Source organism: Chlorocebus sabaeus, chromosome 5 (genome assembly GCF_047675955.1).
Source record: "Chlorocebus sabaeus isolate Y175 chromosome 5, mChlSab1.0.hap1, whole genome shotgun sequence".
In the NCBI taxonomy this organism is placed as follows: domain Eukaryota; kingdom Metazoa; phylum Chordata; class Mammalia; order Primates; family Cercopithecidae; genus Chlorocebus; species Chlorocebus sabaeus.
Window position 1 is genome coordinate 33,346,548 of NC_132908.1, and position 141,163 is coordinate 33,487,710.

Consider the following 141,163-nt stretch of genomic DNA (forward strand, 5'->3'; position numbering starts at 1 on the left):
GTTACATCTTTCCCTTCAAGAAGCCTTTCGCTAAGGCTGTTCTTGTGGAATTGGCAAAGGGATATTTGGAAGCCCATAGAGGGCTATGGTGAAAAAGGAAATATCTTCCGTTCAAAAATGGAAAGAAGCTTTCTGAGAAACTGCTCTGTGTTCTGTTAATTCATCTCACAGAGTTACATCTTTCTCTTCAAGAAGCCTTTCGCTGAGGCTGTTCTTGTGGAATTGGCAAAGTGATATTTGGAAGCCCATAGAGGGCTATGGTGAAAAAGGAAATATCTTCCGTTCAAAACTGGAAAGAAGCTTTCTGAGAAACTGCTCTGTGTTCTGTTAATTCATCTCACAGAGTTACTTCTTTCCCTTCAAGAAGCCTTTCGCTAAGGCTGTTCTTGTGGAATTGCAAAGGGATATTTGGAAGCCCATAGAGGGCTACTTTGAAAAAGGAAATAACTTCCATTCAAAACTGGAAAGAAGCTTTCTGAGAAACTGCTCTGTGTTCTGGTAATTCAACTCACAGAGTTACATCTTTCCCTTCAAGATGCCTTTCGCTAAGGCTGTTCTTGTGGAATTGGCAAAGGGATATTTGGAAGCCCTTTGAGGGCTATGGTGAAAAAGGAAATATCTTCCGTTCAAAATTGTAAAGAAGCTTTCTGAGAAACTGCTCTTTGTTCTGTTAATTCATCTCACAGAGTTACATCTTTTCCTTCAAGAAGCCTTTCGCTAAGGCTGTTTTTGTGGAATTGGCAAAGGGATATTTGGCAACCCATAGAGGCCTATGGTGAAAAAGGTAATATCTTCCGTTCAAAACTGGAAAGAAGCTTTCTGAGAAACTGCTCTGTGTTCTGTTAATTCATCTCACCGAGTTACATCTTTCCCTTCAAGAATCCTTTCGCTTAGGCTGTTCTTGTGGAATTGGCAAAGTGATATTTGGAAGCCCACAGAGGGCTACGGTGAAAAAGGAAATATCTTCCGTTCAAAAGTGGAAAGAATCTTTCTGAGAAACTGCTCTGTGTTCTGTTAATTCATCTCACAGAGTTGCATTTTTCCCTTCAAGAAGCCTTTCGCTAAGGCTGTTCTTGTGGAATTGGCAAAGGGATATTTGGAACCCTATAGAGGCCTATGGTGAAAAAGGAAATATCTTCCGTTCAAAACTGTAAAGAAGGTTTCTGAGAAACTGCTCTGTGTTCTGTTAATTTATCTCACAGAGTTACATCTTTCCCTTCAAGAAGCCTTTCGCTAAGGCTGTTCTTGTGGAATTGGCATAGTGATATTAGGAAGCCCATAGAGGGCTATGGTGAAAAAGGAAATATCTTCCGTTCAAAAGTGGAAAGAAGCTTTCTGAGAAACGGCTCTGTGTTCTGTTAATTCATCTCACCGAGTTACATCTTTCCCTTCAAGAAGCCTTTCACTAAGGCTGTTCTTGTGGAATTGGCAAAGGGATATTTGGAAGCCCATAGAGGGCTACGGTGAAATAGGAAATATCTTCCGTTCAAAACTGGAAAGAAACATTCTAAGAAACTGCTCTGTGTTGTGTTAATTCATCTCACAGAGTTACATCTTTCCCTTCAAGAAGCCTTTCGCTAAGGCTGTTCTTGTGGAATTGGCAAAGGGATATTTGGAATCCCATAGAGGGCTATGGTGAAAAAGGAAATATCTTCCGTTCAAAACTGGAAAGTAGCTTTCTGAGAAACTGCTCTGTGTTCTGTTAATTCATCTCACAGAGTTACATCTTTCCCTTCAAGAAGCCTTTCGCTAAGGCTGTTCTTGTGGAATTGGCAAAGGGATATTTGGAAGCCCATAGAGGGCTATGGTGAAAAAGGATATATCTTCCGTTCAAAACTGGAAAGACTCTTTCTGAGAATCTGCTCTGTGTTCTGTTAATTCATCTCACCGAGTTACATCTTTCCCTTCAAGAAGCCTTTCGCTAAGGCTGTTCTTGTGGAATTGGCAAAGGGATATTTGGAATCCCATAGAGGGCTAGGGTGAAAAAGGAAATATCTTCCGTTCAAAACTGGAAAGAAGCTTTTTGAGAAACTGCTCTGTGTTCTCTTAATTCATCTCACAGAGTTACATCTTTCCCTTCAAGAAGCCTTTCGCTAAGGCTGTTCTTGTGGAATTGGCAAAGGGATATTTGGAAGCCCATAGAGGGCTATGGTGAAAAAGGAAATATCTTCCGTTCAAAACTGGAAAGAAGCTTTCTGAGAAACTGCTCTGTGTTCTGTTAATTCATCTCACCGAGTTACATCTTTCCGTTCAACAAGCCTTTCGCTAAGGCTGTTCTTGTGGAATTGGCAAAGGGATATTTGGAAACCCATAGAGGGCTATGGTGAAAAAGGAAATATCTTCCGTTCAAAACTGGAAAGAAGCTTTCTGAGAAACTGCTCTGTGTTCTGTTAATTCATCTCAAAGAGTTACATCTTTCATTTCAAGAAGCCTTTCGCTAAGGCTGTTCTTGTGGAATTGGCAAAGGGATATTTGGAAGCCCATACAGGGCTACGGTGAAAAAGGAAATATCTTCCGTTCAAAACTGGAAAGAAGCTTTCTGAGAAACTGCTCTGTGTTGTGTTAATTCATCTCACAGAGTTACATCTTTCCCTTCAAGAAGCATTTCGTGTTCTCTTAATTCATCTCACAGAGTTACATCTTTCCCTTCAAGAAGCCTTTCGCTAAGGCTGTTCTTGTGGAATTGGCAAAGGGATATTTGGAAGCAAATAGAGGGCTATGGTGAAAAAGGAAATATCTTCCGTTCAAAAGTGGAAAGAAGCTTTCTGAGAAACTGCTCTGTGTTCTGTTAATTCATCTCACAGAGTTACATCTTTTCCTTCAAGAAGCCTTTCGCTAAGGCTGTTTTTGTGGAATTGGCAAAGGGATATTTGGAACCCCATAGAGGTCTATGGTGAAAAAGGAAACATCTGCCGTTCAAAAGTGGAAAGAAGCTTTCTGAGAAACTGCTCTGTGTTCTGTTAATTCATCTCTCAGAGTTACATCTTTCCCTTCAACAAGCCTTTCGCTAAGGCTGTTCTTGTGGAATTGGCAAAGGGATATTTGGAATCCCATAGAGGGCTATGGTGAAAAAGGAAATATCTTCCGTTCAAAACTGGAAAGAATCTTTCTGAGAAACTGCTCTGTGTTCTGTTAATTCATCTCACAGAGTCACATCTTTCCCTTCAAAAAGCCTTTCGCTAAGGCTATTCTTGTGGAATTGGCAAAGGGATATTTGGAAGCCCATAGAGGGCTATGGTGAAAAAGGAAATATCTTCCGTTCAAAACTGGAAAGAAGCTTTCTGATAAACTGCTGTGTGTTCTCTTAATTCATCTCACCGAGTTACATCTCTCCCTTCAACAAGCCTTTCGCTAAGGCTGTTCTTGTGGAAATGTCAAAGGGATATTTGGAAGCCCATAGAGGGCTATGGTGAAAAAGGAAATATCTTCCGTTCAAAACTGGAAAGAAGCTTTCTGAGAAAGTGCTCTGTGTTCTGTTCATTCATCTCACAGAGTTACATCTTTCCCTTCAAGAAGCCTTTCGCTAAGGCTGTTCTTGTGGAATTGGCAAAGGGATATTTGGAAGCCCATAGAGGGCTACGGTGAAAAAGGAAATATCTTCCGTTCAAAACTGGAAAGAAGCTTTCTGAGAAACTGCTCTGTGTTCTGTTAATTCATCTCACAGAGTTACATCTTTCCCTTCAAGAAGCCTTTCGCTAAGGCTGTTCTTGTGGAATTGGCAAAGGGATATTTGGAAGCCCATAGAGGGCTATGGTGAAAAAGGAAATATCTTCCGTTCAAAACTGGAAAGAAGCATTCTGAGAAACTGCTCTGTGTTCTGTTAATTCATCTAACCGAATTACATCTTTCCCTTCAAGAAGCCTTTCGCTAAGGCTGTTCTTGTGGAATTGGCAAAGGGATATTTGGAAGCCCATAGAGGCCTATGGTGAAAAAGGAAATATCTTCCGTTCAAAACTGGAAAGAAGCTTTCTGAGAAACTGCTCTGTGTTCTCTTAATTCATCTCACAGAGTTACATCTTTCCCTTCAAGAAGCCTTTCGCGAAGGCTGTTCTTGTGGAATTGGCAAAGGGATATTTGGAAGCCCATAGAGGGCTATGGTGAAAAAGGAAATATCTTCCGTTCAAAAGTGGAAGGAAGCTTTCGGAGAAACTGCTCTGTGTTCTGTTAATTCATCTCACAGAGTTACATCTTTCCCTTCAAGAAGCCTTTCGCTAAGGCTGTTCTTGTGGAATTGGCAAAGGGATATTTGGAAGCCCATAGAGGGCTATGGTGAAAAAGGAAATATCTTCCGTTCAAAAATGGAAAGAAGCTTTCTGAGAAACTGCTCTGTGTTCTGTTAATTCATCTCACAGAGTTACATCTTTCTCTTCAAGAAGCCTTTCGCTGAGGCTGTTCTTGTGGAATTGGCAAAGTGATATTTGGAAGCCCATAGAGGGCTATGGTGAAAAAGGAAATATCTTCCGTTCAAAACTGGAAAGAAGCTTTCTGAGAAACTGCTCTGTGTTCTGTTAATTCATCTCACAGAGTTACTTCTTTCCCTTCAAGAAGCCTTTCGCTAAGGCTGTTCTTGTGGAATTGCAAAGGGATATTTGGAAGCCCATAGAGGGCTACTTTGAAAAAGGAAATAACTTCCATTCAAAACTGGAAAGAAGCTTTCTGAGAAACTGCTCTGTGTTCTGGTAATTCAACTCACAGAGTTACATCTTTCCCTTCAAGATGCCTTTCGCTAAGGCTGTTCTTGTGGAATTGGCAAAGGGATATTTGGAAGCCCTTTGAGGGCTATGGTGAAAAAGGAAATATCTTCCGTTCAAAATTGTAAAGAAGCTTTCTGAGAAACTGCTCTTTGTTCTGTTAATTCATCTCACAGAGTTACATCTTTTCCTTCAAGAAGCCTTTCGCTAAGGCTGTTTTTGTGGAATTGGCAAAGGGATATTTGGCAACCCATAGAGGCCTATGGTGAAAAAGGTAATATCTTCCGTTCAAAACTGGAAAGAAGCTTTCTGAGAAACTGCTCTGTGTTCTGTTAATTCATCTCACCGAGTTACATCTTTCCCTTCAAGAATCCTTTCGCTTAGGCTGTTCTTGTGGAATTGGCAAAGTGATATTTGGAAGCCCACAGAGGGCTACGGTGAAAAAGGAAATATCTTCCGTTCAAAAGTGGAAAGAATCTTTCTGAGAAACTGCTCTGTGTTCTGTTAATTCATCTCACAGAGTTGCATTTTTCCCTTCAAGAAGCCTTTCGCTAAGGCTGTTCTTGTGGAATTGGCAAAGGGATATTTGGAACCCTATAGAGGCCTATGGTGAAAAAGGAAATATCTTCCGTTCAAAACTGTAAAGAAGGTTTCTGAGAAACTGCTCTGTGTTCTGTTAATTTATCTCACAGAGTTACATCTTTCCCTTCAAGAAGCCTTTCGCTAAGGCTGTTCTTGTGGAATTGGCATAGTGATATTAGGAAGCCCATAGAGGGCTATGGTGAAAAAGGAAATATCTTCCGTTCAAAAGTGGAAAGAAGCTTTCTGAGAAACGGCTCTGTGTTCTGTTAATTCATCTCACCGAGTTACATCTTTCCCTTCAAGAAGCCTTTCACTAAGGCTGTTCTTGTGGAATTGGCAAAGGGATATTTGGAAGCCCATAGAGGGCTACGGTGAAATAGGAAATATCTTCCGTTCAAAACTGGAAAGAAACATTCTAAGAAACTGCTCTGTGTTGTGTTAATTCATCTCACAGAGTTACATCTTTCCCTTCAAGAAGCCTTTCGCTAAGGCTGTTCTTGTGGAATTGGCAAAGGGATATTTGGAATCCCATAGAGGGCTATGGTGAAAAAGGAAATATCTTCCGTTCAAAACTGGAAAGTAGCTTTCTGAGAAACTGCTCTGTGTTCTGTTAATTCATCTCACAGAGTTACATCTTTCCCTTCAAGAAGCCTTTCGCTAAGGCTGTTCTTGTGGAATTGGCAAAGGGATATTTGGAAGCCCATAGAGGGCTATGGTGAAAAAGGATATATCTTCCGTTCAAAACTGGAAAGACTCTTTCTGAGAATCTGCTCTGTGTTCTGTTAATTCATCTCACCGAGTTACATCTTTCCCTTCAAGAAGCCTTTCGCTAAGGCTGTTCTTGTGGAATTGGCAAAGGGATATTTGGAATCCCATAGAGGGCTAGGGTGAAAAAGGAAATATCTTCCGTTCAAAACTGGAAAGAAGCTTTTTGAGAAACTGCTCTGTGTTCTCTTAATTCATCTCACAGAGTTACATCTTTCCCTTCAAGAAGCCTTTCGCTAAGGCTGTTCTTGTGGAATTGGCAAAGGGATATTTGGAAGCCCATAGAGGGCTATGGTGAAAAAGGAAATATCTTCCGTTCAAAACTGGAAAGAAGCTTTCTGAGAAACTGCTCTGTGTTCTGTTAATTCATCTCACCGAGTTACATCTTTCCGTTCAACAAGCCTTTCGCTAAGGCTGTTCTTGTGGAATTGGCAAAGGGATATTTGGAAACCCATAGAGGGCTATGGTGAAAAAGGAAATATCTTCCGTTCAAAACTGGAAAGAAGCTTTCTGAGAAACTGCTCTGTGTTCTGTTAATTCATCTCAAAGAGTTACATCTTTCATTTCAAGAAGCCTTTCGCTAAGGCTGTTCTTGTGGAATTGGCAAAGGGATATTTGGAAGCCCATACAGGGCTACGGTGAAAAAGGAAATATCTTCCGTTCAAAACTGGAAAGAAGCTTTCTGAGAAACTGCTCTGTGTTGTGTTAATTCATCTCACAGAGTTACATCTTTCCCTTCAAGAAGCATTTCGTGTTCTCTTAATTCATCTCACAGAGTTACATCTTTCCCTTCAAGAAGCCTTTCGCTAAGGCTGTTCTTGTGGAATTGGCAAAGGGATATTTGGAAGCAAATAGAGGGCTATGGTGAAAAAGGAAATATCTTCCGTTCAAAAGTGGAAAGAAGCTTTCTGAGAAACTGCTCTGTGTTCTGTTAATTCATCTCACAGAGTTACATCTTTTCCTTCAAGAAGCCTTTCGCTAAGGCTGTTCTTGTGGAATTGGCAAAGGGATATTTGGAAGCCCATAGAGGGCTACGGTGAAAAAGGAAATAACTTCCGTTCAAAACTGGAAAGAAGCTTTCTGAGAAACTGATCGGTGTTCTCTTAATTCATCTCACACAGTTACATCTTTCCCTTCAAGAAGCCTTTCGCTAAGGCTGTTCTTTTGGAATTGGCAAAGGGATATTTGGAAGCCCATAGAGGGCTAAGGTGAAAACGGAAATATCTTCCCTTCAAAACTGGAAAGAAGCTTTCTGAGAAACTGCTCTGTGTTGTGTTAATTCATCCCACAGAGTTACATCTTTCCCTTCAAGAAACCTTTCGCTAAGGCTATTCTTCTGGAAATGGCAAAGGGATATTTGGAAGCCCATAGAGGGCTATGGTGAAAAAGGAAATATCTTCCGTTCAAAACTGGAAAGAAGCTTTCTGAGAAACTGCTCTGTGTTCTGTTAATTCATCTCACAGAGTTACATCTTTCCCTTCAAGAAGCCTTTCGCTAAGGCTGTTCTTGTGGTATTGGCAAAGGGATATTTGGAAGCCCATAGAGGGCTATGGTGAAAAAGGAAATATCTTCCGTTCAAAACTGGAAAGAAGCTTTCTGAGAAACTGCTCTGTGTTCTCTTAATTCATCTCACAGAGTTACATCTTTCCCTTCAAGTAGTCTTTCGATAAGGCTGTTCTTGTGGAATTGGCAAAGGGATATTTGGAAGCCCATAGAGGGCTATGGTGAAAAAGGAAATATCTTCCGTTCAAAAGTGGAAGGAAGTTTTCGGAGAAACTGCTCTGTGTTCTGTTAATTCATCTCACAGAGTTACATCTTTCCCTTCAAGAAGCCTTTCGCTAAGGCTGTTCTTGTGGAATTGGCAAAGGGATATTTGGAAGCCCATAGAGGGCTATGGTGAAAAAGGAAATATCTTCCGTTCAAAAATGGAAAGAAGCTTTCTGAGAAACTGTTCTGTGTTCTGTTAATTCATCTCACAGAGTTACATCTTTCTCTTCAAGAAGCCTTTCGCTAAGGCTGTTCTTGTGGAATTGGCAAAGTGATATTTGGAAGCCCATAGAGGGCTATGGTGAAAAAGGAAATATCTTCCGTTCAAAACTGGAAAGAAGCTTTCTGAGAAAGTGCTCTGTGTTCTCTTAATTCATCTCACAGAGTTACATCTTTCCCTTCAAGAAGCCTTTCGCTAAGGCTGTTCTTGTGGAATTGGCAAAGGGATATTTGGAAGCCCATAGAGGGCTACTTTGAAAAAGGAAATAACTTCCATTCAAAACTGGAAAGAAGCTTTCTGAGAAACTGCTCTGTGTTCTGTTAATTCAACTCACAGAGTTACATCTTTCCCTTCAAGAAGCCTTTCGCTAAGGCTGTTCTTGTGGAATTGGCAAAGGGATATTTGGAAGCCCTTTGAGGGCTATGGTGAAAAAGGAAATATCCTCCGTTCAAAACTGGAAAGAAGCTTTCTGAGAAACTGCTCTGTGTTCTGTGAATTCATCTCACCGCCTTACATCTTTCCCTTCAACAAGCCTTTCACTAAGGCTGTTCTTGTGGAATTGGCAAAGGGATATTTGGAAGCCCATAGAGGGCTACGGTGAAAAAGGAAATATCCTCCGTTCAAAACTGGAAAGAAGCTTTCTGAGAAACTGCTCTGTGTTCTGTTAATTCATCTCAAAGAGTTACATCTTTCCCTTCAAGAATCCTTTCGCTAAGCCTGTTCTTGTGGAATTGGCAAAGGGATATTTGGAAGTCCTTTGAGGGATATGGTGAAAAAGGAAATATCTTCCGTTCAAAACTGGAAAGAAGCTTTCTGAGAAACTGCTCTGTGTTCTCTTAATTCATCTCACAGAGTTACATCTTTGCCTTCAAGAAGCCTTTCGCTTAGGCTGTTCTTGTGGAATTCGCAAAGGGATATTTGGAAGCCCATAGAGGGCTATGGTGAAAAAGGAAATATCTTCCGTTCAAAAGTGGAAAGAAGCTTTCGGAGAAACTGCTCTGTGTTCTGTTAAATCATCTCACAGAGTTATATCTTTCCCTTCAACAAGCCTTTCGCTAAGGCTGTTCTTAAGGAATTGGCAAAGTGATATTTGGAAGCCCATAGAGGGCTATGGTGAAAAAGGAAATATCTTCCGTTCAAACCTGGAAAGAAGCTTTCTGAGAAACTGCTCTGTGTTCTGTTAATTCATCTCACAGAGTTACATCTTTCCCTTCAAGAAGCCTTTCGCTAAGGCTGTTCTTGTGGAATTGGCAAAGTGATATTTGGAAGCCCACAGATGGCTACGGTGAAAAAGGAAATATCTTCCGTTCAAAAGTGGAAAGAATCTTTCTGAGAAACTGCTCTGTGTTATGTTAATTCATCTCACAGAGTTGCATTTTTCCCTTCAAGAAGCCTTTCGCTAAGGCTGTTCTTGTGGAATTGGCAAAGGGATATGTGGAACCCTATAGAGGCCTATGGTGAAAAAGGAAATATCTTCCGTTCTAAACTGGAAAGAAGCTTTCTGAGAAACCGCTCTGTGTTCTGTTAATTCATCTCACAAAGTTACATCTTTCCCTTCAAGAAGCCTTTCGCTAAGGCTGTTCTTGTGGAATTGGCAAAGGGATATTTGGAACCCCTAGAGGGCTTTGGTGAAAAAGGAAATATCTTCCGTTCAAAACTGGAAAGAAGCTTTCTGAGAAACTGCTCTGTGTTCTGTTAATTCATCTCACAGAGTTACATCTTTCCCTTCAAGAAGCCTTTCGCTAAGGCTGTTCTTGTGGAATTGGCATAGTGATATTAGGAAGCCCATAGAGGGCTACGGTGAAAAAGGAAATATCTTCCGTTCAAAAGTGGAAAGAAGCTTTCTGAGAAACGGCTCTGTGTTCTGTTAATTCATCTCACCGAGTTACATCTTTCCCTTCAAGAAGCCTTTCGCTAAGGCTGTTCTTGTGAAATTGGCAAAGGGATATTTGGAAGCCCATAGAGGGCTACGGTGAAATAGGAAATATCTTCCGTTCAAAACTGGAAAGAAACATTCTGAGAAACTGCTCTGTGTTGTGTTAATTCATCTCACAGAGTTACATCTTTCCCTTCAAGAAGCCTTTCGCTAAGGCTGTTCTTGTGGAATTGGCAAAGGGATATTTGGAAGCCCATAGAGGGCTATTGTGAAAAAGGAAATATCTTCCGTTCAAAACTGGAAAGAAGCTTTTTGAGAAACTGCTCTGTGTTCTCTTAATTCATCTCACAGAGTTACATCTTTCCCTTCAAGAAGCCTTTCGCTAAGGCTGTTCTTGTGGAATTGGCAAAGGGATATTTGGAACCCCATAGAGGGCTATGGTGAAAAAGGAAATATCTTCCGTTCAAAACTGGAAAGAAGCTTTCTGAGAAACTACTCTGTGTTCTGTTAATTCATCTCACCGAGTTACATCTTTCCGTTCAACAAGCCTTTCGCTAAGGCTGTTCTTGTGGAATTGGCAAAGGGATATTTGGAAGCCCATACAGGGCTACGGTGAAAAAGGAAATATCTTCCGTTCAAAACTGGAAAGAAGCTTTCTGAGAAACTGCTCTGTGTTGTGTTAATTCATCTCACAGAGTTACATCTTTCCCTTCAAGAAGCCTTTCGTGTTCTCTTAATTCATCTCACAGAGTTACATCTTTCCCTTCAAGAAGCCTTTCGCTAAGGCTGTTCTTGTGGAATTGGCAAAGGGATATTTGGAAGCAAATAGAGGGCTATGGTGAAAAAGGAAATATCTTCCGTTCAAAAGTGGAAAGAAGCTTTCTGAGAAACTGCTCTGTGTTCTGTTAATTCATCTCACAGAGTTACATCTTTTCCTTCAAGAAGCCTTTCGCTAAGGCTGTTTTTGTGGAATTGGCAAAGGGATATTTGGAACCCCATAGAGGTCTATGGTGAAAAAGGAAACATCTTCCGTTCAAAAGTGGAAAGAAGCTTTCTGAGAAACTGCTCTGTGTTCTGTTAATTCATCTCACAGAGTTACATCTTTCCCTTCAACAAGCCTTTCGCTAAGGCTGTTCTTGTGGAATTGGCAAAGGGATATTTGGAATCCCATAGAGGGCTATGGTGAAAAAGGAAATATCTTCCGTTCAAAACTGGAAAGAAGCTTTCTGAGAAACTGCTCTGTGTTCTGTTAATTCATCTCACAGAGTCACATCTTTCCCTTCAAAAAGCCTTTCGCTAAGGCTATTCTTGTGGAATTGGCAAAGGGATATTTGGAAGCCCATAGAGGGCTATGGTGAAAAAGGAAATGTCTTCCGTTCAAAACTGGAAAGAAGCTTTCTGATAAACTGCTCTGTGTTTTCTTAATTAATCTCACCGAGTTACATCTCTCCCTTCAACAAGCCTTTCGCTAAGGCTGTTCTTGTGGAAATGTCAAAGGGATATTTGGAAGCCCATAGAGGGCTATGGTGAAAAAGGAAATATCTTCCGTTCAAAACTGGAAAGAAGCTTTCTGAGAAACTGCTCTGTGTTCTGTTCATTCATCTCACAGAGTTACATCTTTCCCTTCAAGAAGCCTTTCGCTAAGGCTGTTCTTGTGGAATTGGCAAAGGGATATTTGGAAGCCCATAGAGGGCTACAGTGAAAAAGGAAAAACCTTCCGTTCAAAACTGGAAAGAAGCTTTCTGAGAAACTGCTCTGTGTTCTGTTAATTCATCTCACAGAGTTACATCTTTCCCTTCAAGAAGCCTTTCTCTAAGGCTATTCTTGTGGAATTGGCAAAGGGATATTTGGAAGCCCATCGAGGGCTATGGTGAAAAAGCAAAATCTTCCGTTCAAAACTGGAAAGAAGCTTTCTGAGAAACTGCTCTGTGTTCTGTCAATTCATATCACAGAGTTACATCTTTCCCTTCAAGAAGCCTTTTGCTAAGGCTGTTCTTGTGGAATTGGCAAAGGGATATTTGGAAGCCCATAGAGGGCTATGGTGAAAAGGAAATATCTTCCGTTCAAAAATGGAAAGAAGCTTTCTGAGAAACTGCTCTGTGTTCTGTTAATTCATCTCACAGAGTTACATCTTTATCTTCAAGAAGCCTTTCGCTAAGGCTGTTCTTGTGGAATTGGCAAAGGGATATTTGGAAGCCCATAGAGGGCTATGGTGAAAAAGGAAATATTTTCCGTTCAAAACTGGAAAGAAGCTTTCTGAGAAACTGCTCTGTGTTCTGTTAATTCATCTCACAGAGTTACATCTTTCCCTTCAAGAAGCCTTTCGCTAAGGCTGTTCTTGTGGAATTGGCAGAGGGATATTTGGAAGCCCATAGAGGGCTACGGTGAAAAAGGAAATAACTTCCATTCAAAACTGGAAAGAAGCTTTCTGAGAAACTGCTCTGTGTTCTGTTAATTCATCTCACAGTGTTACATCTTTCCCTTCAAGAAGCCTTTCGCTAAGGCTGTTCTTGTGGAATTGGCAAAGGGATATTTGGAAACCCATAAAGGGCTATGGTGAAAAAGGAAATATCTTCCGTTCAAAACTGGAAAGAAGCTTTCTGAGAAACTGCTCTGTGTTCTGTTAATTCATCTCAAAGAGTTACATCTTTCATTTCAAGAAGCCTTTCGCTAAGGCTGTTCTTGTGGAATTGGCAAAGGGATATTTGGAAGCCCATACAGGGCTACGGTGAAAAAGGAAATATCTTCCGTTCAAAACTGGAAAGAAGCTTTCTGAGAAACTGCTCTGTGTTGTGTTAATTCATCTCACAGAGTTACATCTTTCCCTTCAAGAAGCCTTTCGTGTTGTCTTAATTCATCTCACAGAGTTACATCTTTCCCTTCAAGAAGCCTTTCGCTAAGGCTGTTCTTGTGGAATTGGCAAAGGGATATTTGGAAGCAAATAGAGGGCTATGGTGAAAAAGGAAATATCTTCCGTTCAAAAGTGGAAAGAAGCTTTCTGAGAAACTGCTCTGTATTCTGTTAATTCATCTCACAGAGTTACATCTTTTCCTTCAAGAAGCCTTTCGCTAAGGCTGTTTTTGTGGAATTGGCAAAGGGATATTTGGAAACCCATAGAGGTCTATGGTGAAAAAGGAAACATCTTCCGTTCAAAAGTGGAAAGAACCTTTCTGAGAAACTGCTCTGTGTTCTGTTAATTCATCTCACAGAGTTACATCTTTCCCTTCAACAAGCCTTTCGCTAAGGCTGTTCTTGTGGAATTGGCAAAGGGATATTTGGAATCCCATAGAGGGCTATGGTGAAAAAGGAAATATCTTCCGTTCAAAACTGGAAAGAAGCTTTCTGAGAAACTGCTCTGTGTTCTGTTAATTCATCTCACAGAGTCATATCTTTCCCTTCAAAAAGCCTTTCGCTAAGGCTATTCTTGTGGAATTGGAAAAGGGATATTTGGAAGCCCATAGAGGGCTATGGTGAAAAAGGAAATATCTTCCGTTCAAAACTGGAAAGAAGCTTTCTGATAAACTGCTCTGTGTTCTCTTAATTCATCTCACCGAGTTACATCTCTCCCTTCAACAAGCCTTTCGCTAAGGCTGTTCTTGTGGAAATGTCAAAGGGATATTTGGAAGCCCATAGAGGGCTATGGTGAAAAAGGAAATATCTTCCGTTCAAAACTGGAAAGAAGCTTTCTGAGAAAGTGCTCTGTGTTCTGTTCATTCATCTCACAGAGTTACATCTTTCCCTTCAAGAAGCCTTTCGCTAAGGCTGTTCTTGTGGAATTGGCAAAGGGATATTTGGAAGCCCATAGAGGGCTACGGTGAAAAAGGAAGTATCTTCCGTTCAAAACCGGAAAGAAGCTTTCTGAGAAACTGCTCTGTGTTCTGTTAATTCATCTCACAGAGTTACATCTATCCCTTCAAGAAGCCTTTCGCTAAGGCTATTCTTGTGGAATTGGCAAAGGGATATTTGGAAGCCCATCGAGGGCTATGGTGAAAAAGCAAAATCTTCCGTTCAAAACTGGAAAGAAGCTTTCTGAGAAACTGCTCTGTGTTCTGTCAATTCATATCACAGAGTTACATCTTTCCCTTCAAGAAGCCTTTTGCTAAGGCTGTTATTGTGGAATTGGCAAAGGGATATTTGGAAGCCCATAGAGGGCTATGGTGAAAAGGAAATATCTTCTGTACAAAAATGGAAAGAAGCTTTCTGAGAAACTGCTCTGTGTTCTGTTAATTCATCTCACAGAGTTACATCTTTCTCTTCAAGAAGCCTTTCGCTAAGGCTGTTCTTGTGGAATTGGCAAAGTGATATTTGGAAGCCCATAGAGGGCTATGGTGAAAAAGGAAATATTTTCCGTTCAAAACTGGAAAGAAGCTTTCTGAGAAACTGCTCTGTGTTCTGTTAATTCATCTCACAGTGTTACATCTTTCCCTTCAAGAAGCCTTTCGCTAAGGCTGTTCTTGTGGAATTGGTAGAGGGATATTTGGAAGCCCATAGAGGGCTACGGTGAAAAAGGAAATAACTTCCATTCAAAACTGGAAAGAAGCTTTCTGAGAAACTGCTCTGTGTTCTGTTAATTCATCTCACAGAGTTACATCTTTCCCTTCAAGAAGCCTTTCGCTAAGGCTGTTCTTGTGGAATTGGCAAAGGGATATTTGGAAGTCCTTAGAGGGCTATGGTGAAAAAGGAAATATCTTCCGTTCAAAACTGGAAAGAAGCTTTCTGAGAAACTGCTCGGTGTTCTCTTAATTCATCTCACAGAGTTACATCTTTCCCTTCAAGAAGCCTTTCGCTAAGGCTGTTCTTGTGGAATTGGCAAAGGGATATTTGGAAGCAAATAGAGGGCTATGGTGAAAAAGGAAATATCTTCCGTTCAAAAGTGGAAAGAAGCTTTCTGACAAACTGCTCTTTGTTCTGTTAATTCATCTCACAGAGTTACATCTTTTCCTTCAAGAATCCTTTCGCTTAGGCTGTTCTTGTGGAATTGGCAAAGGGATATTTGGAAGTCCATAGAGGGCTATGGTGAAAAAGGAAATATCTTCCGTTCAAAACTGGAAAGAAGCTTTCTGAGAAACTGCTCTGTGTTCTCCTAATTCATCTCACAGAGTTACATCTTTCCCTTCAAGAAGCCTTTCGCTAAGGCTGTTCTTGTGGAATTGGCAAAGTGGTATTTGGAATCCCATAGAGGGCTATGGTGAAAAAGGAAATAACTTCCGTTCAAAACTGGAAAGAAGCTTTCTGAGAAACTGCTCTGTGTTCTGTTAATTCATCTCACCGAGTTACATCTTTCCCTTCAAGAAGCCTTTCGCTAAGGCTGTTCTTTTGGAACTGGCAAAGGGATATTTGGAAGCCCATAGAGGACTATGGTGAAAAAGTAAATATCTTCCGTTCAAAACTGGAAAGAAGCTTTCTGAGAAACTGCTCTGTGTTCTGTTCATTCATCTCACCGAGTTACCTCTTTCCCTTGAAGAAGCCTTTCGCTAAGGGTGTTCTTGTAGAATTGGCAAAGGGATATTTGGAAGCCCATAGAGTGCTATGGTGAAAAAGGAAATATCTTCCGTTCAAAACTGGAAAGAAGCTTTCTGAGAAACTGCTCTGTGTTCTGTTCATTCATCTCACAGAGTTACATGTCTCCCTTCAAGAAGCCTTTCGCTAAGGCTGTTCTTGTGGAATTGGCAAAGTGATATTTGGAAGCCCATAGAGGGCTATGGTGAAAAAGGAAATATCTTCCGTTCAAAAGTGGAAAGAAGCTTTCGGAGAAACTGCTCTGTGTTCTGTAAATTCATCTCACAGAGTTACATCTTTCCCTTCAACAAGCCTTTCGCTAAGGCTGTTCTTAAGGAATTGGCAAAGTGATATTTGGAAGCCCATAGAGGGCTATGGTGAAAAAGGAAATATCTTCCTATCAAAACTGGAAAGAATCTTTCTGAGAAAGTGCTCTGTGTTCTGTTCATTCATCTCACAGAGTTACAACTTTCGTTACAAGAAGCCTTTCGGTAAGGCTGTTCTTGTGGAATTGGCAAAGTGATATTTTGAAGCCCATAGAGGGCTATGGTGAAAAAGGAAATATCTTCCGTTCAAAAGTGGAAAGAAGCTTTCTGAGAAACTGCTCTGTGTTCTGTTAATTCATCTCACAGAGTTACATCTTTCATTTCAAGAAGCCTTTCTCTAAGGCTGTTCTTGTGGAATTGGCAAAGGGATATTTGGAACCCCATTCAGGCCTATGGTGAAAAAGGAAATATCTTCCGTTCAAAACTGGAAAGAAACTTTCTGAGAATCTGCTCTGTGTTCTTTTAATTCATCTCACCGAGTTACATCTTTCCCTTCAAGAAGCCTTTCGCTAAGGCTGTTCTTGTTGAATTGGCAAAGGGATATTTGGAACCCCATAGAGGCCTATGGAGGAAAAGGAAATATCTTCCGTTCAAAACTGGAAAGAAGCTTTCTGAGAAACTGCTCTGTGTTCTGCTAATTCATCTCACAGAGTTACATCTTTCCCTTCAAGAAGCCTTTCGCTAAGGCTCTTCTTGTGGAAATGGCAAAGGGATATTTGGAAGCCCATAGAGGGCTATGGTGAAAAAGGAAATATCTTCCGTTGAAAACTGGAAAGAAGCTTTCTGAGAAACTGCTCTGTGTTCTGTTAATGCATCTCACAGAGTTACATCTTTCCCTACAAGAAGCCTTTCGCTAAGGCGGTTCTTGTGGAATTGGCAAAGGGATATTTGGAAGCCCATAGAGGGCTACGGTGAAAAAGGAAATATCTTCCGTTCAAAACTGGAAAGAAGCTTTCTGAGAAACTGCTCTGTGTTCTGTTAATTCATCTCACCGAGTTACATCTTTCCCTTCAAGAAGCGTTTCGCTAAGGCTGTTCTTGTGGAATTGGCAAAGGGATATTTGGAAGCCCTTTGAGGGCTATGGTGAAAAAGGAAATATCTTCCGTTCAAAACTGGAAAGAAGCTTTCTGGGAAAATGCTCTGTGTTCTCTTAATTCATCTCACAGAGTTACATCTTTCCCTTCAAGAAGCCTTTCGCTAAGGCTGTTCTTGTGGAATTCGCAAAGGGATATTTGGAAGACCATAGAGGGCTATGGTGAAAAAGGAAATATCTTCCGTTCAAAAGTGGAAAGAAACTTTCGGGGAAACTGCTCTGTGTTCTGTTAATTCATCTCACAGAGTTACATCTTTCCCTTCAACAAGCCTTTCGCTAAGGCTGTTCTTAAGGAATTGGCAAAGTGATATTTGGAAGCCCATAGAGGGCTATGGTGAAAAAGGAAATATCTTCTGTTCAAAACTGGAAAGAAACTTTCTGAGAAACTGCTCTGTGTTCTGTTAATTCATCTCACAGAGTTACATCTTTCCCTTCAACAAGCCTTTCGCTAAGGCTGTTCTTGTGGAATTGGCAAAGGGATATTTGGAAGCCCATAGAGGGCTATGGTGAAAAAGGAAACATCTTCCGTTCAAAACTGGAAAGAAGCTTTCTGAGAACCTGCTCTGTGTTCTGTAAATTCATCTCTCAGAGTTACATGTTTCCCTTCAAGAAGCCTTTCGCTAAGGCTGTTCTTGTGGAATTGGCAAAGTGATATTTGGAAGCCCTTAGAGGGCTATGGTGAAAAAGGAAATATCTTCGGTTCAAAACAGGAAAGAAGCTTTCTGAGAAACTGCTCTGTGTTCTGTTAATTCATCTCACAGAGTTACATCTTTCCCTTCAAGAAGCCTTTCGCTAAGGCTGTTCTTGTGGAATTGGCAAAGGGATATTTGGAAGCCCATAGAGGGCTACGGTGAAAAAGGAAATATCTTCCGTTCAAAACTGGAAAGAAGCTTTCTGAGAAACTGCTCTGTGTTGTGTTAATTCATCTCACAGAGTTACATCTTTCCCTTCAAGAAGCCTTTCGCTAAGGCTGTTCTTGTGGAATTGGCAAAGGGATATTTGGAAGCCCTTAGAGGGCTATGGTGAAAAAGGAAATATCTTCCGTTCAAAACTGGAAAGAAGCTTTCTGAGAAACTGCTCTGTGTTCTCTTAATTCATCTCAAAGAGTTACATCTTTCCCTTCAAGAAGCCTTTCGCTAAGGCTGTTCTTGTGGAATTGGCAAAGGGATATTTGGAAGCCCATAGAGGGCAATGGTGAAAAAGGAAATATCTTCCGTTCAAAACTGGAAAGAAGCTTTCGGAGAAACTGCTCTGTGTTCTGTAAATTCATCTCACAGAGTTACATCTTTCCCTTCAACAAGCCTTTCGCTAAGGCTGTTCTTAAGGAATTGGCAAAGTGATATTTGGAAGCCCATAGAGGGCTATGGTGAAAAAGGAAATATCTTCCGTTCAAAACTGGAAAGAAACTTTCTGAGAAAGTGCTCTGTGTTCTGTTAATTCATCTCACAGAGTTACATCTTTCCCTACAAGAAGCCTTTCGCTAAGGCTGTTCTTGAGGAATTGGCAAAGTGATATTTGGAAGCCCATAGAGGGCTATGGTGAAAAAGGAAATATCTTCCGTTCAAAAGTGGAAAGAAGCTTTCTGAGAACCTGCTCTGTGTTCTGTTAATTCATCTCACAGAGTTACATCTTTCATTTCAAGAAGCCTTTCGCTAAGGCTGTTCTTGTGGAATTGGCAAAGGGATATTTGGAACCCCATAGAGGCCTATGGTGAAAAAGGAAATATCTTCCGTTCAAAACTGGAAAGAAACTTTCTGAGAATCTGCTCTGTGTTCTTTTAATTCATCTCACCGAGTTACATCTTTCCCTTCAAAAGCCTTTCGCTAAGGCTGTTCTTGTGGAATTGGCAAAGGGATATTTGGAAGTCCATAGAGGGCTATGGTGAAAAAGGAAATATCTTCCGTTCAAAACTGGAAAGAAGCTTTCTGAGAAACTGCTCTGTGTTCTGTTAATTCATCTCACAGAGTTACATCTTTCCCTTCAAGAAGCCTTTCGCAAAGGCTGTTCTTGTGGAATTGGCAAAGTGATATTTGGAATCCCATAGAGGGCTATGTTGAAAAAGGAAATATCTTCGTTCAAAACTGGAAAGAAGCTTTCTGAGAAACTGCTCTGTGTTCTGTTAATTCATCACACAGAGTTACATCTTTCACTTCAAGAAGCCTTTCGCTAAGGCTGTTCTTGTGGAATTGGCAAAGCGATATTTGAAAGCCCATAGAGGGCTATGGTGAAAAAGGAAATATCTTCCGTTCAAAACTGGAAAGAAGCTTTCTGAGAAACTGCTCTGTGTTCTGTTAATTCATCTCACAGAGTTACATCTTTCCCTTCAAGAAGATTTTCGCTAAGGCTGTTCTTGTGGAATTGGCAAAGGGATATTTGGAATCCCATAGAGGGCTAGGGTGAAAAAGGAAATATCTTCCGTTCAAAACTGGAAAGAAGCTTTTTGAGAAACTGCTCTGTGTTCTCTTAATTCATCTCACAGAGTTACATCTTTCCCTTCAAGAAGCCTTTCGCTAAGGCTGTTCTTGTGGAATTGGCAAAGGGATATTTGGAAGCCCATAGAGGGCTATGGTGAAAAAGGAAATATCTTCCGTTCAAAACTGGAAAGAAGCTTTCTGAGAAACTGCTCTGTGTTCTGTTAATTCATCTCACCGAGTTACATCTTTCCGTTCAACAAGCCTTTCGCTAAGGCTGTTCTTGTGGAATTGGCAAAGGGATATTTGGAAACCCATAGAGGGCTATGGTGAAAAAGGAAATATCTTCCGTTCAAAACTGGAAAGAAGCTTTCTGAGAAACTGCTCTGTGTTCTGTTAATTCATCTCAAAGAGTTACATCTTTCATTTCAAGAAGCCTTTCGCTAAGGCTGTTCTTGTGGAATTGGCAAAGGGATATTTGGAAGCCCATACAGGGCTACGGTGAAAAAGGAAATATCTTCCGTTCAAAACTGGAAAGAAGCTTTCTGAGAAACTGCTCTGTGTTGTGTTAATTCATCTCACAGAGTTACATCTTTCCCTTCAAGAAGCCTTTCGTGTTCTCTTAATTCATCTCACAGAGTTACATCTTTCCCTTCAAGAAGCCTTTCGCTAAGGCTGTTCTTGTGGAATTGGCAAAGGGATATTTGGAAGCAAATAGAGGGCTATGGTGAAAAAGGAAATATCTTCCGTTCAAAAGTGGAAAGAAGCTTTCTGAGAAACTGCTCTGTGTTCTGTTAATTCATCTCACAGAGTTACATCTTTTCCTTCAAGAAGCCTTTCGCTAAGGCTGTTTTTGTGGAATTGGCAAAGGGATATTTGGAACCCCATAGAGGTCTATGGTGAAAAAGGAATCATCTTCCGTTCAAAAGTGGAAAGAAGCTTTCTGAGAAACGGCTCTGTGTTCTGTTAATTCATCTCACAGAGTTACATCTTTCCCTTCAACAAGCCTTTCGCTAAGGCTGTTCTTGTGGAATTGGCAAAGGGATATTTGGAATCCCATAGAGGGCTATGGTGAAAAAGGAAATATCTTCCGTTCAAAACTGGAAAGAAGCTTTCTGAGAAACTGCTCTGTGTTCTGTTAATTCATCTCACAGAGTCACATCTTTCCCTTCAAAAAGCCTTTCGCTAAGGCTATTCTTGTGGAATTTGCAAAGGGATATTTGGAAGCCCATAGAGGGCTATGGTGAAAAAGGAAATATCTTCCGTTCAAAACTGGAAAGAAGCTTTCTGATAAACTGCTCTGTGTTCTCTTAATTCATCTCACCGAGTTACATCTCTCCCTTCAACAAGCCTTTCGCTAAGGCTGTTCTTGTGGAAATGTCAAAGGGATATTTGGAAGCCCATAGAGGGCTATGGTGAAAAAGGAAATATCTTCCGTTCAAAACTGGAAAGAAGCTTTCTGAGAAACTGCTCTGTGTTCTGTTCATTCATCTCACAGAGTTACATCTTTCCCTTCAAGAAGTCTTTCGCTAAGGCTGTTCTTGTGGAATTGGCAAAGGGATATTTGGAAGCCCATAGAGGGCTACGGTGAAAAAGGAAATATCTTCCGTTCAAAACTGGAAAGAAGCTTTCTGAGAAACTGCTCTGTGTTCTGTTAATTCATCTCACAGAGTTACATCTTTCCCTTCAAGAAGCTTTTCGCTAAGGCTATTCTTGTGGAATTGGCAAAGGGATATTTGGAAGCCCATCGAGGGCTATGGTGAAAAAGCAAAATCTTCCGTTCAAAACTGGAAAGAAGCTTTCTGAGAAACTGCTCTGTGTTCTGTCAATTCATATCACAGAGTTACATCTTTCCCTTCAAGAAGCCTTTTGCTAAGGCTGTTCTTGTGGAATTGGCAAAGGGATATTTGGAAGCCCATAGAGGGCTATGGTGAAAAGGAAATATCTTCCGTTCAAAAATGGAAAGAAGCTTTCTGAGAAACTGCTCTGTGTTCTGTTAATTCATCTCACAGAGTTACATCTTTCTCTTCAAGAAGCCTTTCGCTAAGGCTGTTCTTGTGGAATTGGCAAAGTGATATTTGGAAGCCCATAGAGGGCTATGGTGAAAAAGGAAATATTTTCCGTTCAAAACTGGAAAGAAGCTTTCTGAGAAACTGCTCTGTGTTCTGTTAATTCATCTCACAGAGTTACATCTTTCCCTTCAAGAAGCCTTTCGCTAAGGCTGTTCTTGTGGAATTGGCAGAGGGATATTTGGAAGCCCATAGAGGGCTACGGTGAAAAAGGAAATAACTTCCATTCAAAACTGGAAAGAAGCTTTCTGAGAAACTGCTCTGTGTTCTGTTAATTCATCTCACAGTGTTACATCTTTCCCTTCAAGAAGCCTTTCGCTAAGGCTGTTCTTGTGGAATTGGCAAAGGGATATTTGGAAGTCCTTAGAGGGCTATGGTGAAAAAGGAAATATCTTCCGTTCAAAACTGGAAAGAAGCTTTCTGAGAAACTGCTCGGTGTTCTCTTAATTCATCTCACAGAGTTACATCTTTCCCTTCAAGAAGCCTTTCGCTAAGGCTGTTCTTGTGGAATTGGCAAAGGGATATTTGGAATCCCTTAGAGGGCTAGGGTGAAAAAGGAAATATCTTCCGTTCAAAACTGGAAAGAAGCTTTTTGAGAAACTGCTCTGTGTTCTCTTAATTCATCTCACAGAGTTACATCTTTCCCTTCAAGAAGCCTTTCGCTAAGGCTGTTCTTGTGGAATTGGCAAAGGGATATTTGGAAGCCCATAGAGGGCTATGGTGAAAAGGGAAATATCTTCCGTTCAAAACTGGAAAGAAGCTTTCTGAGAAACTGCTCTGTGTTCTGTTAATTCATCTTACCGAGTTACATCTTTCCGTTCAACAAGCCTTTCGCTAAGGCTGTTCTTGTGGAATTGGCAAAGGGATATTTGGAAACCCATAAAGGGCTATGGTGAAAAAGGAAATATCTTCCGTTCAAAACTGGAAAGAAGCTTTCTGAGAAACTGCTCTGTGTTCTGTTAATTCATCTCAAAGAGTTACATCTTTCATTTCAAGAAGCCTTTCGCTAAGGCTGTTCTTGTGGAATTGGCAAAGGGATATTTGGAAGCCCATACAGGGCTACGGTGAAAAAGGAAATATCTTCCGTTCAAAACTGGAAAGAAGCTTTCTGAGAAACTGCTCTGTGTTGTGTTAATTCATCTCACAGAGTTACATCTTTCCCTTCAAGAAGCCTTTCGTGTTGTCTTAATTCATCTCACAGAGTTACATCTTTCCCTTCAAGAAGCCTTTCGCTAAGGCTGTTCTTGTGGAATTGGCAAAGGGATATTTGGAAGCAAATAGAGGGCTATGGTGAAAAAGGAAATATCTTCCGTTCAAAAGTGGAAAGAAGCTTTCTGAGAAACTGCTCTGTATTCTGTTAATTCATCTCACAGAGTTACATCTTTTCCTTCAAGAAGCCTTTCGCTAAGGCTGTTTTTGTGGAATTGGCAAAGGCATATTTGGAACCCCATAGAGGTCTATGGTGAAAAAGGAAACATCTTCCGTTCAAAAGTGGAAAGAACCTTTCTGAGAAACTGCTCTGTGTTCTGTTAATTCATCTCACAGAGTTACATCTATCCCTTCAAGAAGCCTTTCGCTAAGGCTATTCTTGTGGAATTGGCAAAGGGATATTTGGAAGCCCATCGAGGGCTATGGTGAAAAAGCAAAATCTTCCGTTCAAAACTGGAAAGAAGCTTTCTGAGAAACTGCTCTGTGTTCTGTCAATTCATATCACAGAGTTACATCTTTCCCTTCAAGAAGCCTTTTGCTAAGGCTGTTATTGTGGAATTGGCAAAGGGATATTTGGAAGCCCATAGAGGGCTATGGTGAAAAGGAAATATCTTCTGTACAAAAATGGAAAGAAGCTTTCTGAGAAACTGCTCTGTGTTCTGTTAATTCATCTCACAGAGTTACATCTTTCTCTTCAAGAAGCCTTTCGCTAAGGCTGTTCTTGTGGAATTGGCAAAGTGATATTTGGAAGCCCATAGAGGGCTACGGTGAAAAAGGAAATATTTTCCGTTCAAAACTGGAAAGAAGCTTTCTGAGAAACTGCTCTGTGTTCTGTTAATTCATCTCACAGAGTTACATCTTTCCCTTCAAGAAGCCTTTCGCTAAGGCTGTTCTTGTGGAATTGGTAGAGGGATATTTGGAAGCCCATAGAGGGCTACGGTGAAAAAGGAAATAACTTCCATTCAAAACTGGAAAGAAGCTTTCTGAGAAACTGCTCTGTGTTCTGTTAATTCATCACACAGTGTTACATCTTTCCCTTCAAGAAGCCTTTCGCTAAGGCTGTTCTTGTGGAATTGGCAAAGGGATATTTGGAAGTCCTTAGAGGGCTATGGTGAAAAAGGAAATATCTTCCGTTCAAAACTGGAAAGAAGCTTTCTGAGAAACTGCTCGGTGTTCTCTTAATTCATCTCACAGAGTTACATCTTTCCCTTCAAGAAGCCTTTCGCTAAGGCTGTTCTTGTGGAATTGGCAAAGGGATATTTGGAAGTCCTTAGAGGGCTATGGTGAAAAAGGAAATATCTTCCGTTCAAAACTGGAAAGAAGCTTTCTGAGAAACTGCTCTGTGTTCTGTTAATTCATCTCACCGCGTTACATGTTTTCCTTCAAGAAGCCTTTCGCTAAGGCTGTTCTTGTGGAATTGGCAAAGGGATATTTGGAAGCCCATAGAGGGCAATGGTGAAAAAGGAAATATCTTCCGTTCAAAACTGGAAAGAAGCTTTCTGAGAAAGTGCTCTGTGTTCTGTTAATTCATCTCACAAAGTTACATCTTTCCCTTCAAGAAGCCTTTCGCTAAGGCTGTTCTTGTGGAATTGGCAAAGTGATATTTGGAAGCCCATAGAGGGCTATGGTGAAAAAGGAAATATCTTTCGTTCAAAACTGGAAAGAAGCTTTCTGAGAAACTGCTCTGTGTTCTGTTAATTCATCTCACAGAGTTACATCTTTCCCTTCAAGAAGCCTTTCGCTAAGGCTGTTCTTGTGGAATTGGCAAAGGGATATTTGGAAGCCCTTTGAGGGCTATGGTGAAAAAGGAAATATCTTCCGTTCAAAACTGGAAAGAAGCTTCCTGAGAAACTGCTCTGTGATCTGTTAATTCATCTCACAGAGTTACATCCTTCATTTCAAGAAGCCTTTCGCTAAGGCTGTTCTTGTGGAATTGGCAAAGTGATACTTGGAAGCCCATAGAGGGCTATGGTGAAAAAGGAAATATCTTCCGTTCAAAAGTGGAAAGAAGCTTTCTGAGAAACTGCTCTGTGTTCTGTCAATTCATCTCACAGAGTTACATCCTTCATTTCAAGAAGCCTTTCGCTAAGGCTGTTCTTGTGGAATTGGCAAAGTGATATTTGGAACCCCATAGAGGCCGATGGTGAAAAAGGAAATATCTTCCGTTCAAAACTGGAAAGAAGCTTTCTGAGAAACTGCTCTGTGTTCTGTTAATTCATCTCACCGAGTTACATCTTTCCCTTCAAGTAGCCTTTCGCTAAGGCTGTTCTTGTGGAATTGGCAAAGGGATATTTGGAAGTCCATAGAGGGCTATGGTGAAAAAGGAAATATCTTCCGTTCAAAACTGGAAAGAAGCTTTCTGAGAAACTGCTCTGTGTTCTCTTAATTCATCTCACAGAGTTACATCTTTCCCTTCAAGAAGCCTTTCGCTAAGGCTGTTCTTGTGGAATTGGCAAAGTGGTATTTGGAATCCCATAGAGGGCTATGGTGAAAAAGGAAATAACTTCTGTTCAAAACTGGAAAGAAGCTTTCTGAGAAACTGCTCTGTGTTCTGTTAATTCATCTCACCGAGTTACATCTTTCCCTTCAAGAAGCCTTTCGCTAAGGCTGTTCTTTTGGAACTGGCAAAGGGATATTTGGAAGCCCATAGAGGACTATGGTGAAAAAGTAAATATCTTCCGTTCAAAACTGGAAAGAAGCTTTCTGAGAAACTGCTCTGTGTTCTGTTCATTCATCTCACCGAGTTACCTCTTTCCCTTGAAGAAGCCTTTCGCTAAGGGTGTTCTTGTAGAATTGGCAAAGGGATATTTGGAAGCCCATAGAGTGCTATGGTGAAAAAGGAAATATCTTCCGTTCAAAACTGGAAAGAAGCTTTCTGAGAAACTGCTCTGTGTTCTGTTCATTCATCTCACAGAGTTACATGTTTCCCTTCAAGAAGCCTTTCGCTAAGGCTGTTCTTGTGGAATTGGCAAAGTGATATTTGGAAGCCCATAGAGGGCTATGGTGAAAAAGGAAATATCTTCCGTTCAAAAGTGGAAAGAAGCTTTCGGAGAAACTGCTCTGTGTTCTGTAAATTCATCTCACAGAGTTACATCTTTCCCTTCAACAAGCCTTTCGCTAAGGCTGTTCTTAAGGAATTGGCAAAGTGATATTTGGAAGCCCATAGAGGGCTATGGTGAAAAAGGAAATATCTTCCTATCAAAACTGGAAAGAATCTTTCTGAGAAAGTGCTCTGTGTTCTGTTCATTCATCTCACAGAGTTACAACTTTCGTTACAAGAAGCCTTTCGGTAAGGCTGTTCTTGTGGAATTGGCAAAGTGATATTTGGAAGCCCATAGAGGGCTATGGTGAAAAAGGAAATATCTTCCGTTCAAAAGTGGAAAGAAGCTTTCTGAGAAACTGCTCTGTGTTCTGTTAATTCATCTCACAGAGTTACATCTTTCATTTCAAGAAGCCTTTCGCTAAGGCTGTTCTTGTGGAATTGGCAAAGGGATATTTGGAACCCCATAGAGGCCTATGGTGAAAAAGGAAATATCTTCCGTTCAAAACTGGAAAGAAACTTTCTGAGAATCTGCTCTGTGTTCTTTTAATTCATCTCACAGAGTTACATCTTTCCCTTAAAGAAGCCTTTCGCTAAGGCTGTTCTTGTGGAATTGGCAAAGGGATATTTGGAACCCCATAGAGGCCTATGGAGGAAAAGGAAATATCTTCCGTTCAAAACTGGAAAGAAGCTTTCTGAGAAACTGCTCTGTGTTCTGCTAATTCATCTCACAGAGTTACATCTTTCCCTTCAAGAAGCCTTTCGCTAAGGCTCTTCTTGTGGAAATGGCAAAGGGATATTTGGAAGCCCATAGAGGGCTATGGTGAAAAAGGAAATATCTTCCGTTGAAAACTGGAAAGAAGCTTTCTGAGAAACTGCTCTGTGTTCTGTTAATGCATCTCACAGAGTTACATCTTTCCCTACAAGAAGCCTTTCGCTAAGGCGGTTCTTGTGGAATTGGCAAAGGGATATTTGGAAGCCCATAGAGGGCTACGGTGAAAAAGGAAATATCTTCCGTTCAAAACTGGAAAGAAGCTTTCTGAGAAACTGCTCTGTGTTCTGTTAATTCATCTCACCGAGTTACATCTTTCCCTTCAAGAAGCGTTTCGCTAAGGCTGTTCTTGTGGAATTGGCAAAGGGATATTTGGAAGCCCTTTGAGGGCTATGGTGAAAAAGGAAATATCTTCCGTTCAAAACTGGAAAGAAGCTTTCTGAGAAAATGCTCTGTGTTCTCTTAATTCATCTCACAGAGTTACATCTTTCCCTTCAAGAAGCCTTTCGCTAAGGCTGTTCTTGTGGAATTCGTAAAGGGATATTTGGAAGACCATAGAGGGCTATGGTGAAAAAGGAAATATCTTCCGTTCAAAAGTGGAAAGAAACTTTCGGGGAAACTGCTCTGTGTTCTGTTAATTCATCTCACAGAGTTACATCTTTCCCTTCAACAAGCCTTTCGCTAAGGCTGTTCTTAAGGAATTGGCAAAGTGATATTTGGAAGCCCATAGAGGGCTATGGTGAAAAAGGAAATATCTTCCGTTCAAAACTGGAAAGAAACTTTCTGAGAAACTGCTCTGTGTTCTGTTAATTCATCTCACAGAGTTACATCTTTCCCTTCAACAAGCCTTTCGCTAAGGCTGTTCTTGTGGAATTGGCAAAGGGATATTTGGAAGCCCATAGAGGGCTATGGTGAAAAAGGAAACATCTTCCGTTCAAAACTGGAAAGAAGCTTTCTGAGAAACTGCTCTGTGTTCTGTAAATTCATCTCTCAGAGTTACATGTTTCCCTTCAAGAAGCCTTTCGCTAAGGCTGTTCTTGTGGAATTGGCAAAGTGATATTTGGAAGCCCTTAGAGGGCTATGGTGAAAAAGGAAATATCTTCGGTTCAAAACAGGAAAGAAGCTTTCTGAGAAACTGCTCTGTGTTCTGTTAATTCATCTCACAGAGTTACATCTTTCCCTTCAAGAAGCCTTTCGCTAAGGCTGTTCTTGTGGAATTGGCAAAGGGTTATTTGGAAGCCCATAGAGGGCTATGGTGAAAAAGGAAATATCTTCCGTTCAAAACTGGAAAGAAGCTTTCTGAGAAACTGCTCTGTGTTGTGTTAATTCATCTCACAGAGTTACATCTTTCCCTTCAAGAAACCTTTCGCTAAGGCTGTTCTTGTGGAATTGGCAAAGGGATATTTGGAAGCCCTTTGAGGGCTATGGTGAAAAAGGAAATATCTTCCGTTCAAAACTGGAAAGAAGCTTTCTGAGAAACTGCTCTGTGTTCTGTTAATTCATCTCACCGCGTTACATGTTTTCCTTCAAGAAGCCTTTCGCTAAGGCTGTTCTTGTGGAATTGGCAAAGGGATATTGGGAAGCCCACAGAGGGCAATGGTGAAAAAGGAAATATCTTCCGTTCAAAACTGGAAAGAAGCTTTCTGAGAAAGTGCTCTGTGTTCTGTTAATTCATCTCACAAAGTTACATCTTTCCCTTCAAGAAGCCTTTCGCTAAGGCTGTTCTTGTGGAATTGGCAAAGGGATATTTGGAAGCCCATAGAGGGCTATGGTGAAAAAGGAAATATCTTCCGTTCAAAACTGGAAAGAAGCTTTCTGAGAAACTGCTCTGTGTTCTGTTAATTAATCTCACAGAGTTACATCTTTCCCTTCAAGAAGCCTTTCGCTAAGGCTGTTCTTGTGGAATTGGCAAAGGGATATTTGGAAGCCCTTTGAGGGCTATGGTGAAAAAGGAAATATCTTCCGTTCAAAACTGGAAAGAAGCTTTCTGAGAAACTGCTCTGTGATCTGTTAATTCATCTCACAGAGTTACATCCTTCATTTCAAGAAGCCTTTCGCTAAGGCTGTTCTTGTGGAATTGGCAAAGTGATACTTGGAAGCCCATAGAGGGCTATGGTGAAAAAGGAAATATCTTCCGTTCAAAAGTGGAAAGAAGCTTTCTGAGAAACTGCTCTGTGTTCTGTCAATTCATCTCACAGAGTTACATCCTTCATTTCAAGAAGCCTTTCGCTAAGGCTGTTCTTGTGGAATTGGCAAAGTGATATTTGGAACCCCATAGAGGCCGATGGTGAAAAAGGAAATATCTTCCGTTCAAAACTGGAAAGAAGCTTTCTGAGAAACTGCTCTGTGTTCTGTTAATTCATCTCACCGAGTTACATCTTTCCCTTCAAGTAGCCTTTCGCTAAGGCTGTTCTTGTGGAATTGGCAAAGGGATATTTGGAAGTCCATAGAGGGCTATGGTGAAAAAGGAAATACCTTCCGTTCAAAACTGGAAAGAAGCTTTCTGAGAAACTGCTATGTGTTCTCTTAATTCATCTCACAGAGTTACATCTTTCCCTTCAAGAAGCCTTTCGCTAAGGCTGTTCTTGTGGAATTGGCAAAGTGGTATTTGGAATCCCATAGAGGGCTATGGTGAAAAAGGAAATAACTTCCGTTCAAAACTGGAAAGAAGCTTTCTGAGAAACTGCTCTGTGTTCTATTAATTCATCTCACCGAGTTACATCTTTCCCTTCAAGAAGCCTTTCGCTAAGGCTGTTCTTTTGGAACTGGCAAAGGGATATTTGGAAGCCCATAGAGGACTATGGTGAAAAAGTAAATATCTTCCGTTCAAAACTGGAAAGAAGCTTTCTGAGAAACTGCTCTGTGTTCTGTTCATTCATCTCACCGAGTTACCTCTTTCCCTTGAAGAAGCCTTTCGCTAAGGGTGTTCTTGTAGAATTGGCAAAGGGATATTTGGAAGCCCATAGAGTGCTATGGTGAAAAAGGAAATATCTTCCGTTCAAAACTGGAAAGAAGCTTTCTGAGAAACTGCTCTGTGTTCTGTTCATTCATCTCACAGAGTTACATGTTTCCCTTCAAGAAGCCTTTCGCTAAGGCTGTTCTTGTGGAATTGGCAAAGTGATATTTGGAAGCCCATAGAGGGCTATGGTGAAAAAGGAAATATCTTCCGTTCAAAAGTGGAAAGAAGCTTTCGGAGAAACTGCTCTGTGTTCTGTAAATTCATCTCACAGAGTTACATCTTTCCCTTCAACAAGCCTTTCGCTAAGGCTGTTCTTAAGGAATTGGCAAAGTGATATTTGGAAGCCCATAGAGGGCTATGGTGAAAAAGGAAATATCTTCCTATCAAAACTGGAAAGAATCTTTCTGAGAAAGTGCTCTGTGTTCTGTTCATTCATCTCACAGAGTTACAACTTTCGTTACAAGAAGCCTTTCGGTAAGGCTGTTCTTGTGGAATTGGCAAAGTGATATTTTGAAGCCCATAGAGGGCTATGGTGAAAAAGGAAATATCTTCCGTTCAAAAGTGGAAAGAAGCTTTCTGAGAAACTGCTCTGTGTTCTGTTAATTCATCTCACAGAGTTACATCTTTCATTTCAAGAAGCCTTTCGCTAAGGCTGTTCTTGTGGAATTGGCAAAGGGATATTTGGAACCCCATAGAGGCCTATGGTGAAAAAGGAAATATCTTCCGTTCAAAACTGGAAAGAAACTTTCTGAGAATCTGCTCTGTGTTCTTTTAATTCATCTCACCGAGTTACATCTTTCCCTTAAAGAAGCCTTTCGCTAAGGCTGTTCTTGTTGAATTGGCAAAGGGATATTTGGAACCCCATAGAGGCCTATGGAGGAAAAGGAAATATCTTCCGTTCAAAACTGGAAAGAAGCTTTCTGAGAAACTGCTCTGTGTTCTGCTAATTCATCTCACAGAGTTACATCTTTCCCTTCAAGAAGCCTTTCGCTAAGGCTCTTCTTGTGGAAATGGCAAAGGGATATTTGGAAGCCCATAGAGGGCTATGGTGAAAAAGGAAATATCTTCCGTTGAAAACTGGAAAGAAGCTTTCTGAGAAACTGCTCTGTGTTCTGTTAATGCATCTCACAGAGTTACATCTTTCCCTACAAGAAGCCTTTCGCTAAGGCGGTTCTTGTGGAATTGGCAAAGGGATATTTGGAAGCCCATAGAGGGCTACGGTGAAAAAGGAAATATCTTCCGTTCAAAACTGGAAAGAAGCTTTCTGAGAAACTGCTCTGTGTTCTGTTAATTCATCTCACCGAGTTACATCTTTCCCTTCAAGAAGCGTTTCGCTAAGGCTGTTCTTGTGGAATTGGCAAAGGGATATTTGGAAGCCCTTTGAGGGCTATGGTGAAAAAGGAAATATCTTCCGTTCAAAACTGGAAAGAAGCTTTCTGAGAAAATGCTCTGTGTTCTCTTAATTCATCTCACAGAGTTACATCTTTCCCTTCAAGAAGCCTTTCGCTAAGGCTGTTCTTGTGGAATTCGCAAAGGGATATTTGGAAGACCATAGAGGGCTATGGTGAAAAAGGAAATATCTTCCGTTCAAAAGTGGAAAGAAACTTTCGGGGAAACTGCTCTGTGTTCTGTTAATTCATCTCACAGAGTTACATCTTTCCCTTCAACAAGCCTTTCGCTAAGGCTGTTCTTAAGGAATTGGCAAAGTGATATTTGGAAGCCCATAGAGGGCTATGGTGAAAAAGGAAATATCTTCTGTTCAAAACTGGAAAGAAACTTTCTGAGAAACTGCTCTGTGTTCTGTTAATTCATCTCACAGAGTTACATCTTTCCCTTCAACAAGCCTTTCGCTAAGGCTGTTCTTGTGGAATTGGCAAAGGGATATTTGGAAGCCCATAGAGGGCTATGGTGAAAAAGGAAACATCTTCCGTTCAAAACTGGAAAGAAGCTTTCTGAGAACCTGCTCTGTGTTCTGTAAATTCATCTCTCAGAGTTACATGTTTCCCTTCAAGAAGCCTTTCGCTATGGCTGTTCTTGTGGAATTGGCAAAGTGATATTTGGAAGCCCTTAGAGGGCTATGGTGAAAAAGGAAATATCTTCGGTTCAAAACAGGAAAGAAGCTTTCTGAGAAACTGCTCTGTGTTCTGTTAATTCATCTCACAGAGTTACATCTTTCCCTTCAAGAAGCCTTTCGCTAAGGCTGTTCTTGTGTAATTGGCAAAGGGATATTTGGAAGCCCATAGAGGGCTACGGTGAAAAAGGAAATATCTTCCGTTCAAAACTGGAAAGAAGCTTTCTGAGAAACTGCTCTGTGTTGTGTTAATTCATCTCACAGAGTTACATCTTTCCCTTCAAGAAGCCTTTCGCTAAGGCTGTTCTTGTGGAATTGGCAAAGGGATATTTGGAAACCCTTAGAGGGCTATGGTGAAAAAGGAAATATCTTCCGTTCAAAACTGGAAAGAAGCTTTCTGAGAAACTGCTCTGTGTTCTCTTAATTCATCTCACAGAGTTACATCTTTCCCTTCAAGAAGCCTTTCGCTAAGGCTGTTCTTGTGGAATTGGCAAAGGGATATTTGGAAGCCCATAGAGGGCTATGGTGAAAAAGGAAATATCTTCCGTTCAAAACTGGAAAGAAGCTTTCGGAGAAACTGCTCTGTGTTCTGTAAATTCATCTCACAGAGTTACATCTTTCCCTTCAACAAGCCTTTCGCTAAGGCTGTTCTTAAGGAATTGGCAAAGTGATATTTGGAAGCCCATAGAGGGCTATGGTGAAAAAGGAAATATCTTCCGTTCAAAACTGGAAAGAAGCTTTCTGAGAAAGTGATCTGTGTTCTGTTAATTCATCTCACAGAGTTACATCTTTCCCTACAAGAAGCCTTTCGCTAAGGCTGTTCTTGAGGAATTGGCAAAGTGATATTTCGAAGCCCATAGAGGGCTATGGTGAAAAAGGAAATATCTTCCGTTCAAAAGTGGAAAGAAGCTTTCTGAGAAACTGCTCTGTGTTCTGTTAATTCATCTCACAGAGTTACATCTTTCATTTCAAGAAGCCTTTCGCTAAGGCTGTTCTTGTGGAATTGGCAAAGGGATATTTGGAACCCCATAGAGGCCTATGGTGAAAAAGGAAATATCTTCCGTTCAAAACTGGAAAGAAACTTTCTGAGAATCTGCTCTGTGTTCTTTTAATTCATCTCACCGAGTTACATCTTTCCCTTCAAGAAGCCTTTCGCTAAGGCTGTTCTTGTGGAATTGGCAAAGGGATATTTGGAAGTCCATAGAGGGCTATGGTGAAAAAGGAAATATCTTCCGTTCAAAACTGGAAAGAAGCTTTCTGAGAAACTGCTCTGTGTTCTGTTAATTCATCTCACAGAGTTACATCTTTCCCTTCAAGAAGCCTTTCGCAAAGGCTGTTCTTGTGGAATTGGCAAAGTGATATTTGGAATCCCATAGAGGGCTATGTTGAAAAAGGAAATATCTTCGTTCAAAACTGGAAAGAAGCTTTCTGAGAAACTGCTCTGTGTTCTGTTAATTCATCACACAGAGTTACATCTTTCACTTCAAGAAGCCTTTCGCTAAGGCTGTTCTTGTGGAATTGGCAAAGCGATATTTGAAAGCCCATAGAGGGCTATGGTGAAAAAGGAAATATCTTCCGTTCAAAACTGGAAAGAAGCTTTCTGAGAAACTGCTCTGTGTTCTCTTAATTCATCTCACAGAGTTACATCTTTCCCTTCAACAAGATTTTCGCTAAGGCTGTTCTTGTGGAATTGGCAAAGGGATATTTGGAATCCCATAGAGGGCTAGGGTGAAAAAGGAAATATCTTCCGTTCAAAACTGGAAAGAAGCTTTTTGAGAAACTGCTCTGTGTTCTCTTAATTCATCTCACAGAGTTACATCTTTCCCTTCAAGAAGCCTTTCGCTAAGGCTGTTCTTGTGGAATTGGCAAAGGGATATTTGGAAGCCCATAGAGGGCTATGGTGAAAAAGGAATTATCTTCCGTTCAAAACTGGAAAGAAGCTTTCTGAGAAACTGCTCTGTGTTCTGTTAATTCATCTCACCGAGTTACATCTTTCCGTTCAACAAGCCTTTCGCTAAGGCTGTTCTTGTGGAATTGGCAAAGGGATATTTGGAAACCCATAGAGGGCTATGGTGAAAAAGGAAATATCTTCCGTTCAAAACTGGAAAGAAGCTTTCTGAGAAACTGCTCTGTGTTCTGTTAATTCATCTCAAAGAGTTACATCTTTCATTTCAAGAAGCCTTTCGCTAAGGCTGTTCTTGTGGAATTGGCAAAGGGATATTTGGAAGCCCATACAGGGCTACGGTGAAAAAGGAAATATCTTCCGTTCAAAACTGGAAAGAAGCTTTCTGAGAAACTGCTCTGTGTTGTGTTAATTCATCTCACAGAGTTACATCTTTCCCTTCAAGAAGCCTTTCGTGTTCTCTTAATTCATCTCACAGAGTTACATCTTTCCCTTCAAGAAGCCTTTCGCTAAGGCTGTTCTTGTGGAATTGGCAAAGGGATATTTGGAAGCAAATAGAGGGCTATGGTGAAAAAGGAAATATCTTCCGTTCAAAAGTGGAAAGAAGCTTTCTGAGAAACTGCTCTGTGTTCTGTTAATTCATCTCACAGAGTTACATCTTTTCCTTCAAGAAGCCTTTCGCTAAGGCTGTTTTTGTGGAATTGGCAAAGGGATATTTGGAACCCCATAGAGGTCTATGGTGAAAAAGGAATCATCTTCCGTTCAAAAGTGGAAAGAAGCTTTCTGAGAAACGGCTCTGTGTTCTGTTAATTCATCTCACAGAGTTACATCTTTCCCTTCAACAAGCCTTTCGCTAAGGCTGTTCTTGTGGAATTGGCAAAGGGATATTTGGAATCCCATAGAGGGCTATGGTGAAAAAGGAAATATCTTCCGTTCAAAACTGGAAAGAAGCTTTCTGAGAAACTGCTCTGTGTTCTGTTAATTCATCTCACAGAGTTACATCTTTCCCTACAAGAAGCCTTTCGCTAAGGCTGTTCTTGAGGAATTGGCAAAGTGATATTTGGAAGCCCATAGAGGGCTATGGTGAAAAAGGAAATATCTTCCGTTCAAAAGTGGAAAGAAGCTTTCTGAGAAACTGCTCTGTGTTCTGTTAATTCATCTCACAGAGTTACATCTTTCATTTCAAGAAGCCTTTCGCTAAGGCTGTTCTTGTGGAATTGGCAAAGGGATATTTGGAACCCCATAGAGGCCTATGGTGAAAAAGGAAATATCTTCCGTTCAAAACTGGAAAGAAACTTTCTGAGAATCTGCTCTGTGTTCTTTTAATTCATCTCACCGAGTTACATCTTTCCCTTCAAGAAGCCTTTCGCTAAGGCTGTTCTTGTGGAATTGGCAAAGGGATATTTGGAAGTCCATAGAGGGCTATGGTGAAAAAGGAAATATCTTCCGTTCAAAACTGGAAAGAAGCTTTCTGAGAAACTGCTCTGTGTTCTGTTAATTCATCTCACAGAGTTACATCTTTCCCTTCAAGAAGCCTTTCGCAAAGGCTGTTCTTGTGGAATTGGCAAAGTGATATTTGGAATCCCATAGAGGGCTATGTTGAAAAAGGAAATATCTTCGTTCAAAACTGGAAAGAAGCTTTCTGAGAAACTGCTCTGTGTTCTGTTAATTCATCACACAGAGTTACCTCTTTCACTTCAAGAAGCCTTTCGCTAAGGCTGTTCTTGTGGAATTGGCAAAGCGATAATTGAAAGCCCATAGAGGGCTATGGTGAAAAAGGAAATATCTTCCGTTCAAAACTGGAAAGAAGCTTTCTGAAAAACTGCTCTGTGTTCTGTTAATTCATCTCAAAGAGTTACATCTTTCATTTCAAGAAGCCTTTCGCTAAGGCTGTTCTTGTGGAATTGGCAAAGGGATATTTGGAAGCCCATACAGGGCTACGGTGAAAAAGGAAATATCTTCCGTTCAAAACTGGAAAGAAGCTTTCTGAGAAACTGCTCTGTGTTGTGTTAATTCATCTCACAGAGTTACATCTTTCCCTTCAAGAAGCCTTTCGTGTTCTCTTAATTCATCTCACAGAGTTACATCTTTCCCTTCAAGAAGCCTTTCGCTAAGGCTGTTCTTGTGGAATTGGCAAAGGGATATTTGGAAGCAAATAGAGGGCTATGGTGAAAAAGGAAATATCTTCCGTTCAAAAGTGGAAAGAAGCTTTCTGAGAAACTGCTCTGTGTTCTGTTAATTCATCTCACAGAGTTACATCTTTTCCTTCAAGAAGCCTTTCGCTAAGGCTGTTTTTGTGGAATTGGCAAAGGGATATTTGGAACCCCATAGAGGTCTATGGTGAAAAAGGAATCATCTTCCGTTCAAAAGTGGAAAGAAGCTTTCTGAGAAACTGCTCTGTGTTCTGTTAATTCATCTCACAGAGTTACATCTTTCCCTTCAACAAGCCTTTCGCTAAGGCTGTTCTTGTGGAATTGGCAAAGTGATATTTGGAAGCCCATAGAGGGCTATGGTGAAAAAGGAAATATCTTCCGTTCAAAACTGGAAAGAAGCTTTCTGAGAAAGTGCTCTGTGTTCTGTTAATTCATCTCACAGAGTTACATCTTTCCCTACAAGAAGCCTTTCGCTAAGGCTGTTCTTGAGGAATTGGCAAAGTGATATTTGGAAGCCCATAGAGGGCTATGGTGAAAAAGGAAATATCTTCCGTTCAAAAGTGGAAAGAAGCTTTCTGAGAAACTGCTCTGTGTTCTGTTAATTCATCTCACAGAGTTACATCTTTCATTTCAAGAAGCCTTTCGCTAAGGCTGTTCTTGTGGAATTGGCAAAGGGATATTTGGAACCCCATAGAGGCCTATGGTGAAAAAGGAAATATCTTCCGTTCAAAACTGGAAAGAAACTTTCTGAGAATCTGCTCTGTGTTCTTTTAATTCATCTCACCGAGTTACATCTTTCCCTTCAAGAAGCCTTTCGCTAAGGCTGTTCTTGTGGAATTGGCAAAGGGATATTTGGAAGCCCATAGAGGGCTATGGTGAAAAAGGAAATATCTTCCATTCAAAACTGGAAAGAAGCTTTCTGAGAAACTGCTCTGTGTTATGTTAATTCATCTCACCGAGTTACATCTTTCCGTTCAACAAGCCTTTCGCTAAGGCTGTTCTTGTGGAATTGGCAAAGGGATATTTGGAAACCCATAGAGGGCTATGGTGAAAAAGGAAATATCTTCCGTTCAAAACTGGAAAGAAGCTTTCTGAGAAACTGCTCTGTGTTCTGTTAATTCATCTCACAGAGTTACATCTTTTCCTTCAAGAAGCCTTTCGCTAAGGCTGTTTTTGTGGAATTGGCAAAGGGATATTTGGAACCCCATAGAGGTCTATGGTGAAAAAGGAATCATCTTCCGTTCAAAAGTGGAAAGAAGCTTTCTGAGAAACGGCTCTGTGTTCTGTTAATTCATCTCACAGAGTTACATCTTTCCCTTCAACAAGCCTTTCGCTAAGGCTGTTCTTGTGGAATTGGCAAAGGGATATTTGGAATCCCATAGAGGGCTATGGTGAAAAAGGAAATATCTTCCGTTCAAAACTGGAAAGAAGCTTTCTGAGAAACTGCTCTGTGTTCTGTTAATTCATCTCACAGAGTCACATCTTTCCCTTCAAAAAGCCTTTCGCTAAGGCTATTCTTGTGGAATTTGCAAAGGGATATTTGGAAGCCCATAGAGGGCTATGGTGAAAAAGGAAATATCTTCCGTTCAAAACTGGAAAGAAGCTTTCTGATAAACTGCTCTGTGTTCTCTTAATTCATCTCACCGAGTTACATCTCTCCCTTCAACAAGCCTTTCGCTAAGGCTGTTCTTGTGGAAATGTCAAAGGGATATTGGGAAGCCCATAGAGGGCTATGGTGAAAAAGGAAATATCTTCCGTTCAAAACTGGAAAGAAGCTTTCTGAGAAACTGCTCTGTGTTCTGTTCATTCATCTCACAGAGTTACATCTTTCCCTTCAAGAAGTCTTTCGCTAAGGCTGTTCTTGTGGAATTGGCAAAGGGATATTTGGAAGCCCATAAAGGGCTATGGTGAAAAAGGAAATATCTTCCGTTCAAAACTGGAAAGAAGCTTTCTGAGAAACTGCTCTGTGTTCTGTTAATTCATCTCAAAGAGTTACATGTTTCATTTCAAGAAGCCTTTCGCTAAGGCTGTTCTTGTGGTATTGGCAAAGGGATATTTGGAAGCCCATACAGGGCTACGGTGAAAAAGGAAATATCTTCCGTTCAAAACTGGAAAGAAGCTTTCTGAGAAACTGCTCTGTGTTGTGTTAATTCATCTCACAGAGTTACATCTTTCCCTTCAAGAAGCCTTTCGTGTTGTCTTAATTCATCTCACAGAGTTACATCTTTCCCTTCAAGAAGCCTTTCGCTAAGGCTGTTCTTGTGGAATTGGCAAAGGGATATTTGGAAGCAAATAGAGGGCTATGGTGAAAAAGGAAATATCTTCCGTTCAAAAGTGGAAAGAAGCTTTCTGAGAAACTGCTCTGTATTCTGTTAATTCATCTCACAGAGTTACATCTTTTCCTTCAAGAAGCCTTTCGCTAAGGCTGTTTTTGTGGAATTGGCAAAGGGATATTTGGAACCCCATAGAGGTCTATGGTGAAAAAGGAAACATCTTCCGTTCAAAAGTGGAAAGAACCTTTCTGAGAAACTGCTCTGTGTTCTGTTAATTCATCTCACAGAGTTACATCTTTCCCTTCAACAAGCCTTTCGCTAAGGCTGTTCTTGTGGAATTGGCAAAGGGATATTTGGAATCCCATAGAGGGCTATGGTGAAAAAGGAAATATCTTCCGTTCAAAACTGGAAAGAAGCTTTCTGAGAAACTGCTCTGTGTTCTGTTAATTCATCTCACAGAGTCATATCTTTCCCTTCAAAAAGCCTTTCGCTAAGGCTATTCTTGTGGAATTGGCAAAGGGATATTTGGAAGCCCATAGAGGGCTATGGTGAAAAAGGAAATATCTTCCGTTCAAAACTGGAAAGAAGCTTTCTGATAAACTGCTCTGTGTTCTCTTAATTCATCTCACCGAGTTACACCTCTCCCTTCAACAAGCCTTTCGCTAAGGCTGTTCTTGTGGAAATGTCAAAGGGATATTGGGAAGCCCATAGAGGGCTATGGTGAAAAAGGAAATATCTTCCGTTCAAAACTGGAAAGAAGCTTTCTGAGAAAGTGCTCTGTGTTCTGTTCATTCATCTCACAGAGTTACATCTTTCCCTTCAAGAAGCCTTTCGCTAAGGCTGTTCTTGTGGAATTGGCAAAGGGATATTTGGAAGCCCATAGAGGGCTACGGTGAAAAAGGAAGTATCTTCCGTTCAAAACTGGAAAGAAGCTTTCTGAGAAACTGCTCTGTGTTCTGTTAATTCATCTCACAGAGTTACATCTATCCCTTCAAGAAGCCTTTCGCTAAGGCTATTCTTGTGGAATTGGCAAAGGGATATTTGGAAGCCCATCGAGGGCTATGGTGAAAAAGAAAAATCTTCCGTTCAAAACTGGAAAGAAGCTTTCTGAGAAACTGCTCTGTGTTCTGTCAATTCATATCACAGAGTTACATCTTTCCCTTCAAGAAGCCTTTTGCTAAGGCTGTTATTGTGGAATTGGCAAAGGGATATTTGGAAGCCCATAGAGTGCTATGGTGAAAAGGAAATATCTTCTGTACAAAAATGGAAAGAAGCTTTCTGAGAAACTGCTCTGTGTTCTGTTAATTCATCTCACAGAGTTACATCTTTCTCTTCAAGAAGCCTTTCCCTAAGGCTGTTCTTGTGGAATTGGCAAAGTGATATTTGGAAGCCCATAGAGGGCTATGGTGAAAAAGGAAATATTTTCCGTTCAAAACTGGAAAGAAGCTTTCTGAGAAACTGCTCTGTGTTCTGTTAATTCATCTCACAGAGTTACATCTTTCCCTTCAAGAAGCCTTTCGCTAAGGCTGTTCTTGTGGAATTGGTAGAGGGATATTTGGAAGCCCATAGAGGGCTACGGTGAAAAAGGAAATAACTTCCATTCAAAACTGGAAAGAAGCTTTCTGAGAAACTGCTCTGTGTTCTGTTAATTCATCTCACAGTGTTACATCTTTCCCTTCAAGAAGCCTTTCGCTAAGGCTGTTCTTGTGGAATTGGCAAAGGGATATTTGGAAGTCCTTAGAGGGCTATGGTGAAAAAGGAAATATCTTCCGTTCAAAACTGGAAAGAAGCTTTCTGAGAAACTGCTCGGTGTTCTCTTAATTCATCTCACAGAGTTACATCTTTCCCTTCAAGACGCCTTTCGCTAAGGCTGTTCTTGTGGAATTGGCAAAGGGATATTTGGAAGCAAATAGAGGGCTATGGTGAAAAAGGAAATATCTTCCGTTCAAAAGTGGAAAGAAGCTTTCTGAGAAACTGCTCTTTGTTCTGTTAATTCATCTCACAGAGTTACATCTTTTCCTTCAAGAAGCCTTTCGCTTAGGCTGTTCTTGTGGAATTGGCAAAGGGATATTTGGAACCCCATAGAGGCCTATGGTGAAAAAGGAAATATCTTCCGTTCAAAACTGGAAAGAAGCTTTCTGAGAAACTGCTCTGTGTTCTGTTAATTCATCTCACAGAGTTACATCTTTCCCTTCAAGAAGCCTTTCGCTAAGGCTGTTCTTGTGGAATTGGCAAAGGGATATTTGGAAGCCCTTAGAGAGCTACGGTGAAAAAGGAAATATCTTCCGTTCAAAACTGGAAAGAAGCTTTCTGAGAAACTGCTCTGTGTTCTGTTCATTCATCTCACAGAGTTACATCTTTCCCTTCAAGAAGCCTTTCGCTAAGGCTGTTCTTGTGGAATTGGCAAAGGGTTATTTGGAAGCCCATAGAGGGCTATGGTGAAAAAGGAAATATCTTCCGTTCAAAACTGGAAAGAAGCTTTCTGAGAAACTGCTCTGTGTTGTGTTAATTCATCTCACAGAGTTACATCTTTCCCTTCAAGAAGCCTTTCGCTAAGGCTGTTCTTGTGGAATTGGCAAAGGGATATTTGGAAGCCCTTTGAGGGCTATGGTGAAAAAGGAAATATCTTCCGTTCAAAACTGGAAAGAAGCTTTCTGAGAAACTGCTCTGTGTTCTGTTAATTCATCTCACCGCGTTACATGTTTTCCTTCAAGAAGCCTTTCGCTAAGGCTGTTCTTGTGGAATTGGCAAAGGGATATTTGGAACCCCATAGAGGCCTATGGTGAAAAAGGAAATATCTTCCGTTCAAAACTGGAAAGAAACTTTCTGAGAATCTGCTCTGTGTTCTTTTAATTCATCTCACCGAGTTACATCTTTCCCTTAAAGAAGCCTTTCGCTAAGGCTGTTCTTGTGGAATTGGCAAAGGGATATTTGGAACCCCATAGAGGCCTATGGAGGAAAAGGAAATATCTTCCGTTCAAAACTGGAAAGAAGCTTTCTGAGAAACTGCTCTGTGTTCTGCTAATTCATCTCACAGAGTTACATCTTTCCCTTCAAGAAGCCTTTCGCTAAGGCTCTTCTTGTGGAAATGGCAAAGGGATATTTGGAAGCCCATACAGGGCTATGGTGAAAAAGGAAATATCTTCCGTTGAAAACTGGAAAGAAGCTTTCTGAGAAACTGCTCTGTGTTCTCTTAATGCATCTCACAGAGTTACATCTTTCCCTACAAGAAGCCTTTCGCTAAGGCGGTTCTTGTGGAATTGGCAAAGGGATATTTGGAAGCCCATAGAGGGCTACGGTGAAAAAGGAAATATCTTCCGTTCAAAACTGGAAAGAAGCTTTCTGAGAAACTGCTCTGTGTTCTGTTAATTCATCTCACCGAGTTACATCTTTCCCTTCAAGAAGCGTTTCGCTAAGGCTGTTCTTGTGGAATTGGCAAAGGGATATTTGGAAGCCCTTTGAGGGCTATGGTGAAAAAGGAAATATCTTCCGTTCAAAACTGGAAAGAAGCTTTCTGAGAAAATGCTCTGTGTTCTCTTAATTCATCTCACAGAGTTACATCTTTCCCTTCAAGAAGCCTTTCGCTAAGGCTGTTCTTGTGGAATTCGCAAAGGGATATTTGGAAGACCATAGAGGGCTATGGTGAAAAAGGAAATATCTTCCGTTCAAAAGTGGAAAGAAACTTTCGGGGAAACTGCTCTGTGTTCTGTTAATTCATCTCACAGAGTTACATCTTTCCCTTCAACAAGCCTTTCGCTAAGGCTGTTCTTAAGGAATTGGCAAAGTGATATTTGGAAGCCCATAGAGGGCTATGGTGAAAAAGGAAATATCTTCTGTTCAAAACTGGAAAGAAACTTTCTGAGAAACTGCTCTGTGTTCTGTTAATTCATCTCACAGAGTTACATCTTTCCCTTCAACAAGCCTTTCGCTAAGGCTGTTCTTGTGGAATTGGCAAAGGGATATTTGGAAGCCCATAGAGGGCTATGGTGAAAAAGGAAACATCTTCCGTTCAAAACTGGAAAGAAGCTTTCTGAGAACCTGCTCTGTGTTCTGTAAATTCATCTCTCAGAGTTACATGTTTCCCTTCAAGAAGCCTTTCGCTAAGGCTGTTCTTGTGGAATTGGCAAAGTGATATTTGGAAGCCCTTAGAGGGCTATGGTGAAAAAGGAAATATCTTCGGTTCAAAACAGGAAAGAAGCTTTCTGAGAAACTGCTCTGTGTTCTGTTAATTCATCTCACAGAGTTACATCTTTCCCTTCAAGAAGCCTTTCGCTAAGGCTGTTCTTGTGGAATTGGCAAAGGGATATTTGGAAGCCCATAGAGGGCTACGGTGAAAAAGGAAATATCTTCCGTTCAAAACTGGAAAGAAGCTTTCTGAGAAACTGCTCTGTGTTGTGTTAATTCATCTCACAGAGTTACATCTTTCCCTTCAAGAAGCCTTTCGCTAAGGCTGTTCTTGTGGAATTGGCAAAGGGATATTTGGAAGCCCTTAGAGGGCTATGGTGAAAAAGGAAATATCTTCCGTTCAAAACTGGAAAGAAGCTTTCTGAGAAACTGCTCTGTGTTCTCTTAATTCATCTCACAGAGTTACATCTTTCCCTTCAAGAAGCCTTTCGCTAAGGCTGTTCTTGTGGAATTGGCAAAGGGATATTTGGAAGCCCATAGAGGGCTATGGTGAAAAAGGAAATATCTTCCGTTCAAAACTGGAAAGAAGCTTTCGGAGAAACTGCTCTGTGTTCTGTAAATTCATCTCACAGAGTTACATCTTTCCCTTCAACAAGCCTTTCGCTAAGGCTGTTCTTAAGGAATTGGCAAAGTGATATTTGGAAGCCCATAGAGGGCTATGGTGAAAAAGGAAATATCTTCCGTTCAAAACTGGAAAGAAGCTTTCTGAGAAAGTGCTCTGTGTTCTGTTAAATCATCTCACAGAGTTACATCTTTCCCTACAAGAAGCCTTTCGCTAAGGCTGTTCTTGAGGAATTGGCAAAGTGATATTTGGAAGCCCATAGAGGGCTATGGTGAAAAAGGAAATATCTTCCGTTCAAAAGTGGAAAGAAGCTTTCTGAGAAACTGCTCTGTGTTCTGTTAATTCATCTCACAGAGTTACATCTTTCATTTCAAGAAGCCTTTCGCTAAGGCTGTTCTTGTGGAATTGGCAAAGGGATATTTGGAACCCCATAGAGGCCTATGGTGAAAAAGGAAATATCTTCCGTTCAAAACTGGAAAGAAACTTTCTGAGAATCTGCTCTGTGTTCTTTTAATTCATCTCACCGAGTTACATCTTTCCCTTCAAGAAGCCTTTCGCTAAGGCTGTTCTTGTGGAATTGGCAAAGGGATATTTGGAAGTCCATAGAGGGCTATGGTGAAAAAGGAAATATCTTCCGTTCAAAACTGGAAAGAAGCTTTCTGAGAAACTGCTCTGTGTTCTGTTAATTCATCTCACAGAGTTACATCTTTCCCTTCAAGAAGCCTTTCGCAAAGGCTGTTCTTGTGGAATTGGCAAAGTGATATTTGGAATCCCATAGAGGGCTATGTTGAAAAAGGAAATATCTTCGTTCAAAACTGGAAAGAAGCTTTCTGAGAAACTGCTCTGTGTTCTGTTAATTCATCACACAGAGTTACATCTTTCACTTCAAGAAGCCTTTCGCTAAGGCTGTTCTTGTGGAATTGGCAAAGCGATATTTGAAAGCCCATAGAGGGCTATGGTGAAAAAGGAAATATCTTCCGTTCAAAACTGGAAAGAAGCTTTCTGAGAAACTGCTCTGTGTTCTGTTAATTCATCTCACAGAGTTACATCTTTCCCTTCAAGAAGATTTTCGCTAAGGCTGTTCTTGTGGAATTGGCAAAGGGATATTTGGAATCCCATAGAGGGCTAGGGTGAAAAAGGAAATATCTTCCGTTCAAAACTGGAAAGAAGCTTTTTGAGAAACTGCTCTGTGTTCTCTTAATTCATCTCACAGAGTTACATCTTTCCCTTCAAGAAGCCTTTCGCTAAGGCTGTTCTTGTGGAATTGGCAAAGGGATATTTGGAAGCCCATAGAGGGCTATGGTGAAAAAGGAAATATCTTCCGTTCAAAACTGGAAAGAAGCTTTCTGAGAAACTGCTCTGTGTTCTGTTAATTCATCTCACCGAGTTACATCTTTCCCTTCAACAAGCCTTTCGCTAAGGCTGTTCTTGTGGAATTGGCAAAGGGATATTTGGAAACCCATAGAGGGCTATGGTGAAAAAGGAAATATCTTCCGTTCAAAACTGGAAAGAAGCTTTCTGAGAAACTGCTCTGTGTTCTGTTAATTCATCTCAAAGAGTTACATCTTTCATTTCAAGAAGCCTTTCGCTAAGGCTGTTCTTGTGGAATTGGCAAAGGGATATTTGGAAGCCCATACAGGGCTACGGTGAAAAAGGAAATATCTTCCGTTCAAAAGTGGAAAGAACCTTTCTGAGAAACTGCTCTGTGTTCTGTTAATTCATCTCACAGAGTTACATCTTTCCCTTCAACAAGCCTTTCGCTAAGGCTGTTCTTGTGGAATTGGCAAAGGGATATTTGGAATCCCATAGAGGGCTATGGTGAAAAAGGAAATATCTTCCGTTCAAAACTGGAAAGAAGCTTTCTGAGAAACTGCTCTGTGTTCTGTTAATTCATCTCACAGAGTCATATCTTTCCCTTCAAAAAGCCTTTCGCTAAGGCTGTTCTTGTGGAATTGGCAAAGGGATATTTGGAAGCCCATAGAGGGCTATGGTGAAAAAGGAAATATCTTCCGTTCAAAACTGGAAAGAAGCTTTCTGATAAACTGCTCTGTGTTCTCTTAATTCATCTCACCGAGTTACACCTCTCCCTTCAACAAGCCTTTCGCTAAGGCTGTTCTTGTGGAAATGTCAAAGGGATATTGGGAAGCCCATAGAGGGCTATGGTGAAAAAGGAAATATCTTCCGTTCAAAACTGGAAAGAAGCTTTCTGAGAAAGTGCTCTGTGTTCTGTTCATTCATCTCACAGAGTTACATCTTTCCCTTCAAGAAGCCTTTCGCTAAGGCTGTTCTTGTGGAATTGGCAAAGGGATATTTGGAAGCCCATAGAGGGCTACGGTGAAAAAGGAAGTATCTTCCGTTCAAAACTGGAAAGAAGCTTTCTGAGAAACTGCTCTGTGTTCTGTTAATTCATCTCACAGAGTTACATCTATCCCTTCAAGAAGCCTTTCGCTAAGGCTATTCTTGTGGAATTGGCAAAGGGATATTTGGAAGCCCATCGAGGGCTATGGTGAAAAAGAAAAATCTTCCGTTCAAAACTGGAAAGAAGCTTTCTGAGAAACTGCTCTGTGTTCTGTCAATTCATATCACAGAGTTACATCTTTCCCTTCAAGAAGCCTTTTGCTAAGGCTGTTATTGTGGAATTGGCAAAGGGATATTTGGAAGCCCATAGAGGGCTATGGTGAAAAGGAAATATCTTCTGTACAAAAATGGAAAGAAGCTTTCTGAGAAACTGCTCTGTGTTCTGTTAATTCATCTCACAGAGTTACATCTTTCTCTTCAAGAAGCCTTTCCCTAAGGCTGTTCTTGTGGAATTGGCAAAGTGATATTTGGAAGCCCATAGAGGGCTATGGTGAAAAAGGAAATATTTTCCGTTCAAAACTGGAAAGAAGCTTTCTGAGAAACTGCTCTGTGTTCTGTTAATTCATCTCACAGAGTTACATCTTTCCCTTCAAGAAGCCTTTCGCTAAGGCTGTTCTTGTGGAATTGGTAGAGGGATATTTGGAAGCCCATAGAGGGCTACGGTGAAAAAGGAAATAACTTCCATTCAAAACTGGAATGAAGCTTTCTGAGAAACTGCTCTGTGTTCTGTTAATTCATCTCACAGTGTTACATCTTTCCCTTCAAGAAGCCTTTCGCTAAGGCTGTTCTTGTGGAATTGGCAAAGGGATATTTGGAAGTCCTTAGAGGGCTATGGTGAAAAAGGAAATATCTTCCGTTCAAAACTGGAAAGAAGCTTTCTGAGAAACTGCTCGGTGTTCTCTTAATTCATCTCACAGAGTTACATCTTTCCCTTCAAGACGCCTTTCGCTAAGGCTGTTCTTGTGGAATTGGCAAAGTGATATTTGGAATCCCATAGAGGGCTATGGTGAAAAAGGAAATATCTTCCGTTCAAAAGTGGAAAGAAGCTTTCTGAGAAACTGCTCTTTGTTCTGTTAATTCATCTCACAGAGTTACATCTTTTCCTTCAAGAAGCCTTTCGCTTAGGCTGTTCTTGTGGAATTGGCAAAGGGATATTTGGAACCCCATAGAGGCCTATGGTGAAAAAGGAAATATCTTCCGTTCAAAACTGGAAAGAAGCTTTCTGAGAAACTGCTCTGTGTTCTGTTAATTCAACTCACAGAGTTACATCTTTCCCTTCAAGAAGCCTTTCGCTAAGGCTGTTCTTGTGGAATTGGCAAAGGGATATTTGGAAGCACTTAGAGAGCTACGGTGAAAAAGGAAATGTCTTCCGTTCAAAACTGGAAAGAAGCTTTCTGAGAAACTGCTCTGTGTTCTGTTCATTCATCTCACAGAGTTACATCTTTCCCTTCAAGAAGCCTTTCGCTAAGGCTGTTCTTGTGGAATTGGCAAAGGGTTATTTGGAAGCCCATAGAGGGCTATGTTGAAAAAGGAAATATCTTCCGTTCAAAACTGGAAAGAAGCTTTCTGAGAAACTGCTCTGTGTTGTGTTAATTCATCTCACAGAGTTACATCTTTCCCTTCAAGAAGCCTTTCGCTAAGGCTGTTCTTGTGGAATTGGCAAAGGGATATTTGGAAGCCCTTTGAGGGCTATGGTGAAAAAGGAAATATCTTCCGTTCAAAACTGGAAAGAAGCTTTCTGAGAAACTGCTCTGTGTTCTGTTAATTCATCTCACCGAGTTACATGTTTTCCTTCAAGAAGCCTTTCGCTAAGGCTGTTCTTGTGGAATTGGCAAAGTGATACTTGGAAGCCCATAGAGGGCTATGGTGAAAAAGGAAATATCTTCCGTTCAAAAGTGGAAAGAAGCTTTCTGAGAAACTGCTCTGTGTTCTGTTAATTCATCTCACAGAGTTACATCTTTCCCTTCAACAAGCCTTTCGCTAAGGCTGTTCTTGTGGAATTGGCAAAGGGATATTTGGAAGCCCATAGAGGGCTATGGTGAAAAAGGAAACATCTTCCGTTCAAAACTGGAAAGAAGCTTTCTGAGAACCTGCTCTGTGTTCTGTAAATTCATCTCTCAGAGTTACATGTTTCCCTTCAAGAAGCCTTTCGCTAAGGCTGTTCTTGTGGAATTGGCAAAGTGATATTTGGAAGCCCTTAGAGGGCTATGGTGAAAAAGGAAATATCTTCGGTTCAAAACAGGAAAGAAGCTTTCTGAGAAACTGCTCTGTGTTCTGTTAATTCATCTCACAGAGCTACATCTTTCCCTTCAAGAAGCCTTTCGCTAAGGCTGTTCTTGTGGAATTGGCAAAGGGATATTTGGAAGCCCATAGAGGGCTACGGTGAAAAAGGAAATATCTTCCGTTCAAAACTGGAAAGAAGCTTTCTGAGAAACTGCTCTGTGTTGTGTTAATTCATCTCACAGAGTTACATCTTTCCCTTCAAGAAGCCTTTCGCTAAGGCTGTTCTTGTGGAATTGGCAAAGGGATATTTGGAAGCCCTTAGAGGGCTATGGTGAAAAAGGAAATATCTTCCGTTCAAAACTGGAAAGAAGCTTTCTGAGAAACTGCTCTGTGTTCTCTTAATTCATCTCACAGAGTTACATCTTTCCCTTCAAGAAGCCTTTCGCTAAGGCTGTTCTTGTGGAATTGGCAAAGGGATATTTGGAAGCCCATAGAGGGCTATGGTGAAAAAGGAAATATCTTCCGTTCAAAACTGGAAAGAAGCTTTCGGAGAAACTGCTCTGTGTTCTGTAAATTCATCTCACAGAGTTACATCTTTCCCTTCAACAAGCCTTTCGCTAAGGCTGTTCTTAAGGAATTGGCAAAGTGATATTTGGAAGCCCATAGAGGGCTATGGTGAAAAAGGAAATATCTTCCGTTCAAAACTGGAAAGAAGCTTTCTGAGAAAGTGCTCTGTGTTCTGTTAAATCATCTCACAGAGTTACATCTTTCCCTACAAGAAGCCTTTCGCTAAGGCTGTTCTTGAGGAATTGGCAAAGTGATATTTGGAAGCCCATAGAGGGCTATGGTGAAAAAGGAAATATCTTCCGTTCAAAAGTGGAAAGAAGCTTTCTGAGAAACTGCTCTGTGTTCTGTTAATTCATCTCACAGAGTTACATCTTTCATTTCAAGAAGCCTTTCGCTAAGGCTGTTCTTGTGGAATTGGCAAAGGGATATTTGGAACCCCATAGAGGCCTATGGTGAAAAAGGAAATATCTTCCGTTCAAAACTGGAAAGAAACTTTCTGAGAATCTGCTCTGTGTTCTGTTAATTCATCTCACCGAGTTACATCTTTCCCTTCAAGAAGCCTTTCGCTAAGGCTGTTCTTGTGGAATTGGCAAAGGGATATTTGGAAGCCCATAGAGGGCTATGGTGAAAAAGGAAATATCTTCCGTTCAAAACTGGAAAGAAGCTTTCTGAGAAACTGCTCTGTGTTCTGTTAATTCATCTCACAGAGTTACATCTTTCCCTTCAAGAAGCCTTTCGCAAAGGCTGTTCTTGTGGAATTGGCAAAGTGATATTTGGAATCCCATAGAGGGCTATGTTGAAAAAGGAAATATCTTCGTTCAAAACTGGAAAGAAGCTTTCTGAGAAACTGCTCTGTGTTCTGTTAATTCATCACACAGAGTTACATCTTTCACTTCAAGAAGCCTTTCGCTAAGGCTGTTCTTGTGGAATTGGCAAAGCGATATTTGAAAGCCCATAGAGGGCTATGGTGAAAAAGGAAATATCTTCCGTTCAAAACTGGAAAGAAGCTTTCTGAGAAACTGCTCTGTGTTCTGTTAATTCATCTCACAGAGTTACATCTTTCCCTTCAAGAAGATTTTCGCTAAGGCTGTTCTTGTGGAATTGGCAAAGGGATATTTGGAATCCCATAGAGGGCTAGGGTAAAAAAGGAAATATCTTCCGTTCAAAACTGGAAAGAAGCTTTTTGAGAAACTGCTCTGTGTTCTCTTAATTCATCTCACAGAGTTACATCTTTCCCTTCAAGAAGCCTTTCGCTAAGGCTGTTCTTGTGGAATTGGCAAAGGGATATTTGGAAGCCCATAGAGGGCTATGGTGAAAAAGGAAATATCTTCCGTTCAAAACTGGAAAGAAGCTTTCTGAGAAACTGCTCTGTGTTCTGTTAATTCATCTCACCGAGTTACATCTTTCCGTTCAACAAGCCTTTCGCTAAGGCTGTTCTTGTGGAATTGGCAAAGGGATATTTGGAAACCCATAGAGGGCTATGGTGAAAAAGGAAATATCTTCCGTTCAAAACTGGAAAGAAGCTTTCTGAGAAACTGCTCTGTGTTCTGTTAATTCATCTCAAAGAGTTACATCTTTCATTTCAAGAAGCCTTTCGCTAAGGCTGTTCTTGTGGAATTGGCAAAGGGATATTTGGAAGCCCATACAGGGCTACGGTGAAAAAGGAAATATCTTCCGTTCAAAACTGGAAAGAAGCTTTCTGAGAAACTGCTCTGTGTTGTGTTAATTCATCTCAAAGAGTTACATCTTTCCCTTCAAGAAGCCTTTCGTGTTCTCTTAATTCATCTCACAGAGTTACATCTTTCCCTTCAAGAAGCCTTTCGCTAAGGCTGTTCTTGTGGAATTGGCAAAGGGATATTTGGAAGCAAATAGAGGGCTATGGTGAAAAAGGAAATATCTTCCGTTCAAAAGTGGAAAGAAGCTTTCTGAGAAACTGCTCTGTGTTCTGTTAATTCATCTCACAGAGTTACATCTTTTCCTTCAAGAAGCCTTTCGCTAAGGCTGTTTTTGTGGAATTGGCAAAGGGATATTTGGAACCCCATAGAGGTCTATGGTGAAAAAGGAATCATCTTCCGTTCAAAAGTGGAAAGAAGCTTTCTGAGAAACGGCTCTGTGTTCTGTTAATTCATCTCACAGAGTTACATCTTTCCCTTCAACAAGCCTTTCGCTAAGGCTGTTCTTGTGGAATTGGCAAAGGGATATTTGGAATCCCATAGAGGGCTATGGTGAAAAAGGAAATATCTTCCGTTCAAAACTGGAAAGAAGCTTTCTGAGAAACTGCTCTGTGTTCTGTTAATTCATCTCACAGAGTTACATCTTTCATTTCAAGAAGCCTTTCGCTAAGGCTGTTCTTGTGGAATTGGCAAAGGGATATTTGGAACCCCATAGAGGCCTATGGTGAAAAAGGAAATATCTTCCGTTCAAAACTGGAAAGAAACTTTCTGAGAATCTGCTCTGTGTTCTTTTAATTCATCTCACCGAGTTACATCTTTCCCTTCAAGAAGCCTTTCGCTAAGGCTGTTCTTGTGGAATTGGCAAAGGGATATTTGGAAGTCCATAGAGGGCTATGGTGAAAAAGGAAATATCTTCCGTTCAAAACTGGAAAGAAGCTTTCTGAGAAACTGCTCTGTGTTCTGTTAATTCATCTCACAGAGTTACATCTTTCCCTTCAAGAAGCCTTTCGCAAAGGCTGTTCTTGTGGAATTGGCAAAGTGATATTTGGAATCCCATAGAGGGCTATGTTGAAAAAGGAAATATCTTCGTTCAAAACTGGAAAGAAGCTTTCTGAGAAACTGCTCTGTGTTCTGTTAATTCAACACACAGAGTTACATCTTTCACTTCAAGAAGCCTTTCGCTAAGGCTGTTCTTGTGGAATTGGCAAAGCGATATTTGAAAGCCCATAGAGGGCTATGGTGAAAAAGGAAATATCTTCCGTTCAAAACTGGAAAGAAGCTTTCTGAGAAACTGCTCTGTGTTGTGTTAATTCATCTCACAGAGTTACATCTTTCCCTTCAAGAAGCCTTTCGTGTTCTCTTAATTCATCTCACAGAGTTACATCTTTCCCTTCAAGAAGCCTTTCGCTAAGGCTGTTCTTGTGGAATTGGCAAAGGGATATTTGGAAGCAAATAGAGGGCTATGGTGAAAAAGGAAATATCTTCCGTTCAAAAGTGGAAAGAAGCTTTCTGAGAAACTGCTCTGTGTTCTGTTAATTCATCTCACAGAGTTACATCTTTCCCTTCAAGAAGTCTTTCGCTAAGGCTGTTCTTGTGGAATTGGCAAAGGGATATTTGGAAGCCCATAGAGGGCTACGGTGAAAAAGGAAATATCTTCCGTTCAAAACTGGAAAGAAGCTTTCTGAGAAACTGCTCTGTGTTCTGTTAATTCATCTCACAGAGTTACATCTTTCCCTTCAAGAAGCTTTTCGCTAAGGCTATTCTTGTGGAATTGGCAAAGGGATATTTGGAAGCCCATCGAGGGCTATGGTGAAAAAGCAAAATCTTCCGTTCAAAACTGGAAAGAAGCTTTCTGGGAAACTGCTCTGTGTTCTGTCAATTCATATCACAGAGTTACATCTTTCCCTTCAAGAAGCCTTTTGCTAAGGCTGTTCTTGTGGAATTGGCAAAGGGATATTTGGAAGCCCATAGAGGGCTACGGTGAAAAAGGAAATATCTTCCGTTCAAAACTGGAAAGAAGCTTTCTGAGAAACTGCTCTGTGTTCTGTTAATTCATCTCACCGAGTTACATCTTTCCCTTCAAGAAGCGTTTCGCTAAGGCTGTTCTTGTGGAATTGGCAAAGGGATATTTCGAAGCCCTTTGAGGGCTATGGTGAAAAAGGAAATATCTTCCGTTCAAAACTGGAAAGAAGCTTTCTGAGAAAATGCTCTGTGTTCTCTTAATTCATCTCACAGAGTTACATCTTTCCCTTCAAGAAGCCTTTCGCTAAGGCTGTTCTTGTGGAATTCGCAAAGGGATATTTGGAAGACCATAGAGGGCTATGGTGAAAAAGGAAATACCTTCCGTTCAAAAGTGGAAAGAAACTTTCGGGGAAACTGCTCTGTGTTCTGTTAATTCATCTCACAGAGTTACATCTTTCCCTTCAACAAGCCTTTCGCTAAGGCTGTTCTTAAGGAATTGGCAAAGTGATATTTGGAAGCCCATAGAGGGCTATGGTGAAAAAGGAAATATCTTCTGTTCAAAACTGGAAAGAAACTTTCTGAGAAACTGCTCTGTGTTCTGTTAATTCATCTCACAGAGTTACATCTTTCCCTTCAACAAGCCTTTCGCTAAGGCTGTTCTTGTGGAATTGGCAAAGGGATATTTGGAAGCCCATAGAGGGCTATGGTGAAAAAGGAAACATCTTCCGTTCAAAACTGGAAAGAAGCTTTCTGAGAACCTGCTCTGTGTTCTGTAAATTCATCTCTCAGAGTTACATGTTTCCCTTCAAGAAGCCTTTCGCTAAGGCTGTTCTTGTGGAATTGGCAAAGTGATATTTGGAAGCCCTTAGAGGGCTATGGTGAAAAAGGAAATATCTTCGGTTCAAAACAGGAAAGAAGCTTTCTGAGAAACTGCTCTGTGTTCTGTTAATTCATCTCACAGAGTTACATCTTTCCCTTCAAGAAGCCTTTCGCTAAGGCTGTTCTTGTGGAATTGGCATAGGGATATTTGGAAGCCCATAGAGGGCTACGGTGAAAAAGGAAATATCTTCCGTTCAAAACTGGAAAGAAGCTTTCTGAGAAACTGCTCTGTGTTGTGTTAATTCATCTCACAGAGTTACATCTTTCCCTTCAAGAAGCCTTTCGCTAAGGCTGTTCTTGTGGAATTGGCAAAGGGATATTTGGAAGCCCTTAGAGTTCTATGGTGAAAAAGGAAATATCTTCCGTTCAAAACTGGAAAGAAGCTTTCTGAGAAACTGCTCTGTGTTCTCTTAATTCATCTCACAGAGTTACATCTTTCCCTTCAAGAAGCCTTTCGCTAAGGCTGTTCTTGTGGAATTGGCAAAGGGATATTTGGAAGCCCATAGAGGGCTATGGTGAAAAAGGAAATATCTTCCGTTCAAAACTGGAAAGAAGCTTTCGGAGAAACTGCTCTGTGTTCTGTAAATTCATCTCACAGAGTTACATCTTTCCCTTCAACAAGCCTTTCGCTAAGGCTGTTCTTAAGGAATTGGCAAAGTGATATTTGGAAGCCCATAGAGGGCTATGGTGAAAAAGGAAATATCTTCCGTTCAAAACTGGAAAGAAGCTTTCTGAGAAAGTGCTCTGTGTTCTGTTAATTCATCTCACAGAGTTACATCTTTCCCTACAAGAAGCCTTTCGCTAAGGCTGTTCTTGAGGAATTGGCAAAGTGATATTTGGAAGCCCATAGAGGGCTATGGTGAAAAAGGAAATATCTTCCGTTCAAAAGTGGAAAGAAGCTTTCTGAGAAACTGTTCTGTGTTCTGTTAATTCATCTCACAGAGTTACATCTTTCATTTCAAGAAGCCTTTCGCTAAGGCTGTTCTTGTGGAATTGGCAAAGGGATATTTGGAACCCCATAGAGGCCTATGGTGAAAAAGGAAATATCTTCCGTTCAAAACTGGAAAGAAACTTTCTGAGAATCTGCTCTGTGTTCCTTTAATTCATCTCACCGAGTTACATCTTTCCCTTCAAGAAGCCTTTCGCTAAGGCTGTTCTTGTGGAATTGGCAAAGGGATATTTGGAAGTCCATAGAGGGCTATGGTGAAAAAGGAAATATCTTCCGTTCAAAACTGGAAAGAAGCTTTCTGAGAAACTGCTCTGTGTTCTGTTAATTCATCTCACAGAGTTACATCTTTCCCTTCAAGAAGCCTTTCACAAAGGCTGTTCTTGTGGAATTGGCAAAGTGATATTTGGAATCCCATAGAGGGCTATGTTGAAAAAGGAAATATCTTCGTTCAAAACTGGAAAGAAGCTTTCTGAGAAACTGCTCTGTGTTCTGTTAATTCATCACACAGAGTTACATCTTTCACTTCAAGAAGCCTTTCGCTAAGGCTGTTCTTGTGGAATTGGCAAAGCGATATTTGAAAGCCCATAGAGGGCTATGGTGAAAAAGGAAATATCTTCCGTTCAAAACTGGAAAGAAGCTTTCTGAGAAACTGCTCTGTGTTCTGTTAATTCATCTCACAGAGTTACATCTTTCCCTTCAAGAAGATTTTCGCTAAGGCTGTTCTTGTGGAATTGGCAAAGGGATATTTGGAATCCCATAGAGGGCTAGGGTGAAAAAGGAAATATCTTCCGTTCAAAACTGGAAAGAAGCTTTTTGAGAAACTGCTCTGTGTTCTCTTAATTCATCTCACAGAGTTACATCTTTCCCTTCAAGAAGCCTTTCGCTAAGGCTGTTCTTGTGGAATTGGCAAAGGGATATTTGGAAGCCCATAGAGGGCTATGGTGAAAAAGGAAATATCTTCCGTTCAAAACTGGAAAGAAGCTTTCTGAGAAACTGCTCTGTGTTCTGTTAATTCATCTCACCGAGTTACATCTTTCCGTTCAACAAGCCTTTCGCTAAGGCTGTTCTTGTGGAATTGGCAAAGGGATATTTGGAAACCCATAGAGGGCTATGGTGAAAAAGGAAATATCTTCCGTTCAAAACTGGAAAGAAGCTTTCTGAGAAACTGCTCTGTGTTCTGTTAATTCATCTCAAAGAGTTACATCTTTCATTTCAAGAAGCCTTTCGCTAAGGCTGTTCTTGTGGAATTGGCAAAGGGATATTTGGAAGCCCATACAGGGCTACGGTGAAAAAGGAAATATCTTCCGTTCAAAACTGGAAAGAAGCTTTCTGAGAAACTGCTCTGTGTTGTGTTAATTCATCTCACAGAGTTACATCTTTCCCTTCAAGAAGCCTTTCGTGTTCTCTTAATTCATCTCACAGAGTTACATCTTTCCCTTCAAGAAGCCTTTCGCTAAGGCTGTTCTTGTGGAATTGGCAAAGGGATATTTGGAAGCAAATAGAGGGCTATGGTGAAAAAGGAAATATCTTCCGTTCAAAAGTGGAAAGAAGCTTTCTGAGAAACTGCTCTGTGTTCTGTTAATTCATCTCACAGAGTTACATCTTTTCCTTCAAGAAGCCTTTCGCTAAGGCTGTTTTTGTGGAATTGGCAAAGGGATATTTGGAACCCCATAGAGGTCTATGGTGAAAAAGGAATCATCTTCCGTTCAAAAGTGGAAAGAAGCTTTCTGAGAAACGGCTCTGTGTTCTGTTAATTCATCTCACAGAGTTACATCTTTCCCTTCAACAAGCCTTTCGCTAAGGCTGTTCTTGTGGAATTGGCAAAGGGATATTTGGAATCCCATAGAGGGCTATGGTGAAAAAGGAAATATCTTCCGTTCAAAACTGGAAAGAAGCTTTCTGAGAAACTGCTCTGTGTTCTGTTAATTCATCTCACAGAGTTACATCTTTCCCTACAAGAAGCCTTTCGCTAAGGCTTTTCTTGAGGAATTGGCAAAGTGATATTTGGAAGCCCATAGAGGGCTATGGTGAAAAAGGAAATATCTTCCGTTCAAAAGTGGAAAGAAGCTTTCTGAGAAACTGCTCTGTGTTCTGTTAATTCATCTCACAGAGTTACATCTTTCATTTCAAGAAGCCTTTCGCTAAGGCTGTTCTTGTGGAATTGGCAAAGGGATATTTGGAACCCCATAGAGGCCTATGGTGAAAAAGGAAATATCTTCCGTTCAAAACTGGAAAGAAGCTTTCTGAGAAACTGCTCTGTGTTCTGTTAATTCATCTCACAGAGTTACATCTTTCCCTTCAAGAAGCCTTTCGCTAAGGCTGTTCTTGTGGAATTGGCAAAGGGTTATTTGGAAGCCCATAGAGGGCTATGGTGAAAAAGGAAATATCTTCCGTTCAAAACTGGAAAGAAGCTTTCTGAGAAACTGCTCTGTGTTGTGTTAATTCATCTCACAGAGTTACATCTTTCCCTTCAAGAAGCCTTTCGCTAAGGCTGTTCTTGTGGAATTGGCAAAGGGATATTTGGAAGCCCTTTGAGGGCTATGGTGAAAAAGGAAATATCTTCCGTTCAAAACTGGAAAGAAGCTTTCTGAGAAACTGCTCTGTGTTCTGTTAATTCATCTCACCGCGTTACATGTTTTCCTTCAAGAAGCCTTTCGCTAAGGCTGTTCTTGTGGAATTGGCAAAGTGATACTTGGAAGCCCATAGAGGGCTATGGTGAAAAAGGAAATATCTTCCGTTCAAAAGTGGAAAGAAGCTTTCTGAGAAACTGCTCTGTGTTCTGTTAATTCATCTCACAGAGTTACATCTTTCATTTCAAGAAGCCTTTCGCTAAGGCTGTTCTTGTGGAATTGGCAAAGGGATATTTGGAACCCCATAGAGGCCTATGGTGAAAAAGGAAATATCTTCCGTTCAAAACTGGAAAGAAACTTTCTGAGAATCTGCTCTGTGTTCTTTTAATTCATCTCACCGAGTTACATCTTTCCCTTAAAGAAGCCTTTCGCTAAGGCTGTTCTTGTGGAATTGGCAAAGGGATATTTGGAACCCCATAGAGGCCTATGGAGGAAAAGGAAATATCTTCCGTTCAAAACTGGAAAGAAGCTTTCTGAGAAACTGCTCTGTGTTCTGCTAATTCATCTCACAGAGTTACATCTTTCCCTTCAAGAAGCCTTTCGCTAAGGCTCTTCTTGTGGAAATGGCAAAGGGATATTTGGAAGCCCATAGAGGGCTATGGTGAAAAAGGAAATATCTTCCGTTGAAAACTGGAAAGAAGCTTTCTGAGAAACTGCTCTGTGTTCTGTTAATGCATCTCACAGAGTTACATCTTTCCCTACAAGAAGCCTTTCGCTAAGGCGGTTCTTGTGGAATTGGCAAAGGGATATTTGGAAGCCCATAGAGGGCTACGGTGAAAAAGGAAATATCTTCCGTTCAAAACTGGAAAGAAGCTTTCTGAGAAACTGCTCTGTGTTCTGTTAATTCATCTCACCGAGTTACATCTTTCCCTTCAAGAAGCGTTTCGCTAAGGCTGTTCTTGTGGAATTGGTAAAGGGATATTTGGAAGCCCTTTGAGGGCTATGGTGAAAAAGGAAATATCTTCCGTTCAAAACTGGAAAGAAGCTTTCTGAGAAAATGCTCTGTGTTCTCTTAATTCATCTCACAGAGTTACATCTTTCCCTTCAAGAAGCCTTTCGCTAAGGCTGTTCTTGTGGAATTCGCAAAGGGATATTTGGAAGACCATAGAGGGCTATGGTGAAAAAGGAAATATCTTCCGTTCAAAAGTGGAAAGAAACTTTCGGGGAAACTGCTCTGTGTTCTGTTAATTCATCTCACAGAGTTACATCTTTCCCTTCAACAAGCCTTTCGCTAAGGCTGTTCTTAAGGAATTGGCAAAGTGATATTTGGAAGCCCATAGAGGGCTATGGTGAAAAAGGAAATATCTTCTGTTCAAAACTGGAAAGAAACTTTCTGAGAAACTGCTCTGTGTTCTGTTAATTCATCTCACAGAGTTACATCTTTCCCTTCAACAAGCCTTTCGCTAAGGCTGTTCTTGTGGAATTGGCAAAGGGATATTTGGAAGCCCATAGAGGGCTATGGTGAAAAAGGAAACATCTTCCGTTCAAAACTGGAAAGAAGCTTTCTGAGAACCTGCTCTGTGTTCTGTAAATTCATCTCTCAGAGTTACATGTTTCCCTTCAAGAAGCCTTTCGCTAAGGCTGTTCTTGTGGAATTGGCAAAGTGATATTTGGAAGCCCTTAGAGGGCTATGGTGAAAAAGGAAATATCTTCGGTTCAAAACAGGAAAGAAGCTTTCTGAGAAACTGCTCTGTGTTCTGTTAATTCATCTCACAGAGCTACATCTTTCCCTTCAAGAAGCCTTTCGCTAAGGCTGTTCTTGTGGAATTGGCAAAGGGATATTTGGAAGCCCATAGAGGGCTACGGTGAAAAAGGAAATATCTTCCGTTCAAAACTGGAAAGAAGCTTTCTGAGAAACTGCTCTGTGTTGTGTTAATTCATCTCACAGAGTTACATCTTTCCCTTCAAGAAGCCTTTCGCTAAGGCTGTTCTTGTGGAATTGGCAAAGGGATATTTGGAAGCCCTTAGAGGGCTATGGTGAAAAAGGAAATATCTTCCGTTCAAAACTGGAAAGAAGCTTTCTGAGAAACTGCTCTGTGTTCTCTTAATTCATCTCACAGAGTTACATCTTTCCCTTCAAGAAGCCTTTCGCTAAGGCTGTTCTTGTGGAATTGGCAAAGGGATATTTGGAAGCCCATAGAGGGCTATGGTGAAAAAGGAAATATCTTCCGTTCAAAACTGGAAAGAAGCTTTCGGAGAAACTGCTCTGTGTTCTGTAAATTCATCTCACAGAGTTACATCTTTCCCTTCAACAAGCCTTTCGCTAAGGCTGTTCTTAAGGAATTGGCAAAGTGATATTTGGAAGCCCATAGAGGGCTATGGTGAAAAAGGAAATATCTTCCGTTCAAAACTGGAAAGAAGCTTTCTGAGAAAGTGCTCTGTGTTCTGTTAAATCATCTCACAGAGTTACATCTTTCCCTACAAGAAGCCTTTCGCTAAGGCTGTTCTTGAGGAATTGGCAAAGTGATATTTGGAAGCCCATAGAGGGCTATGGTGAAAAAGGAAATATCTTCCGTTCAAAAGTGGAAAGAAGCTTTCTGAGAAACTGCTCTGTGTTCTGTTAATTCATCTCACAGAGTTACATCTTTCATTTCAAGAAGCCTTTCGCTAAGGCTGTTCTTGTGGAATTGGCAAAGGGATATTTGGAACCCCATAGAGGCCTATGGTGAAAAAGGAAATATCTTCCGTTCAAAACTGGAAAGAAACTTTCTGAGAATCTGCTCTGTGTTCTTTTAATTCATCTCACCGAGTTACATCTTTCCCTTCAAGAAGCCTTTCGCTAAGGCTGTTCTTGTGGAATTGGCAAAGGGATATTTGGAAGTCCATAGAGGGCTATGGTGAAAAAGGAAATATCTTCCGTTCAAAACTGGAAAGAAGCTTTCTGAGAAACTGCTCTGTGTTCTGTTAATTCATCTCACAGAGTTACATCTTTCCCTTCAAGAAGCCTTTCGCAAAGGCTGTTCTTGTGGAATTGGCAAAGTGATATTTGGAATCCCATAGAGGGCTATGTTGAAAAAGGAAATATCTTCGTTCAAAACTGGAAAGAAGCTTTCTGAGAAACTGCTCTGTGTTCTGTTAATTCATCACACAGAGTTACATCTTTCACTTCAAGAAGCCTTTCGCTAAGGCTGTTCTTGTGGAATTGGCAAAGCGATATTTGAAAGCCCATAGAGGGCTATGGTGAAAAAGGAAATATCTTCCGTTCAAAACTGGAAAGAAGCTTTCTGAGAAACTGCTCTGTGTTCTGTTAATTCATCTCACAGAGTTACATCTTTCCCTTCAAGAAGATTTTCGCTAAGGCTGTTCTTGTGGAATTGGCAAAGGGATATTTGGAATCCCATAGAGGGCTAGGGTGAAAAAGGAAATATCTTCCGTTCAAAACTGGAAAGAAGCTTTTTGAGAAACTGCTCTGTGTTCTCTTAATTCATCTCACAGAGTTACATCTTTCCCTTCAAGAAGCCTTTCGCTAAGGCTGTTCTTGTGGAATTGGCAAAGGGATATTTGGAAGCCCATAGAGGGCTATGGTGAAAAAGGAAATATCTTCCGTTCAAAACTGGAAAGAAGCTTTCTGAGAAACTGCTCTGTGTTCTGTTAATTCATCTCACCGAGTTACATCTTTCCGTTCAACAAGCCTTTCGCTAAGGCTGTTCTTGTGGAATTGGCAAAGGGATATTTGGAAACCCATAGAGGGCTATGGTGAAAAAGGAAATATCTTCCGTTCAAAACTGGAAAGAAGCTTTCTGAGAAACTGCTCTGTGTTCTGTTAATTCATCTCAAAGAGTTACATCTTTCATTTCAAGAAGCCTTTCGCTAAGGCTGTTCTTGTGGAATTGGCAAAGGGATATTTGGAAGCCCATACAGGGCTACGGTGAAAAAGGAAATATCTTCCGTTCAAAACTGGAAAGAAGCTTTCTGAGAAACTGCTCTGTGTTGTGTTAATTCATCTCAAAGAGTTACATCTTTCCCTTCAAGAAGCCTTTCGTGTTCTCTTAATTCATCTCACAGAGTTACATCTTTCCCTTCAAGAAGCCTTTCGCTAAGGCTGTTCTTGTGGAATTGGCAAAGGGATATTTGGAAGCAAATAGAGGGCTATGGTGAAAAAGGAAATATCTTCCGTTCAAAAGTGGAAAGAAGCTTTCTGAGAAACTGCTCTGTGTTCTGTTAATTCATCTCACAGAGTTACATCTTTTCCTTCAAGAAGCCTTTCGCTAAGGCTGTTTTTGTGGAATTGGCAAAGGGATATTTGGAACCCCATAGAGGTCTATGGTGAAAAAGGAATCATCTTCCGTTCAAAAGTGGAAAGAAGCTTTCTGAGAAACGGCTCTGTGTTCTGTTAATTCATCTCACAGAGTTACATCTTTCCCTTCAACAAGCCTTTCGCTAAGGCTGTTCTTGTGGAATTGGCAAAGGGATATTTGGAATCCCATAGAGGGCTATGGTGAAAAAGGAAATATCTTCCGTTCAAAACTGGAAAGAAGCTTTCTGAGAAACTGCTCTGTGTTCTGTTAATTCATCTCACAGAGTTACATCTTTCCCTACAAGAAGCCTTTCGCTAAGGCTGTTCTTGAGGAATTGGCAAAGTGATATTTGGAAGCCCATAGAGGGCTATGGTGAAAAAGGAAATATCTTCCGTTCAAAAGTGAAAGAAGCTTTCTGAGAAACTGCTCTGTGTTCTGTTAATTCATCTCACAGAGTTACATCTTTCATTTCAAGAAGCCTTTCGCTAAGGCTGTTCTTGTGGAATTGGCAAAGGGATATTTGGAACCCCATAGAGGCCTATGGTGAAAAAGGAAATATCTTCCGTTCAAAACTGGAAAGAAACTTTCTGAGAATCTGCTCTGTGTTCTTTTAATTCATCTCACCGAGTTACATCTTTCCCTTCAAGAAGCCTTTCGCTAAGGCTGTTCTTGTGGAATTGGCAAAGGGATATTTGGAAGTCCATAGAGGGCTATGGTGAAAAAGGAAATATCTTCCGTTCAAAACTGGAAAGAAGCTTTCTGAGAAACTGCTCTGTGTTCTGTTAATTCATCTCACAGAGTTACATCTTTCCCTTCAAGAAGCCTTTCGCAAAGGCTGTTCTTGTGGAATTGGCAAAGTGATATTTGGAATCCCATAGAGGGCTATGTTGAAAAAGGAAATATCTTCGTTCAAAACTGGATAGAAGCTTTCTGAGAAACTGCTCTGTGTTCTGTTAATTCATCACACAGAGTTACATCTTTCACTTCAAGAAGCCTTTCGCTAAGGCTGTTCTTGTGGAATTGGCAAAGCGATATTTGAAAGCCCATAGAGGGCTATGGTGAAAAAGGAAATATCTTCCGTTCAAAACTGGAAAGAAGCTTTCTGAGAAACTGCTCTGTGTTCTGTTAATTCATCTCAAAGAGTTACATCTTTCATTTCAAGAAGCCTTTCGCTAAGGCTGTTCTTGTGGAATTGGCAAAGGGATATTTGGAAGCCCATACAGGGCTACGGTGAAAAAGGAAATATCTTCCGTTCAAAACTGGAAAGAAGCTTTCTGAGAAACTGCTCTGTGTTGTGTTAATTCATCTCACAGAGTTACATCTTTCCCTTCAAGAAGCCTTTCGTGTTCTCTTAATTCATCTCACAGAGTTACATCTTTCCCTTCAAGAAGCCTTTCGCTAAGGCTGTTCTTGTGGAATTGTCAAAGGTATATTTGGAAGCAAATAGAGGGCTATGGTGAAAAAGGAAATATCTTCCGTTCAAAAGTGGAAAGAAGCTTTCTGAGAAACTGCTCTGTGTTCTGTTAATTCATCTCACAGAGTTACATCTTTCCCTTCAAGAAGTCTTTCGCTAAGGCTGTTCTTGTGGAATTGGCAAAGGGATATTTGGAAGCCCATAGAGGGCTACGGTGAAAAAGGAAATATCTTCCGTTCAAAACTGGAAAGAAGCTTTCTGAGAAACTGCTCTGTGTTCTGTTAATTCATCTCACAGAGTTACATCTTTCCCTTCAAGAAGCTTTTCGCTAAGGCTATTCTTGTGGAATTGGCAAAGGGATATTTGGAAGCCCATCGAGGGCTATGGTGAAAAAGCAAAATCTTCCGTTCAAAACTGGAAAGAAGCTTTCTGGGAAACTGCTCTGTGTTCTGTCAATTCATATCACAGAGTTACATCTTTCCCTTCAAGAAGCCTTTTGCTAAGGCTGTTCTTGTGGAATTGGCAAAGGGATATTTGGAAGCCCATAGAGGGCTACGGTGAAAAAGGAAATATCTTCCGTTCAAAACTGGAAAGAAGCTTTCTGAGAAACTGCTCTGTGTTCTGTTAATTCATCTCACCGAGTTACATCTTTCCCTTCAAGAAGCGTTTCGCTAAGGCTGTTCTTGTGGAATTGGCAAAGGGATATTTCGAAGCCCTTTGAGGGCTATGGTGAAAAAGGAAATATCTTCCGTTCAAAACTGGAAAGAAGCTTTCTGAGAAAATGCTCTGTGTTCTCTTAATTCATCTCACAGAGTTACATCTTTCCCTTCAAGAAGCCTTTCGCTAAGGCTGTTCTTGTGGAATTCGCAAAGGGATATTTGGAAGACCATAGAGGGCTATGGTGAAAAAGGAAATACCTTCCGTTCAAAAGTGGAAAGAAACTTTCGGGGAAACTGCTCTGTGTTCTGTTAATTCATCTCACAGAGTTACATCTTTCCCTTCAACAAGCCTTTCGCTAAGGCTGTTCTTAAGGAATTGGCAAAGTGATATTTGGAAGCCCATAGAGGGCTATGGTGAAAAAGGAAATATCTTCTGTTCAAAACTGGAAAGAAACTTTCTGAGAAACTGCTCTGTGTTCTGTTAATTCATCTCACAGAGTTACATCTTTCCCTTCAACAAGCCTTTCGCTAAGGCTGTTCTTGTGGAATTGGCAAAGGGATATTTGGAAGCCCATAGAGGGCTATGGTGAAAAAGGAAACATCTTCCGTTCAAAACTGGAAAGAAGCTTTCTGAGAACCTGCTCTGTGTTCTGTAAATTCATCTCTCAGAGTTACATGTTTCCCTTCAAGAAGCCTTTCGCTAAGGCTGTTCTTGTGGAATTGGCAAAGTGATATTTGGAAGCCCTTAGAGGGCTATGGTGAAAAAGGAAATATCTTCGGTTCAAAACAGGAAAGAAGCTTTCTGAGAAACTGCTCTGTGTTGTGTTAATTCATCTCACAGAGTTACATCTTTCCCTTCAAGAAGCCTTTCGCTAAGGCTGTTCTTGTGGAATTGGCAAAGGGATATTTGGAAGCCCTTAGAGTTCTATGGTGAAAAAGGAAATATCTTCCGTTCAAAACTGGAAAGAAGCTTTCTGAGAAACTGCTCTGTGTTCTCTTAATTCATCTCACAGAGTTACATCTTTCCCTTCAAGAAGCCTTTCGCTAAGGCTGTTCTTGTGGAATTGGCAAAGGGATATTTGGAAGCCCATAGAGGGCTATGGTGAAAAAGGAAATATCTTCCGTTCAAAACGGGAAAGAAGCTTTCGGAGAAACTGCTCTGTGTTCTGTAAATTCATCTCACAGAGTTACATCTTTCCCTTCAACAAGCCTTTCGCTAAGGCTGTTCTTAAGGAATTGGCAAAGTGATATTTGGAAGCCCATAGAGGGCTATGGTGAAAAAGGAAATATCTTCCGTTCAAAACTGGAAAGAAGCTTTCTGAGAAAGTGCTCTGTGTTCTGTTAATTCATCTCACAGAGTTACATCTTTCCCTACAAGAAGCCTTTCGCTAAGGCTGTTCTTGAGGAATTGGCAAAGTGATATTTGGAAGCCCATAGAGGGCTATGGTGAAAAAGGAAATATCTTCCGTTCAAAAGTGGAAAGAAGCTTTCTGAGAAACTGCTCTGTGTTCTGTTAATTCATCTCACAGAGTTACATCTTTCATTTCAAGAAGCCTTTCGCTAAGGCTGTTCTTGTGGAATTGGCAAAGGGATATTTGGAACCCCATAGAGGCCTATGGTGAAAAAGGAAATATCTTCCGTTCAAAACTGGAAAGAAACTTTCTGAGAATCTGCTCTGTGTTCCTTTAATTCATCTCACCGAGTTACATCTTTCCCTTCAAGAAGCCTTTCGCTAAGGCTGTTCTTGTGGAATTTTCAAAGGGATATTTGGAAGTCCATAGAGGGCTATGGTGAAAAAGGAAATATCTTCCGTTCAAAACTGGAAAGAAGCTTTCTGAGAAACTGCTCTGTGTTCTGTTAATTCATCTCACAGAGTTACATCTTTCCCTTCAAGAAGCTTTTCACAAAGGCTGTTCTTGTGGAATTGGCAAAGTGATATTTGGAATCCCATAGAGGGCTATGTTGAAAAAGGAAATATCTTCGTTCAAAACTGGAAAGAAGCTTTCTGAGAAACTGCTCTGTGTTCTGTTAATTCATCACACAGAGTTACATCTTTCACTTCAAGAAGCCTTTCGCTAAGGCTGTTCTTGTGGAATTGGCAAAGCGATATTTGAAAGCCCATAGAGGGCTATGGTGAAAAAGGAAATATCTTCCGTTCAAAACTGGAAAGAAGCTTTCTGAGAAACTGCTCTGTGTTCTGTTAATTCATCTCACAGAGTTACATCTTTCCCTTCAAGAAGATTTTCGCTAAGGCTGTTCTTGTGGAATTGGCAAAGGGATATTTGGAATCCCATAGAGGGCTAGGGTGAAAAAGGAAATATCTTCCGTTCAAAACTGGAAAGAAGCTTTTTGAGAAACTGCTCTGTGTTCTCTTAATTCATCTCACAGAGTTACATCTTTCCCTTCAAGAAGCCTTTCGCTAAGGCTGTTCTTGTGGAATTGGCAAAGGGATATTTGGAAGCCCATAGAGGGCTATGGTGAAAAAGGAAATATCTTCCGTTCAAAACTGGAAAGAAGCTTTCTGAGAAACTGCTCTGTGTTCTGTTAATTCATCTCACCGAGTTACATCTTTCCGTTCAACAAGCCTTTCGCTAAGGCTGTTCTTGTGGAATTGGCAAAGGGATATTTGGAAACCCATAGAGGGCTATGGTGAAAAAGGAAATATCTTCCGTTCAAAACTGGAAAGAAGCTTTCTGAGAAACTGCTCTGTGTTCTGTTAATTCATCTCAAAGAGTTACATCTTTCATTTCAAGAAGCCTTTCGCTAAGGCTGTTCTTGTGGAATTGGCAAAGGGATATTTGGAAGCCCATACAGGGCTACGGTGAAAAAGGAAATATCTTCCGTTCAAAACTGGAAAGAAGCTTTCTGAGAAACTGCTCTGTGTTGTGTTAATTCATCTCACAGAGTTACATCTTTCCCTTCAAGAAGCCTTTCGTGTTCTCTTAATTCATCTCACAGAGTTACATCTTTCCCTTCAAGAAGCCTTTCGCTAAGGCTGTTCTTGTGGAATTGGCAAAGGGATATTTGGAAGCAAATAGAGGGCTATGGTGAAAAAGGAAATATCTTCCGTTCAAAAGTGGAAAGAAGCTTTCTGAGAAACTGCTCTGTGTTCTGTTAATTCATCTCACAGAGTTACATCTTTTCCTTCAAGAAGCCTTTCGCTAAGGCTGTTTTTGTGGAATTGGCAAAGGGATATTTGGAACCCCATAGAGGTCTATGGTGAAAAAGGAATCATCTTCCGTTCAAAAGTGGAAAGAAGCTTTCTGAGAAACGGCTCTGTGTTCTGTTAATTCATCTCACAGAGTTACATCTTTCCCTTCAACAAGCCTTTCGCTAAGGCTGTTCTTGTGGAATTGGCAAAGGGATATTTGGAATCCCATAGAGGGCTATGGTGAAAAAGGAAATATCTTCCGTTCAAAACTGGAAAGAAGCTTTCTGAGAAACTGCTCTGTGTTCTGTTAATTCATCTCACAGAGTTACATCTTTCCCTACAAGAAGCCTTTCGCTAAGGCTTTTCTTGAGGAATTGGCAAAGTGATATTTGGAAGCCCATAGAGGGCTATGGTGAAAAAGGAAATATCTTCCGTTCAAAAGTGGAAAGAAGCTTTCTGAGAAACTGCTCTGTGTTCTGTTAATTCATCTCACAGAGTTACATCTTTCATTTCAAGAAGCCTTTCGCTAAGGCTGTTCTTGTGGAATTGGCAAAGGGATATTTGGAACCCCATAGAGGCCTATGGTGAAAAAGGAAATATCTTCCGTTCAAAACTGGAAAGAAACTTTCTGAGAATCTGCTCTGTGTTCTTTTAATTCATCTCACCGAGTTACATCTTTCCCTTCAAGAAGCCTTTCGCTAAGGCTGTTCTTGTGGAATTGGCAAAGGGATATTTGGAAGTCCATAGAGGGCTATGGTGAAAAAGGAAATATCTTCCGTTCAAAACTGGAAAGAAGCTTTCTGAGAAACTGCTCTGTGTTCTGTTAATTCATCTCACAGAGTTACATCTTTCCCTTCAAAAAGCCTTTCGCAAAGGCTGTTCTTGTGGAATTGGCAAAGTGATATTTGGAATCCCATAGAGGGCTATGTTGAAAAAGGAAATATCTTCGTTCAAAACTGGAAAGAAGCTTTCTGAGAAACTGCTCTGTGTTCTGTTAATTCATCACACAGAGTTACATCTTTCACTTCAAGAAGCCTTTCGCTAAGGCTGTTCTTGTGGAATTGGCAAAGCGATATTTGAAAGCCCATAGAGGGCTATGGTGAAAAAGGAAATATCTTCCGTTCAAAACTGGAAAGAAGCTTTCTGAGAAACTGCTCTGTGTTCTGTTAATTCATCTCAAAGAGTTACATCTTTCATTTCAAGAAGCCTTTCGCTAAGGCTGTTCTTGTGGAATTGGCAAAGGGATATTTGGAAGCCCATACAGGGCTACGGTGAAAAAGGAAATATCTTCCGTTCAAAACTGGAAAGAAGCTTTCTGAGAAACTGCTCTGTGTTGTGTTAATTCATCTCACAGAGTTACATCTTTCCCTTCAAGAAGCCTTTCGTGTTCTCTTAATTCATCTCACAGAGTTACATCTTTCCCTTCAAGAAGCCTTTCGCTAAGGCTGTTCTTGTGGAATTGGCAAAGGGATATTTGGAAGCAAATAGAGGGCTATGGTGAAAAAGGAAATATCTTCCGTTCAAAAGTGGAAAGAAGCTTTCTGAGAAACTGCTCTGTGTTCTGTTAATTCATCTCACAGAGTTACATCTTTCCCTTCAAGAAGTCTTTCGCTAAGGCTGTTCTTGTGGAATTGGCAAAGGGATATTTGGAAGCCCATAGAGGGCTACGGTGAAAAAGTAAATATCTTCCGTTCAAAACTGGAAAGAAGCTTTCTGAGAAACTGCTCTGTGTTCTGTTAATTCATCTCACAGAGTTACATCTTTCCCTTCAAGAAGCTTTTCGCTAAGGCTATTCTTGTGGAATTGGCAAAGGGATATTTGGAAGCCCATCGAGGGCTATGGTGAAAAAGCAAAATCTTCCGTTCAAAACTGGAAAGAAGCTTTCTGGGAAACTGCTCTGTGTTCTGTCAATTCATATCACAGAGTTACATCTTTCCCTTCAAGAAGCCTTTTGCTAAGGCTGTTCTTGTGGAATTGGCAAAGGGATATTTGGAAGCCCATAGAGGGCTACGGTGAAAAAGGAAATATCTTCCGTTCAAAACTGGAAAGAAGCTTTCTGAGAAACTGCTCTGTGTTCTGTTAATTCATCTCACCGAGTTACATCTTTCCCTTCAAGAAGCGTTTCGCTAAGGCTGTTCTTGTGGAATTGGCAAAGGGATATTTCGAAGCCCTTTGAGGGCTATGGTGAAAAAGGAAATATCTTCCGTTCAAAACTGGAAAGAAGCTTTCTGAGAAAATGCTCTGTGTTCTCTTAATTCATCTCACAGAGTTACATCTTTCCCTTCAAGAAGCCTTTCGCTAAGGCTGTTCTTGTGGAATTCGCAAAGGGATATTTGGAAGACCATAGAGGGCTATGGTGAAAAAGGAAATACCTTCCGTTCAAAAGTGGAAAGAAACTTTCGGGGAAACTGCTCTGTGTTCTGTTAATTCATCTCACAGAGTTACATCTTTCCCTTCAACAAGCCTTTCGCTAAGGCTGTTCTTAAGGAATTGGCAAAGTGATATTTGGAAGCCCATAGAGGGCTATGGTGAAAAAGGAAATATCTTCTGTTCAAAACTGGAAAGAAACTTTCTGAGAAACTGCTCTGTGTTCTGTTAATTCATCTCACAGAGTTACATCTTTCCCTTCAACAAGCCTTTCGCTAAGGCTGTTCTTGTGGAATTGGCAAAGGGATATTTGGAAGCCCATAGAGGGCTATGGTGAAAAAGGAAACATCTTCCGTTCAAAACTGGAAAGAAGCTTTCTGAGAACCTGCTCTGTGTTCTGTAAATTCATCTCTCAGAGTTACATGTTTCCCTTCAAGAAGCCTTTCGCTAAGGCTGTTCTTGTGGAATTGGCAAAGTGATATTTGGAAGCCCTTAGAGGGCTATGGTGAAAAAGGAAATATCTTCGGTTCAAAACAGGAAAGAAGCTTTCTGAGAAACTGCTCTGTGTTGTGTTAATTCATCTCACAGAGTTACATCTTTCCCTTCAAGAAGCCTTTCGCTAAGGCTGTTCTTGTGGAATTGGCAAAGGGATATTTGGAAGCCCTTAGAGTTCTATGGTGAAAAAGGAAATATCTTCCGTTCAAAACTGGAAAGAAGCTTTCTGAGAAACTGCTCTGTGTTCTCTTAATTCATCTCACAGAGTTACATCTTTCCCTTCAAGAAGCCTTTCGCTAAGGCTGTTCTTGTGGAATTGGCAAAGGGATATTTGGAAGCCCATAGAGGGCTATGGTGAAAAAGGAAATATCTTCCGTTCAAAACGGGAAAGAAGCTTTCGGAGAAACTGCTCTGTGTTCTGTAAATTCATCTCACAGAGTTACATCTTTCCCTTCAACAAGCCTTTCGCTAAGGCTGTTCTTAAGGAATTGGCAAAGTGATATTTGGAAGCCCATAGAGGGCTATGGTGAAAAAGGAAATATCTTCCGTTCAAAACTGGAAAGAAGCTTTCTGAGAAAGTGCTCTGTGTTCTGTTAATTCATCTCACAGAGTTACATCTTTCCCTACAAGAAGCCTTTCGCTAAGGCTGTTCTTGAGGAATTGGCAAAGTGATATTTGGAAGCCCATAGAGGGCTATGGTGAAAAAGGAAATATCTTCCGTTCAAAAGTGGAAAGAAGCTTTCTGAGAAACTGCTCTGTGTTCTGTTAATTCATCTCACAGAGTTACATCTTTCATTTCAAGAAGCCTTTCGCTAAGGCTGTTCTTGTGGAATTGGCAAAGGGATATTTGGAACCCCATAGAGGCCTATGGTGAAAAAGGAAATATCTTCCGTTCAAAACTGGAAAGAAACTTTCTGAGAATCTGCTCTGTGTTCCTTTAATTCATCTCACCGAGTTACATCTTTCCCTTCAAGAAGCCTTTCGCTAAGGCTGTTCTTGTGGAATTTTCAAAGGGATATTTGGAAGTCCATAGAGGGCTATGGTGAAAAAGGAAATATCTTCCGTTCAAAACTGGAAAGAAGCTTTCTGAGAAACTGCTCTGTGTTCTGTTAATTCATCTCACAGAGTTACATCTTTCCCTTCAAGAAGCTTTTCACAAAGGCTGTTCTTGTGGAATTGGCAAAGTGATATTTGGAATCCCATAGAGGGCTATGTTGAAAAAGGAAATATCTTCGTTCAAAACTGGAAAGAAGCTTTCTGAGAAACTGCTCTGTGTTCTGTTAATTCATCACACAGAGTTACATCTTTCACTTCAAGAAGCCTTTCGCTAAGGCTGTTCTTGTGGAATTGGCAAAGCGATATTTGAAAGCCCATAGAGGGCTATGGTGAAAAAGGAAATATCTTCCGTTCAAAACTGGAAAGAAGCTTTCTGAGAAACTGCTCTGTGTTCTGTTAATTCATCTCACAGAGTTACATCTTTCCCTTCAAGAAGATTTTCGCTAAGGCTGTTCTTGTGGAATTGGCAAAGGGATATTTGGAATCCCATAGAGGGCTAGGGTGAAAAAGGAAATATCTTCCGTTCAAAACTGGAAAGAAGCTTTTTGAGAAACTGCTCTGTGTTCTCTTAATTCATCTCACAGAGTTACATCTTTCCCTTCAAGAAGCCTTTCGCTAAGGCTGTTCTTGTGGAATTGGCAAAGGGATATTTGGAAGCCCATAGAGGGCTATGGTGAAAAAGGAAATATCTTCCGTTCAAAACTGGAAAGAAGCTTTCTGAGAAACTGCTCTGTGTTCTGTTAATTCATCTCACCGAGTTACATCTTTCCGTTCAACAAGCCTTTCGCTAAGGCTGTTCTTGTGGAATTGGCAAAGGGATATTTGGAAACCCATAGAGGGCTATGGTGAAAAAGGAAATATCTTCCGTTCAAAACTGGAAAGAAGCTTTCTGAGAAACTGCTCTGTGTTCTGTTAATTCATCTCAAAGAGTTACATCTTTCATTTCAAGAAGCCTTTCGCTAAGGCTGTTCTTGTGGAATTGGCAAAGGGATATTTGGAAGCCCATACAGGGCTACGGTGAAAAAGGAAATATCTTCCGTTCAAAACTGGAAAGAAGCTTTCTGAGAAACTGCTCTGTGTTGTGTTAATTCATCTCACAGAGTTACATCTTTCCCTTCAAGAAGCCTTTCGTGTTCTCTTAATTCATCTCACAGAGTTACATCTTTCCCTTCAAGAAGCCTTTCGCTAAGGCTGTTCTTGTGGAATTGGCAAAGGGATATTTGGAAGCAAATAGAGGGCTATGGTGAAAAAGGAAATATCTTCCGTTCAAAAGTGGAAAGAAGCTTTCTGAGAAACTGCTCTGTGTTCTGTTAATTCATCTCACAGAGTTACATCTTTTCCTTCAAGAAGCCTTTCGCTAAGGCTGTTTTTGTGGAATTGGCAAAGGGATATTTGGAACCCCATAGAGGTCTATGGTGAAAAAGGAATCATCTTCCGTTCAAAAGTGGAAAGAAGCTTTCTGAGAAACGGCTCTGTGTTCTGTTAATTCATCTCACAGAGTTACATCTTTCCCTTCAACAAGCCTTTCGCTAAGGCTGTTCTTGTGGAATTGGCAAAGGGATATTTGGAATCCCATAGAGGGCTATGGTGAAAAAGGAAATATCTTCCGTTCAAAACTGGAAAGAAGCTTTCTGAGAAACTGCTCTGTGTTCTGTTAATTCATCTCACAGAGTTACATCTTTCCCTACAAGAAGCCTTTCGCTAAGGCTTTTCTTGAGGAATTGGCAAAGTGATATTTGGAAGCCCATAGAGGGCTATGGTGAAAAAGGAAATATCTTCCGTTCAAAAGTGGAAAGAAGCTTTCTGAGAAACTGCTCTGTGTTCTGTTAATTCATCTCACAGAGTTACATCTTTCATTTCAAGAAGCCTTTCGCTAAGGCTGTTCTTGTGGAATTGGCAAAGGGATATTTGGAACCCCATAGAGGCCTATGGTGAAAAAGGAAATATCTTCCGTTCAAAACTGGAAAGAAACTTTCTGAGAATCTGCTCTGTGTTCTTTTAATTCATCTCACCGAGTTACATCTTTCCCTTCAAGAAGCCTTTCGCTAAGGCTGTTCTTGTGGAATTGGCAAAGGGATATTTGGAAGTCCATAGAGGGCTATGGTGAAAAAGGAAATATCTTCCGTTCAAAACTGGAAAGAAGCTTTCTGAGAAACTGCTCTGTGTTCTGTTAATTCATCTCACAGAGTTACATCTTTCCCTTCAAAAAGCCTTTCGCAAAGGCTGTTCTTGTGGAATTGGCAAAGTGATATTTGGAATCCCATAGAGGGCTATGTTGAAAAAGGAAATATCTTCGTTCAAAACTGGAAAGAAGCTTTCTGAGAAACTGCTCTGTGTTCTGTTAATTCATCACACAGAGTTACATCTTTCACTTCAAGAAGCCTTTCGCTAAGGCTGTTCTTGTGGAATTGGCAAAGCGATATTTGAAAGCCCATAGAGGGCTATGGTGAAAAAGGAAATATCTTCCGTTCAAAACTGGAAAGAAGCTTTCTGAGAAACTGCTCTGTGTTCTGTTAATTCATCTCAAAGAGTTACATCTTTCATTTCAAGAAGCCTTTCGCTAAGGCTGTTCTTGTGGAATTGGCAAAGGGATATTTGGAAGCCCATACAGGGCTACGGTGAAAAAGGAAATATCTTCCGTTCAAAACTGGAAAGAAGCTTTCTGAGAAACTGCTCTGTGTTGTGTTAATTCATCTCACAGAGTTACATCTTTCCCTTCAAGAAGCCTTTCGTGTTCTCTTAATTCATCTCACAGAGTTACATCTTTCCCTTCAAGAAGCCTTTCGCTAAGGCTGTTCTTGTGGAATTGGCAAAGGGATATTTGGAAGCAAATAGAGGGCTATGGTGAAAAAGGAAATATCTTCCGTTCAAAAGTGGAAAGAAGCTTTCTGAGAAACTGCTCTGTGTTCTGTTAATTCATCTCACAGAGTTACATCTTTTCCTTCAAGAAGCCTTTCGCTAAGTCTGTTTTTGTGGAATTGGCAAAGGGATATTTGGAACCCCATAGAGGTCTATGGTGAAAAAGGAAGCATCTTCCGTTCAAAAGTGGCAAGAAGCTTTCTGAGAAACGGCTCTGTGTTCTGTTAATTCATCTCACAGAGTTACATCTTTCCCTTCAACAAGCCTTTCGCTAAGGCTGTTCTTGTGGAATTGGCAAAGTGATATTTGGAAGCCCATAGAGGGCTATGGTGAAAAAGGAAATATCTTCCGTTCAAAACTGGAAAGAAGCTTTCTGAGAAAGTGCTCTGTGTTCTGTTAATTCATCTCACAGAGTTACATCTTTCCCTACAAGAAGCCTTTCGCTAAGGCTGTTCTTGAGGAATTGGCAAAGTGATATTTGGAAGCCCATAGAGGGCTATGGTGAAAAAGGAAATATCTTCCGTTCAAAAGTGGAAAGAAGCTTTCTGAGAAACTGCTCTGTGTTCTGTTAATTCATCTCACAGAGTTACATCTTTCATTTCAAGAAGCCTTTCGCTAAGGCTGTTCTTGTGGAATTGGCAAAGGGATATTTGGAACCCCATAGAGGCCTATGGTGAAAAAGGAAATATCTTCCGTTCAAAACTGGAAAGAAACTTTCTGAGAATCTGCTCTGTGTTCTTTTAATTCATCTCACCGAGTTACATCTTTCCCTTCAAGAAGCCTTTCGCTAAGGCTGTTCTTGTGGAATTGGCAAAGGGATATTTGGAAGTCCATAGAGGGCTATGGTGAAAAAGGAAATATCTTCCGTTCAAAACTGGAAAGATGCTTTCTGAGAAACTGCTCTGTGTTCTGTTAATTCATCTCACAGAGTTACATCTTTCCCTTCAAGAAGCCTTTCGCAAAGGCTGTTCTTGTGGAATTGGCAAAGTGATATTTGGAATCCCATAGAGGGCTATGTTGAAAAAGGAAATATCTTCGTTCAAAACTGGAAAGAAGCTTTCTGAGAAACTGCTCTGTGTTCTGTTAATTTATCACACAGAGTTACATCTTTCACTTCAAGAAGCCTTTCGCTAAGGCTGTTCTTGTGGAATTGGCAAAGCGATATTTGAAAGCCCATAGAGGGCTATGGTGAAAAAGGAAATGTCTTCCGTTCAAAACTGGAAAGAAGCTTTCTGAGAAACTGCTCTGTGTTCTGTTAATTCATCTCACAGAGTTACATCTTTCCCTTCAAGAAGATTTTCGCTAAGGCTGTTCTTGTGGAATTGGCCAAGGGATATTTGGAATCCAATAGAGGGCTAGGGTGAAAAAGGAAATATCTTCCGTTCAAAACTGGAAAGAAGCTTTTTGAGAAACTGCTCTGTGTTCTCTTAATTCATCTCAGAGAGTTACATCTTTCCCTTCAAGAAGCCTTTCGCTAAGGCTGTTCTTGTGGAACTGGCAAAGGGATATTTGGAAGCCCATAGAGGGCTATGGTGAAAAAGGAAATATCTTCCGTTCAAAACTGGAAAGAAGCTTTCTGAGAAACTGCTCTGTGTTCTGTTAATTCATCTCACCGAGTTACATCTTTCCGTTCAACAAGCCTTTCGCTAAGGCTGTTCTTGTGGAATTGGCAAAGGGATATTTGGAAACCCATAGAGGGCTATGGTGAAAAAGGAAATATCTTCCGTTCAAAACTGGAAAGAAGCTTTCTGAGAAACTGCTCTTTGTTCTGTTAATTCATCTCAAAGAGTTACATCTTTCATTTCAAGAAGCCTTTCGCTAAGGCTGTTCTTGTGGAATTGGCAAAGGGATATTTGGAAGCCCATACAGGGCTACGGTGAAAAAGGAAATATCTTCCGTTCAAAACTGGAAAGAAGCTTTCTGAGAAACTGCTCTGTGTTGTGTTAATTCATCTCACAGAGTTACATCTTTCCCTTCAAGAAGCCTTTCGTGTTCTCTTAATTCATCTCACAGAGTTACATCTTTCCCTTCAAGAAGCCTTTCGCTAAGGCTGTTCTTGTGGAATTGGCAAAGGGATATTTGGAAGCAAATAGAGGGCTATGGTGAAAAAGGAAATATCTTCCGTTCAAAAGTGGAAAGAAGCTTTCTGAGAAACTGCTCTGTGTTCTGTTAATTCATCTCACAGAGTTACATCTTTTCCTTCAAGAAGCCTTTCGCTAAGGCTGTTTTTGTGGAATTGGCAAAGGGATATTTGGAACCCCATAGAGGTCTATGGTGAAAAAGGAATCATCTTCCGTTCAAAAGTGGAAAGAAGCTTTCTGAGAAACGGCTCTGTGTTCTGTTAATTCATCTCATAGAGTTACATCTTTCCCTTCAACAAGCCTTTCGCTAAGGCTGTTCTTGTGGAATTGGCAAAGGGATATTTGGAATCCCATAGAGGGCTATGGTGAAAAAGGAAATATCTTCCGTTCAAAACTGGAAAGAAGCTTTCTGAGAAACTGCTCTGTGTTCTGTTAATTCATCTCACAGAGTCACATCTTTCCCTTCAAAAAGCCTTTCGCTAAGGCTATTCTTGTGGAATTTGCAAAGGGATATTTGGAAGCCCATAGAGGGCTATGGTGAAAAAGGAAATATCTTCCGTTCAAAACTGGAAAGAAGCTTTCTGATAAACTGCTCTGTGTTCTCTTAATTCATCTCACCGAGTTACATCTCTCCCTTCAACAAGCCTTTCGCTAAGGCTGTTCTTGTGGAAATGTCAAAGGGATATTTGGAAGCCCATAGAGGGCTATGGTGAAAAAGGAAATATCTTCCGTTCAAAACTGGAAAGAAGCTTTCTGAGAAACTGCTCTGTGTTCTGTTCATTCATCTCACAGAGTTACATCTTTCCCTTCAAGAAGTCTTTCGCTAAGGCTGTTCTTGTGGAATTGGCAAAGGGATATTTGGAAGCCCATAGAGGGCTACGGTGAAAAAGGAAATATCTTCCGTTCAAAACTGGAAAGAAGCTTTCTGAGAAACTGCTCTGTGTTCTGTTAATTCATCTCACAGAGTTACATCTTTCCCTTCAAGAAGCTTTTCGCTAAGGCTATTCTTGTGGAATTGGCAAAGGGATATTTGGAAGCCCATCGAGGGCTATGGTGAAAAAGCAAAATCTTCCGTTCAAAACTGGAAAGAAGCTTTCTGAGAAACTGCTCTGTGTTCTGTCAATTCATATCACAGAGTTACATCTTTCCCTTCAAGAAGCCTTTTGCTAAGGCTGTTCTTGTGGAATTGGCAAAGGGATATTTGGAAGCCCATAGAGGGCTATGGTGAAAAGGAAATATCTTCCGTTCAAAAATGGAAAGAAGCTTTCTGAGAAACTGCTCTGTGTTCTGTTAATTCATCTCACAGAGTTACATCTTTCTCTTCAAGAAGCCTTTCGCTAAGGCTGTTCTTGTGGAATTGGCAAAGTGATATTTGGAAGCCCATAGAGGGCTATGGTGAAAAAGGAAATATTTTCCGTTCAAAACTGGAAAGAAGCTTTCTGAGAAACTGCTCTGTGTTCTGTTAATTCATCTCACAGAGTTACATCTTTCCCTTCAAGAAGCCTTTCGCTAAGGCTGTTCTTGTGGAATTGGCAGAGGGATATTTGGAAGCCCATAGAGGGCTACGGTGAAAAAGGAAATAACTTCCATTCAAAACTGGAAAGAAGCTTTCTGAGAAACTGCTCTGTGTTCTGTTAATTCATCTCACAGAGTTACATCTTTCCCTTCAAGAAGCCTTTCGCTAAGGCTGTTCTTGTGGAATTGGCAAAGGGATATTTGGAATCCCATAGAGGGCTAGGGTGAAAAAGGAAATATCTTCCGTTCAAAACTGGAAAGAAGCTTTTTGAGAAACTGCTCTGTGTTCTCTTAATTCATCTCACAGAGTTACATCTGTCCCTTCAAGAAGCCTTTCGCTAAGGCTGTTCTTGTGGAATTGGCAAAGGGATATTTGGAATCCCATAGAGGGCTAGGGTGAAAAAGGAAATATCTTCCGTTCAAAACTGGAAAGAAACTTTTTGAGAAACTGCTCTGTGTTCTCTTAATTCATCTCATAGAGTTACATCTTTCCCTTCAAGAAGCCTTTCGCTAAGGCTGTTCTTGTGGAATTGGCAAAGGGATATTTGGAAGCCCATAGAGGGCTATGGTGAAAAGGGAAATATCTTCCGTTCAAAACTGGAAAGAAGCTTTCTGAGAAACTGCTCTGTGTTCTGTTAATTCATCTTACCGAGTTATATCTTTCCGTTCAACAAGCCTTTCGCTAAGGCTGTTCTTGTGGAATTGGCAAAGGGATATTTGGAAACCCATAAAGGGCTATGGTGAAAAAGGAAATATCTTCCGTTCAAAACTGGAAAGAAGCTTTCTGAGAAACTGCTCTGTGTTCTGTTAATTCATCTCAAAGAGTTACATCTTTCATTTCAAGAAGCCTTTCGCTAAGGCTGTTCTTGTGGAATTGGCAAAGGGATATTTGGAAGCCCATACAGGGCTACGGTGAAAAAGGAAATATCTTCCGTTCAAAACTGGAAAGAATCTTTCTGAGAAACTGCTCTGTGTTGTGTTAATTCATCTCACAGAGTTACATCTTTCCCTTCAAGAAGCCTTTCGTGTTGTCTTAATTCATCTCACAGAGTTACATCTTTCCCTTCAAGAAGCCTTTCGCTAAGGCTGTTCTTGTGGAATTGGCAAAGGGATATTTGGAAGCAAATAGAGGGCTATAGTGAAAAAGGAAATATCTTCCGTTCAAAAGTGGAAAGAAGCTTTCTGAGAAACTGCTCTGTATTCTGTTAATTCATCTCACAGAGTTACATCTTTTCCTTCAAGAAGCCTTTCGCTAAGGCTGTTTTTGTGGAATTGGCAAAGGGATATTTGGAACCCCATAGAGGTCTATGGTGAAAAAGGAAACATCTTCCGTTCAAAAGTGGAAAGAACCTTTCTGAGAAACTGCTCTGTGTTCTGTTAATTCATCTCACAGAGTTACATCTTTCCCTTCAACAAGCCTTTCGCTAAGGCTGTTCTTGTGGAATTGGCAAAGGGATATTTGGAATCCCATAGAGGGCTATGGTGAAAAAGGAAATATCTTCCGTTCAAAACTGGAAAGAAGCTTTCTGAGAAACTGCTCTGTGTTCTGTTAATTCATCTCACAGAGTCATATCTTTCCCTTCAAAAAGCCTTTCGCTAAGGCTATTCTTGTGGAATTGGCAAAGGGATATTTGGAAGCCCATAGAGGGCTATGGTGAAAAAGGAAATATCTTCCGTTCAAAACTGGAAAGAAGCTTTCTGATAAACTGCTCTGTGTTCTCTTAATTCATCTCACCGAGTTACACCTCTCCCTTCAACAAGCCTTTCGCTAAGGCTGTTCTTGTGGAAATGTCAAAGGGATATTGGGAAGCCCATAGAGGGCTATGGTGAAAAAGGAAATATCTTCCGTTCAAAACTGGAAAGAATCTTTCTGAGAAAGTGCTCTGTGTTCTGTTCATTCATCTCACAGAGTTACATCTTTCCCTTCAAGAAGCCTTTCGCTAAGGCTGTTCTTGTGGAATTGGCAAAGGGATATTTGGAAGCCCATAGAGGGCTACGGTGAAAAAGGAAGTATCTTCCGTTCAAAACTGGAAAGAAGCTTTCTGAGAAACTGCTCTGTGTTCTGTTAATTCATCTCACAGAGTTACATCTATCCCTTCAAGAAGCCTTTCGCTAAGGCTATTCTTGTGGAATTGGCAAAGGGATATTTGGAAGCCCATCGAGGGCTATGGTGAAAAAGCAAAATCTTCCGTTCAAAACTGGAAAGAAGCTTTCTGAGAAACTGCTCTGTGTTCTGTCAATTCATATCACAGAGTTACATCTTTCCCTTCAAGAAGCCTTTTGCTAAGGCTGTTATTGTGGAATTGGCAAAGGGATATTTGGAAGCCCATAGAGGGCTATGGTGAAAAGGAAATATCTTCTGTACAAAAATGGAAAGAAGCTTTCTGAGAAACTGCTCTGTGTTCTGTTAATTCATCTCACAGAGTTACATCTTTCTCTTCAAGAAGCCTTTCGCTAAGGCTGTTCTTGTGGAATTGGCAAAGTGATATTTGGAAGCCCATAGAGGGCTATGGTGAAAAAGGAAATATTTTCCGTTCAAAACTGGAAAGAAGCTTTCTGAGAAACTGCTCTGTGTTCTGTTAATTCATCTCACAGAGTTACATCTTTCCCTTCAAGAAGCCTTTCGCTAAGGCTGTTCTTGTGGAATTGGTAGAGGGATATTTGGAAGCCCGTAGAGGGCTACGGTGAAAAAGGAAATAACTTCCATTCAAAACTGGAAAGAAGCTTTCTGAGAAACTGCTCTGTGTTCTGTTAATTCATCTCACAGTGTTACATCTTTCCCTTCAAGAAGCCTTTCGCTAAGGCTGTTCTTGTGGAATTGGCAAAGGGATATTTGGAAGTCCTTAGAGGGCTATGGTGAAAAAGGAAATATCTTCCGTTCAAAACTGGAAAGAAGCTTTCTGAGAAACTGCTCGGTGTTCTCTTAATTCATCTCACAGAGTTACATCTTTCATTTCAAGAAGCCTTTCGCTAAGGCTGTTCTTGTGGAATTGGCAAAGGGATATTTGGAACCCCATAGAGGCCTATGGTGAAAAAGGAAATATCTTCCGTTCAAAACTGGAAAGAAACTTTCTGAGAATCTGCTCTGTGTTCTTTTAATTCATCTCACCGAGTTACATCTTTCCCTTCAAGAAGCCTTTCGCTAAGGCTGTTCTTGTGGAATTGGCAAAGGGATATTTGGAAGTCCATAGAGGGCTATGGTGAAAAAGGAAATATCTTCCGTTCAAAACTGGAAAGAAGCTTTCTGAGAAACTGCTCTGTGTTCTGTTAATTCATCTCACAGAGTTACATCTTTCCCTTCAAGAAGCCTTTCGCAAAGGCTGTTCCTGTGGAATTGGCAAAGTGATATTTGGAATCCCATAGAGGGCTATGTTGAAAAAGGAAATATCTTCGTTCAAAACTGGAAAGAAGCTTTCTGAGAAACTGCTCTGTGTTCTGTTAATTCATCACACAGAGTTACATCTTTCACTTCAAGAAGCCTTTCGCTAAGGCTGTTCTTGTGGAATTGGCAAAGCGATATTTGAAAGCCCATAGAGGGCTATGGTGAAAAAGGAAATATCTTCCGTTCAAAACTGGAAAGAAGCTTTCTGAGAAACTGCTCTGTGTTCTGTTAATTCATCTCACAGAGTTACATCTTTCCCTTCAAGAAGATTTTCGCTAAGGCTGTTCTTGTGGAATTGGCAAAGGGATATTTGGAATCCCATAGAGGGCTAGGGTGAAAAAGGAAATATCTTCCGTTCAAAACTGGAAAGAAGCTTTTTGAGAAACTGCTCTGTGTTCTCTTAATTCATCTCACAGAGTTACATCTTTCCCTTCAAGAAGCCTTTCGCTAAGGCTATTCTTGTGGAATTGGCAAAGGGATATTTGGAAGCCCATAGAGGGCTATGGTGAAAAAGCAAAATCTTCCGTTCAAAACTGGAAAGAAGCTTTCTGAGAAACTGCTCTGTGTTCTGTCAATTCATCTCACCGAGTTACATCTTTCCCTTCAAGAAGCCTTTTGCTAAGGCTGTTCTTGTGGAATTGGCAAAGGGATATTTGGAAACCCATAGAGGGCTATGGTGAAAAAGGAAATATCTTCCGTTCAAAAGTGGAAAGAAGCTTTCTGAGAAACTGCTCTTTGTTCTGTTAATTCATCTCAAAGAGTTACATCTTTCATTTCAAGAAGCCTTTCGCTAAGGCTGTTCTTGTGGAATTGGCAAAGGGATATTTGGAAGCCCATACAGGGCTACGGTGAAAAAGGAAATATCTTCCGTTCAAAACTGGAAAGAATCTTTCTGAGAAACTGCTCTGTGTTGTGTTAATTCATCTCACAGAGTTACATCTTTCCCTTCAAGAAGCCTTTCGCTAATGCTGTTCTTGTGGAATTGGCAAAGGGATATTTGGAAGCAAATAGAGGGCTACAGTGAAAAAGGAAATATCTTCCGTTCAAAAGTGGAAAGAAGCTTTCTGAGAAACTGCTCTGTATTCTGTTAATTCATCTCACAGAGTTACATCTTTTCCTTCAAGAAGCCTTTCGCTAAGGCTGTTTTTGTGGAATTGGCAAAGGGATATTTGGAACCCCATAGAGGTCTATGGTGAAAAAGGAAACATCTTCCGTTCAAAAGTGGAAAGAACCTTTCTGAGAAACTGCTCTGTGTTCTGTTAATTCATCTCACAGAGTTACATCTTTCCCTTCAACAAGCCTTTCGCTAAGGCTGTTCTTGTGGAATTGGCAAAGGGATATTTGGAATCCCATAGAGGGCTATGGTGAAAAAGGAAATATCTTCCGTTCAAAACTGGAAAGAAGCTTTCTGAGAAACTGCTCTGTGTTCTGTTAATTCATCTCACAGAGTCATATCTTTCCCTTCAAAAAGCCTTTCGCTAAGGCTATTCTTGTGGAATTGGCAAAGGGATATTTGGAAGCCCATAGAGGGCTATGGTGAAAAAGGAAATATCTTCCGTTCAAAACTGGAAAGAAGCTTTCTGATAAACTGCTCTGTGTTCTCTTAATTCATCTCACCGAGTTACACCTCTCCCTTCAACAAGCCTTTCGCTAAGGCTGTTCTTGTGGAAATGTCAAAGGGATATTGGGAAGCCCATAGAGGGCTATGGTGAAAAAGGAAATATCTTCCGTTCAAAACTGGAAAGAATCTTTCTGAGAAAGTGCTCTGTGTTCTGTTCATTCATCTCACAGAGTTACATCTTTCCCTTCAAGAAGCCTTTCGCTAAGGCTGTTCTTGTGGAATTGGCAAAGGGATATTTGGAAGCCCATAGAGGGCTACGGTGAAAAAGGAAGTATCTTCCGTTCAAAACTGGAAAGAAGCTTTCTGAGAAACTGCTCTGTGTTCTGTTAATTCATCTCACAGAGTTACATCTATCCCTTCAAGAAGCCTTTCGCTAAGGCTATTCTTGTGGAATTGGCAAAGGGATATTTGGAAGCCCATCGAGGGCTATGGTGAAAAAGCAAAATCTTCCGTTCAAAACTGGAAAGAAGCTTTCTGAGAAACTGCTCTGTGTTCTGTCAATTCATATCACAGAGTTACATCTTTCCCTTCAAGAAGCCTTTTGCTAAGGCTGTTATTGTGGAATTGGCAAAGGGATATTTGGAAGCCCATAGAGGGCTATGGTGAAAAGGAAATATCTTCTGTACAAAAATGGAAAGAAGCTTTCTGAGAAACTGCTCTGTGTTCTGTTAATTCATCTCACAGAGTTACATCTTTCCCTTCAAGAAGCCTTTCGCTAAGGCTGTTTTTGTGGAATTGGTAGAGGGATATTTGGAAGCCCATAGAGGGCTACGGTGAAAAAGGAAATAACTTCCATTCAAAACTGGAAAGAAGCTTTCTGAGAAACTGCTCTGTGTTCTGTTAATTCATCTCACAGTGTTACATCTTTCCCTTCAAGAAGCCTTTCGCTAAGGCTGTTCTTGTGGAATTGGCAAAGGGATATTTGGAAGTCCTTAGAGGGCTACGGTGAAAAAGGAAATATCTTCCGTTCAAAACTGGAAAGAAGCTTTCTGAGAAACTGCTCGGTGTTCTCTTAATTCATCTCACAGAGTTACATCTTTCCCTTCAAGAAGCCTTTCGTGTTCTCTTAATTCATCTCACAGAGTTACATCTTTCCCTTCAAGAAGCCTTTCGCTAAGGCTGTTCTTGTGGAATTGGCAAAGGGATATTTGGAATCCCATAGAGGGCTAGGGTGAAAAAGGAAATATCTTCCGTTCAAAACTGGAAAGAAGCTTTTTGAGAAACTGCTCTGTGTTCTCTTAATTCATCTCACAGAGTTACATCTTTCCCTTCAAGAAGCCTTTCGCTAAGGCTGTTCTTGAGGAATTGGCAAAGGGATATTTGGAAGCCCATAGAGGGCTATGGTGAAAAGGGAAATATCTTCCGTTCAAAACTGGAAAGAAGCTTTCTGAGAAACTGCTCTGTGTTCTGTTAATTCATCTTACCGAGTTACATCTTTCCGTTCAACAAGCCTTTCGCTAAGGCTGTTCTTGTGGAATTGGCAAAGGGATATTTGGAAACCCATAAAGGGCTACGGTGAAAAAGGAAATATCTTCCGTTCAAAACTGGAAAGAAGCTTTCTGAGAAACTGCTCTGTGTTCTGTTAATTCATCTCACAGAGTTACATCTTTCCCTTCAAGAAGCCTTTCGTGTTGTCTTAATTCATCTCACAGAGTTACATCTTTCCCTTCAAGAAGCCTTTCGCTAAGGCTGTTCTTGTGGAATTGGCAAAGGGATATTTGGAAGCAAATAGAGGGCTATAGTGAAAAAGGAAATATCTTCCGTTCAAAAGTGGAAAGAAGCTTTCTGAGAAACTGCTCTGTATTCTGTTAATTCATCTCACAGAGTTACATCTTTTCCTTCAAGAAGCCTTTCGCTAAGGCTGTTTTTGTGGAATTGGCAAAGGGATATTTGGAACCCCATAGAGGTCTATGGTGAAAAAGGAAACATCTTCCGTTCAAAAGTGGAAAGAACCTTTCTGAGAAACTGCTCTGTGTTCTGTTAATTCATCTCACAGAGTTACATCTTTCCCTTCAACAAGCCTTTCGCTAAGGCTGTTCTTGTGGAATTGGCAAAGGGATATTTGGAATCCCATAGAGGGCTATGGTGAAAAAGGAAATATCTTCCGTTCAAAACTGGAAAGAAGCTTTCTGAGAAACTGCTCTGTGTTCTGTTAATTCATCTCACAGAGTCATATCTTTCCCTTCAAAAAGCCTTTCGCTAAGGCTATTCTTGTGGAATTGGCAAAGGGATATTTGGAAGCCCATAGAGGGCTATGGTGAAAAAGGAAATATCTTCCGTTCAAAACTGGAAAGAAGCTTTCTGATAAACTGCTCTGTGTTCTCTTAATTCATCTCACCGAGTTACACCTCTCCCTTCAACAAGCCTTTCGCTAAGGCTGTTCTTGTGGAAATGTCAAAGGGATATTGGGAAGCCCATAGAGGGCTATGGTGAAAAAGGAAATATCTTCCGTTCAAAACTGGAAAGAATCTTTCTGAGAAAGTGCTCTGTGTTCTGTTCATTCATCTCACAGAGTTACATCTTTCCCTTCAAGAAGCCTTTCGCTAAGGCTGTTCTTGTGGAATTGGCAAAGGGATATTTGGAAGCCCATAGAGGGCTACGGTGAAAAAGGAAGTATCTTCCGTTCAAAACTGGAAAGAAGCTTTCTGAGAAACTGCTCTGTGTTCTGTTAATTCATCTCACAGAGTTACATCTATCCCTTCAAGAAGCCTTTCGCTAAGGCTATTCTTGTGGAATTGGCAAAGGGATATTTGGAAGCCCATCGAGGGCTATGGTGAAAAAGCAAAATCTTCCGTTCAAAACTGGAAAGAAGCTTTCTGAGAAACTGCTCTGTGTTCTGTCAATTCATATCACAGAGTTACATCTTTCCCTTCAAGAAGCCTTTTGCTAAGGCTGTTATTGTGGAATTGGCAAAGGGATATTTGGAAGCCCATAGAGGGCTATGGTGAAAAGGAAATATCTTCTGTACAAAAATGGAAAGAAGCTTTCTGAGAAACTGCTCTGTGTTCTGTTAATTCATCTCACAGAGTTACATCTTTCTCTTCAAGAAGCCTTTCGCTAAGGCTGTTCTTGTGGAATTGGCAAAGTGATATTTGAAAGCCCATAGAGGGCTATGGTGAAAAAGGAAATATTTTCCGTTCAAAACTGGAAAGAAGCTTTCTGAGAAACTGCTCTGTGTTCTGTTAATTCATCTCACAGAGTTACATCTTTCCCTTCAAGAAGCCTTTCGCTAAGGCTGTTCTTGTGGAATTGGTAGAGGGATATTTGGAAGCCCATAGAGGGCTACGGTGAAAAAGGAAATAACTTCCATTCAAAACTGGAAAGAAGCTTTCTGAGAAACTGCTCTGTGTTCTGTTAATTCATCTCACAGTGTTACATCTTTCCCTTCAAGAAGCCTTTCGCTAAGGCTGTTCTTGTGGAATTGGCAAAGGGATATTTGGAAGTCCTTAGAGGGCTATGGTGAAAAAGGAAATATCTTCCGTTCAAAACTGGAAAGAAGCTTTCTGAGAAACTGCTCGGTGTTCTCTTAATTCATCTCACAGAGTTACATCTTTCCCTTCAAGAAGCCTTTCGCTAAGGCTGTTCTTGTGGAATTGGCAAAGGGATATTTGGAAGCAAATAGAGGGCTATGGTGAAAAAGGAAATATCTTCCGTTCAAAAGTGGAAAGAAGCTTTCTGAGAAACTGCTCTTTGTTCTGTTAATTCATCTCACAGAGTTACATCTTTTCCTTCAAGAAGCCTTTCGCTTAGGCTGTTCTTGTGGAATTGGCAAAGGGATATTTGGAACCCCATAGAGGCCTATGGTGAAAAAGGAAATATCTTCCGTTCAAAACTGGAAAGAAGCTTTCTGAGAAACTGCTCTGTGTTCTGTTAATTCATCTCACCGCGTTACATGTTTTCCTTCAAGAAGCCTTTCGCTAAGGCTGTTCTTGTGGAATTGGCAAAGGGATATTTGGAAGCCCTTTGAGGGCTATGGTGAAAAAGGAAATATCTTCCGTTCAAAACTGGAAAGAAGCTTTCTGAGAAACTGCTCTGTGATCTGTTAATTCATCTCACAGAGTTACATCCTTCATTTCAAGAAGCCTTTCGCTAAGGCTGTTCTTGTGGAATTGGCAAAGTGATACTTGGAAGCCCATAGAGGGCTATGGTGAAAAAGGAAATATCTTCCGTTCAAAAGTGGAAAGAAGCTTTCTGAGAAACTGCTCTGTGTTCTGTCAATTCATCTCACAGAGTTACATCCTTCATTTCAAGAAGCCTTTCGCTAAGGCTGTTCTTGTGGAATTGGCAAAGTGATATTTGGAACCCCATAGAGGCCGATGGTGAAAAAGGAAATATCTTCCGTTCAAAACTGGAAAGAAGCTTTCTGAGAAACTGCTCTGTGTTCTGTTAATTCATCTCACCGAGTTACATCTTTCCCTTCAAGTAGCCTTTCGCTAAGGCTGTTCTTGTGGAATTGGCAAAGGGATATTTGGAAGTCCATAGAGGGCTATGGTGAAAAAGGAAATATCTTCCGTTCAAAACTGGAAAGAAGCTTTCTGAGAAACTGCTCTGTGTTCTCTTAATTCATCTCACAGAGTTACATCTTTCCCTTCAAGAAGCCTTTCGCTAAGGCTGTTCTTGTGGAATTGGCAAAGTGGTATTTGGAATCCCATAGAGGGCTATGGTGAAAAAGGAAATAACTTCCGTTCAAAACTGGAAAGAAGCTTTCTGAGAAACTGCTCTGTGTTCTGTTAATTCATCTCACCGAGTTACATCTTTCCCTTCAAGAAGCCTTTCGCTAAGGCTGTTCTTTTGGAACTGGCAAAGGGATATTTGGAAGCCCATAGAGGACTATGGTGAAAAAGTAAATATCTTCCGTTCAAAACTGGAAAGAAGCTTTCTGAGAAACTGCTCTGTGTTCTGTTCATTCATCTCACAGAGTTACATGTTTCCCTTCAAGAAGCCTTTCGCTAAGGCTGTTCTTGTGGAATTGGCAAAGTGATATTTGGAAGCCCATAGAGGGCTATGGTGAAAAAGGAAATATCTTCCGTTCAAAACTGGAAAGAAGCTTTCGGAGAAACTGCTCTGTGTTCTGTAAATTCATCTCACAGAGTTACATCTTTCCCTTCAACAAGCCTTTCGCTAAGGCTGTTCTTAAGGAATTGGCAAAGTGATATTTGGAAGCCCATAGAGGGCTATGGTGAAAAAGGAAATATCTTCCTATCAAAACTGGAAAGAATCTTTCTGAGAAAGTGCTCTGTGTTCTGTTCATTCATCTCACAGAGTTACAACTTTCGTTACAAGAAGCCTTTCGGTAAGGCTGTTCTTGTGGAATTGGCAAAGTGATATTTTGAAGCCCATAGAGGGCTATGGTGAAAAAGGAAATATCTTCCGTTCAAAAGTGGAAAGAAGCTTTCTGAGAAACTGCTCTGTGTTCTGTTAATTCATCTCACAGAGTTACATCTTTCATTTCAAGAAGCCTTTCGCTAAGGCTGTTCTTGTGGAATTGGCAAAGGGATATTTGGAACCCCATAGAGGCCTATGGTGAAAAAGGAAATATCTTCCGTTCAAAACTGGAAAGAAACTTTCTGAGAATCTGCTCTGTGTTCTTTTAATTCATCTCACCGAGTTACATCTTTCCCTTAAAGAAGCCTTTCGCTAAGGCTGTTCTTGTGGAATTGGCAAAGGGATATTTGGAACCCCATAGAGGCCTATGGAGGAAAAGGAAATATCTTCCGTTCAAAACTGGAAAGAAGCTTTCTGAGAAACTGCTCTGTGTTCTGCTAATTCAACTCACAGAGTTACATCTTTCCCTTCAAGAAGCCTTTCGCTAAGGCTCTTCTTGTGGAAATGGCAAAGGGATATTTGGAAGCCCATAGAGGGCTATGGTGAAAAAGGAAATATCTTCCGTTGAAAACTGGAAAGAAGCTTTCTGAGAAACTGCTCTGTGTTCTGTTAATGCATCTCACAGAGTTACATCTTTCCCTACAAGAAGCCTTTCGCTAAGGCGGTTCTTGTGGAATTGGCAAAGGGATATTTGGAAGCCCATAGAGGGCTACGGTGAAAAAGGAAATATCTTCCGTTCAAAACTGGAAAGAAGCTTTCTGAGAAACTGCTCTGTGTTCTGTTCATTCATCTCACCGAGTTACATCTTTCCCTTCAAAAAGCCTTTCGCTAAGGCTGTTCTTGTGGAATTGGCAAAGGGATATTTGGAAGCCCATACAGGGCTACGGTGAAAAAGGAAATATCTTCCGTTCAAAACTGGAAAGAAGCTTTCTGAGAAACTGCTCTGTGTTGTGTTAATTCATCTCACAGAGTTACATCTTTCCCTTCAAGAAGCCTTTCGTGTTGTCTTAATTCATCTCACAGAGTTACATCTTTCCCTTCAAGAAGCCTTTCGCTAAGGCTGTTCTTGTGGAATTGGCAAAGGGATATTTGGAAGCAAATAGAGGGCTATGGTGAAAAAGGAAATATCTTCCGTTCAAAAGTGGAAAGAAGCTTTCTGAGAAACTGCTCTGTATTCTGTTAATTCATCTCACAGAGTTACATCTTTTCCTTCAAGAAGCCTTTCGCTAAGGCTGTTTTTGTGGAATTGGCAAAGGGATATTTGGAACCCCATAGAGGTCTATGGTGAAAAAGGAAACATCTTCCGTTCAAAAGTGGAAAGAACCTTTCTGAGAAACTGCTCTGTGTTCTGTTAATTCATCTCACAGAGTTACATCTTTCCCTTCAACAAGCCTTTCGCTAAGGCTGTTCTTGTGGAATTGGCAAAGGGATATTTGGAATCCCATAGAGGGCTATGGTGAAAAAGGAAATATCTTCCGTTCAAAACTGGAAAGAAGCTTTCTGAGAAACTGCTCTGTGTTCTGTTAATTCATCTCACAGAGTCATATCTTTCCCTTCAAAAAGCCTTTCGCTAAGGCTATTCTTGTGGAATTGGCAAAGGGATATTTGGAAGCCCATAGAGGGCTATGGTGAAAAAGGAAATATCTTCCGTTCAAAACTGGAAAGAAGCTTTCTGATAAACTGCTCTGTGTTCTCTTAATTCATCTCACCGAGTTACACCTCTCCCTTCAACAAGCCTTTCGCTAAGGCTGTTCTTGTGGAAATGTCAAAGGGATATTGGGAAGCCCATAGAGGGCTACGGTGAAAAAGGAAGTATCTTCCGTTCAAAACTGGAAAGAAGCTTTCTGAGAAACTGCTCTGTGTTCTGTTAATTCATCTCACAGAGTTACATCTATCCCTTCAAGAAGCCTTTCGCTAAGGCTATTCTTGTGGAATTGGCAAAGGGATATTTGGAAGCCCATAGAGGGCTATGGTGAAAAAGCAAAATCTTCCGTTCAAAACTGGAAAGAAGCTTTCTGAGAAACTGCTCTGTGTTCTGTCAATTCATATCACAGAGTTACATCTTTCCCTTCAAGAAGCCTTTTGCTAAGGCTGTTATTGTGGAATTGGCAAAGGGATATTTGGAAGCCCATAGAGGGCTATGGTGAAAAGGAAATATCTTCTGTACAAAAATGGAAAGAAGCTTTCTGAGAAACTGCTCTGTGTTCTGTTAATTCATCTCACAGGGTTACATCTTTCTCTTCAAGAAGCCTTTCGCTAAGGCTGTTCTTGTGGAATTGGCAAAGTGATATTTGGAAGCCCATAGAGGGCTATGGTGAAAAAGGAAATATTTTCCGTTCAAAACTGGAAAGAAGCTTTCTGAGAAACTGCTCTGTGTTCTGTTAATTCATCTCACAGAGTTACATCTTTCCCTTCAAGAAGCCTTTCGCTAAGGCTGTTCTTGTGGAATTGGTAGAGGGATATTTGGAAGCCCATAGAGGGCTACGGTGAAAAAGGAAATAACTTCCATTCAAAACTGGAAAGAAGCTTTCTGAGAAACTGCTCTGTGTTCTGTTAATTCATCTCACAGTGTTACATCTTTCCCTTCAAGAAGCCTTTCGCTAAGGCTGTTCTTGTGGAATTGGCAAAGGGATATTTGGAAGTCCTTAGAGGGCTATGGTGAAAAAGGAAATATCTTCCGTTCAAAACTGGAAAGAAGCTTTCTGAGAAACTGCTCGGTGTTCTCTTAATTCATCTCACAGAGTTACATCTTTCCCTTCAAGAAGCCTTTCGCTAAGGCTGTTCTTGTGGAATTGGCAAAGGGATATTTGGAACCCCATAGAGGCCTATGTTGAAAAAGGAAATATCTTCCGTTCAAAACTGGAAAGAAGCTTTCTGAGAAACTGCTCTGTGTTCTGTTAATTCATCTCACAGAGTTACATCTTTCCCTTCAAGAAGCCTTTCGCTAAGGCTGTTCTTGTGGAATTGGCAAAGGGATATTTGGAAGCCCTTAGAGAGCTACGGTGAAAAAGGAAATATCTTCCGTTCAAAACTGGAAAGAAGCTTTCTGAGAAACTGCTCTGTGTTCTGTTCATTCATCTCACAGAGTTACATCTTTCCCTTCAAGAAGCCTTTCGCTAAGGCTGTTCTTGTGGAATTGGCAAAGGGTTATTTGGAAGCCCATAGAGGGCTATGGTGAAAAAGGAAATATCTTCCGTTCAAAACTTGAAAGAAGCTTTCTGAGAAACTGCTCTGTGTTGTGTTAATTCATCTCACAGAGTTACATCTTTCCCTTCAAGAAGCCTTTCGCTAAGGCTGTTCTTGTGGAATTGGCAAAGGGATATTTGGAAGCCCTTTGAGGGCTATGGTGAAAAAGGAAATATCTTCCGTTCAAAACTGGAAAGAAGCTTTCTGAGAAACTGCTCTGTGTTCTGTTAATTCATCTCACCGCGTTACATGTTTGCCTTCAAGAAGCCTTTCGCTAAGGCTGTTCTTGTGGAATTGGCAAAGGGATATTTGGAAGCCCATAGAGGGCAATGGTGAAAAAGGAAATATCTTCCGTTCAAAACTGGAAAGAAGCTTTCTGAGAAAGTGCTCTGTGTTCTGTTAATTCATCTCACAAAGTTACATCTTTCCCTTCAAGAAGCCTTTCGCTAAGGCTGTTCTTGTGGAATTGGCAAAGGGATATTTGGAAGCCCTTTGAGGGCTATGGTGAAAAAGGAAATATCTTCCGTTCAAAACTGGAAAGAAGCTTTCTGAGAAACTGCTCTGTGATCTGTTAATTCATCTCACAGAGTTACATCCTTCATTTCAAGAAGCCTTTCGCTAAGGCTGTTCTTGTGGAATTGGCAAAGTGATACTTGGAAGCCCATAGAGGGCTATGGTGAAAAAGGAAATATCTTCCGTTCAAAAGTGGAAAGAAGCTTTCTGAGAAACTGCTCTGTGTTCTGTCAATTCATCTCACAGAGTTACATCCTTCATTTCAAGAAGCCTTTCGCTAAGGCTGTTCTTGTGGAATTGGCAAAGTGATATTTGGAACCCCATAGAGGCCGATGGTGAAAAAGGAAATATCTTCCGTTCAAAACTGGAAAGAAGCTTTCTGAGAAACTGCTCTGTGTTCTGTTAATTCATCTCACCGAGTTACATCTTTCCCTTCAAGTAGCCTTTCGCTAAGGCTGTTCTTGTGGAATTGGCAAAGGGATATTTGGAAGTCCATAGAGGGCTATGGTGAAAAAGGAAATATCTTCCGTTCAAAACTGGAAAGAAGCTTTCTGAGAAACTGCTCTGTGTTCTCTTAATTCATCTCACAGAGTTACATCTTTCCCTTCAAGAAGCCTTTCGCTAAGGCTGTTCTTGTGGAATTGGCAAAGTGGTATTTGGAATCCCATAGAGGGCTACGGTGAAAAAGGAAATAACTTCCGTTCAAAACTGGAAAGAAGCTTTCTGAGAAACTGCTCTGTGTTCTGTTAATTCATCTCACCGAGTTACATCTTTCCCTTCAAGAAGCCTTTCGCTAAGGCTGTTCTTTTGGAACTGGCAAAGGGATATTTGGAAGCCCATAGAGGACTATGGTGAAAAAGTAAATATCTTCCGTTCAAAACTGGAAAGAAGCTTTCTGAGAAACTGCTCTGTGTTCTGTTCATTCATCTCACCGAGTTACCTCTTTCCCTTGAAGAAGCCTTTCGCTAAGGGTGTTCTTGTAGAATTGGCAAAGGGATATTTGGAAGCCCATAGAGTGCTATGGTGAAAAAGGAAATATCTTCCGTTCAAAACTGGAAAGAAGCTTTCTGAGAAACTGCTCTGTGTTCTGTTCATTCATCTCACAGAGTTACATGTTTCCCTTCAAGAAGCCTTTCGCTAAGGCTGTTCTTGTGGAATTGGCAAAGTGATATTTGGAAGCCCATAGAGGGCTATGGTGAAAAAGGAAATATCTTCCGTTCAAAAGTGGAAAGAAGCTTTCGGAGAAACTGCTCTGTGTTCTGTAAATTCATCTCACAGAGTTACATCTTTCCCTTCAACAAGCCTTTCGCTAAGGCTGTTCTTAAGGAATTGGCAAAGTGATATTTGGAAGCCCATAGAGGGCTATGGTGAAAAAGGAAATATCTTCCTATCAAAACTGGAAAGAATCTTTCTGAGAAAGTGCTCTGTGTTCTGTTCATTCATCTCACAGAGTTACAACTTTCGTTACAAGAAGCCTTTCGGTAAGGCTGTTCTTGTGGAATTGGCAAAGTGATATTTTGAAGCCCATAGAGGGCTATGGTGAAAAAGGAAATATCTTCCGTTCAAAAGTGGAAAGAAGCTTTCTGAGAAACTGCTCTGTGTTCTGTTAATTCATCTCACAGAGTTACATCTTTCATTTCAAGAAGCCTTTCGCTAAGGCTGTTCTTGTGGAATTGGCAAAGGGATATTTGGAACCCCATAGAGGCCTATGGTGAAAAAGGAAATATCTTCCGTTCAAAACTGGAAAGAAACTTTCTGAGAATCTGCTCTGTGTTCTTTTAATTCATCTCACCGAGTTACATCTTTCCCTTAAAGAAGCCTTTCGCTAAGGCTGTTCTTGTTGAATTGGCAAAGGGATATTTGGAACCCCGTAGAGGCCTATGGAGGAAAAGGAAATATCTTCAGTTCAAAACTGGAAAGAAGCTTTCTGAGAAACTGCTCTGTGTTCTGCTAATTCATCTCACAGAGTTACATCTTTCCCTTCAAGAAGCCTTTCGCTAAGGCTCTTCTTGTGGAAATGGCAAAGGGATATTTGGAAGCCCATAGAGGGCTATGGTGAAAAAGGAAATATCTTCCGTTGAAAACTGGAAAGAAGCTTTCTGAGAAACTGCTCTGTGTTCTGTTAATGCATCTCACAGAGTTACATCTTTCCCTACAAGAAGCCTTTCGCTAAGGCGGTTCTTGTGGAATTGGCAAAGGGATATTTGGAAGCCCATAGAGGGCTACGGTGAAAAAGGAAATATCTTCCGTTCAAAACTGGAAAGAAGCTTTCTGAGAAACTGCTCTGTGTTCTGTTAATTCATCTCACCGAGTTACATCTTTCCCTTCAAGAAGCGTTTCGCTAAGGCTGTTCTTGTGGAATTGGCAAAGGGTTATTTGGAAGCCCTTTGAGGGCTATGGTGAAAAAGGAAATATCTTCCGTTCAAAACTGGAAAGAAGCTTTCTGAGAAAATGCTCTGTGTTCTCTTAATTCATCTCACAGAGTTACATCTTTCCCTTCAAGAAGCCTTTCGCTAAGGCTGTTCTTGTGGAATTCGCAAAGGGATATTTGGAAGACCATAGAGGGCTATGGTGAAAAAGGAAATATCTTCCGTTCAAAAGTGGAAAGAAACTTTCGGGGAAACTGCTCTGTGTTCTGTTAATTCATCTCACAGAGTTACATCTTTCCCTTCAACAAGCCTTTCGCTAAGGCTGTTCTTAAGGAATTGGCAAAGTGATATTTGGAAGCCCTTTGAGGGCTATGGTGAAAAAGGAAATATCTTCTGTTCAAAACTGGAAAGAAACTTTCTGAGAAACTGCTCTGTGTTCTGTTAATTCATCTCACAGAGTTACATCTTTCCCTTCAACAAGCCTTTCGCTAAGGCTGTTCTTGTGGAATTGGCAAAGGGATATTTGGAAGCCCATAGAGGGCTATGGTGAAAAAGGAAACATCTTCCGTTCAAAACTGGAAAGAAGCTTTCTGAGAACCTGCTCTGTGTTCTGTAAATTCATCTCTCAGAGTTACATGTTTCCCTTCAAGAAGCCTTTCGCTAAGGCTGTTCTTGTGGAATTGGCAAAGTGATATTTGGAAGCCCTTAGAGGGCTATGGTGAAAAAGGAAATATCTTCGGTTCAAAACAGGAAAGAAGCTTTCTGAGAAACTGCTCTGTGTTCTGTTAATTCATCTCACAGAGTTACATCTTTCCCTTCAAGAAGCCTTTCGCTAAGGCTGTTCTTGTGGAATTGGCAAAGGGATATTTGGAAGCCCATAGAGGGCTACGGTGAAAAAGGAAATATCTTCCGTTCAAAACTGGAAAGAAGCTTTCTGAGAAACTGCTCTGTGTTGTGTTAATTCATCTCACAGAGTTACATCTTTCCCTTCAAGAAGCCTTTCGCTAAGGCTGTTCTTGTGGAATTGGCAAAGGGATATTTGGAAGCCCTTAGAGGGCTATGGTGAAAAAGGAAATATCTTCCGTTCAAAACTGGAAAGAAGCTTTCTGAGAAACTGCTCTGTGTTCTCTTAATTCATCTCACAGAGTTACATCTTTCCCTTCAAGAAGCCTTTCGCTAAGGCTGTTCTTGTGGAATTGGCAAAGGGATATTTGGAAGCCCATAGAGGGCTATGGTGAAAAAGGAAATATCTTCCGTTCAAAACTGGAAAGAAGCTTTCGGAGAAACTGCTCTGTGTTCTGTAAATTCATTTCACAGAGTTACATCTTTCCCTTCAACAAGCCTTTCGCTAAGGCTGTTCTTAAGGAATTGGCAAAGTGATATTTGGAAGCCCATAGAGGGCTATGGTGAAAAAGGAAATATCTTCCGTTCAAAACTGGAAAGAAGCTTTCTGAGAAAGTGCTCTGTGTTCTGTTAATTCATCTCACAGAGTTACATCTTTCCCTACAAGAAGCCTTTCGCTAAGGCTGTTCTTGAGGAATTGGCAAAGTGATATTTGGAAGCCCATAGAGGGCTATGGTGAAAAAGGAAATATCTTCCGTTCAAAAGTGGAAAGAAGCTTTCTGAGAAACTGCTCTGTGTTCTGTTAATTCATCTCACAGAGTTACATCTTTCATTTCAAGAAGCCTTTCGCTAAGGCTGTTCTTGTGGAATTGGCAAAGGGATATTTGGAACCCCATAGAGGCCTATGGTGAAAAAGGAAATATCTTCCGTTCAAAACTGGAAAGAAACTTTCTGAGAATCTGCTCTGTGTTCTTTTAATTCATCTCACCGAGTTACATCTTTCCCTTCAAGAAGCCTTTCGCTAAGGCTGTTCTTGTGGAATTGGCAAAGGGATATTTGGAAGTCCATAGAGGGCTATGGTGAAAAAGGAAATATCTTCCGTTCAAAACTGGAAAGAAGCTTTCTGAGAAACTGCTCTGTGTTCTGTTAATTCATCTCACAGAGTTACATCTTTCCCTTCAAGAAGCCTTTCGCAAAGGCTGTTCTTGTGGAATTGGCAAAGTGATATTTGGAATCCTATAGAGGGCTATGTTGAAAAAGGAAATATCTTCGTTCAAAACTGGAAAGAAGCTTTCTGAGAAACTGCTCTGTGTTCTGTTAATTCATCACACAGAGTTACATCTTTCACTTCAAGAAGCCTTTCGCTAAGGCTGTTCTTGTGGAATTGGCAAAGCGATATTTGAAAGCCCATAGAGGGCTATGGTGAAAAAGGAAATATCTTCCGTTCAAAACTGGAAAGAAGCTTTCTGAGAAACTGCTCTGTGTTCTGTTAATTCATCTCACAGAGTTACATCTTTCCCTTCAAGAAGATTTTCGCTAAGGCTGTTCTTGTGGAATTGGCAAAGGGATATTTGGAATCCCATAGAGGGCTAGGGTGAAAAAGGAAATATCTTCCGTTCAAAACTGGAAAGAAGCTTTTTGAGAAACTGCTCTGTGTTCTCTTAATTCATCTCACAGAGTTACATCTTTCCCTTCAAGAAGCCTTTCGCTAAGGCTGTTCTTGTGGAATTGGCAAAGGGATATTTGGAAGCCCATAGAGGGCTATGGTGAAAAAGGAAATATCTTCCGTTCAAAACTGGAAAGAAGCTTTCTGAGAAACTGCTCTGTGTTCTGTTAATTCATCTCACCGAGTTACATCTTTCCGTTCAACAAGACTTTCGCTAAGGCTGTTCTTGTGGAATTGGCAAAGGGATATTTGGAAACCCATAGAGGGCTATGGTGAAAAAGGAAATATCTTCCGTTCAAAACTGGAAAGAAGCTTTCTGAGAAACTGCTCTGTGTTCTGTTAATTCATCTCAAAGAGTTACATCTTTCATTTCAAGAAGCCTTTCGCTAAGGCTGTTCTTGTGGAATTGGCAAAGGGATATTTGGAAGCCCATACAGGGCTACGGTGAAAAAGGAAATATCTTCCGTTCAAAACTGGAAAGAAGCTTTCTGAGAAACTGCTCTGTGTTGTGTTAATTCATCTCACAGAGTTACATCTTTCCCTTCAAGAAGCCTTTCGTGTTCTCTTAATTCATCTCACAGCGTTACATCTTTCCCTTCAAGAAGCCTTTCGCTAAGGCTGTTCTTGTGGAATTGGCAAAGGGATATTTGGAAGCAAATAGAGGGCTATGGTGAAAAAGGAAATATCTTCCGTTCAAAAGTGGAAAGAAGCTTTCTGAGAAACTGCTCTGTGTTCTGTTAATTCATCTCACAGAGGTACATCTTTTCCTTCAAGAAGCCTTTCGCTAAGGCTGTTTTTGTGGAATTGGCAAAGGGATATTTGGAACCCCATAGAGGTCTATGGTGAAAAAGGAATCATCTTCCGTTCAAAAGTGGAAAGAAGCTTTCTGAGAAACGGCTCTGTGTTCTGTTAATTCATCTCACAGAGTTACATCTTTCCCTTCAACAAGCCTTTCGCTAAGGCTGTTCTTGTGGAATTGGCAAAGGGATATTTGGAATCCCATAGAGGGCTATGGTGAAAAAGGAAATATCTTCCGTTCAAAACTGGAAAGAAGCTTTCTGAGAAACTGCTTTGTGTTCTGTTAATTCATCTCACAGAGTCACATCTTTCCCTTCAAAAAGCCTTTCGCTAAGGCTATTCTTGTGGAATTTGCAAAGGGATATTTGGAAGCCCATAGAGGGCTATGGTGAAAAAGGAAATATCTTCCGTTCAAAACTGGAAAGAAGCTTTCTGATAAACTGCTCTGTGTTCTCTTAATTCATCTCACCGAGTTACATCTCTCCCTTCAACAAGCCTTTCGCTAAGGCTGTTCTTGTGGAAATGTCAAAGGGATATTTGGAAGCCCATAGGGGGCTATGGTGAAAAAGGAAATATCTTCCGTTCAAAACTGGAAAGAAGCTTTCTGAGAAACTGCTCTGTGTTCTCTTAATTCATCTCACAGAGTTACATCTTTCCCTTCAACAAGCCTTTCGCTAAGGCTGTTCTTAAGGAATTGGCAAAGTGATATTTGGAAGCCCTTAGAGGGCTATGGTGAAAAAGGAAATATCTTCCGTTCAAAAGTGGAAAGAAGTTTTCTGAGAAACTGCTCTGTGTTCTGTTAATTCATCTCACCGAGTTACATCTTTCCATTCAAGAAGCCTTTCGCTAAGGCTGTTCTTGTGGAATTGGCAAAGGGATATTTTTAAGCAAATAGAGGGCTACGGTGAAAAAGGAAATACCTTCTGTTCAAAAGTGGAAAGAAGCTTTCTGAGAAATTGCTCTGTGTTCTGTTAATTCCTCTCACAGAGTTACATCTTTTCCTTCAAGAAGCCTTTCGCTAAGGCTTTTCTTGTGGAATTGGCAAAGGGATATTTGGAACGCCATAGAGGCCTAAGGTGAAAAAGGAAATATCTTCCGTTCAAAAGTGGAAAGAAGCTTTCTGAGAAACTGCTCTGTGTTCTGTTAATTCATCTCACCGAGTTACATCTTTCCCTTCAAGAAGCCTTTCGCTAAGGCTGTTCTTGTGGAATTGGCAAAGGGATATTTGGAAGCCCATAGAGGGCTACGGTGAAAAAGGAAATAACTTCCGTTCAAAACTGGAAAGAAGCTTTCTGAGAAACTGCTCTGTGTTCTGTTAATTCATCTCACAGAGTTACATCTTTCCCTTCAAGAAGCCTTTCGCTAAGGCTGTTCTTGTGGAATTCGCAAAGGGATATTTGGAAGCCCATAGAGGGCTATGGTGAAAAAGGAAATATCTTCCGTTCAAAAGTGGAAAGAAGCTTTCGGAGAAACTGCTCTGTGTTCTGTTAATTCATCTCACAGAGTTACATCTTTCCCTTCAAGAAGCCTTTCGCTAAGGCTGTTCTTGTGGAATTGGCAAAGGGATATTTGGAAGCCCATAGAGGGCTATGGTGAAAAAGGAAATATCTTCCGTTCAAAACTGGAAAGAAGCTTTCTGAGAAACTGCTCTGTGTTCTCTTAATTCATCTCACAGAGTTACATCTTTCCCTTCAAGAAGCCTTTCGCTAAGGCTGTTCTTGTGGAATTGGCAAAGGGATATTTGGAAGCCCTTAGAGGGCTATGGTGAAAAACGAAATATCTTCCGTTCAAAACTGGAAAGAAGCTTTCTGAGAAACTGCTCTGTGTTCTGTTAATTCATCTCACAGAGTTACATCTTTCTGTTCAACAAGCCTTTCGCTAAGGCTGTTCTTGTGGAATTGGCAAAGGGATATTTGGAAGCCCATAGAGGGCTATGGTGAAAAAGGAAATATCTTCCGTTCAAACCTGGAAAGAAGCTTTCTGAGAAAGTGCTCTGTGTTCTGTTAATTCATTTCACAGAGTTACATCTTTTCCTTCAAGAAGCCTTTCGCTAAGGCTGTTCTTGTGGAATTGGCAAAGGGATATTTGGAACCCCATAGAGGCCTACGGTGAAAAAGGAAATATCTTCCGTTAAAAAGTGTAAAGAAGCTTTCTGAGAAACTGCTCTGTGTTCTGTTGATTCATCTCACAGAGTTACATCTTTCCCTTCAAGAAGCCTTTCGCTAAGGCTGTTCTTGTGGAATTGGCAAAGGGATATTTGGAAGCCCATAGAGGGCTATGGTGACAAAGGAAATATCTTCCTTTCAAAACTGGAAAGAAGCTTTCTGAGAAACTGCTCTGTGTTCTGTTCATTCATCTCACAGAGTTACATCTTTCCCTTCAAGAAGCCTTTCGCTAAGGCTGTTCTTGTAGAATTGGCAAAGGAATATTTGGAAGCCCATAGAGGGCTATGGTGAAAAAGGAAATATCTTCCGTTCAAAAATGGAAAGAAGCTTTCTGAGAAACTGCTCTGTGTTCTATTAATTCATCTCACAGAGTTACATTTTCCCTTCAAGAAGCCTTTCACTAAGGCTGTTCTTGTGGAATTGGCAAAGGGATATTTTGAAGCCCATAGAGGGCTATGGTGAAAAAGGAAATATCCTCCGTTCAAAACTGGAAAGAAGCTTTCTGAGAAACTGCTCTGTGTTCTGTAAATTCATCTCACCGAGTTACATCTTTCCCTTCAACAAGCCTTTCGCTAAGGCTGTTCTTGTGGAATTGGCAAAGGGATATTTGGAAGCCCATAGAGGGCTATGGTGAAAAAGGAAATATCTTCCGTTCAAAAATGGAAAGAAGCTTTGTGAGAAACTGCTCTGTGTTCTGTTAATTCATCTCACAGAGTTACATCTTTCCCTTCAACAAGCCTTTCGCTAAGGCTGTTCTTAAGGAATTGTCAAAGTGATATTTGGAAGCCCTTAGAGGTCTATGGTGAAAAAGGAAATATTTTCCGTTCAAAACTGGAAAGAAGCTTTCTGAGAAACTGCTCTGTGTTCTGTTAATTCATCTCACAGAGTTACATCTTTCCCTTCAAGAAACCTTTCGCTAAGGCTGTTCTTGTGGAATTGGCAAAGGGATATTTGGAAGCAAATAGAGGGCTATGGTCAAAAAGAAATATCTTCCGTTGAAAAGTGGAAAGAAGCTTTCTGAGAAACTGCTCTGTGTTCTGTTAATTCATCTCACAGAGTTACATCTTTTCCTTCAAGAAGCCTTTCGCTAAGGCTGTTCTTGTGGAATTGGCAAAGGGATATTTGGAACCCCATAGAGGCCTATGGTGAAAAAGGAAATATCTTCCGTTAAAAAGTGTAAAGAAGCTTTCTGAGAAACTGCTCTGTGTTCTGTTAATTCATCTCACAGAGTTACATCTTTCCCTTCTAGAAGCCTTTCGCTAAGGCTGTTCTTGTGGAACTGGCAAAGGGATATTTGGAAGCCCATAGAGGGCTATGGTGAAAAAGGAAATATCTTCCGTTCAAAACTGGAAAGAAGCTTTCTGAGAAACTGCTCTGAGTTCTGTTCATTCATCTCACAGAGGTACATCTTTCCCTTCAAGAAGACTTTCGCTAAGGCTGTTCTTGTGGAATTGGCAAAGGAATATTTGGAAGTCCATAGAGGGCTATGGTGAAAAAGGAAATATCTTCCGTTCAAAACTGGAAAGAAGCTTTGTGAGAATCTGCTCTGTGTTCTCTTAATTCATCTCACAGAGTTACATCTTTCCCTTCAAGAAGCCTTTCGCTAAGGCTGTTCTTGTGGAATTGGCAAAGGGATATTTGGAAGCTCATAGAGGGCTATGGTGAAAAAGGAAATATCTTCCGTTCAAAACTGGAAAGAAGCTTTCTGAGAAACTGCTCTGTGTTCTGTTAATTCATCTCACCGGGTTACATCTTTCCGTTCAACAAGCCTTTCGCTAAGGCTGTTCTTGTGGAATTGGCAAAGGGATATTTGGAAGCCCATAGAGGGCTATGGTGAAAAAGGAAATATCTTCCGTTCAAAAGTGGAAAGAAGCTTTCTGAGAAAGTGCTCTGTGTTCTGTTAATTCATCTCACAGAGTTACATCTTTCCCTTCAAGAAGCCTTTCGCTAAGGCTGTTCTTGTTGAATTGGCAAAGGGATATTTGGAAGCCCATAGAGAGCTATGGTGAAAAAGGAAATATCTTCCGTTCAAAACTGGAAAGAAGCTTTCTGAGAAATTGCTCTGTGTTCTGTTAATTCATCTCACAGAGTTACATCTTTCCCTTCAAGAAGCCTTTCGCTAAGGCTGTTCTTGTGGAATTGGCAAAGGGATATTTGGAAGCCCATAGAGGGCTATGGTGAAAAAGGAAATATCTTCCGTTCAAACCTGGAAAGAAGCTTTCTGAGAAACTGCTCTGTGTTCTCTTAATTCATCTCACAGAGTTACATCTTTCCCTTCAAGAAGCCTTTCGCTAAGGCTGTTCTTGTGGAATTGGCATAGGGATATTTGGAAGCCCTTAGAGGGCTATGGTGAAAAAGGAAATATCTTCCGTTCAAAACTGGAAAGAAGCTTTCTGAGAAACTGCTCTGTGTTCTCTTAATTCATCTCACAGAGTTACATCTTTCCCTTCAAGAAGCCTTTCGCTAAGGCTGTTCATGTGGAATTGGCAAAGGGATATTTGGAAGCCCATAGAGGTCTACGGTGAAAAAGGAAATATCTTCCGTTCAAAACTGGAAAGAAGCTTTCTGAGAAACTGCTCTGTGTTCTGTTAATTCATCTCACAGAGTTACATCTTTCCCTTCAAGAAGCCTTTCGTGTTGTCTTAATTCATCTCACAGAGTTACATCTTTCCCTTCAAGAAGCCTTTCGCTAAGGCTGTTCTTGTGGAATTGGCAAAGGGATATTTGGAAGCAAATAGAGGGCTATAGTGAAAAAGGAAATATCTTCCGTTCAAAAGTGGAAAGAAGCTTTCTGAGAAACTGCTCTGTATTCTGTTAATTCATCTCACAGAGTTACATCTTTTCCTTCAAGAAGCCTTTCGCTAAGGCTGTTTTTGTGGAATTGGCAAAGGGATATTTGGAACCCCATAGAGGTCTATGGTGAAAAAGGAAACATCTTCCGTTCAAAAGTGGAAAGAACCTTTCTGAGAAACTGCTCTGTGTTCTGTTAATTCATCTCACAGAGTTACATCTTTCCCTTCAACAAGCCTTTCGCTAAGGCTGTTCTTGTGGAATTGGCAAAGGGATATTTGGAATCCCATAGAGGGCTATGGTGAAAAAGGAAATATCTTCCGTTCAAAACTGGAAAGAAGCTTTCTGAGAAACTGCTCTGTGTTCTGTTAATTCATCTCACAGAGTCATATCTTTCCCTTCAAAAAGCCTTTCGCTAAGGCTATTCTTGTGGAATTGGCAAAGGGATATTTGGAAGCCCATAGAGGGCTATGGTGAAAAAGGAAATATCTTCCGTTCAAAACTGGAAAGAAGCTTTCTGATAAACTGCTCTGTGTTCTCTTAATTCATCTCACCGAGTTACACCTCTCCCTTCAACAAGCCTTTCGCTAAGGCTGTTCTTGTGGAAATGTCAAAGGGATATTGGGAAGCCCATAGAGGGCTATGGTGAAAAAGGAAATATCTTCCGTTCAAAACTGGAAAGAATCTTTCTGAGAAAGTGCTCTGTGTTCTGTTCATTCATCTCACAGAGTTACATCTTTCCCTTCAAGAAGCCTTTCGCTAAGGCTGTTCTTGTGGAATTGGCAAAGGGATATTTGGAAGCCCATAGAGGGCTACGGTGAAAAAGGAAGTATCTTCCGTTCAAAACTGGAAAGAAGCTTTCTGAGAAACTGCTCTGTGTTCTGTTAATTCATCTCACAGAGTTACATCTATCCCTTCAAGAAGCCTTTCGCTAAGGCTATTCTTGTGGAATTGGCAAGGGGATATTTGGAAGCCCATCGAGGGCTATGGTGAAAAAGCAAAATCTTCCGTTCAAAACTGGAAAGAAGCTTTCTGAGAAACTGCTCTTTGTTCTGTCAATTCATATCACAGAGTTACATCTTTCCCTTCAAGAAGCCTTTTGCTAAGGCTGTTATTGTGGAATTGGCAAAGGGATATTTGGAAGCCCATAGAGGGCTATGGTGAAAAGGAAATATCTTCTGTACAAAAATGGAAAGAAGCTTTCTGAGAAACTGCTCTGTGTTCTGTTAATTCATCTCACAGAGTTACATCTTTCTCTTCAAGAAGCCTTTCGCTAAGGCTGTTCTTGTGGAATTGGCAAAGTGATATTTGGAAGCCCATAGAGGGCTATGGTGAAAAAGGAAATATTTTCCGTTCAAAACTGGAAAGAAGCTTTCTGAGAAACTGCTCTGTGTTCTGTTAATTCATCTCACAGAGTTACATCTTTCCCTTCAAGAAGCCTTTCGCTAAGGCTGTTCTTGTGGAATTGGTAGAGGGATATTTGGAAGCCCATAGAGGGCTACGGTGAAAAAGGAAATAACTTCCATTCAAAACTGGAAAGAAGCTTTCTGAGAAACTGCTCTGTGTTCTGTTAATTCATCTCACAGTGTTACATCTTTCCCTTCAAGAAGCCTTTCGCTAAGGCTGTTCTTGTGGAATTGGCAAAGGGATATTTGGAAGTCCTTAGAGGGCTATGGTGAAAAAGGAAATATCTTCCGTTCAAAACTGGAAAGAAGCTTTCGGAGAAACTGCTCGGTGTTCTCTTAATTCATCTCACAGAGTTACATCTTTCCCTTCAAGAAGCCTTTCGCTAAGGCTGTTCTTGTGGAATTGGCAAAGGGATATTTGGAAGCAAATAGAGGGCTATGGTGAAAAAGGAAATATCTTCCGTTCAAAAGTGGAAAGAAGCTTTCTGAGAAACTGCTCTTTGTTCTGTTAATTCATCTCACAGAGTTACATCTTTTCCTTCAAGAAGCCTTTCGCTTAGGCTGTTCTTGTGGAATTGGCAAAGGGATATTTGGAACCCCATAGAGGCCTATGGTGAAAAAGGAAATATCTTCCGTTCAAAACTGGAAAGAAGCTTTCTGAGAAACTGCTCTGTGTTCTGTTAATTCATCTCACAGAGTTACATCTTTCCCTTCAAGAAGCCTTTCGCTAAGGCTGTTCTTGTGGAATTGGCAAAGGGATATTTGGAAGCCCATAGAGAGCTACGGTGAAAAAGGAAATATCTTCCGTTCAAAACTGGAAAGAAGCTTTCTGAGAAACTGCTCGGTGTTCTCTTAATTCATCTCACAGAGTTACATCTTTCCCTTCAAGAAGCCTTTCGCTAAGGCTGTTCTTGTGGAATTGGCAAAGGGTTATTTGGAAGCCCATAGAGGGCTATGGTGAAAAAGGAAATATCTTCCGTTCAAAACTGGAAAGAAGCTTTCTGAGAAACTGCTCTGTGTTGTGTTAATTCATCTCACAGAGTTACATGTTTCCCTTCAAGAAGCCTTTCGCTAAGGCTGTTCTTGTGGAATTGGCAAAGGGATATTTGGAAGCCCTTTGAGGGCTATGGTGAAAAAGGAAATATCTTCCGTTCAAAACTGGAAAGAAGCTTTCTGAGAAACTGCTCTGTGTTCTGTTAATTCATCTCACCGCGTTACATGTTTTCCTTCAAGAAGCCTTTCGCTAAGGCTGTTCTTGTGGAATTGGCAAAGGGATATTTGGAAGCCCATAGAGGGCAATGGTGAAAAAGGAAATATCTTCCGTTCAAAACTGGAAAGAAGCTTTCTGAGAAAGTGCTCTGTGTTCTGTTAATTCATCTCACAAAGTTACATCTTTCCCTTCAAGAAGCCTTTCGCTAAGGCTGTTCTTGTGGAATTGACAAAGTGATATTTGGAAGCCCATAGAGGGCTATGGTGAAAAAGGAAATATCTTCCGTTCAAAACTGGAAAGAAGCTTTCTGAGAAACTGCTCTGTGTTCTGTTAATTAATCTCACAGAGTTACATCTTTCCCTTCAAGAAGCCTTTCGCTAAGGCTGTTCTTGTGGAATTGGCAAAGGGATATTTGGAAGCCCTTTGAGGGCTATGGTGAAAAAGGAAATATCTTCCGTTCAAAACTGGAAAGAAGCTTTCTGAGAAACTGCTCTGTGATCTGTTAATTCATCTCACAGAGTTACATCCTTCATTTCAAGAAGCCTTTCGCTAAGGCTGTTCTTGTGGAATTGGCAAAGTGATACTTGGAAGCCCATAGAGGGCTATGGTGAAAAAGGAAATATCTTCCGTTCAAAAGTGGAAAGAAGCTTTCTGAGAAACTGCTCTGTGTTCTGTCAATTCATCTCACAGAGTTACATCCTTCATTTCAAGAAGCCTTTCGCTAAGGCTGTTCTTGTGGAATTGGCAAAGTGATATTTGGAACCCCATAGAGGCCGATGGTGAAAAAGGAAATATCTTCCGTTCAAAAGTGGAAAGAAGCTTTCGGAGAAACTGCTCTGTGTTCTGTAAATTCATCTCACAGAGTTACATCTTTCCCTTCAACAAGCCTTTCGCTAAGGCTGTTCTTAAGGAATTGGCAAAGTGATATTTGGAAGCCCATAGAGGGCTATGGTGAAAAAGGAAATATCTTCCTATCAAAACTGGAAAGAATCTTTCTGAGAAAGTGCTCTGTGTTCTGTTCATTCATCTCACAGAGTTACAACTTTCGTTACAAGAAGCCTTTCGGTAAGGCTGTTCTTGTGGAATTGGCAAAGTGATATTTTGAAGCCCATAGAGGGCTATGGTGAAAAAGGAAATATCTTCCGTTCAAAAGTGGAAAGAAGCTTTCTGAGAAACTGCTCTGTGTTCTGTTAATTCATCTCACAGAGTTACATCTTTCATTTCAAGAAGCCTTTCGCTAAGGCTGTTCTTGTGGAATTGGCAAAGGGATATTTGGAACCCCATAGAGGCCTATGGTGAAAAAGGAAATATCTTCCGTTCAAAACTGGAAAGAAACTTTCTGAGAATCTGCTCTGTGTTCTTTTAATTCATCTCACCGAGTTACATCTTTCCCTTAAAGAAGCCTTTCGCTAAGGCTGTTCTTGTGGAATTGGCAAAGGGATATTTGGAACCCCATAGAGGCCTATGGAGGAAAAGGAAATATCTTCCGTTCAAAACTGGAAAGAAGCTTTCTGAGAAACTGCTCTGTGTTCTGCTAATTCAACTCACAGAGTTACATTTTTCCCTTCAAGAAGCCTTTCGCTAAGGCTCTTCTTGTGGAAATGGCAAAGGGATATTTGGAAGCCCATAGAGGGCTATGGTGAAAAAGGAAATATCTTCCGTTGAAAACTGGAAAGAAGCTTTCTGAGAAACTGCTCTGTGTTCTGTTAATGCATCTCACAGAGTTACATCTTTCCCTACAAGAAGCCTTTCGCTAAGGCGGTTCTTGTGGAATTGGCAAAGGGATATTTGGAAGCCCATAGAGGGCTATGGTGAAAAAGGAAATATCTTCCGTTCAAAACTGGAAAGAAGCTTTCTGAGAAACTGCTCTGTGTTCTGTTAATTCATCTCACCGAGTTACATCTTTCCCTTCAAAAAGCCTTTCGCTAAGGCTGTTCTTGTGGAATTGGCAAAGGGATATTTGGAAGCCCATACAGGGCTACGGTGAAAAAGGAAATATCTTCCGTTCAAAACTGGAAAGAAGCTTTCTGAGAAACTGCTCTGTGTTGTGTTAATTCATCTCACAGAGTTACATCTTTCCCTTCAAGAAGCCTTTCGTGTTGTCTTAATTCATCTCACAGAGTTACATCTTTCCCTTCAAGAAGCCTTTCGCTAAGGCTGTTCTTGTGGAATTGGCAAAGGGATATTTGGAAGCAAATAGAGGGCTATGGTGAAAAAGGAAATATCTTCCGTTCAAAACTGGAAAGAAGCTTTCTGAGAAACTGCTCTGTGATCTGTTAATTCATCTCACAGAGTTACATCCTTCATTTCAAGAAGCCTTTCGCTAAGGCTGTTCTTGTGGAATTGGCAAAGTGATACTTGGAAGCCCATAGAGGGCTATGGTGAAAAAGGAAATATCTTCCGTTCAAAAGTGGAAAGAAGCTTTCTGAGAAACTGCTCTGTGTTCTGTCAATTCATCTCACAGAGTTACATCCTTCATTTCAAGAAGCCTTTCGCTAAGGCTGTTCTTGTGGAATTGGCAAAGTGATATTTGGAACCCCATAGAGGCCGATGGTGAAAAAGGAAATATCTTCCGTTCAAAAGTGGAAAGAAGCTTTCGGAGAAACTGCTCTGTGTTCTGTAAATTCATCTCACAGAGTTACATCTTTCCCTTCAACAAGCCTTTCGCTAAGGCTGTTCTTAAGGAATTGGCAAAGTGATATTTGGAAGCCCATAGAGGGCTATGGTGAAAAAGGAAATATCTTCCTATCAAAACTGGAAAGAATCTTTCTGAGAAAGTGCTCTGTGTTCTGTTCATTCATCTCACAGAGTTACAACTTTCGTTACAAGAAGCCTTTCGGTAAGGCTGTTCTTGTGGAATTGGCAAAGTGATATTTTGAAGCCCATAGAGGGCTATGGTGAAAAAGGAAATATCTTCCGTTCAAAAGTGGAAAGAAGCTTTCTGAGAAACTGCTCTGTGTTCTGTTAATTCATCTCACAGAGTTACATCTTTCATTTCAAGAAGCCTTTCGCTAAGGCTGTTCTTGTGGAATTGGCAAAGGGATATTTGGAACCCCATAGAGGCCTATGGTGAAAAAGGAAATATCTTCCGTTCAAAACTGGAAAGAAACTTTCTGAGAATCTGCTCTGTGTTCTTTTAATTCATCTCACCGAGTTACATCTTTCCCTTAAAGAAGCCTTTCGCTAAGGCTGTTCTTGTGGAATTGGCAAAGGGATATTTGGAACCCCATAGAGGCCTATGGAGGAAAAGGAAATATCTTCCGTTCAAAACTGGAAAGAAGCTTTCTGAGAAACTGCTCTGTGTTCTGCTAATTCAACTCACAGAGTTACATTTTTCCCTTCAAGAAGCCTTTCGCTAAGGCTCTTCTTGTGGAAATGGCAAAGGGATATTTGGAAGCCCATAGAGGGCTATGGTGAAAAAGGAAATATCTTCCGTTGAAAACTGGAAAGAAGCTTTCTGAGAAACTGCTCTGTGTTCTGTTAATGCATCTCACAGAGTTACATCTTTCCCTACAAGAAGCCTTTCGCTAAGGCGGTTCTTGTGGAATTGGCAAAGGGATATTTGGAAGCCCATAGAGGGCTATGGTGAAAAAGGAAATATCTTCCGTTCAAAACTGGAAAGAAGCTTTCTGAGAAACTGCTCTGTGTTCTGTTAATTCATCTCACCGAGTTACATCTTTCCCTTCAAAAAGCCTTTCGCTAAGGCTGTTCTTGTGGAATTGGCAAAGGGATATTTGGAAGCCCATACAGGGCTACGGTGAAAAAGGAAATATCTTCCGTTCAAAACTGGAAAGAAGCTTTCTGAGAAACTGCTCTGTGTTGTGTTAATTCATCTCACAGAGTTACATCTTTCCCTTCAAGAAGCCTTTCGTGTTGTCTTAATTCATCTCACAGAGTTACATCTTTCCCTTCAAGAAGCCTTTCGCTAAGGCTGTTCTTGTGGAATTGGCAAAGGGATATTTGGAAGCAAATAGAGGGCTATGGTGAAAAAGGAAATATCTTCCGTTCAAAAGTGGAAAGAAGCTTTCTGAGAAACTGCTCTGTATTCTGTTAATTCATCTCACAGAGTTACATCTTTTCCTTCAAGAAGCCTTTCGCTAAGGCTGTTTTTGTGGAATTGGCAAAGGGATATTTGGAACCCCATAGAGGTCTATGGTGAAAAAGGAAACATCTTCCGTTCAAAAGTGGAAAGAACCTTTCTGAGAAACTGCTCTGTGTTCTGTTAATTCATCTCACAGAGTTACATCTTTCCCTTCAACAAGCCTTTCGCTAAGGCTGTTCTTGTGGAATTGGCAAAGGGATATTTGGAATCCCATAGAGGGCTATGGTGAAAAAGGAAATATCTTCCGTTCAAAACTGGAAAGAAGCTTTCTGAGAAACTGCTCTGTGTTCTGTTAATTCATCTCACAGAGTCATATCTTTCCCTTCAAAAAGCCTTTCGCTAAGGCTATTCTTGTGGAATTGGCAAAGGGATATTTGGAAGCCCATAGAGGGCTATGGTGAAAAAGGAAATATCTTCCGTTCAAAACTGGAAAGAAGCTTTCTGATAAACTGCTCTGTGTTCTCTTAATTCATCTCACCGAGTTACACCTCTCCCTTCAACAAGCCTTTCGCTAAGGCTGTTCTTGTGGAAATGTCAAAGGGATATTGGGAAGCCCATAGAGGGCTACGGTGAAAAAGGAAGTATCTTCCGTTCAAAACTGGAAAGAAGCTTTCTGAGAAACTGCTCTGTGTTCTGTTAATTCATCTCACAGAGTTACATCTATCCCTTCAAGAAGCCTTTCGCTAAGGCTATTCTTGTGGAATTGGCAAAGGGATATTTGGAAGCCCATAGAGGGCTATGGTGAAAAAGCAAAATCTTCCGTTCAAAACTGGAAAGAAGCTTTCTGAGAAACTGCTCTGTGTTCTGTCAATTCATATCACAGAGTTACATCTTTCCCTTCAAGAAGCCTTTTGCTAAGGCTGTTATTGTGGAATTGGCAAAGGGATATTTGGAAGCCCATAGAGGGCTATGGTGAAAAGGAAATATCTTCTGTACAAAAATGGAAAGAAGCTTTCTGAGAAACTGCTCTGTGTTCTGTTAATTCATCTCACAGAGTTACATCTTTCTCTTCAAGAAGCCTTTCGCTAAGGCTGTTCTTGTGGAATTGGCAAAGTGATATTTGGAAGCCCATAGAGGGCTATGGTGAAAAAGGAAATATTTTCCGTTCAAAACTGGAAAGAAGCTTTCTGAGAAACTGCTCTGTGTTCTGTTAATTCATCTCACAGAGTTACATCTTTCCCTTCAAGAAGCCTTTCGCTAAGGCTGTTCTTGTGGAATTGGTAGAGGGATATTTGGAAGCCCATAGAGGGCTACGGTGAAAAAGGAAATAACTTCCATTCAAAACTGGAAAGAAGCTTTCTGAGAAACTGCTCTGTGTTCTGTTAATTCATCTCACAGTGTTACATCTTTCCCTTCAAGAAGCCTTTCGCTAAGGCTGTTCTTGTGGAATTGGCAAAGGGATATTTGGAAGTCCTTAGAGGGCTATGGTGAAAAAGGAAATATCTTCCGATCAAAACTGGAAAGAAGCTTTCTGAGAAACTGCTCGGTGTTCTCTTAATTCATCTCACAGAGTTACATCTTTCCCTTCAAGAAGCCTTTCGCTAAGGCTGTACTTGTGGAATTGGCAAAGGGATATTTGGAAGCAAATAGAGGGCTATGGTGAAAAAGGAAATATCTTCCGTTCAAAAGTGGAAAGAAGCTTTCTGAGAAACTGCTCTTTGTTCTGTTAATTCATCTCACAGAGTTACATCTTTTCCTTCAAGAAGCCTTTCGCTTAGGCTGTTCTTGTGGAATTGGCAAAGGGATATTTGGAACCCCATAGAGGCCTATGTTGAAAAAGGAAATATCTTCCGTTCAAAACTGGAAAGAAGCTTTCTGAGAAACTGCTCTGTGTTCTGTTAATTCATCTCACAGAGTTACATCTTTCCCTTCAAGAAGCCTTTCGCTAAGGCTGTTCTTGTGGAATTGGCAAAGGGATATTTGGAAGCCCTTAGAGAGCTACGGTGAAAAAGGAAATATCTTCCGTTCAAAACTGGAAAGAAGCTTTCTGAGAAACTGCTCTGTGTTCTGTTCATTCATCTCACAGAGTTACATCTTTCCCTTCAAGAAGCCTTTCGCTAAGGCTGTTCTTGTGGAATTGGCAAAGGGTTATTTGGAAGCCCATAGAGGGCTATGGTGAAAAAGGAAATATCTTCCGTTCAAAACTGGAAAGAAGCTTTCTGAGAAACTGCTCGGTGTTGTGTTAATTCATCTCACAGAGTTACATCTTTCCCTTCAAGAAGCCTTTCGCTAAGGCTGTTCTTGTGGAATTGGCAAAGGGATATTTGGAAGCCCTTTGAGGGCTATGGTGAAAAAGGAAATATCTTCCGTTCAAAACTGGAAAGAAGCTTTCTGAGAAACTGCTCTGTGTTCTGTTAATTCATCTCACCGCGTTACATGTTTTCCTTCAAGAAGCCTTTCGCTAAGGCTGTTCTTGTGGAATTGGCAAAGGGATATTTGGAAGCCCATAGAGGGCAATGGTGAAAAAGGAAATATCTTCCGTTCAAAACTGGAAAGAAACTTTCTGAGAAAGTGCTCTGTGTTCTGTTAATTCATCTCACAAAGTTACATCTTTCCCTTCAAGAAGCCTTTCGCTAAGGCTGTTCTTGTGGAATTGGCAAAGGGATATTTGGAAGCCCTTTGAGGGCTATGGTGAAAAAGGAAATATCTTCCGTTCAAAACTGGAAAGAAGCTTTCTGAGAAACTGCTCTGTGATCTGTTAATTCATCTCACAGAGTTACATCCTTCATTTCAAGAAGCCTTTCGCTAAGGCTGTTCTTGTGGAATTGGCAAAGTGATACTTGGAAGCCCATAGAGGGCTATGGTGAAAAAGGAAATATCTTCCGTTCAAAAGTGGAAAGAAGCTTTCTGAGAAACTGCTCTGTGTTCTGTCAATTCATCTCACAGAGTTACATCCTTCATTTCAAGAAGCCTTTCGCTAAGGCTGTTCTTGTGGAATTGGCAAAGTGATATTTGGAACCCCATAGAGGCCGATGGTGAAAAAGGAAATATCTTCCGTTCAAAACTGGAAAGAAGCTTTCTGAGAAACTGCTCTGTGTTCTGTTAATTCATCTCACCGAGTTACATCTTTCCCTTCAAGTAGCCTTTCGCTAAGGCTGTTCTTGTGGAATTGGCAAAGGGATATTTGGAAGTCCATAGAGGGCTATGGTGAAAAAGGAAATATCTTCCGTTCAAAACTGGAAAGAAGCTTTCTGAGAAACTGCTCTGTGTTCTCTTAATTCATCTCACAGAGTTACATCTTTCCCTTCAAGAAGCCTTTCGCTAAGGCTGTTCTTGTGGAATTGGCAAAGTGGTATTTGGAATCCCATAGAGGGCTATGGTGAAAAAGGAAATAACTTCCGTTCAAAACTGGAAAGAAGCTTTCTGAGAAACTGCTCTGTGTTCTGTTAATTCATCTCACCGAGTTACATCTTTCCCTTCAAGAAGCCTTTCGCTAAGGCTGTTCTTTTGGAACTGGCAAAGGGATATTTGGAAGCCCATAGAGGACTATGGTGAAAAAGTAAATATCTTCCGTTCAAAACTGGAAAGAAGCTTTCTGAGAAACTGCTCTGTGTTCTGTTCATTCATCTCACCGAGTTACCTCTTTCCCTTGAAGAAGCCTTTCGCTAAGGGTGTTCTTGTAGAATTGGCAAAGGGATATTTGGAAGCCCATAGAGTGCTATGGTGAAAAAGGAAATATCTTCCGTTCAAAACTGGAAAGAAGCTTTCTGAGAAACTGCTCTGTGTTCTGTTCATTCATCTCACAGAGTTACATGTTTCCCTTCAAGAAGCCTTTCGCTAAGGCTGTTCTTGTGGAATTGGCAAAGTGATATTTGGAAGCCCATAGAGGGCTATGGTGAAAAAGGAAATATCTTCCGTTCAAAAGTGGAAAGAAGCTTTCGGAGAAACTGCTCTGTGTTCTGTAAATTCATCTCACAGAGTTACATCTTTCCCTTCAACAAGCCTTTCGCTAAGGCTGTTCTTAAGGAATTGGCAAAGTGATATTTGGAAGCCCATAGAGGGCTATGGTGAAAAAGGAAATATCTTCCTATCAAAACTGGAAAGAATCTTTCTGAGAAAGTGCTCTGTGTTCTGTTCATTCATCTCACAGAGTTACAACTTTCGTTACAAGAAGCCTTTCGGTAAGGCTGTTCTTGTGGAATTGGCAAAGTGATATTTTGAAGCCCATAGAGGGCTATGGTGAAAAAGGAAATATCTTCCGTTCAAAAGTGGAAAGAAGCTTTCTGAGAAACTGCTCTGTGTTCTGTTAATTCATCTCACAGAGTTACATCTTTCATTTCAAGAAGCCTTTCGCTAAGGCTGTTCTTGTGGAATTGGCAAAGGGATATTTGGAACCCCATAGAGGCCTATGGTGAAAAAGGAAATATCTTCCGTTCAAAACTGGAAAGAAACTTTCTGAGAATCTGCTCTGTGTTCTTTTAATTCATCTCACCGAGTTACATCTTTCCCTTAAAGAAGCCTTTCGCTAAGGCTGTTCTTGTTGAATTGGCAAAGGGATATTTGGAACCCCATAGAGGCCTATGGAGGAAAAGGAAATATCTTCCGTTCAAAACTGGAAAGAAGCTTTCTGAGAAACTGCTCTGTGTTCTGCTAATTCATCTCACAGAGTTACATCTTTCCCTTCAAGAAGCCTTTCGCTAAGGCTCTTCTTGTGGAAATGGCAAAGGGATATTTGGAAGCCCATAGAGGGCTATGGTGAAAAAAGAAATATCTTCCGTTGAAAACTGGAAAGAAGCTTTCTGAGAAACTGCTCTGTGTTCTGTTAATGCATCTCACAGAGTTACATCTTTCCCTACAAGAAGCCTTTCGCTAAGGCGGTTCTTGTGGAATTGGCAAAGGGATATTTGGAAGCCCATAGAGGGCTACGGTGAAAAAGGAAATATCTTCCGTTCAAAACTGGAAAGAAGCTTTCTGAGAAACTGCTCTGTGTTCTGTTAATTCATCTCACCGAGTTACATCTTTCCCTTCAAGAAGCGTTTCGCTAAGGCTGTTCTTGTGGAATTGGCAAAGGGATATTTGGAAGCCCTTTGAGGGCTATGGTGAAAAAGGAAATATCTTCCGTTCAAAACTGGAAAGAAGCTTTCTGAGAAAATGCTCTGTGTTCTCTTAATTCATCTCACAGAGTTACATCTTTCCCTTCAAGAAGCCTTTCGCTAAGGCTGTTCTTGTGGAATTCGCAAAGGGATATTTGGAAGACCATAGAGGGCTATGGTGAAAAAGGAAATATCTTCCGTTCAAAAGTGGAAAGAAACTTTCGGGGAAACTGCTCTGTGTTCTGTTAATTCATCTAACAGAGTTACATCTTTCCCTTCAAGAAGCCTTTCGCTAAGGCTGTTCTTGTGGAATTGGCAAAGGGATATTTGGAAGCCCTTTGAGGGCTATGGTGAAAAAGGAAATATCTTCCGTTCAAAACTGGAAAGAAGCTTTCTGAGAAACTGCTCTGTGATCTGTTAATTCATCTCACAGAGTTACATCCTTCATTTCAAGAAGCCTTTCGCTAAGGCTGTTCTTGTGGAATTGGCAAAGTGATACTTGGAAGCCCATAGAGGGCTATGGTGAAAAAGGAAATATCTTCCGTTCAAAAGTGGAAAGAAGCTTTCTGAGAAACTGCTCTGTGTTCTGTCAATTCATCTCACAGAGTTACATCCTTCATTTCAAGAAGCCTTTCGCTAAGGCTGTTCTTGTGGAATTGGCAAAGTGATATTTGGAACCCCATAGAGGCCGATGGTGAAAAAGGAAATATCTTCCGTTCAAAACTGGAAAGAAGCTTTCTGAGAAACTGCTCTGTGTTCTGTTAATTCATCTCACCGAGTTACATCTTTCCCTTCAAGTAGCCTTTCGCTAAGGCTGTTCTTGTGGAATTGGCAAAGGGATATTTGGAAGTCCATAGAGGGCTATGGTGAAAAAGGAAATATCTTCCGTTCAAAACTGGAAAGAAGCTTTCTGAGAAACTGCTCTGTGTTCTCTTAATTCATCTCACAGAGTTACATCTTTCCCTTCAAGAAGCCTTTCGCTAAGGCTGTTCTTGTGGAATTGGCAAAGTGGTATTTGGAATCCCATAGAGGGCTATGGTGAAAAAGGAAATAACTTCCGTTCAAAACTGGAAAGAAGCTTTCTGAGAAACTGCTCTGTGTTCTGTTAATTCATCTCACCGAGTTACATCTTTCCCTTCAAGAAGCCTTTCGCTAAGGCTGTTCTTTTGGAACTGGCAAAGGGATATTTGGAAGCCCATAGAGGACTATGGTGAAAAAGTAAATATCTTCCGTTCAAAACTGGAAAGAAGCTTTCTGAGAAACTGCTCTGTGTTCTGTTCATTCATCTCACCGAGTTACCTCTTTCCCTTGAAGAAGCCTTTCGCTAAGGGTGTTCTTGTAGAATTGGCAAAGGGATATTTGGAAGCCCATAGAGTGCTATGGTGAAAAAGGAAATATCTTCCGTTCAAAACTGGAAAGAAGCTTTCTGAGAAACTGCTCTGTGTTCTGTTCATTCATCTCACAGTGTTACATGTTTCCCTTCAAGAAGCCTTTCGCTAAGGCTGTTCTTGTGGAATTGGCAAAGTGATATTTGGAAGCCCATAGAGGGCTATGGTGAAAAAGGAAATATCTTCCGTTCAAAAGTGGAAAGAAGCTTTCGGAGAAACTGCTCTGTGTTCTGTAAATTCATCTCACAGAGTTACATCTTTCCCTTCAACAAGCCTTTCGCTAAGGCTGTTCTTAAGGAATTGGCAAAGTGATATTTGGAAGCCCATAGAGGGCTAAGGTGAAAAAGGAAATATCTTCCTATCAAAACTGGAAAGAATCTTTCTGAGAAAGTGCTCTGTGTTCTGTTCATTCATCTCACAGAGTTACAACTTTCGTTACAAGAAGCCTTTCGGTAAGGCTGTTCTTGTGGAATTGGCAAAGTGATATTTTGAAGCCCATAGAGGGCTATGGTGAAAAAGGAAATATCTTCCGTTCAAAAGTGGAAAGAAGCTTTCTGAGAAACTGCTCTGTGTTCTGTTAATTCATCTCACAGAGTTACATCTTTCATTTCAAGAAGCCTTTCGCTAAGGCTGTTCTTGTGGAATTGGCAAAGGGATATTTGGAACCCCATAGAGGCCTATGGTGAAAAAGGAAATATCTTCCGTTCAAAACTGGAAAGAAACTTTCTGAGAATCTGCTCTGTGTTCTTTTAATTCATCTCACCGAGTTACATCTTTCCCTTAAAGAAGCCTTTCGCTAAGGCTGTTCTTGTTGAATTGGCAAAGGGATATTTGGAACCCCATAGAGGCCTATGGAGGAAAAGGAAATATCTTCCGTTCAAAACTGGAAAGAAGCTTTCTGAGAAACTGCTCTGTGTTCTGCTAATTCATCTCACAGAGTTACATCTTTCCCTTCAAGAAGCCTTTCGCTAAGGCTCTTCTTGTGGAAATGGCAAAGGGATATTTGGAAGCCCATAGAGGGCTATGGTGAAAAAAGAAATATCTTCCGTTGAAAACTGGAAAGAAGCTTTCTGAGAAACTGCTCTGTGTTCTGTTAATGCATCTCACAGAGTTACATCTTTCCCTACAAGAAGCCTTTCGCTAAGGCGGTTCTTGTGGAATTGGCAAAGGGATATTTGGAAGCCCATAGAGGGCTACGGTGAAAAAGGAAATATCTTCCGTTCAAAACTGGAAAGAAGCTTTCTGAGAAACTGCTCTGTGTTCTGTTAATTCATCTCACCGAGTTACATCTTTCCCTTCAAGAAGCGTTTCGCTAAGGCTGTTCTTGTGGAATTGGCAAAGGGATATTTGGAAGCCCTTTGAGGGCTATGGTGAAAAAGGAAATATCTTCCGTTCAAAACTGGAAAGAAGCTTTCTGAGAAAATGCTCTGTGTTCTCTTAATTCATCTCACAGAGTTACATCTTTCCCTTCAAGAAGCCTTTCGCTAAGGCTGTTCTTGTGGAATTCGCAAAGGGATATTTGGAAGACCATAGAGGGCTATGGTGAAAAAGGAAATGTCTTCCGTTCAAAAGTGGAAAGAAACTTTCGGGGAAACTGCTCTGTGTTCTGTTAATTCATCTCACAGAGTTACATCTTTCCCTTCAACAAGCCTTTCGCTAAGGCTGTTCTTAAGGAATTGGCAAAGTGATATTTGGAAGCCCATAGAGGGCTATGGTGAAAAAGGAAATATCTTCTGTTCAAAACTGGAAAGAAACTTTCTGAGAAACTGCTCTGTGTTCTGTTAATTCATCTCACAGAGTTACATCTTTCCCTTCAACAAGCCTTTCGCTAAGGCTGTTCTTGTGGAATTGGCAAAGGGATATTTGGAAGCCCATAGAGGTCTATGGTGAAAAAGGAAACATCTTCCGTTCAAAACTGGAAAGAAGCTTTCTGAGAACCTGCTCTGTGTTCTGTAAATTCATCTCTCAGAGTTACATGTTTCCCTTCAAGAAGCCTTTCGCTAAGGCTGTTCTTGTGGAATTGGCAAAGTGATATTTGGAAGCCCTTAGAGGGCTATGGTGAAAAAGGAAATATCTTCGGTTCAAAACAGGAAAGAAGCTTTCTGAGAAACTGCTCTGTGTTCTGTTAATTCATCTCACAGAGTTACATCTTTCCCTTCAAGAAGCCTTTCGCTAAGGCTGTTCTTGTGGAATTGGCAAAGGGATATTTGGAAGCCCATAGAGGGCTACGGTGAAAAAGGAAATATCTTCCGTTCAAAACTGGAAAGAAGCTTTCTGAGAAACTGCTCTGTGTTGTGTTAATTCATCTCACAGAGTTACATCTTTCCCTTCAAGAAGCCTTTCGCTAAGGCTGTTCTTGTGGAATTGGCAAAGGGATATTTGGAAGCCCTTAGAGGGCTATGGTGAAAAAGGAAATATCTTCCGTTCAAAACTGGAAAGAAGCTTTCTGAGAAACTGCTCTGTGTTCTCTTAATTCATCTCACAGAGTTACATCTTTCCCTTCAAGAAGCCTTTCGCTAAGGCTGTTCTTGTGGAATTGGCAAAGGGATATTTGGAAGCCCATAGAGGGCTATGGTGAAAAAGGAAATATCTTCCGTTCAAAACTGGAAAGAAGCTTTCGGAGAAACTGCTCTGTGTTCTGTAAATTCATCTCACAGAGTTACATCTTTCCCTTCAACAAGCCTTTCGCTAAGGCTGTTCTTAAGGAATTGGCAAAGTGATATTTGGAAGCCCATAGAGGGCTATGGTGAAAAAGGAAATATCTTCCGTTCAAAACTGGAAAGAAGCTTTCTGAGAAAGTGCTCTGTGTTCTGTTAATTCATCTCACAGAGTTACATCTTTCCCTACAAGAAGCCTTTCGCTAAGGCTGTTCTTGAGGAATTGGCAAAGTGATATTTGGAAGCCCATAGAGGGCTATGGTGAAAAAGGAAATATCTTCCGTTCAAAAGTGGAAAGAAGCTTTCTGAGAAACTGCTCTGTGTTCTGTTAATTCATCTCACAGAGTTACATCTTTCATTTCAAGAAGCCTTTCGCTAAGGCTGTTCTTGTGGAATTGGCAAAGGGATATTTGGAACCCCATAGAGGCCTATGGTGAAAAAGGAAATATCTTCCGTTCAAAACTGGAAAGAAACTTTCTGAGAATCTGCTCTGTGTTCTTTTAATTCATCTCACCGAGTTACATCTTTCCCTTCAAGAAGCCTTTCGCTAAGGCTGTTCTTGTGGAATTGGCAAAGGGATATTTGGAAGTCCATAGAGGGCTATGGTGAAAAAGGAAATATCTTCCGTTCAAAACTGGAAAGAAGCTTTCTGAGAAACTGCTCTGTGTTCTGTTAATTCATCTCACAGAGTTACATCTTTCCCTTCAAGAAGCCTTTCGCAAAGGCTGTTCTTGTGGAATTGGCAAAGTGATATTTGGAATCCCATAGAGGGCTATGTTGAAAAAGGAAATATCTTCGTTCAAAACTGGAAAGAAGCTTTCTGAGAAACTGCTCTGTGTTCTGTTAATTCATCACACAGAGTTACATCTTTCACTTCAAGAAGCCTTTCGCTAAGGCTGTTCTTGTGGAATTGGCAAAGCGATATTTGAAAGCCCATAGAGGGCTATGGTGAAAAAGGAAATATCTTCCGTTCAAAACTGGAAAGAAGCTTTCTGAGAAACTGCTCTGTGTTCTGTTAATTCATCTCACAGAGTTACATCTTTCCCTTCAAGAAGATTTTCGCTAAGGCTGTTCTTGTGGAATTGGCAAAGGGATATTTGGAATCCCATAGAGGGCTATGGTGAAAAAGGAAATATCTTCCGTTCAAAACTGGAAAGAAGCTTTCTGAGAAACTGCTCTGTGTTCTGTTAATTCATCTCAAAGAGTTACATCTTTCATTTCAAGAAGCCTTTCGCTAAGGCTATTCTTGTGGAATTGGCAAAGGGATATTTGGAAGCCCATAGAGGGCTATGGTGAAAAAGGAAATATCTTCCGTTCAAAACTGGAAAGAAGCTTTCTGATAAACTGCTCTGTGTTCTCTTAATTCATCTCACCGAGTTACACCTCTCCCTTCAACAAGCCTTTCGCTAAGGCTGTTCTTGTGGAAATGTCAAAGGGATATTGGGAAGCCCATAGAGGGCTACGGTGAAAAAGGAAGTATCTTCCGTTCAAAACTGGAAAGAAGCTTTCTGAGAAACTGCTCTGTGTTCTGTTAATTCATCTCACAGAGTTACATCTATCCCTTCAAGAAGCCTTTCGCTAAGGCTATTCTTGTGGAATTGGCAAAGGGATATTTGGAAGCCCATAGAGGGCTATGGTGAAAAAGCAAAATCTTCCGTTCAAAACTGGAAAGAAGCTTTCTGAGAAACTGCTCTGTGTTCTGTCAATTCATATCACAGAGTTACATCTTTCCCTTCAAGAAGCCTTTTGCTAAGGCTGTTATTGTGGAATTGGCAAAGGGATATTTGGAAGCCCATAGAGGGCTATGGTGAAAAGGAAATATCTTCTGTACAAAAATGGAAAGAAGCTTTCTGAGAAACTGCTCTGTGTTCTGTTAATTCATCTCACAGAGTTACATCTTTCTCTTCAAGAAGCCTTTCGCTAAGGCTGTTCTTGTGGAATTGGCAAAGTGATATTTGGAAGCCCATAGAGGGCTATGGTGAAAAAGGAAATATTTTCCGTTCAAAACTGGAAAGAAGCTTTCTGAGATACTGCTCTGTGTTCTGTTAATTCATCTCACAGAGTTACATCTTTCCCTTCAAGAAGCCTTTCGCTAAGGCTGTTCTTGTGGAATTGGTAGAGGGATATTTGGAAGCCCATAGAGTGCTACGGTGAAAAAGGAAATAACTTCCATTCAAAACTGGAAAGAAGCTTTCTGAGAAACTGCTCTGTGTTCTGTTAATTCATCTCAGAGTGTTACATCTTTCCCTTCAAGAAGCCTTTCGCTAAGGCTGTTCTTGTGGAATTGGCAAAGGGATATTTGGAAGTCCTTAGAGGGCTATGGTGAAAAAGGAAATATCTTCCGTTCAAAACTGGAAAGAAGCTTTCTGAGAAACTGCTCGGTGTTCTCTTAATTCATCTCACAGAGTTACATCTTTCCCTTCAAGAAGCCTTTCGCTAAGGCTGTTCTTGTGGAATTGGCAAAGGGATATTTGGAAGCAAATAGAGGGCTATGGTGAAAAAGGAAATATCTTCCGTTCAAAAGTGGAAAGAAGCTTTCTGAGAAACTGCTCTTTGTTCTGTTAATTCATCTCACAGAGTTACATCTTTTCCTTCAAGAAGCCTTTCGCTTAGGCTGTTCTTGTGGAATTGGCAAAGGGATATTTGGAACCCCATAGAGGCCTATGGTGAAAAAGGAAATATCTTCCGTTCAAAACTGGAAAGAAGCTTTCTAAGAAACTGCTCTGTGTTCTGTTAATTCATCTCACAGAGTTACATCTTTCCCTTCAAGAAGCCTTTCGCTAAGGCTGTTCTTGTGGAATTGGCAAAGGGATATTTGGAAGCCCTTAGAGAGCTACGGTGAAAAAGGAAATATCTTCCGTTCAAAACTGGAAAGAAGCTTTCTGAGAAACTGCTCTGTGTTCTGTTCATTCATCTCACAGAGTTACATCTTTCCCTTCAAGAAGCCTTTCGCTAAGGCTGTTCTTGTGGAATTGGCAAAGGGTTATTTGGAAGCCCATAGAGGGCTATGGTGAAAAAGGAAATATCTTCCGTTCAAAACTGGAAAGAAGCTTTCTGAGAAACTGCTCTGTGTTGTGTTAATTCATCTCACAGAGTTACATCTTTCCCTTCAAGAAGCCTTTCGCTAAGGCTGTTCTTGTGGAATTGGCAAAGGGATATTTGGAAGCCCTTTGAGGGCTATGGTGAAAAAGGAAATATCTTCCGTTCAAAACTGGAAAGAAGCTTTCTGAGAAACTGCTCTATGTTCTGTTAATTCATCTCACCGCGTTACATGTTTTCCTTCAAGAAGCCTTTCGCTAAGGCTGTTCTTGTGGAATTGGCAAAGGGATATTTGGAAGCCCATAGAGGGCAATGGTGAAAAAGGAAATATCTTCCGTTCAAAACTGGAAAGAAGCTTTCTGAGAAAGTGCTCTGTGTTCTGTTAATTCATCTCACAAAGTTACATCTTTCCCTTCAAGAAGCCTTTCGCTAAGGCTGTTCTTGTGGAATTGGCAAAGGGATATTTGGAAGCCCTTTGAGGGCTATGGTGAAAAAGGAAATATCTTCCGTTCAAAACTGGAAAGAAGCTTTCTGAGAAACTGCTCTGTGATCTGTTAATTCATCTCACAGAGTTACATCCTTCATTTCAAGAAGCCTTTCGCTAAGGCTGTTCTTGTGGAATTGGCAAAGTGATACTTGGAAGCCCATAGAGGGCTATGGTGAAAAAGGAAATATCTTCCGTTCAAAAGTGGAAAGAAGCTTTCTGAGAAACTGCTCTGTGTTCTGTCAATTCATCTCACAGAGTTACATCCTTCATTTCAAGAAGCCTTTCGCTAAGGCTGTTCTTGTGGAATTGGCAAAGTGATATTTGGAACCCCATAGAGGCCGATGGTGAAAAAGGAAATATCTTCCGTTCAAAACTGGAAAGAAGCTTTCTGAGAAACTGCTCTGTGTTCTGTTAATTCATCTCACCGAGTTACATCTTTCCCTTCAAGTAGCCTTTCGCTAAGGCTGTTCTTGTGGAATTGGCAAAGGGATATTTGGAAGTCCATAGAGGGCTATGGTGAAAAAGGAAATATCTTCCGTTCAAAACTGGAAAGAAGCTTTCTGAGAAACTGCTCTGTGTTCTCTTAATTCATCTCACAGAGTTACATCTTTCCCTTCAAGAAGCCTTTCGCTAAGGCTGTTCTTGTGGAATTGGCAAAGTGGTATTTGGAATCCCATAGAGGGCTGTGGTGAAAAAGGAAATAACTTCCGTTCAAAACTGGAAAGAAGCTTTCTGAGAAACTGCTCTGTGTTCTGTTAATTCATCTCACCGAGTTACATCTTTCCCTTCAAGAAGCCTTTCGCTAAGGCTGTTCTTTTGGAACTGGCAAAGGGATATTTGGAAGCCCATAGAGGACTATGGTGAAAAAGTAAATATCTTCCGTTCAAAACTGGAAAGAAGCTTTCTGAGAAACTGCTCTGTGTTCTGTTCATTCATCTCACCGAGTTACCTCTTTCCCTTGAAAAAGCCTTTCGCTAAGGGTGTTCTTGTAGAATTGGCAAAGGGATATTTGGAAGCCCATAGAGTGCTATGGTGAAAAAGGAAATATCTTCCGTTCAAAACTGGAAAGAAGCTTTCTGAGAAACTGCTCTGTGTTCTGTTCATTCATCTCACAGAGTTACATGTTTCCCTTCAAGAAGCCTTTCGCTAAGGCTGTTCTTGTGGAATTGGCAAAGTGATATTTGGAAGCCCATAGAGGGCTATGGTGAAAAAGGAAATATCTTCCGTTCAAAAGTGGAAAGAAGCTTTCGGAGAAACTGCTCTGTGTTCTGTAAATTCATCTCACAGAGTTACATCTTTCCCTTCAACAAGCCTTTCGCTAAGGCTGTTCTTAAGGAATTGGCAAAGTGATATTTGGAAGCCCATAGAGGGCTATGGTGAAAAAGGAAACATCTTCTGTTCAAAACTGGAAAGAAGCTTTCTGAGAACCTGCTCTGTGTTCTGTAAATTCATCTCTCAGAGTTACATCTTTCCCTTCAAGAAGCCTTTCGCTAAGGCTGTTCTTGTGGAATTGGCAAAGTGATATTTGGAAGCCCTTAGAGGGCTATGGTGAAAAAGGAAATATCTTCGGTTCAAAACAGGAAAGAAGCTTTCTGAGAAACTGCTCTGTGTTCTGTTAATTCATCTCACAGAGTTACATCTTTCCCTTCAAGAAGCCTTTCGCTAAGGCTGTTCTTGTGGAATTGGCAAAGGGATATTTGGAAGCCCATAGAGGGCTACGGTGAAAAAGGAAATATCTTCCGTTCAAAACTGGAAAGAAGCTTTCTGAGAAACTGCTCTGTGTTGTGTTAATTCATCTCACAGAGTTACATCTTTCCCTTCAAGAAGCCTTTCGCTAAGGCTGTTCTTGTGGAATTGGCAAAGGGATATTTGGAAGCCCTTAGAGGGCTATGGTGAAAAAGGAAATATCTTCCGTTCAAAACTGGAAAGAAGCTTTCTGAGAAACTGCTCTGTGTTCTCTTAATTCATCTCACAGAGTTACATCTTTCCCTTCAAGAAGCCTTTCGCTAAGGCTGTTCTTGTGGAATTGGCAAAGGGATATTTGGAAGCCCATAGAGGGCTATGGTGAAAAAGGAAATATCTTCCGTTCAAAACTGGAAAGAAGCTTTCGGAGAAACTGCTCTGTGTTCTGTAAATTCATCTCACAGAGTTACATCTTTCCCTTCAACAAGCCTTTCGCTAAGGCTGTTCTTAAGGAATTGGCAAAGTGATATTTGGAAGCCCATAGAGGGCTATGGTGAAAAAGGAAATATCTTCCGTTCAAAACTGGAAAGAAGCTTTCTGAGAAAGTGCTCTGTGTTCTGTTAATTCATCTCACAGAGTTACATCTTTCCCTACAAGAAGCCTTTCGCTAAGGCTGTTCTTGAGGAATTGGCAAAGTGATATTTGGAAGCCCATAGAGGGCTATGGTGAAAAAGGAATTATCTTCCGTTCAAAAGTGGAAAGAAGCTTTCTGAGAAACTGCTCTGTGTTCTGTTAATTCATCTCACAGAGTTACATCTTTCATTTCAAGAAGCCTTTCGCTAAGGCTGTTCTTGTGGAATTGGCAAAGGGATATTTGGAACCCCATAGAGGCCTATGGTGAAAAAGGAAATATCTTCCGTTCAAAACTGGAAAGAAACTTTCTGAGAATCTGCTCTGTGTTCTTTTAATTCATCTCACCGAGTTACATCTTTCCCTTCAAGAAGCCTTTCGCTAAGGCTGTTCTTGTGGAATTGGCAAAGGGATATTTGGAAGTCCATAGAGGGCTATGGTGAAAAAGGAAATATCTTCCGTTCAAAACTGGAAAGAAGCTTTCTGAGAAACTGCTCTGTGTTCTGTTAATTCATCTCACAGAGTTACATCTTTCCCTTCAAGAAGCCTTTCGCAAAGGCTGTTCTTGTGGAATTGGCAAAGTGATATTTGGAATCCCATAGAGGGCTATGTTGAAAAAGGAAATATCTTCGTTCAAAACTGGAAAGAAGCTTTCTGAGAAACTGCTCTGTGTTCTGTTAATTCATCACACAGAGTTACATCTTTCACTTCAAGAAGCCTTTCGCTAAGGCTGTTCTTGTGGAATTGGCAAAGCGATATTTGAAAGCCCATAGAGGGCTATGGTGAAAAAGGAAATATCTTCCGTTCAAAACTGGAAAGAAGCTTTCTGAGAAACTGCTCTGTGTTCTGTTAATTCATCTCACAGAGTTACATCTTTCCCTTCAAGAAGATTTTCGCTAAGGCTGTTCTTGTGGAATTGGCAAAGGGATATTTGGAATCCCATAGAGGGCTAGGGTGAAAAAGGAAATATCTTCCGTTCAAAACTGGAAAGAAGCTTTTTGAGAAACTGCTCTGTGTTCTCTTAATTCATCTCACAGAGTTACATCTTTCCCTTCAAGAAGCCTTTCGCTAAGGCTGTTCTTGTGGAATTGGCAAAGGGATATTTGGAAGCCCATAGAGGGCTATGGTGAAAAAGGAAATATCTTCCGTTCAAAACTGGAAAGAAGCTTTCTGAGAAACTGCTCTGTGTTCTGTTAATTCATCTCACCGAGTTACATCTTTCCGTTCAACAAGCCTTTCGCTAAGGCTGTTCTTGTGGAATTGGCAAAGGGATATTTGGAAACCCATAGAGGGCTATGGTGAAAAAGGAAATATCTTCCGTTCAAAACTGGAAAGAAGCTTTCTGAGAAACTGCTCTGTGTTCTGTTAATTCATCTCAAAGAGTTACATCTTTCATTTCAAGAAGCCTTTCGCTAAGGCTGTTCTTGTGGAATTGGCAAAGGGATATTTGGAAGCCCATACAGGGCTACGGTGAAAAAGGAAATATCTTCCGTTCAAAACTGGAAAGAAGCTTTCTGAGAAACCGCTCTGTGTTGTGTTAATTCATCTCACAGAGTTACATCTTTCCCTTCAAGAAGCCTTTAGTGTTCTCTTAATTCATCTCACAGAGTTACATCTTTCCCTTCAAGAAGCCTTTCGCTAAGGCTGTTCTTGTGGAATTGGCAAAGGGATATTTGGAAGCAAATAGAGGGCTATGGTGAAAAAGGAAATATCTTCCGTTCAAAAGTGGAAAGAAGCTTTCTGAGAAACTGCTCTGTGTTCTGTTAATTCATCTCACAGAGTTACATCTTTTCCTTCAAGAAGCCTTTCGCTAAGGCTGTTTTTGTGGAATTGGCAAAGGGATATTTGGAACCCCATAGAGGTCTATGGTGAAAAAGGAATCATCTTCCGTTCAAAAGTGGAAAGAAGCTTTCTGAGAAACGGCTCTGTGTTCTGTTAATTCATCTCACAGAGTTACATCTTTCCCTTCAACAAGCCTTTCGCTAAGGCTGTTCTTGTGGAATTGGCAAAGGGACATTTGGAATCCCATAGAGGGCTATGGTGAAAAAGGAAATATCTTCCGTTCAAAACTGGAAAGAAGCTTTCTGAGAAACTGCTTTGTGTTCTGTTAATTCATCTCACAGAGTCACATCTTTCCCTTCAAAAAGCCTTTCGCTAAGGCTATTCTTGTGGAATTTGCAAAGGGATATTTGGAAGCCCATAGAGGGCTATGGTGAAAAAGGAAATATCTTCCGTTCAAAACTGGAAAGAAGCTTTCTGATAAACTGCTCTGTGTTCTCTTAATTCATCTCACCGAGTTACATCTCTCCCTTCAACAAGCCTTTCGCTAAGGCTGTTCTTGTGGAAATGTCAAAGGGATATTTGGAAGCCCATAGGGGGCTATGGTGAAAAAGGAAATATCTTCCGTTCAAAACTGGAAAGAAGCTTTCTGAGAAACTGCTCTGTGTTCTCTTAATTCATCTCACAGAGTTACATCTTTCCCTTCAACAAGCCTTTCGCTAAGGCTGTTCTTAAGGAATTGGCAAAGTGATATTTGGAAGCCCTTAGAGGGCTATGGTGAAAAAGGAAATATCTTCCGTTCAAAAGTGGAAAGAAGTTTTCTGAGAAACTGCTCTGTGTTCTGTTAATTCATCTCACCGAGTTACATCTTTCCATTCAAGAAGCCTTTCGCTAAGGCTGTTCTTGTGGAATTGGCAAAGGGATATTTTTAAGCAAATAGAGGGCTACGGTGAAAAAGGAAATACCTTCTGTTCAAAAGTGGAAAGAAGATTTCTGAGAAACTGCTCTGTGTTCTGTTAATTCCTCTCACAGAGTTACATCTTTTCCTTCAAGAAGCCTTTCGCTAAGGCTTTTCTTGTGGAATTGGCAAAGGGATATTTGGAACGCCATAGAGGCCTAAGGTGAAAAAGGAAATATCTTCCGTTCAAAAGTGGAAAGAAGCTTTCTGAGAAACTGCTCTGTGTTCTGTTAATTCATCTCACCGAGTTACATCTTTCCCTTCAAGAAGCCTTTCGCTAAGGCTGTTCTTGTGGAATTGGCAAAGGGATATTTGGAAGCCCATAGAGGGCTACGGTGAAAAAGGAAATAACTTCCGTTCAAAGCTGGAAAGAAGCATTCTGAGAAACTGCTCTGTGTTCTGTTAATTCATCTCACAGAGTTACATCTTTCCCTTCAAGAAGCCTTTCGCTAAGGCTGTTCTTGTGGAATTCGCAAAGGGATATTTGGAAGCCCATAGAGGGCTATGGTGAAAAAGGAAATATCTTCCGTTCAAAAGTGGAAAGAAGCTTTCGGAGAAACTGCTCTGTGTTCTGTTAATTCATCTCACAGAGTTACATCTTTCCCTTCAAGAAGCCTTTCGCTAAGGCTGTTCTTGTGGAATTGGCAAAGGGATATTTGGAAGCCCATAGAGGGCTATGGTGAAAAAGGAAATATCTTCCGTTCAAAACTGGAAAGAAGCTTTCTGAGAAACTGCTCTGTGTTCTCTTAATTCATCTCACAGAGTTACATCTTTCCCTTCAAGAAGCCTTTCGCTAAGGCTGTTCTTGTGGAATTGGCAAAGGGATATTTGGAAGCCCTTAGAGGGCTATGGTGAAAAACGAAATATCTTCCGTTCAAAACTGGAAAGAAGCTTTCTGAGAAACTGCTCTGTGTTCTGTTAATTCATCTCACAGAGTTACATCTTTCTGTTCAACAAGCCTTTCGCTAAGGCTGTTCTTGTGGAATTGGCAAAGGGATATTTGGAAGCCCATAGAGGGCTATGGTGAAAAAGGAAATATCTTCCGTTCAAACCTGGAAAGAAGCTTTCTGAGAAAGTGCTCTGTGTTCTGTTAATTCATTTCACAGAGTTACATCTTTCCCTTCAAGAAGCCTTTCGCTAAGGCTGTTCTTGTGGAATTGGCAAAGGGATATTTGGAAGCCCATAGAGGGCTATGGTGACAAAGGAAATATCTTCCTTTCAAAACTGGAAAGAAGCTTTCTGAGAAACTGCTCTGTGTTCTGTTCATTCATCTCACAGAGTTACATCTTTCCCTTCAAGAAGCCTTTCGCTAAGGCTGTTCTTGTAGAATTGGCAAAGGAATATTTGGAAGCCCATAGAGGGCTATGGTGAAAAAGGAAATATCTTCCGTTCAAAACTGGAAAGAAGCTTTCTGAGAAACTGCTCTGTGTTCTATTAATTCATCTCACAGAGTTACATTTTCCCTTCAAGAAGCCTTTCACTAAGGCTGTTCTTGTGGAATTGGCAAAGGGATATTTTGAAGCCCATAGAGGGCTATGGTGAAAAAGGAAATATCCTCCGTTCAAAACTGGAAAGAAGCTTTCTGAGAAACTGCTCTGTGTTCTGTAAATTCATCTCACCGAGTTACATCTTTCCCTTCAACAAGCCTTTCGCTAAGGCTGTTCTTGTGGAATTGGCAAAGGGATATTTGGAAGCCCACAGAGGGCTATGGTGAAAAAGGAAATATCTTCCGTTCAAAAATGGAAAGAAGCTTTGTGAGAAACTGCTCTGTGTTCTGTTAATTCATCTCACAGAGTTACATCTTTCCCTTCAACAAGCCTTTCGCTAAGGCTGTTCTTAAGGAATTGTCAAAGTGATATTTGGAAGCCCTTAGAGGTCTATGGTGAAAAAGGAAATATTTTCCGTTCAAAACTGGAAAGAAGCTTTCTGAGAAACTGCTCTGTGTTCTGTTAATTCATCTCACAGAGTTACATCTTTCCCTTCAAGAAACCTTTCGCTAAGGCTGTTCTTGTGGAATTGGCAAAGGGATATTTGGAAGCAAATAGAGGGCTATGGTCAAAAAGAAATATCTTCCGTTGAAAAGTGGAAAGAAGCTTTCTGAGAAACTGCTCTGTGTTCTGTTAATTCATCTCACAGAGTTACATCTTTTCCTTCAAGAAGCCTTTCGCTAAGGCTGTTCTTGTGGAATTGGCAAAGGGATATTTGGAACCCCATAGAGGCCTATGGTGAAAAAGGAAATATCTTCCGTTAAAAAGTGTAAAGAAGCTTTCTGAGAAACTGCTCTGTGTTCTGTTAATTCATCTCACAGAGTTACATCTTTCCCTTCAAGAAGCCTTTCGCTAAGGCTGTTCTTGTGGAACTGGCAAAGGGATATTTGGAAGCCCATAGAGGGCTATGGTGAAAAAGGAAATATCTTCCGTTCAAAACTGGAAAGAAGCTTTCTGAGAAACTGCTCTGTGTTCTGTTCATTCATCTCACAGAGGTACATCTTTCCCTTCAAGAAGACTTTCGCTAAGGCTGTTCTTGTGGAATTGGCAAAGGAATATTTGGAAGTCCATAGAGGGCTATGGTGAAAAAGGAAATATCTTCCGTTCAAAACTGGAAAGAAGCTTTCTGAGAAACTGCTCTGTGTTCTCTTAATTCATCTCACAGAGTTACATCTTTCCCTTCAAGAATCCTTTCGCTAAGGCTGTTCTTGTGGAATTGGCAAAGGGATATTTGGAAGCTCATAGAGGGCTATGGTGAAAAAGGAAATATCTTCCGTTCAAAACTGGAAAGAAGCTTTCTGAGAAACTGCTCTGTGTTCTGTTAATTCATCTCACCGGGTTACATCTTTCCGTTCAACAAGCCTTTCGCTAAGGCTGTTCTTGTGGAATTGGCAAAGGGATATTTGGAAGCCCATAGAGGGCTATGGTGAAAAAGGAAATATCTTCCGTTCAAAAGTGGAAAGAAGCTTTCTGAGAAAGTGCTCTGTGTTCTGTTAATTCATCTCACAGAGTTACATCTTTCCCTTCAAGAAGCCTTTCGCTAAGGCTGTTCTTGTGGAATTGGCAAAGGGATATTTGGAAGCCCATAGAGAGCTATGGTGAAAAAGGAAATATCTTCCGTTCAAAACTGGAAAGAAGCTTTCTGAGAAATTGCTCTGTGTTCTGTTAATTCATCTCACAGAGTTACATCTTTCCCTTCAAGAAGCCTTTCGCTAAGGCTGTTCTTGTGGAATTGGCAAAGGGATATTTGGAAGCCCATAGAGGGCTATGGTGAAAAAGGAAATATCTTCCGTTCAAACCTGGAAAGAAGCTTTCTGAGAAACTGCTCTGTGTTCTCTTAATTCATCTCACAGAGTTACATCTTTCCCTTCAAGAAGCCTTTCGCTAAGGCTGTTCTTGTGGAATTGGCATAGGGATATTTGGAAGCCCTTAGAGGGCTATGGTGAAAAAGGAAATATCTTCCGTTCAAAACTGGAAAGAAGCTTTCTGAGAAACTGCTCTGTGTTCTCTTAATTCATCTCACAGAGTTACATCTTTCCCTTCAAGAAGCCTTTCGCTAAGGATGTTCATGTGGAATTGGCAAAGGGATATTTGGAAGCCCATAGAGGTCTACGGTGAAAAAGGAAATATCTTCCGTTCAAAACTGGAAAGAAGCTTTCTGAGAAAGTGCTCTGTGTTCTGTTAATTCATCTCACAGAGTTACATCTTTCCCTTCAAGAAGCCTTTCGCTAAGGCTGTTCTTGTGGAATTGGCAAAGGGATATTTGAAGCCCATAGAGGGCTATGGTGAAAAAGGAAATATCTTCCGTTCAAAACTGGAAAGAAGCTTTCTGAGAAACTGCTCTGTGTTCTCTTAATTCATCTCACAGAGTTACATCTTTCCCTTCAAGAAGCCTTTCGCTAAGGCTGTTCTTGTGGAATTGGCAAAGGGATATTTGGAAGCTCATAGAGGGCTATGGTGAAAAAGGAAATATCTTCCGTTCAAAACTGTAAAGAAGCTTTCTGAGAAACTGCTCTGTGTTCTCTTAATTCATCTCACAGAGTTACATCTTTCCCTTCAAGAAGCCTTTCGCTAAGGCTGTTCTTGTGGAATTGGCAAAGGGATATTTGGAAGCCCATAGAGGGCTATGGTGAAAAAGGAAATATCCTCCGTTCAAAACTGGAAAGAAGCTTTCTGAGAAACTGCTCTGTGTTCTGTTAATTCATCTCACCGAGTTACATCTTTCCCTTCAAGAAGCCTTTCGCTAAGGCTGTTCTTGTGGAATTGGCAAAGGGATATTTGGAAGCCCATAGAAGGCTACGGTAAAAAAGGAAATATCTTCCGTTCAAAAATGGAAAGAAGCTTTCTGAGAAACTGCTCTGTGTTCTGTTAATTCATCTCACAGAGTTACATCTTTCCCTTCAAGAAGCCTTTCGCTAAGGCTGTTCTTGTGGAATTGGCAAAGGGATATTTGGAAGCCCATAGAGGGCTATGGTGAAAAAGGAAATATCTTCCGTTCAAAAGTGGAAAGAAGCTTTCTGAGAAAGTGCTCTGTGTTCTCTTAATTCATCTCACAGAGTTACATCTTTCCCTTCAAGAAGCCTTTCGCTAAGGCTGTTCTTAAGTATTTGGCAAAGTGATATTTGGAAGCCCATAGAGGGCTATGGTGAAAAAGGAAATATCTTCCGTTCAAACCTGGAAAGAAGCTTTCTGAGAAACTGCTCTGTGTTCTGTTAATTCATCTCACAGAGTTACATCTTTCCTTTCAAGAAGCCTTTCGCTAAGGCTGTTCTTGTGGAATTGGCAAATGTATATTTGGAAGCCCATAGAAGGCTACGGTGAAAAAGGAAATATCTTCCGTTCAAAACTGGAAAGAAGCTTTCTGAGAAACTGCTCTGTGTCCTGTTAATTCATCTCACAGAGTTACATCTTTCCCTTCAAGAACCCTTTCACTAAGGCTGTTCTTGTGGAATTGGCAAAGGGATATTTGGAATCTCAGAGAGGGCTATGGTGAAAAAGGAAATATCTTCCGTTCAAAACTGGAAAGAAGCTCTCTGAGAAACTGCTCTGTGTTCTCTTAATTCATCTCACAGAGTTACATCTTTCCCTTCAAGAAGCCTTTCGATAAGGCTGTTCTTGTGGAATTGGCAAAGGGATATTTGGAAGCCCATAGAGGGCTATGGTGAAAAAGGAAATATCCTCCGTTCAAAACTGGAAAGAAGCTTTCTGAGAAACTGCTCTGTGCTCTGTTAATTCATCTCACCGAGTTACATCTTTCCCTTCAACAAGCCTTTCGCTGAGGCTCTTCTTGTGGAATTGGCAAAGGGATATTTGGAAGCCCATAGAGGGCTACGGTGAAAAAGGAAATAACTTCCGTTCAAAACTGGAAAGAAGCTTTCTGAGAAACTGCTCTGTGTTCTGTTAATTCATCACACAGAGTTACATCTTTCCCTTCAAGAAGCCTTTCGCTAAGGCTGTTTTTGTGGAATTGGCAAAGGGATATCTGGAAGCCTATAAAGGGCTATGGTAAAAAAGGAAATATCTTCCGTTCAAAAGTGGAAAGAAGCTTTCAGAGAAACTGCTCTGTGTTCTGTTAATTCATCTCACAGAGTTACATCTTTCCCTTCAACAAGCCTTTCGCTAAGGCTGTTCTTAAGGAATTGGCAAAGTGATATTTGGAAGCCATTAGAGGGCTATGGTGAAAAAGGAAATATCTTCCGTTCAAAACTGGAAAGAAGCTTTCTGAGAAACTGCTCTGTGTTCTGTTAATTCATCTCACAGAGTTACATCTTTCCATTCAAGAAGCCTTTCGCTAAGGCTTTTCTTGTGGAATTGGCAAAGGGATATATGGAAGCAAATAGAGGACTATGGTGAAAAAGGAAATATCTTCCGTTCAAAAGTGGAAAGAAGCTTTCTGAGAAACTGCTCTGTGTTCTGTGAATTCATCTCACACAGTTACATCTTTTCCTTCAAGAAGCCTTTCGCTAAGGCTGTCTTGTGGAATTGGAAAAGGGATATTTGGAACCCCATAGAGGGCTATGGTGAAAAAGGAAATATCTTCCTTTCAAAACTGGAAAGAAGCTTTCTGAGAAACTGCTTTGTGTACTGTTAATTCATCTCACAGAGTTACATCTTTCCCTTCAAGAAGCCTTTCGCTAAGGCTGTTCTTGTCGAATTGGCAAAGTGATATTTGGAAGCCCATAGAGAGCTATGGTGAAAAAGGAAATATCTTCCGTTAAAAAGTGTAAAGAAGCTTTCTGAGAAACTGCTCTGTGTTCTCTTAATTCATCTCACAGAGATACATCTTTCCCTTCAAGAAGCCTTTCGCTAAGGCTGTTCTTGTGGAATTGGCAAAGGGATATTTGGAAGCCCATAGAGGGCTACGGTGAAAAAGGAAATATCTTCCGTTCAAAACTTGAAAGAAGCTTTCTGAGAAACTACTCTGTGTTCTGTGAATTCATCTCACAGAGTTACATTTTCCCTTCAAGAATCCTTTCACTGAGGCTGTTCTTGTGGAATTGGCAAAGGGATATTTGGAATCCCATAGAGGGCTGTGGTGAAAAAGGAAATATCTTCCGTTCAAAACTGGAAAGAAGCTTTCTGAGAAACTGCTCTGTGATCTGTTAATTCATCTCACAGAGTTACATCTTTCCCTTCAAGAAGCCTTTCGCTAAGGCTGTTCTTGTGGAATTGGCATAGTGATATTAGGAAGCCCATAGAGGGCTATGGTGAAAAAGGAAATATCTTCCGTTCAAAAGTGGAAAGAATCTTTCTGACAAACTGCTCTGTGTTCTGTGAATTCATCTCACAGAGTTGCATTTTTCCCTTCAAGAAGCCTTTCGCTAAGGCTGTTCTTGTGGAATTGGCAAAGGGATATTTGGAACCCTATAGAGGCCTATGGTGAAAAAGGAAATATCTTCCGTTCAAAACTGGAAAGAAGCTTTCTGAGAAACCGCTCTGTGTTCTGTTAATTCATCTCACAGAGTTACATTTTTCCCTTCAAGAAGCCTTTCGCTAAGGCTGTTCTTGTGGAATTGGCAAAGGGATATTTGGAAGCCCATAGAGGGCTTTGGTGAAAAAGGAAATATCTTCTGTTCAAAACTGGAAAGAAGCTTTCTGAGAAACTGCTCTGTGTTCTGTTAATTCATCTCACAGAGTTACATCTTTCCCTTCAAGAAGCCTTTCGCTAAGGCTGTTCTTGTGGAATTGGCATAGTGATATTAGGAAGCCCATAGAGGGCTATGGTGAAAAAGGAAATATCTTCCGTTCAAAACTGGAAAGAAGCTTTCTGAGAAACTGCTCTGTGTTGTGTTAATTCATCCCACAGAGTTACATCTTTCCCTTCAAGAAGCCTTTCGCTAAGGCTGTTCTTGTGGAATTGAAAAAGGGTTATTTGGAAGCCCATAGAGGGCTGTGGTGAAAAAGGAAATATCTTCCGTTCAAAACTGGAAAGAAGCTTTCTGAGAAACTGCTGTGTGTTCTCTTAATTCATCTCACAGAGTTACATCTTTCCCTTCAAGAAGCCTTTCGCTAAGGCTGTTCTTGTGGAATTGGCAAAGGGATATTTGGAAGCCCATAGAGGGCTATGGTGAAAAAGGAAATATCCTCCGTTCAAAAGTGGAAAGAAGCTTTCGGAGAAACTGCTCTGTGTTCTGTTAATTCATCTCACAGAGTTACATCTTTCCCTTCAAGAAGCCTTTCGCTAAGGCTGTTCTTGTGGAATTGGCAAAGGGATATTTGGAAGCCCATAGAGGGCTATGGTGAAAAAGGAAATATCTTCCGTTCAAAACTGGAAAGAAGCTTTCTGAGAAACTGCTCTGTGTTCACTTAATTCATCTCACAGAGTTACATCTTTCCCTTCAAGAAGCCTTTCGCTAAGGCTGTTCTTGTGGAATTGGCAAAGGGATATTTGGAAGCCCTTAGAGGGCTATGGTGAAAAAGGAAATATCTTCCGTTCAAAACTGGAAAGAAGCTTTCTGAGAAACTGCTCTGTGTTCTGTTAATTCATCTCACAGAGTTACATCTTTCTGTTCAACAAGCCTTTCGCTAAGGCTGTTCTTGTGGAATTGGCAAAGGGATATTTGGAAGCCCATAGAGGGCTATGGTGAAAAAGGAAATATCTTCCGTTCAAACCTGGAAAGAAGCTTTCTGAGAAAGTGCTCTGTGTTCTGTTAATTCATTTCACAGAGTTACATCTTTTCCTTCAAGAAGCCTTTCGCTAAGGCTGTTCTTGTGGAATTGGCAAAGGGATATTTGGAACCCCATAGAGGCCTACGGTGAAAAAGGAAATAACTTCCGTTAAAAAGTGTAAAGAAGCTTTCTGAGAAACTGCTCTGTGTTCTGTTGATTCATCTCACAGAGTTACATCTTTCCCTTCAAGAAGCCTTTCGCTAAGGCTGTTCTTGTGGAATTGGCAAAGGGATATTTGGAAGCCCATAGAGGGCTATGGTGACAAAGGAAATATCTTCCTTTCAAAACTGGAAAGAAGCTTTCTGAGAAACTGCTCTGTGTTCTGTTCATTCATCTCACAGAGTTACATCTTTCCCTTCAAGAAGCCTTTCGCTAAGGCTGTTCTTGTAGAATTGGCAAAGGAATATTTGGAAGCCCATAGAGGGCTATGGTGAAAAAGGAAATATCTTCCGTTCAAAACTGGAAAGAAGCTTTCTGAGAAACTGCTCTGTGTTCTATTAATTCATCTCACAGAGTTACATTTTCCCTTCAAGAAGCCTTTCACTAAGGCTGTTCTTGTGGAATTGGCAAAGGGATATTTTGAAGCCCATAGAGGGCTATGGTGAAAAAGGAAATATCCTCCGTTCAAAACTGGAAAGAAGCTTTCTGAGAAACTGCTCTGTGTTCTGTAAATTCATCTCACCGAGTTACATCTTTCCCTTCAACAAGCCTTTCGCTAAGGCTGTTCTTGTGGAATTGGCAAAGGGATATTTGGAAGCCCATAGAGGGCTATGGTGAAAAAGGAAATATCTTCCGTTCAAAAATGGAAAGAAGCTTTGTGAGAAACTGCTCTGTGTTCTGTTAATTCATCTCACAGAGTTACATCTTTCCCTTCAACAAGCCTTTCGCTAAGGCTGTTCTTAAGGAATTGTCAAAGTGATATTTGGAAGCCCTTAGAGGTCTATGGTGAAAAAGGAAATATTTTCCGTTCAAAACTGGAATGAAGCTTTCTGAGAAACTGCTCTGTGTTCTGTTAATTCATCTCACAGAGTTACATCTTTCCCTTCAAGAAACCTTTCGCTAAGGCTGTTCTTGTGGAATTGGCAAAGGGATATTTGGAAGCAAATAGAGGGCTATGGTCAAAAAGAAATATCTTCCGTTGAAAAGTGGAAAGAAGCTTTCTGAGAAACTGCTCTGTGTTCTGTTAATTCATCTCACAGAGTTACATCTTTTCCTTCAAGAAGCCTTTCGCTAAGGCTGTTCTTGTGGAATTGGCAAAGGGATATTTGGAACCCCATAGAGGCCTATGGTGAAAAAGGAAATATCTTCCGTTAAAAAGTGTAAAGAAGCTTTCTGAGAAACTGCTCTGTGTTCTGTTAATTCATCTCACAGAGTTACATCTTTCCCTTCAAGAAGCCTTTCGCTAAGGCTGTTCTTGTGGAACTGGCAAAGGGATATTTGGAAGCCCATAGAGGGCTATGGTGAAAAAGGAAATATCTTCCGTTCAAAACTGGAAAGAAGCTTTCTGAGAAACTGCTCTGTGTTCTGTTCATTCTTCTCACAGAGGTACATCTTTCCCTTCAAGAAGACTTTCGCTAAGGCTGTTCTTGTGGAATTGGCAAAGGAATATTTGGAAGTCCATAGAGGGCTATGGTGAAAAAGGAAATATCTTCCGTTCAAAACTGGAAAGAAGCTTTCTGAGAAACTGCTCTGTGTTCTCTTAATTCATCTCACAGAGTTACATCTTTCCCTTCAAGAAGCCTTTCGCTAAGGCTGTTCTTGTGGAATTGGCAAAGGGATATTTGGAAGCTCATAGAGGGCTATGGTGAAAAAGGAAATATCTTCCGTTCAAAACTGGAAAGAAGCTTTCTGAGAAACTGCTCTGTGTTCTGTTAATTCATCTCACCGGGTTACATCTTTCCGTTCAACAAGCCTTTCGCTAAGGCTGTTCTTGTGGAATTGGCAAAGGGATATTTGGAAGCCCATAGAGGGCTATGGTGAAAAAGGAAATATCTTCCGTTCAAAAGTGGAAAGAAGCTTTCTGAGAAAGTGCTCTGTGTTCTGTTAATTCATCTCACAGAGTTACATCTTTCCCTTCAAGAAGCCTTTCGCTAAGGCTGCTCTTGTGGAATTGGCAAAGGGATATTTGGAAGCCCATAGGGAGCTATGGTGAAAAAATAAATATCTTCCGTTCAAAACTGGAAAGAAGCTTTCTGAGAAATTGCTCTGTGTTCTGTTAATTCATCTCACAGAGTTACATCTTTCCCTTCAAGAAGCCTTTCGCTAAGGCTGTTCTTGTGGAATTGGCAAAGGGATATTTGGAAGCCCATAGAGGGCTATGGTGAAAAAGGAAATATCTTCCGTTCAAACCTGGAAAGAAGCTTTCTGAGAAACTGCTCTGTGTTCTCTTAATTCATCTCACAGAGTTACATCTTTTCCTTCAAGAAGCCTTTCGCTAAGGCTGTTCTTGTGGAATTGGCATAGGGATATTTGGAAGCCCTTAGAGGGCTATGGTGAAAAAGGAAATATCTTCCGTTCAAAACTGGAAAGAAGCTTTCTGAGAAACTGCTCTGTGTTCTCTTAATTCATCTCACAGAGTTACATCTTTCCCTTCAAGAAGCCTTTCGCTAAGGCTGTTCATGTGGAATTGGCAAAGGGATATTTGGAAGCCCATAGAGGTCTACGGTGAAAAAGGAAATATCTTCCGTTCAAAACTGGAAAGAAGCTTTCTGAGAAACTGCTCTGTGTTCTGTTAATTCATCTCACAGAGTTACATCTTTCCCTTCAAGAAGCCTTTCGCTAAGGCTGTTCTTGTGGAATTGGCAAAGGGATATTTGGAAGCCCATAGAGGGCTATGGTGAAAAAGGAAATATCTTCCGTTCAAAACTGGAAAGAAGCTTTCTGAGAAACTGCTCTGTGTTCTCTTAATTCATCTCACAGAGTTACATCTTTCCCTTCAAGAAGCCTTTCGCTAAGGCTGTTCTTGTGGAATTGGCAAAGGGATATTTGGAAGCCCTTAGAGGGCTATGGTGAAAAAGGAAATATCTTCCGTTCAAAACTGGAAAGAAGCTTTCTGAGAAACTGCTCTGTGTTCTGTTAATTCATCTCACAGAGTTACATCTTTCCGTTCAACAAGCCTTTCGCTAAGGCTGTTCTTGTGGAATTGGCAAAGGGATATTTGGAAGCCCTTAGAGGGCTATGGTGAAAAAGGAAATATCTTCCGTTCAAACCTGGAAAGAAGCTTTCTGAGAAAGTGCTCTGTGATCTGTTAATTCATCTCACAGAGTTACATCCTTCATTTCAAGAAGCCTTTCGCTAAGGCTGTTCTTGTGGAATTGGCAAAGGGATATTTGGAACCCCATAGAGGCCTATGGTGAAAAAGGAAATATCTTCCGTTAAAAAGTGTAAAGAAGCTTTCTGAGAAACTGCTCTGTGTTCTGTTGATTCATCTCACAGAGTTACATCTTTCCCTTCAAGAAGCCTTTCGCTAAGGCTATTCTTGTGGAATTGGCAAAGGGATATTTGGAAGCCCATAGAGGGCTATGGTGAAAAAGGAAATATCTTCCGTTCAAAACTGGAAAGAAGCTTTCTGAGAAACTGCTCTGTGTTCTGTTAATTCATCTCACAGAGTTACATCTTTCCCTTCAACAAGCCTTTCGCTAAGGCTGTTCTTAAGGAATTGTCAAAGTGATATTTGGAAGCCCTTAGAGGTCTATGGTGAAAAAGGAAATATCTTCCGTTCAAAACTGGAAAGAAGCTTTCTGAGAAACTGCTCTGTGTTCTGTTAATTCATCTCACAGAGTTACATCTTTCCCTTCAAGAAGCCTTTCGCTAAGGCTGTTCTTGTGGAATTGGCAAAGGGATATTTGGAAGCAAATAGAGGGCTATGGTCAAAACGAAATATCTTCGGTTGAAAAGTGGAAAGAAGCTTTCTGAGAAACTGCTCTGTGTTCTGTTAATTCATCTCACAGAGTTACATCTTTTCCTTCAAGAAGCCTTTCGCTAAGGCTGTTCTTGTGGAATTGGCAAAGGGATATTTGGAACCCCATAGAGGCCTATGGTGAAAAAGGAAATATCTTCCGTTAAAAAGTGTAAAGAAGCTTTCTGAGAAACTGCTCTGTGTTCTGTTAATTCATCTCACAGAGTTACATCTTTCCCTTCAAGAAGCCTTTCGCTAAGGCTGTTCTTGTGGAATTGGGAAAGGGATATTTGGAAGCCCCTAGAGGGCTATGGTGAAAAAGGAAATATCTTCCGTTCAAAACTGGAAAGAAGCTTTCTGAGAAACTGCTCTGTGTTCTGTTCATTCATCTCACAGAGGTACATCTTTCCCTTCAAGAAGCCTTTCGCTAAGGCTGTTCTTGTGGAATTGGCAAAGGGATATTTGGAAGCTCATAGAGGGCTATGGTGAAAAAGGAAATATCTTCCGTTAAAAACTGGAAAGAAGCTTTCTGAGAAACTGCTATGTGTTCTGTTCATTCATCTCACCGGGTTACATCTTTTCGTTCAACAAGCCTTTCGCTAAGGCTGTTCTTGTGGAATTGGCAAAGGGATATTTGGAAGCCCATAGAGGGCTATGGTGAAAAAGGAAATATCTTCCGTTCAAAACTGGAAAGAAGCTTTCTGAGAAAGTGCTCTGTGTTCTGTTAATTCATCTCACAGAGTTACATCTTTCCCTTCAAGAAGCCTTTCGCTAAGGCTGTTCTTGTGGAATTGGCAAAGGGATATTTGGAAGCTCATAGAGGGCTATGGTGAAAAAGGAAATATCTTCCGTTCAAAACTGTAAAGAAGCTTTCTGAGAAACTGCTCTGTGTTCTCTTAATTCATCTCACAGAGTTACATCTTTCCCTTCAAGAAGCCTTTCGCTAAGGCTGTTCTTGTGGAATTGGCAAAGGGATATTTGGAAGCCCATAGAGGGCTATGGTGAAAAAGGAAATATCCTCCGTTCAAAACTGGAAAGAAGCTTTCTGAGAAACTGCTCTGTGTTCTGTTAATTCATCTCACCGAGTTACATCTTTCCCTTCAAGAAGCCTTTCGCTAAGGCTGTTCTTGTGGAATTGGCAAAGGGATATTTGGAAGCCCATAGAAGGCTACGGTGAAAAAGGAAATATCTTCCGTTCAAAAATGGAAAGAAGCTTTCTGAGAAACTGCTCTGTGTTCTGTTAATTCATCTCACAGAGTTACATCTTTCCCTTCAAGAAGCCTTTCGCTAAGGCTGTTCTTGTGGAATTGGCAAAGGGATATTTGGAAGCCCATAGAGGGCTATGGTGAAAAAGGAAATATCTTCCGTTCAAAAGTGGAAAGAAGCTTTCTGAGAAAGTGCTCTGTGTTCTCTTAATTCATCTCACAGAGTTACATCTTTCCCTTCAAGAAGCCTTTCGCTAAGGCTGTTCTTAAGTATTTGGCAAAGTGATATTTGGAAGCCCATAGAGGGCTATGGTGAAAAAGGAAATATCTTCCGTTCAAACCTGGAAAGAAGCTTTCTGAGAAACTGCTCTGTGTTCTGTTAATTCATCTCACAGAGTTACATCTTTCCTTTCAAGAAGCCTTTCGCTAAGGCTGTTCTTGTGGAATTGGCAAATGTATATTTGGAAGCCCATAGAAGGCTACGGTGAAAAAGGAAATATCTTCCGTTCAAAACTGGAAAGAAGCTTTCTGAGAAACTGCTCTGTGTCCTGTTAATTCATCTCACCGAGTTACATCTTTCCCTTCAAGAACCCTTTCACTAAGGCTGTTCTTGTGGAATTGGCAAAGGGATATTTGGAATCTCAGAGAGGGCTATGGTGAAAAAGGAAATATCTTCCGTTCAAAACTGGAAAGAAGCTCTCTGAGAAACTGCTCTGTGTTCTCTTAATTCATCTCACAGAGTTACATCTTTCCCTACAAGAAGCCTTTCGATAAGGCTGTTCTTGTGGAATTGGCAAAGGGATATTTGGAAGCCCATAGAGGGCTATGGTGAAAAAGGAAATATCCTCCGTTCAAAACTGGAAAGAAGCTTTCTGAGAAACTGCTCTGTGCTCTGTTAATTCATCTCACCGAGTTACATCTTTCCCTTCAACAAGCCCTTCGCTAAGGCTGTTCTTGTGGAAATGGCAAAGGGATATTTGGAAGCCCATAGAGGGCTACGGTGAAAAAGGAAATAACTTCCGTTCAAAACTGGAAAGAAGCTTTCTGAGAAACTGCTCTGTGTTCTGTTAATTCATCACACAGAGTTACATCTTTCCCTTCAAGAAGCCTTTCGCTAAGGCTGTTTTTGTGGAATTGGCAAAGGAATATCTGGAAGCCTATAAAGGGCTATGGTAAAAAAGGAAATATCTTCCGTTCAAAAGTGGAAAGAAGCTTTCAGAGAAACTGCTCTGTGTTCTGTTAATTCATCTCACAGAGTTACATCTTTCCCTTCAACAAGCCTTTCGCTAAGGCTGTTCTTAAGGAATTGGCAAAGTGATATTTGGAAGCCATTAGAGGGCTATGGTGAAAAAGGAAATATCTTCCGTTCAAAACTGGAAAGAAGCTTTCTGAGAAACTGCTCTGTGTTCTGTTAATTCATCTCACAGAGTTACATCTTTCCATTCAAGAAGCCTTTCGCTAAGGCTTTTCTTGTGGAATTGGCAAAGGGATATATGGAAGCAAATAGAGGACTATGGTGAAAAAGGAAATATCTTCCGTTCAAAAGTGGAAAGAAGCTTTCTGAGAAACTGCTCTGTGTTCTGTGAATTCATCTCACACAGTTACATCTTTTCCTTCAAGAAGCCTTTCGCTAAGGCTGTCTTGTGGAATTGGAAAAGGGATATTTGGAACCCCATAGAGGGCTATGGTGAAAAAGGAAATATCTTCCTTTCAAAACTGGAAAGAAGCTTTCTGAGAAACTGCTTTGTGTACTGTTAATTCATCTCACAGAGTTACATCTTTCCCTTCAAGAAGCCTTTCGCTAAGGCTGTTCTTGTCGAATTGGCAAAGTGATATTTGGAAGCCCATAGAGAGCTATGGTGAAAAAGGAAATATCTTCCGTTAAAAAGTGTAAAGAAGCTTTCTGAGAAACTGCTCTGTGTTCTCTTAATTCATCTCACAGAGATACATCTTTCCCTTCAAGAAGCCTTTCGCTAAGGCTGTTCTTGTGGAATTGGCAAAGGGATATTTGGAAGCCCATAGAGGGCTACGGTGAAAAAGGAAATATCTTCCGTTCAAAACCTGAAAGAAGCTTTCTGAGAAACTACTCTGTGTTCTGTGAATTCATCTCACAGAGTTACATTTTCCCTTCAAGAATCCTTTCACTGAGGCTGTTCTTGTGGAATTGGCAAAGGGATATTTGGAATCCCATAGAGGGCTGTGGTGAAAAAGGAAATATCTTCCGTTCAAAACTGGAAAGAAGCTTTCTGAGAAACTGCTCTGTGTTCTGTTAATTCATCTCACAGAGTTACATCTTTCCCTTCAAGAAGCCTTTCGCTAAGGCTGTTCTTGTGGAATTGGCATAGTGATATTAGGAAGCCCATAGAGGGCTATGGTGAAAAAGGAAATATCTTCCGTTCAAAAGTGGAAAGAATCTTTCTGACAAACTGCTCTGTGTTCTGTGAATTCATCTCACAGAGTTGCATTTTTCCCTTCAAGAAGCCTTTCGCTAAGGCTGTTCTTGTGGAATTGGCAAAGGGATATTTGGAACCCTATAGAGGCCTATGGTGAAAAAGGAAATATCTTCCGTTCAAAACAGGAAAGAAGCTTTCTGAGAAACCGCTCTGTGTTCTGTTAATTCATCTCACAGAGTTACATTTTTCCCTTCAAGAAGCCTTTCGCTAAGGCTGTTCTTGTGGAATTGGCAAAGGGATATTTGGAAGCCCATAGAGGGCTTTGGTGAAAAAGGAAATATCTTCTGTTCAAAACTGGAAAGAAGCTTTCTGAGAAACTGCTCTGTGTTCTGTTAATTCATCTCACAGAGTTACATCTTTCCCTTCAAGAAGCCTTTCGCTAAGGCTGTTCTTGTGGAATTGGCATAGTGATATTAGGAAGCCCATAGAGGGCTATGGTGAAAAAGGAAATATCTTCCGTTCAAAACTGGAAAGAAGCTTTTTGAGAAACTGCTCTGTGTTCTCTTAATTCATCTCACAGAGTTACATCTTTCCCTTCAAGAAGCCTTTCGCTAAGGCTGTTCTTGTGGAATTGGCAAAGGGATATTTGGAAGCCCATAGAGGGCTATGGTGAAAAAGGAAATATCTTCCTTTCAAAACTGGAAAGAAGCTTTCTGAGAAACTGCTTTGTGTACTGTTAATTCATCTCACAGAGTTACATCTTTCCCTTGAAGAAGCCTTTCGCTAAAGCTGTTCTTGTGGAATTGGCAAAGTGATATTTGGAAGCCCATAGAGAGCTATGGTGAAAAAGGAAATATCTTCCGTTCAAAACTGGAAAGAAGCTTTCTGAGAAACTGCTCTGTGTTCTCTTAATTCATCTCACAGAGTTACATCTTTCCCTTCAAGAAGCCTTTCGCTAAGGCTGTCCTTGTGGAATTGG